Source organism: Chiloscyllium plagiosum, unplaced genomic scaffold (assembly GCF_037043375.1).
Source record: "Chiloscyllium plagiosum isolate Xiang-an unplaced genomic scaffold, Cpla_swu_hap1 HiC_scaffold_2, whole genome shotgun sequence".
NCBI classification, from domain to species: domain Eukaryota; kingdom Metazoa; phylum Chordata; class Chondrichthyes; order Orectolobiformes; family Hemiscylliidae; genus Chiloscyllium; species Chiloscyllium plagiosum.
Window position 1 is genome coordinate 40341131 of NW_028270140.1, and position 144179 is coordinate 40485309.

At 39.9% G+C, this 144179-nt stretch overlaps 1 protein-coding gene across 1 annotated transcript; it reads left to right on the forward strand.

Annotated features, from left to right (window-relative positions):
• The first annotated feature begins 31907 nt into the window (after positions 1-31907).
• Positions 31908-108458, forward strand: LOC122562581 (choline transporter-like protein 1). The gene is made up of 16 exons (XM_043715544.2): positions 31908-32047; positions 53557-53646; positions 56658-56800; positions 58162-58298; positions 61371-61458; positions 67225-67394; positions 71497-71586; positions 73081-73217; positions 77193-77379; positions 78248-78413; positions 86356-86512; positions 86639-86722; positions 88587-88724; positions 97038-97274; positions 101690-101755; positions 104958-108458. Exons 1-16 carry the CDS (start codon positions 32024-32026, stop codon positions 104979-104981), a joined length of 1938 nt encoding a protein of 645 aa, XP_043571479.1. The 5' UTR covers positions 31908-32023; the 3' UTR covers positions 104982-108458.
• Positions 108459-144179: the final 35721 nt, after the last annotated feature.

Below are 144179 nucleotides of genomic sequence, written 5' to 3' on the forward strand. Positions count from 1 at the left end.
TATCTATTTATCTTATCCATGCCCCTCATGATTTTATAAACTCTCTAAGGTCATCCCTTCAGGGAAAACAGCCCCAGCCTATTCAACCTCTTCCTACAGCTCAAACCCTCCAATCTTGGCAACATCCTGATTACACAAACAAATGAAACACAGTTTATAGGGTTAACAATTCAAATGTTAATGGAATATTTTGGAAGTTTGGGAACTTGTCCTGATCTGGTGATCATATGTCTCTCTGGAGAAGTATGTCTTTTATTCTCCTCGAAATTTGGAGGAGAATGACCTATGTTATGAAATCCATAGGCAATTGTTAATGAGCAAGGCCATTCACATTTGTCTTCTGAACATATTGTTGTGCTGGGGATAGTCACCACTGTGGTAGTTTTTTTAAAACAAAGTTATCTGTATGCTCCCACTGGTCACCTAATGTCTCTGCGCAACTTATATTGCTCCTCAGGCCCAACTGCTGCATCAATCATCACAGCTCCTATTAAATCCTTGATTACAATCATCAGCTTTTATTTTCATATCTTTATTCATTATTTCATTCAGATGAAGTCTTTTTAAATATTTGGAGTGTAGTAACATCTTAGATGTGATAATTAATACCCAACATTTCAATTTATTTCAAGGATCCCTTATGAATGGTGCTTAAGCACAAATGTCTTCATTATCTAATCAAATAAACTTGACAAATTCCACAGTTCTCCCTTTACCTGTATCACTTTTTTTTCATGGTTTTAAAACCAGTTTCTTCATAGAGTATGTGTCAGTGCCTCATCATTTAAACTTGCTCTTCAAAGCAAATAATTGAAAATTGAGAGCATCTGCACCCTCCCCACTTGATCCTAATGTTTGGGTGGTGGTCAAATCATCCAATCGCATTCTCTTAACATTTCTTGATCAAGGGTACACAAGTCTCTAAGAGAAAGCTGTGAATTAATTTGCTCTATCTACACAAGCTTCCTTTGAAATATTCCATTTAGCTATTCCAAGGTGGTTTATTCACGTTCAAGTTCATTTTCCTGTCACTATCTTGCTAAATTATTCTCACAATATTCTAAAAGGAAATCAAACATTTCTACTTAATCACAAACACTAACCATCTTAGAACATAGAACATAGAAAAATACAGCGCAGTACAGGCCCTTTGGCTCTCGATGTTGCGCCGATCCAAGCCCACCTAACCTACACTAGCCCACTATCCTCCATATGCCTATCCAATGCCCGTTTAAATGCCCATAAAGAGGGAGAGTCCACCACTGCTACTGGCAGGGCATTCCATGAACTCACGACTCGCTGAGTAAAGAATCTACCCCTAACATCTGTCCTATACCTATCACCCCTTAATTTAAAGCTATGCCCCCTCGTAATAGCTGACTCCATACGTGGAAAAAGGTTCTCATGGTCAACCCTATCTAAACCCCTAATCATCTTGTACACCACTATCAAGTCACCCCTTCTTTGTTAACTTTTTTTTTGCAATTGGGTATCTCAGGTTTCCTAAAGTAAAAGTAAATAGCTAAATTTCTTTGCACATTTCACTTTTCAAAATATTCTAGATTCACATAATATGCTCCCTATTGAACTTGTCACCTTTCTCAGACTACTGATGTGTATATTCATTCTTGCGGCTAACATATACTGGTTAAAGAACTATAACTAATGCAACACCTTTAGCTCAACCTCCTTTTGTCAATTCTTATTGGGGTGCAGTGATTTAACAAAGTTCTACACAAATGGTCCTACAATAATTAAATAATCCCACTGATCTGTTCATAGATCTTGACAGTTTTAATGTGTCTTTAGACTGCAGGAAATTTCCCTTTTACTTTGGCTGACTTTTAACTTCAGTTGCTCGAGGATATACAGTAAAGCCCTATGTATTGCTTAATGGCTTCGAAGGCAATCAAAAGATTATTCATATATTAGATCACTGCACTGCTTCAATGACTTCATACGATTTTTCCAGCTGTGCTTGAAATAGTAAATTGTATAAAATGAGTTATCAATCCTATTTTCAGAAATGGTTATCAATTAACCCTATCTATTAACCCTATCTATACCCCTCATGATTTTACGTCACCTCTTAACCTCTTGTGAAAAACATCCTTGACTACCCTGCTGTTGTTTATAACTCAAACCTTGCATAGCCAGCAACATTTTGATAAATTAAAATCAAAGAAACCTTCTGATAATTTTTAAACTGACTTTTTAAATTTTCATAGGCCATTCTTGGATTTTCCAATTTGTTTCCTTTTGTCTCAAAACCCTTTCAGTATTTCCAAGATAACCTTCACAATAGAAGCATATATCTTGTACCTTTACATTTTCTATATTTTCTTTTAGATGTTTTTCAAAATGGAGTTCAATTAAATGTTTACCAAACTAGTTAATCCATGTTTTGAGAACAAACCAACAACAGCACTTTTATATATTTAGAATATTTCTTATCCCAAATTTGAAATTCAAATTAATTGTCTTCCAAAATGAAATTATCTCTTTGAGATAATGACTTGAGCTTGTACAACATAAAAACTTATTTTCCAGTTAAAATTGAAAAATATAGTTCATACTATTTCCAGAAATTTGAACAGATGTTTTGTGAACAATATCCTAATTTTTGTTGACTTCTTTCTAACTATAGGGTATGTTACCACCTTCTTGTACTATGGTGCAGTGGCCACTTAATATTCATTATAAGGAGGGTGAATGTCTTCTCTCCATTTTTTCAACTATTGCTACCTTATCCTCACTGACACCAGCTACAGCCACTAACTTGCAATCTCATGATATATTAACTCTCTTCTGCATTATGGAAAGCTAAAATAATGATAATTTTATTCTCTTTTGCTTTTAGTTGCATCCCATTTCCTGGAACTACTAGTGTTACTAGTTATTATACAAGGACCATAGGGTTAATGACTCCAAATGTAGGGTGATTGTGGGTGGTATTTTATCATATTGGGTGGCTCCCCCACTCTGTGCTCAATATATTTGCTACAAGCTGTAGCCATCTGCCATTCCCTTCCCAAGCATTTATCTAACTAGTTGTAAATATTGATTAGTGACTATATTATTCAATTCTGCTCTCAGTCCCTGTGTTAACCCATCAACCAGCTTTTCTGCTCAGCATTTTCATAACTAATTTTGCTTGTCATTCTGTTATGAATATCATGATGGAGCTCCCTGCTCAATTTTCAAAGTCATAATCTTTTCCTTTTTCTTTCCACCAAGCATTCTCCAGCCTGGCCATATGCAGTCAATTCTCAAATCTTCACAGCTCTTATAGCTTGTATAAGAAATGTTCCCTTGCCTGTGCCTGCATAGCTTTCCAGAACTTTCCCCAGCCCCAGTACAGTTATTCCAGTGTGGATATGGACTACTCTGTCCCTCGCCTCACAACGGTTAGTCCTATGCTAGTCTGGGCCAGTCCCAGTGCAGTTTGTCCCAAGCAGATTTGGCTTCTTTCATTCCCTTAGCCCCAGTTTGGATTGTCCAGTCCGTATTTTGCGTAGCCCTCATGGGCTTCCCTTGGCACATCCTATCCCAAGTACTCCTTCAGATTCTTATAATACTCAACCAGATTGTTGCCAGCCTTACTGCAATAATTACTGGTGTAAATAAAATATGCTCACCTTCTTTCTAGAGTCTTTCTGATGATCCAGTACAAAACCCTACATATGATGTGAATTGCTGTAGTAGATTATTTTACAAAATATTTTCAGGAACCTCAAGGTACAATTCGATGATTGCTTATTGAGCCAAGATTGGGAGAGTTCACTCCAGAAAGGATTCCAAGGTATTACTTTAACTCAATGAGGCTTTATCAGAAAGCTGAGTCTAGATTAGAGTAGTGCTGGAAAAGCACAGCAGGTCAGGCAGCATCCAAGGAGCAGGAAAATCGACGTTTCGGGAAGCTCTCCACTCTGCAGGCACTCTGCCTCTATTCCTGATAAAGGGCTTTTGCCCGAAACGTCGATTTTCCTGCTACTCGGATGCTGCCTGACCTGCTGTGCTTTTCCAGCACCACTCTAATCCAGCATCTGCAGTCCTTGTTTTTACCTTTATCAGAAAGTTGTATATTATGAGACATGAAGGCAGCACATCACTCGAATTACAAAAAAGTCTATTTTTGACAAATACCTTTTTTCACATATTCCAAATCCGGCAAGGCACCTGTTACCTTAGTCTCACCATTCCCTATCTTCCTGGGTGCTATCCCACCTCTTCTCCGAAGCCTGTGCTTCGTTCCTATCCTTGACGAAATCTCATTGCTTTGTCTTTCTGGGCATGGCATGCGGTCATCCTGTCACTCCATTCCCAAATAAGGTCTTAGGGGTAATGTTGGATTAACACATGGCACTGTTACAGAAACTCTGCTGAGTGCACTTACGCAGTTCAACTAATTTTTCTTTGAACCTGATTACTTTATTGACTCAAATAAATGAGGATTAATCTTAAATGACTACAATGATTATTGTTTATGAAGTTAATTAACTCTCTACCTCATTCTATTCTAGGCTGAAGCTTCATGTGGATTTACAGGTAAACTCATGTCATTCCCAAAATTCCTCCAAACATAGCACATTGTCCATTGGTGTTACATGAAAATTTAGTAAGGCAGTGCAAAAATCTTAGTTTGTTGCTCGATACATGGCGATTACTAATTTGATAGTGTGCAGTATATGTTCAGCTAGATCATTTAAGCCTGGATAATGGGATTATGATGTGATATGGGTCATTCCTGACTTAGTACAAGTATCTTTAAATTGCTGCCAGTGAACTGTTGTCATGCACCATCAGTTCTGAAACAGTGAACTGACTGAAAACAGCAGTCATTGTGTCAAAGATGGTTACCCTCATTGTGCTGCAAAGTTGTCAAGCAATGAAACGTTTAGAGAAATAATCTTTCACAACAATGTAATGTAACCAATGCATTGTGAATAGGTCTGTTGCTAACTTTCACCCACTGAGTGCAAGCAATATCATTTGGATGGAAAGGTCCCTCCCCTGCTGAAATTGGTACTTTTGATATAATTTACAAGTTGTTGAATATCGTGATTTATCCTGGTTAATATGAAGATTTAAGTCTAGTTACTGATGTGTTTGACACCTATATAATCCTCGGTTTTGCCCGGGGCATGATATCCCAGAGGAGAAAGTGAGGTCTGCAGATGCTGGAGATCAAAGTTGAAACTTTATTGCTGGAACAGCACAGCAGGTCAGGCAGCATCCAGGGAACAGGAGATTCGACGTTTCGGGCACAGGCCCTTCTTCAGGAATGAGCAGAGAGTGTTCAGCAGGAGAAGATAAAAGGATTTTATATGATATCCCAGAGTAATGTTTTCAGTGTCAGGAATTGCTTGCCCTTGAAAATGCCTTGTTGTGATATATCAAATTTATCTCTGTATAGTAATGATGAAAGAATATTCTCAAGTATTTCTTTACGACCATCAGTCCATCCTTAATAACAGTCTTTGCATTTATGGAGTTGCTCATCTTTGGCAGTTACCGATTGTAACTGTTTACATTGGCTCAGGCCAAAGTATAACAGTTTAATCTTGTCAGAATCTTCAATTTCAACTAATTTCATTGCAACACATGTGGTCTCTTCCACCACAGTGAATGCACTTTAAATCTCATGAATTATGACCAAGCAACAATATGTGCCTACTCATTATTATGCCTGCTGGACAACTGATCTCTGTCAGATGGAAGATTTTGAGATATAAAATGTGAACCTGCCAATGCATAGAATTGTTGATCCATTATACATTGTGTGATGGTCTCTCTTAGATTGTAACCATGAAGTACCACTAGCTTAGGTTCCTTTTATGAGTTGGAACAGCCTCTCCCTATTAAGTCTGCTCATGATTTTGAAAACCTCTATAAAACTTCCTCCAAGCCTTCTTCTCTCCATGGAAAACAGTCCTTTCTTTAATTCATCCTTGTAACTAAAGTTTCTCATTCCTGAAACCATTCTTGTAAATTTCTTCTGTACTATCTGCAATGCATTCACATTTTTCCTATAATGTGGTGTCCACAACAATACACAGTTTCAGCTGAGGTCTACTAAATATTTTCAACAAATACAAGTTCACTTCCTTGCTCTTCTACTTTATGCCCCTGTATGCTTAATTAACAACCAACTATCCTGCCACTTTCAATGGCCTATGAACATATACGCTGCGATCTTTCTGCCCCCATACCTCTTTTAAAATGGTACCCCCTATTTTATATTGCCTTTCAATGTTCTTCCTCCCAAAGTGCATCACCTTACATTTCTCTGCATTGAACCTTATCTGCCATCTTTCCACACACTCCACCAACTTGTCAATATCCTTTTGGATTTTCATATTATCTTCCTTGCAGTTTACAAAGCTTCCAAGTTTCATGTCATCCATAAATTATGGAATTGTCTATTGCACATCAAAATCTGCATTATCAATATTTATCAAGTAAAACAGGTGTCTCAATACCATCCTCTGGCGAACTCTACTTTCAACTTCCTCTAGCTCAGAAAATATCTATTGACCACTACTTTGTTTCCAATTATTCAGCTAATTTTGCACATATGTTGCTACAGTCCCGTTTATACCCTGACCTATAATTTTCCCCACAAGTCTATTGAGTGGCATTCTATCAAATGCCTTCTGGAAATCCATGTACATTACATCAACAACAGATCTCCCATTGACCTTTTCCGCTACTTCGTTAAACGAATTCAGCAGTTATTTAGACATGATTTAGAAATTCATGCTGACTCTTCCTAATTAACCCACTTTTTTCTGAGTTACTGCTAATTCTATCTATAAATCCATGTTAACTCTCCTTGACTGTCAAATAAGACTTTTACACGTTCTGATCTGGAGTTTTGTAACTAAGATGGGTTCTGTAAACAGGGAAAATTCTTACCTTTGTGCACACAGCATGAGAAAAAGAGGCTGCAAAAGTGAGATCCTCACTGGCAGGGTCTGCGTCTGGGCCACAGTTGAGCCCAATGACCCAAGAAGGAAATTGAAGTCAGCGACAGAGGCTCTCAAGAGCTGTGGTGCACTATTTCAAAGATCGATCTTGATGCTGTGTGACTTTGCCCCAATTTAAGAAAAAAAGGCAAAAGCAATCTTCATCCCCACACCTCTCAATCACCAAACATCCTACAGTCCCTTTTTTTGCCTACCTTTGCTGCAATGTCAGCTGCTCCTAACTCAACTCTCGCCCATGGTCCTCCAAGCTTAATTTAGTATTCCTGGCTGGGAGCCAGCATCCATTACTCCTTTGAAACTACTGAGCCCCTACTTGGTTGTAACATCAATGGTTCTCTGAGCTCCACTATCAACTTTACAATGTTTACTTGCACCAAGTTAAAAGAGTTCAAATCCTTATAGTTTCTCCTACTGATACTTTAGATGATCTGGACGTTTGACAGTTTAATTGACTGGTAGTTAAAAAGAAGTTGTTTATCATAGTAGAAAGTAATGAATGATGATTTTTTTAGGCTTTTAATATTACATAACTATTGTTACAGCAAGTAAGTTTGGCCAATGATCATAGAAAGGCCATGAGATGCTCCAGGGAGTGGAAGTGAAAATCCAGGCTCCTGAGAACATCCAATGTCAATAACTGAGTGAGTTCTGAAACTGTTGCCCAGCCAATACTCCCTCCTATCCACAACACTCATTGATTACTGACCTTCTGACAATGGCAGAATTTATCATTTGGTTTACTGTATTTCTACAAGTTATATTCAGAATAATCTGATAAAAAATCTTCATGAAATAATTTTTTGGGCAAATGAAATCTACAATGGTAACCCTATAAGAGATAGATAAAAACTAATGGATGAGTTTGGCATATTTTATTGTAACTTGAGTAACTTGAGAATGCCTAAAAACAAGAAGCAGTTTGATTGTGTTTTGAAGTTAGAATTATAGAAAATCTTCCATAATTGGTGTTTTAATTGCCCATTACAATACTAGAACCAAATAAAAGCCAAGACATTAAAAGGTATGAGGCACATTCTGTTTTGAATATGATGAGGAGGCTCTCGAGAAGCAGAGTGATTGGTGTATGATTTCAATGGCTCCTGGTTGCTATCATATTCACTTATATCTGCATGCATGTACACATCTGCCATTTCCACTCATTTTATTTGCTTCTTAGTGATGTCGGTTTATTTAATTTCTCCAGAGTCTGACTGCCTCTATTGCTCTCTCCATTTATTTTCCTTCTTCTCTACATTGTTTAATCAAAATGTACACTCATCAAGTTCCAAGAATAATATTAATGAGAACAGCTTTCGTGTATTGAAAATGAAGGGATTATCTAATTTATTGGCTGGAGAGGTGAAACTGTTTCCTTTTGCAGGGGAGTAATGTGCGAAGGGACATAGCCTTAAAATTTGAATGAGGCCATTCATGAATGATGGTAGAAAATATTTATTTAAGCAAAGGAATGTGGCAGTATAATCTTAAATGTACCATCCCAAAATTTATTGAAGCTGTGCATCAAATGTAAATTTTAAAGCTGAAGCTAATAGGTTTTAGTTACGGGTAAGATTATATATGTTTCAGGGTATACTTACCTAAATCGCAGTATTAATGTGTTCACCTGAGACCTTAAAGAAAAAGAGAACAAGAGACAATCTAGTGTAGCAATGCAGGAAACATTACTGAGGTTATAAGCAATATCTACTCAAACAGGGTAGTGGGTTTAAGGTCACACTACAGCTCTTGATTTCTAACTCAGCTTAGGCTGCAGGTTAACACTCACTTTCTCAATATCTCTCCAATGCCTTAAGGCACATTCATTCCCAATTAGAACATAGACCAGTACAGCACAGTACAGGCCCTTTGGCCCACAATGTTGTGACGAGCATTTATTTAAATCTAAGATTAAAATAAATCTTAGATTTACCTAACCCACACACACCTCAATTTACTGCTGTCCATGTGCTCCTCCAGAAGTCGCTTAAATGTCCCTAATGTCTCTGAATCTACTACCACTGTTGGCAGTGCATTCCAGGCACCCACCACTCTCTGTAAAGAACCTATCTCTGACATCTCCCCTATAACTTCCTTCAATCACTTTAAAATTATGATCCCTCTTGACAGCCATTCCTTGCTCGGTGAAAACTCTCTGACTATCTACTCTATCTATGCCTCTCATTATCTTGTACACCTCTATCAAATCACCTCTCTGCCTTCTTCTCTCCTGTGTGAAAAGCCCTAGCTTACTCAATCTTTCTTCATCAGACAAGCCCTCCAATTCAGGCAACATCCTGGTAAATCTCCTCTGCACCCTCTCTAACACATCTACTTCCTTCCGATAATAAGGTGACCAGAACTGGATAAGTTAAAATTTTCTCATGTGCGCAATGAGCACTAAAAGTTGTCGCTTATTAATTCTTTCCAAGCTACAACTCACAAAAGGATCAATTAAATAATTACATACTGGCTTAGTCTAGGCAAAGCATCATTAATTGGTTTAAGGGACACATGAACAATCATTAATTGGCTCTTAAGGGTTATAGACATTGACTGGCATCATCTCCCAGTGTAGATCTCGACCCCCGGGAGGGGTCTCTCAGTTCCGCGATCGGTCAAATATCAACAGGAATGCGGTGTGCTTCACCAAGTTTCACACTTTATTTTGACACCGGGCACAGATTTGTCCAGCAACACAGAGGTTAACAGCTTCTGTGTTCCTTGAAGAAACTGCGCTTTTTCACATCGAACAAAGACAATTCTTTTATATGTTTCTTAACAAATAGTACAGCCTTAATTACAGAATAAATCCAATAAAATGTAATAAATGACATAATGATAATTTCTGGAGAACAAAGTTGTTTACTACACATTTATCTCTTCCCATCTGTATTTCAAGGTTAACTAAAATAGTTTGCAATGTCCTATCTAGCTTAGTTAATCCCATGCTGTGAAGGGTCCCATGTTCTGCTATATCTCCAATTCAGTTAGCTCAGCAATGCAGGAATGCAGCCTGAAGCTATTTTGTTATGTTACCTTGTATTAAGAAGCCATTTTGTGGTTAATAAAAGCATGCATTAAATGGTTGCTCCTGACAACAGCATAAATCCAGATTTTAGATCCTTACCAGTATCCCCTGACTGATTGCTTAAGTAATCAATGATCAATGGGTCTATCTTCTTCATTAAGTTTTATATATACTACTTTACTAAGGTAAGGGCATAGTTTGAAAGATTTGCCTTTTTATTAGAGAAAACAAAAGGCATATGCATTTTGGACCAAATGATTGATATCCTTCAGCTTGTGATTCAATGCCACCTAATTTGGCCAAGTTTCAATTAAATCAGACACTTACTTATTTCTATTTATTTTTGGTTTCTTTTTCTTTTGTCCATTTGTTTCATTCGATCTTTTGTATATTTTTCTCCCTGCGAGTCTTTTGTTCTAATTGCTTTTGTTGTTGAATGCTTAGAAACAGTTTGTTACCTTAAAGAAAAAAATTAATACAGAAGATATTATATATTAAGGACAAAGGGGTAACTAGGGAGAGAATAGGGCCCCTCAAAGATCAGCAAGGTGGTCTTTGTGTGGAGCCCCAGATAATGGGGGAGATACTAAATGAATATTTTGCATCAGTATTTACTGTGGAAAAGGATATGGAAGATATAGACTGTAGGGAAATAAATGGTGACATCTTGCAAAATGGCCAGATTACAGAGGAGGAAGTGCTGGATGTCTTAAAATGGTTAAACATGGATAAATCCCCAGGACCTGATCAGGTGTACCCAAGAACTCTGTGGGAAGCTAGAGAAGTGATTGCTGGGCCTCTTACTGAGATATTCGTATCTTCAATCGTCACAGGGAGGTGCCGGAAGACTGGAGGTTGGCAAATGTGGTGCCACTGTTTAAGAAGGGTGGTAAGGACAAGCCATGGAACTATAGACCAGTGAGCCTGACTTCGGTGGTGGGCAAGTTGTTGGAGGGAATCCTGAGGGACAGGATGTACATGTATTTGGAAAGGCAAGGACTGATTCGGGATAGTCAACATGGTTTTGTGCGTGGGAAATCATGTCTCACAAACTTGATTGAGTTTTTTGAAGAAGTAACAAAGAAGATTGATGAGGGCAGAGCAGTAGGTGTGATCTGTATGGACTTCAGTAAGGCGTTCGACTAGGTTCCCCAAGGGAGACTGATTAGCAAGGTTAGATCTCATGGAATACAGGGAGAACTAGCCATTTGGATACAGAACTGGCTCAAAGGTAGAAGACAGAGGGTGGTGGTGGAGGGTTGTTTTTCAGACTGGAGGCCTGTGACCAGTGGAGTGCCACAAGGATCGGTGCTGGGTCCTCTACTTTTTGTCATTTACATAAATGATTTGGATGCGAGCATAAGAGTTACAGTTAGTAAGATTGCAGATGACACCAAAATTGCAGGTGTAGTGGACAGTAAAGAGGGTTACCTTAGATTACAACAGGATCTGGACCAGATGGGCCAATGGGCTGAGAAGTGGCTGATGGAGTTTAATTCAAATAAATGCGAGGTGCTTCATTTTGGGAAAGCAAATCTTAGCAGGACTTATACATTTAATGGTAAGGTCCTAGTGAGTGTTGCTGAACAAAGAGACCTTGGAGGGAAGGTTCATAGCTCCTTGAAAGTGGAGTCGCAAGTAGATAGGATAGTGAAGAAGGCATTTGGTATCCTTTCCTTTATTGGTCAGAATATTGAGTACAGGAGTTGGGAGGTCATGTTGCGGCTGTACAGGACACTGGTTAGGCCACTGTTGGAATACGGCATGCAATTCTGGTCTCCTTCCTTTCGGAAAGATGTTGTGAAACTTGAAAAGGTTCAGAAAAGATTTACAAGGATGTTGCCAGGGTTGGAGGATCTGAGCTACAGGGGAGAGGCTGAACAGGCTGGGGCTGTTTTCCCTGGAGCATCGGAGGCTGAGGGATTACCTTAGAGGTTTACAAAATTATGAGGGGCATGGATAGAATAAATAGACAAAGTCTTTTTCCTGGGGTCAGAGAGTCCAGAACTAGAGGGTATATGTTTCGGGTGAGAGGGGAAAGATATAAAAGAGACCTAAGGGGCAACTTTTTCACGCAGAGGGTGGTCCGTGTATGGAATGAGCTGCCAGAGGATGTGGTGGAGGCTGGTACAATTGCAACATTTCAGAGACATTTGGATGGGTATGTGATTAGGAAGGATTTGGAGGGATATGGGCCGGGTGCTGGCAGGTGGGACTAGGTTGGGTTGGGATATCTGGTCGGCATGGATGGGTTGGACTGAAGGGTCTGTTTCCATGCTGTACATCTCTATGACTCTATGACTCTAATCTCCACAAACAGTTTTAAAGCGTAACATATTCTACAATTACCAATTTAAACACATTGTTCCAACGTTATCTCTAATATCAAGTTTGATTCAGTCAATTGCTCCACTTCTAACACACCAATGCATGGGCACAACTGTGCATGATTCCCCTTGAGCTAGGGGCTTACCATTTCTGTGAATGACTGTTGTGGTGCAGTGGTAATAACCCTAATTCTGAGCAAGGAGGCCTAGGTTTTAATCCCAACTGCTCCAGATGTATGTAGACAGATGTATGTATGTATGTATGTATGTAATAACATCTCTGAACATGTTGATTGGAAAATTTCTATACCATCTCTGTCTTTTTAAACTTGCAAGTCTGCTTCTGAAAATAAGTTGATGTCTGAAAGCTATAAGTTTAAACACTAGTTTATTGTCTTTACCATTTTCACAATCCCATGGTGAATTTTGTTGTCAATTGAAGCTAAAGCAGAATTATGTATGTATTATGTACATATAAGTTAGCTCGCTGAGCTGGACGGTTTGTTTTCAGATGTTTCATCACCATGACTAGGTAACCTTCCAGCTCAGCGAGCTAATTTACACACTTATCATCAACCTGAGCTATAAATCTTCTCAAAAATTGCTAGAATTACATGATGTCACAGTATGAAGATCTGCATTGGCTACACTTAAGCAGAATATAATGTTAATCAATGGATATAATTATATGATTATAACTAAATTAAGTTAATCATAAAGTATTAATTTCACTATTAATCCTACAGTTTCTAAGAGTTACAGGAAGACGGTGGGTGGCTGGAGTTAACATATAGTTTCAGTCACAATCTAATTAAATGACAGAAGAGATGAGGGAATAAATGTCTCCTGCTATTCCTGTGAAAGTAAGCATATCCATTGTGAATACATTTCTACTCCAAGGGTTTATAGTTAGAAATATTGTTTTTATGGAAGTAAAACTGAATGATACTCTGGGCATGATACAGAAGCATTTAAAATTCCAATTTAAGATCCACAGCATCCCATAAACAGAATCTGAAAATGGTATCAGGTAATTAACTGTCCTATACACTGATACTGCAGCTGCCATCATCTTAATTTGGAGATGCCGGTGTTGGACTGGGGTGTACAAAGTTAAAAATCACACAACACCAGGTTATAGTCCAACAGGTTTAATTGGAAGCACACTAGCTTTCGGAGCGATGCTCCTTCATCAGGTGATTGTAATTGGAAGCACGCTAGCTTTCGGAGCGACGCTCCTTCATCAGGTGACAATCACCTGATGAAGGAGCGTCGCTCCGAAAGCTAGTGTGCTTCCAATTAAACCTGTTGGACTATAACCTGGTGTTGTGTGATTTTTAGCCATCATCTTAGACATCCCAAAGCATTTTACATATAGCCAAGGGTATATTTCTATAAAGTGTGTTGATACGTTTTTAATGTAGGAACTGAGACACCCAATTTGTTCACTACAAGGTCCTACAAACATTAATGAGGTAATGATCAGATAATTCATATTTTTTAAACGTTGATTGAGGGAATAATATTAGCAAAGATACTCTGGAAGAAATTTCCTGTTCCTCTTTTAATAGTACTGTACAAGCAGATCCAATTATTTGTGAAGACAGAGCTTTGGTTTAATGAGTCCTGAGCACTTCCTTAGTCCTGGCACAGGAGTGTCAGCCTAGATTTTGTGCTCTCATCTCTAGGCTTATGAATGTTTCCTTGATTGCGTCCATCTTGGACAGGATCTTAAGGTGGGTGGCTGAACCATTTGCCTGTTTTTGGAGGGAGACCACTTTTAACATGATGTTCACAGAATCCTAGTTATGAATTTAAGATTCACAGAGTTATCACCAAATAGACTTCACTCCTTTGCAATGGCGTGGAATGCTCTTACCAGCTCAACAAGACAATTTAGAAGATGACCAGACTTTCTTTCCAACTTCTTTGGGATTGCCACCCCACCCCAAGTTTCTGCAATCCACCTGGTGTTGTTTTCCAAATTTCCAATTAAGAAACTGACCAATGATAGCACAATAGGCTGTAGGGCCACTAAACTTCCAGGATAGTCCTACGTTAGTGTGAGCACCAATCATCCATTGTAACTGCAAAATCTGGACCATGCTTGAAACATGAACATTTATGTCACACTTTCTGACTCTGAACTAGAAGTGTATGAAAGCAAATGTTTGAGAGGCAGAAGGAGAGACAATAGCTGCATGAAGTCTTCCATGGCAGTGATAACAGGGATTACTGAAGAAGAGTGAGAACAGACTCACGTAAACACTAGCACAGTTCAGTTAAGCTGAATGTTTCTGTGGTATATTGTCCATGAGCAAGATTATCCTCTCTCTTGAGGGAGAATGAAGTGAAAAGAATGGGACAAGTTAACTCTGGAAAGAAACTTACTCTCTTCACACAATGTCACTAATTAAGTTCTAGACCTGAAAGTCCATGGCTACCCTCTCAAACCAGCACCGATTGAGGTGCTCAAGTAGTCAATTAATGGATACTTAAAAAAGCTTCAACTCACTACTTCCCTATCACCTGCCTTCCTTGTGGGAAAGAAATGTGGCTAATTCACCAACTGAGAAACCAGGATGGTGCCAATCTGGGGGCAAAGAGCTAGTTCTGAAGATACCAATTAGGCCTTGTCTCCAATTTTACCCATCACTCACCCCATGACAGGAATGTTAAGATGTTCTTGCCATCTCGTGTATGGATTCTCCCAAGGCATAGGCCTCAATTGATACCTTTAGCATCTAGAATATTGTGGGCTTTTGGTTGGCTGGCAGATACTGGGGATGGCCTAAGAAAACAATATTGATGCCTGTGAATCACTGAAAACTCACACATTTACCTGCCAGCTCTTAATGAGTTGATTGGTAGGCAATATTGTGAGCTTTCTCGTTAATGGGGTGGAATGTTACTGGCCACCTAACACACTTGCACTGATAATGAAAGAGAATGGGGATACTTTGCCCTATGTAGATGTGTCAAAAATGAAATGATACAAGTAAATTCAAATGACTTAAAGTGATTGAGTAATGTGTGAGAGCATGTGACACTTATTGTTGCTTACAAAACAATAGCCAATGCATTTGAAAGCAATTTATTGCATCTGCTACTTTGGATTGTTACAGTTGAACAGTAATTTCCTTCTTTTTTCTGATAATAAATACAAAAATCATCAATGAAGAAGACAATAACATTCATCGACTGCTGCCTTTATAAGAATTGCTGTGTGAAAATTGTCCTCTCCATCATTTATCTGTGCCATACTTATCTGCGCAATATTTCAGTCAAGCTGAAGCAATCAACAATCTAAACAAACCCCATTAACAGCCAAAGCATTATTTATTGAGAAACACATTTCTACAAATTTGCTAAATCATTTCAACTACTAACATACTGCAGTGGAATATATTATATTCCATTCCAAAAGGCTTCAGTTTCCAGGCACTACTGAGCAAGAGACATTTCTTGTTTCAAATAGAATGGAGTTGAGAAACCATAGCTAACAGCACTATTCATTATGGTGTCTTTATTTACAAACTTCTTTTTAAACTCATTACTATAGTCTTTCATTAGTGTAATTAGTTGGTCAAAGCCATTCAGTTGTCTGTTGTCAAGAATAGAGCCAGTCAAAAATCAAAGATTGATTTTTTTAGAGCTAATGAACTTGCAAAATAAAAGATTCAAAATACACTTGACTAATAAAGACATGTAGTTGCCTCATGGCATAGTGACAGCCCTGCCTCTGGTCCGAATTTCACTCATGAAGTAATCACAGCTGACCCCAAAAGTGACACCTTGTAGGCCACAAATTACAAAGACTATCCAAGATCTCATAGACAGCAAAAGAGCAGTATGCACTAACTTGCTCTTATTTACAAGGGTGCCTTTCATGGATGACGTAAGACCATAGGGCCATAAGACATAGGAGTGTCAGGCCATTCAGCACATCATGTCCACTCGCCATTCAATCATGACTAATGGGCATTTCAACGCCACTTACCCACACTCTCCCCATATCCCTTAATACCTGCGAGATCGAGAATTTATCAATCTCTGCCTTGAAGACATTTAACATCCTGGCTTCCACTGCACTCCAAAGCAATGAATTCCACATGCTCACCACTCTCTGGCTGAATAAATATCTCCTCATTTCCGTTCTAAATTGATCCGCTCTAATTCTGAGACTGTGCCCACAGGTTCTAGTCTCCCCGCCTAACAGAAACAACTTCCCAGCATCCACCCTTTCTAAATCATGCATTATCTTATAAGCTTCCATTAGATCTCCCCTCAACCATCTAAACTAATGAATACAATTTCAGGATCCTCGGCCGTTCATCATATGCTAGGCCTACCATTCCGGGATCATCCGTGTGAATCTCCGCTGGACACGTTCCTGTGCCAATACGTCCTTCCTGAGGTGTGGGGCCCAAAATTGGACACAGTATTCTAAATGGGGCCTAACTAGAGCTTTATAAAGTCTCAGTAGCACATTGCTGCTTTTATATTCCAACCCTCTTGAGATAAATGACAACATGACATTTGCTTTCTTAACCATGGACCCAACCTGCAAGTCAACCTTTAGAGAATCCTCAACGAGCACTCCCAGATCCCTTTGTACTTTGGCTTTATGAATTTTCTCACCATCTAGAAAATTGTTCATGCCAGTATTCTTTTTTCCAAAGTTCAAGACCTCGCATTTGCTCACGTTGAATTTCATCAGCCATTTCCTGGACCACTCTCCTAAACTGTCTAAATATTTCTCCAGCCTCCTCACCTCCTCAGACTTACCTGCCTGTCAACCTAACTTCGTATCATTGGCAAACTTCACCAGAATGTCCCCAGTCCCTTCACCCAGATCATTAATATATAAAGTGAACAGCTGTGGCCCCAACACTGAACCCTGCGGGACACCACTTGTCACCGGCTGCCATTCCGAAAAAGAACCTTTTATCCCAACTCTCTGCCTTCTGTCAGACAGTCAATCTTCAATCCATGCCAGTAGCTCACCTCGAACACTATGGGCCCTCACCTTACTCAGCAGCCTCCCATGAGGCACCTTATCAAAGGCCTTTTGGACTTCTAGATGGATAACATCCAGTGGGTTTCCCTAACCAACCTTGTTACCTCTTCAAAGAATTCTAACAGGTTTGTGAGGCATGACCTCCCCTTACTAAATCCATGCTGACTTGTTCTGATCTGACCCTACACTTCCAAGAATTCAGAAATCTCATCCTTAACGATGGATTTTAGAATTTTACCCACAACTGAGGTTAGGCTAATCGGCCTATAATTTTCTATCTTTTGCCTTAATCCTTTCTTGAACAAGGGGGTTACAACAGCAATTTTCCAATCACCTGGGACTTTCCCTGACTCCAATGATTTTTGAAAGATCACAGCCAACCCCTCCACTATTTTCTTCAGCCATCTCCCTCAGAACTCTAGGATGTAGCCCATTGGGACCAGGAGATTTATCAATTTTTAGATGCTTTTCTAGCACTTTCTCTTTTGTAATGGTACTCAACTCTGCCCCGACTCTCCTTAATTGTTGGGATATCACTCATGTCTTCCAGTGTGAAGACTGATACAAAGTACCTATTAAGTTCTTCAGCTATTTCCCTATCTCCCATCACTAGACTTCCTGCATCAATTTCCAATTTTGCCTCTCATTTGTTTCTTATGCATTGAAAAAAACTCTTACTATAATTTCTAATATTACTGGCTAGCTTACCTTCATATTTGATCCTCTTCTTCCTTATTTCTCTCTTTGTTATCCTCTGTTTGCTTTGGTAGTCTTCCCAATCTTCTGATTTCTCAGTGCTCTTGGCCACTTTATAGGCACTCTCCTTTTCTATGATACATTTCCTGACTTCTTTTGTCAGCCATGGGTGTCTAATCTCCTCCCCGGGTAATCTTTCTTTTCTTTGGGATGAACCTCTGTACTGTGTCCTCAATTGCACCCAGAAACTCCTGCCATTGTTGCTCTACTGTCTTCCCAACAGGCTCTGCCTCCTGTCGATTTTCGTCAGTTCCTCTCTCATGCCCCCTGTAATTAACTTTATTTAACTGTAACTCCATTACATCCGATTTTGCCTTCTCTCTTTCAAACTGCAGACTGAACTCCACCATATTATGATTGCTGCCTCCTAAGTATCCCTTACTTTAAGATCTTTTATAAAGTCTGGCTCATTACATAGCCCTCAGTCCAGAATAGCCTGCTCCCTTGTGGCCTCCATCACAAGCTGTTCCAAAAAGCCTGTAAGCTGTTCCAAAAATCCTGTAAGCATTCCATGAATTCCTTTTCTTTGGATCCACCGGCAACAGTATTCACCCAGTCCATTTGCATATTGAAGTCCCCCATGATCACCGGGACCTTGCCTTGCTGACATACCCTATCTATTTCCAAGACGTACCTGGTCCTGACCACTGCTGGGATGTCTGTACATACCTCCCATTATGTTTTTTTTTTGCCTTTGTGTTACCTCAACTCCACCCACACAGACTCCACATCATCTGACCCTATGTCATTCAGTGCCATAGATTTAATTTCATTCTTAACTAACAAGGCAACACCGCCCCCTCTGCCCACCTCCCTGTCTTTTTAATAAATTGTAAATCCTAGATCCTTAACTGCCTGTCCTAAACCCCCTGCAACCATGTCTCTGTGATGCCCACCACATCATAATCATTTACAATGATCTCTGTTGTTAATTCATCTACTTTGCTACGAATACCACATGCATTCAGGTAAAGCACCTGAATGCTAATTTTCTTATCCTTATCATTTCCAACATCTCTAGTAATATGCCCTAAGTTATCCTTCCTTTTTGCTTCATTCCACGTCTGCCTTGAACTTAAACCCTGCACACATGCTTGTCTTTCTAATTGACTCCATACTCCCTTTTGCTTTCCCTTTCCCTTCCCCCCACTCACAAGTTTAAAGTCCTAGTGACCACTCTATTTATCCTTTTTGCCAGAACACTGGTTCCAAATCTGTTCAGGTGGAGACTGTCCCATCGGTACAGATCGCCCTGGTTCCAAAACTGATGCCAATGTCCCATGAAATGGAATCCCTCTTTCCCACACCAATCTCTTAGCCGCGAGTTTACTTCCCTAATTTTCTTATCCCTATGCCAATTAGCATGTGATCCAGAGATTATGACCTTCTTCAATTTCCTTCCTAGTGTTTGATACTCCACAAACAGGTCCTCCTTCCTAGTCTTAACTGTGTTGTTTGTGCCAACTCCTGCTCCAATATCCTTTCAAGCCGGTCGGAGATGTCCTGCACCCTGACACCCTGGCACTGGGCAGGCAATACACCATGCGGGACTCCCGATCTGGCTCGCAAGGAATACTATCTGCCTCCCCAATTATAGAATCCCCTACAACAACTGCTTGTCTTTTTGTTCCCCTTCTTGAATGGCCTTCTGGACCATGGTGCTGTGGTCAGCTGGCTCATCCTGCCTACAGCCCTTTTACTCATCTATACAGGGAGCACAAATCTCATATCTGTTGGACAAGGTCAAGGGCTGAGACTCCTCCACTCCTGAACTCAGGCTGTAGGGTAGGGGGGCAAGGTATCCTAAATCATACCATATTTTAATTCTCCTACTGTATTTACATAACATGATTTGTGCAGTTTTCATTGAAATATGGTCCCATTATGATCCCAGCTCATGGTGATTACTGAATTAGTCAGATCCCAGACTTTAATATGCGTTAATGAATCTGGTTTTTTGGGGGGTTTTAACAAGGGATCCTACACTAAAATACAAAGCCTTGCTATGCTGCAGATTTGGTTTTAATAATAAAACATAAATTTATAACACAAACACAAATGAAAATAAAATAGAATAAACATAAGAGGCATTTGGATGGGTATATGAATAGGAAAGGTTTGGAGGGATATGAGCTGGGTGCTGGCAGGTGGGACTAGATTGGGTTGGGATATTTGGTTGGCATGGATGGGTTGAACCGAAGGGTCTGTTTCTATGCTGTACATCTCTATTACTCTATAATATTTATATATAAATCAAATGTAAAGATTTTGAAGCACATGGTAAATTACAATCCCATTTACTCCCAAAAGGACCCCTTCAAGGTACGTAAACACCAGGGAGTAAAATTCCCTTTTCTATCACACAAAGGATTTGACATAACTGTGGCATCAATTCTCTGATATTGAGAATCTGATAGAATCTTCTCTGATGATTCATACAACTGAAATTATACTTTCTTACTTTTATTTAAATCCTTTAAGGTTTTAACCAATCATTTCTGGTCTGAAACTTTTAAAACTAAATTCCTTACGCTAAGGCAGACTTCATTAAAATTTGATTTTGATGCAGTGATATCGAAGGAACAATATCCTGCAACTTCCTCCCTAAAAGCATTGTGGGTTTACCTACATCAAATGGACTGCCGTAGTTCAAGAAGGCAGCTTAACATCACCTATCAAGGGCAACTAGGGGCATGCAATAAATGTGGCACAGTGGCTCAGTGGTTAGTGCAGCTGCCTCACAGCACCAGGGACCTAGGTTCGATTCCAGCCTTGGGCAATTGTCTGTGTGGAGTTTGCACATTCTCCCCGTGTCGGCATGGGTTTCCTCCAGGTGCTTCGGTTTCCTCCCACAGACCAAAAGATATGCAGGTTAGATGAATTGGCCATGCTAAATTGCCCATAGCATTTAGGGATGTGGAGGTTAGGTGCATTAGTTAGGGGAAATGTAAAATGATAGTGCAGGGGAATGGGTCTGTGTGGGATATAGGTGAATTAATGTTATTTCTGTAATTATAAGTTCTGATACAGAGTAAATGAATTCACATTAGTTTGGGATTGTTTCGGACTAGAGCTGACTTAGCAAGAATGAGGAAATATATAATCCGTTACAAAATGGTATGTTAGCATGAGACGTGATTACAGAACAATGGTAGAAATACAGGCACTAGATAAAATGCTGTGAAAAGAGGCCTTTATAAACATCTGTTTCCCACTTGTACAGATACGCAGGAACAAACCCCAATTAAAAGGGCTTAGTGATAAGATGCTTTGAGGGGCAGCGCAGATGGAGGGAGCAGATAATGGTAGGCAAAGGATGGGATGACGTCAAACAACTTTATGGGAGGCAGAGATAGACATTTGTCACTGACAAGGCCGGATAAACAGAAGTTGTGGGATCAGTCTTAAGGAAATGAATGACGTAAGCGGAGGATGGGGGCAAACAATGGAATAAGGAAAAATATGGGAAAAAAAACTGTATAAATTTCGAGAGTTTGTTGGATTTGATGTGCATTTGTCATTGTCTTACCTGGCATTAGACATGGCACCCACTTGCAAGTGTACAAATAAACGACACTGTTTCAGATTTTTGGTCTCAGACTGAAATTATTAAAGTGAGTGAACTTTTGTTTCTCACAGTCTGGGTGGGTTACGCTTCCGAAGGTCGGTGTGGACTTGTTGGGCATAATGGTCTGTTTTCACCCTGTAGAGATTCTATGATTCTATGAAATGCAGGTCAGCTACCAATGCCTACATCCTGTGAGTGAATAAATAAACAATTACGTAACAGTTCCAAACAATATCCCTTCATCAGGACCAACTGTCTTCTGTAACTAGATTCAACCAAAATAAACCTGCAAAACCAAACTAAAGACCAACAGCTTTTCCTAACCTAAGGGTTTCTTCTGATCAAGAAGAAATACAATCTTGTATCTTTCTAAACTAATAGCCTAATGCATTATACTGTTTAGTTTGTTCACTCTAAACTCTCACAATGAAAGCAAAACTCCATTACAAATCAGGAAATCTCCCTCAAACACACTTTGTGAAATAAATCATCATGACTGCGGAAGAATTTACAAACTAATCAGTAAGCCCCTTGAGATGTACATGCCAAAGCCCACAAGCAACCAGCTCAAAATCTAAAATAGATGATTTTAAAACATTGATAAATCATACAATGTACAGCTTCCTCTAAAAGAAGAACGAAAATTTACCTTTAAGAGGCATTTACATTACACATCAAAACATCTTAACACTATTCTTATGTTATGGTAACTGTAGCAAAATATTGACATTAATCATACAGTGAATTACAGTGAATTACAGAGTAATCATATTTTGCATAAGTCCATGGGCAGTATATCACTTGATGTCCTCTTTTTAATAAAGTGTCAATTATAAAGTTTTCTTTTCCAGGCAAATGAACAATTTTCAAATTATATGGTTGAAGAATTAAGCTCTGCCAAAACAATTGCAATTTCTCATCTGAAATATTTTCCAAAAAAACGTTCTAAAGATTGTGTTCTGTATAATTACCAGTCTCTTCTATGTTGTTGTTTATGTATATTTCATAACAACACAGAACCATCAGAAGGTTCAATGAGTTGATACTTACTTTCTTTGGCAAAGTGTCAGTTTTGTTGAGTGTTTTGGAGGAATTTTCATTGTGTGATTTAGCAAGATCTCTTGCTATATCTTACCAAATTCACCCCATTACTCACCAACCCAATGGTGTCCTTTACCCTCAATACTAAACTCATCTTAACATATGTCTCATCACTGCTGGGATATCCAAGAATTGACCAACAGCCCTCACACTGGCATTACCTTTAAAAGGCTTTTGTGCGCATGAGAAACCTTTGATTGTCCTCAAATTTTCCCTGGATATGGCAGACAAGGGAAATTCAACATCCCACTGCGCAAACAGGGACCTGGATGCCACACGGGATTGGTGTATGCAGAGGCAGGGCATCATCTTCCCTAGGCCCAGGAATGGAGGCTGCAACACCAGACCTCATCATTGTGGTCTGAGAGTGCCACCCAGGTTAGTGCCATATCAACTCTCTGGCAGAATCTACAGCAATATAGGAAGAAGGCCAATAACCTCTTCGTCTCTGCCAGCCTAAGTGCCACCACCTTCACTCTGATACTTCACACTCACTCTAACTCTGCATCTGTAACCAACTCCCTCCAAATCTCATGCTCTATCACTCTCAATATTGACTGCAACATCTTCATCTGCTCTTTCTCATTTATCCTAACCTCCAATACCACCAACACCACATGCCCTCTGTGCTGCCTATTCAGTCACTCAGAACACCTCACCACCTGGGGCCAGCACTAATCACTGTGCCACTCTCTTTCATCTCCCACTGTACCTGTCTTTCTCTCTCTCTTATTTCTGGAGGAAAACAGCATATGATAGAGTAAAAAGAGTATGAGAGGTTGGCCCTGACTTACTGTCCATGTCCCCTGTTGCAGAATTAGGTAAGAAGCCCAGCGAGACCTATATCGTCATCGGGAACATTTTATGCATTTGCAGTGCAGTTTAGCAAGCTTGGAAGGGGGATTGTAGCTTGTTAAACAACTAATGCCATAACTCACCTCATAATATTCAGCTTCTTATCCCAAAAGCACTGGAGAAGCTAGACATTGAGAATTATTGTTTAGATCAGAGTGGTGCTGAAAAAGCACAGCATGTCAGGCAGCATTCGAGGAGCAGGAAAATCGATGTTTCAGGCAAAAGCCCTTCATCAGGAAACTATTGAGAATTATTGGTATGGAAGCCAGTAAGGGTACATGAACAGTACAGCTTGCTGCTTGCTACATCAACCCATGTGGAACACCAACATCTCAGGGCATAATCCATGGGCACAGGCCACATGTATCCACACCACTGGCATCTGACATGTACATGTCACTAAAATATCTTATGTTTATCTCTGATCCATTTACAATTTGCTTTTGCACTTCAGTGTTGCACCTGACGCTGTGTTGGTAATAATTATTGCCATGCCACAGCAAGGACACTGTGTTCCACGACATGCACCCCCAGTTCATCAACTGGACCAGGCTACTTTTCCGGCTTTTCACTCGCTGTCATGACAATCACTCACTTTGAGCTTACCTGGTTGCTTTTGCCTGTTTGTGAGTTGCTAGTAGTCTCTTTGTTTTGCCACTTTGCACAGATGCAAAACAAGAAGCTTGTCGTGGTTGTGTATGCTCCCCAGTCAAGACAAGGGAAATGGTTTTTGTTCAAGAGTGTCAGCACAATACCAGTCTAGAGGTTCCGCATAGGCAGTTAACCACTTGGGACAGTCAGAATCATGATATCCACATAAGGGAGGAACTAAATACCTGTCAGTAAACCACTTGTCTTAAGTATTTCTTCCCTATTTTGGACTGTTTTCCTCTTGGAATGACCGACAGGCAGAAATTAAGGGAGATTTTGGATGGCACATCTGTTACTCTTGGTACACGTGGGAGGTACACTGAGCCAGCGAGTAAGCAGTGCAGCAGCAGTGCAAAGTTAATGGTTTTGGACCTTGGACTAGGTGGCAGTGAGTGAGAGAAGAATTTGCAGGCAATAATCAGAGTGGCAAAGCTTTTGCCTTGTTCGGAGGTGAATGCAGTTGCAGAGGTGGATTGAGTGTGAGGTAGCAGAGAGAAGATGGTGTCACTTAACCTGGTCAAGAAGAGAAGGTCAAGAACTTCTTCCTTCACTGTTGGGTATTCCTCCAGATGTCTTGTGTTTTCCCTGACCCAGATGGCAGCATCCAATGGTATGGCAACTTCTGCCAGTCCTGGGGAGGAGGAGACCCAGCTCTGTACCATCTTATCACCAGGACCTCCAAGTGTATCTCCATAAAGCAGGGCACAGATTTTCCTTTGTCTGCCATGTCTGAGAAAAATGTCAGGAACAGTCAAGGGTAGTTCTGGACTGACAGTGCTTGTCCGGATACACAATGGAATTTTGAAGATGGTATGGGAGGTAAGAGATGTTGGTCTTTTGCCACATAACTGTGTAGATGGACTGCAATCAGATGAGAGGGCATTGACGAGCAATATCACCTTCAACATAGTAGACAGTGCAGCACTGGGCAAAGCAAAACAGGCAGAACTTGACTGAGACTCAGTTCCAATAGATATGAAGTGGCTGCAGTAATTGCTCATTGACAGTAATTATTGCTGTTCAAAGGACAAGCAATCCCTATCTGTATCCAGAAGCAAATGAAGCTTTTGTTTGTTTTTTCTTTGCTTTTGTTGCTAATAAAAGTGATAGCTTACAACTGTTTAAATGTTTTTCATGTGCTGGTACCATGAGAAGATATTATGCTTCGCTGGGCATATGGGGAAGAGTAGCACTCTCCTAGATAATATTCTAACATATCATGACACGGAAGACAAATAACTTGTGCAGCTTTGCATCTTGTATAGCAATACATTTACAATGTGTACTTGTGTTTGCAATGAAGGTTGAGCTGTGCCACCTATGTGCCCTAAGATTCATTTCTATTTTGTTTACGTCTGATTACTTGCATGGTGAAAGGCAACTACTGGCTGGCAGTGTTCAACTGGGTACAAAGCTGGTTGAGCTTTGAAAAAGGCATGACATCAGATACTCTGTGAAGATCCAGTAAGGCGTGTACTTCCACCTCTGATGAGAGGGAAGAAAGGATCAGTGGGGCACCACAGAAGCATGGTGGATAGATTATGAGCTGAGTTTCAGAAGAATAGTGTGAGAAATCCCACTAGGATTCATGGAGAGGAACCGTTCATGAAACTTACCAGAATTGATACTTAACTGATTCCTGGTCAAATTCAGCACATTGCGTGACACAAGAAGCTCAAGAATGTCTTTGTAGAAGTGAATCTCATTGTGGTTGACCAAAAGGGTAAGAAATATCTATCCTTCGTTACAGATGCATAAATGCTGATTACAGAGTTACTCAAGAAGGAAAGGATGGTGTCAGTGCTCTTGTTTTGAACCAGTTTCTGAGCACTTGTTCTGAAACAACTGTACGATTGAAAATATTGCAGGCTTTTAATTTGACTTTAGATCCTTGGGTTAATCACAGTTTCAGAAAATTACAGTCTCAATGCACTTGCCACTTGCAAAATGTTTTCCATTCTCAGTTTGTAATACTAGAACAAATGCAAATATTTCAATAATAATAGACTGCCCAGTTAGACCTATTGTTTCTGCCTGCTCCAGCCACAGGTCTAGCTTCAAAGGAATATATCACTGGTGAGGCTGAATATAGCGTGTTGTGCAGAGTTGTGGGCCCCTTACCTAAAGAAGATATACTTGCCACAGAAGAAGTGCATTGGAAGTTCAGCAAACTGACACCTGGGATGGTGGGTCTGTCCTATGATGAGATATTGAGGAAACAGAGCCTGTATTCTATACAGTTTAGAGAAATGAGAGGTGGGAGTAGATGCAGAATGGATCAGAAAACAGTTGCGAGGTCTACAACCAGGGGACACGGTCACCCAATAAAAAGTAAGCTATTTAGGACCGAGATGAGGAAGAACATTTTCACTCAGAAGTGGTGAATCTTTGGAATGCACTATTTGAGGAGGTTGTGGAAGGTCAGTTGTTAAGTAAGTTCAAGACAGAGATAGATTTCTAGTTACTAATGACATCAAATTAAATATGTTTCATAAATATATGATAAATGTCAACTTAGAGACATCACATAGACAAGGGTTGTTTTCCTCGGAACATAGAAGGATGCGGGGGGGGGGGGGGGGGGGGGGGGTGACCTGATTTAGATGTACAAAAGTGTGTGAGGCTTGGATAGGATTGATAGTATTACACCTCACTGGGGTAGCACATTAGAAATCTGCTATTCCCAAAGATGTCACATAAGTTGAAGATTTTAAAAAGTATACAGAATCCCCCAGTTTACCTGCCCTTTAGACCCAGATTGTTTAAGTGCATGGATCAAGTTTCTGTACTGTTCAAGAATTACTGGTTCTTACAAGTGAATAGACTCTTGTTACACGTAAACAATTGTGAACTGTCAGCATATAATATTACCAGTTAAAACTATTCCCCTTATAAACTCCCCCTTTAACACACAGACAGGAAGGCAGAGACAGGAATATAACATAGTTGTTACCGACAGAGGGAGAAACTGAGAAAACAATTCAGTTATCTCAGTTCACTGGACCTGCTTCTTGATTTTCCCTCTCTGGATGCTTTCACATGTTTGCAGGAGGCATTGGATGACTGATTCATACTTAAAAAAGGTCTCTGACTTATTAATTAAAAGTCACAGCTTAAAACAACTGCTGAAGGAAGAAATAAACTGGTTTTCATCAGGATTAAAATGGATTTTACTGCAGAAATCAGAGAGAATTCCTGAGCTAGTGAAGATCTGAAAGATTCACACAATCCACTCTCAAGCTGGACTCACACCAATCACATAGTTGTTGACAGGCAGAAGGGTTTTATCATCAATAACTCGTCACAGGTTCACAGACCAATCAGCTACTTGTTACTGACTGAATTCCATTTGTGCACATCATTCAGCTCCAGCTCATTTGCAAACTACACTTCAACTGAAACTGAAGCCAAACAAGACCCTTGAAGAGTATAAAGGAAGCATAAAAGAACTGAAACAAGAAAGTACGAGGGCAAGAAGAGGCCTTTTATACGTGCATTAGGAGCAAGAGGGTAGTTAGGGAGAGGGATGGTACACTCAAGCACAAAGGAGGAAAATTATTCATAGCTCAAGGAGAACTGAGTGAGGTCCTTAATGAGTACTTTGTATCACACCAAAGGGGAAGGATATGGATAATGGTCAGATGACATAGAAAGATATGTTGGTATTCTGGGGCATGTCAATATCAAGAAGGAAGAGGTGTTGGGTGTCTTGAAAAATATTAAGATAGACAGGTCCCCAGGACCTGATAAGATCTATCCCACGATACTGAAGGAGGTAAGGCAGGAGAATGCTGGGACCTTGACAGAGTTCTTTGTGCCATCTTTAGATACAGGCCAGGTCTCAGGAAAGTAGAGATTGCTAAAATTGTTCCTTTGTTTAGCAATGGCAACAGGGATAATCCAGGAAATTATAGGCTATAAACTCTACATTGATAGGTAAATTATTAGAGAAGATTCTCTGAGACAGGATTTACTTATATTTGGAGAAGAATAAACTTATTAGGGATAGTCAACATGCTTTGCGCATGGGAGGTTTTATCTCACAAAATTGATTGAGTTATTTGAGGAATAAATAAAGATGATGTATGAGTGTAGAACAGTGGATAAATCTACATGGACATTATTAAAGCATTTGATAAGTTCCCTCATGGTAGGCTGGTCAGAAGGTTAAATCACATGGAATCTATGGTGAGTTAGCAAGTTGGTTACAAAATTAGCTTAGTCATAGAAGACAGGGGTTAGTTGTGGATGGTTATTTTCTTGACTGTGACCAGTAGTGTTCTGCAAGGACCTCTGTTATTTTTAACATATTTAAATGATTTTTATGTGAATGTAGGTGGCCTAACTTTGCAGATGATACAAAATTGGTGTAATTCTGGACAGTGACAAAGGTTATCAAAAGATGCAGCAGGATATAGACCAGTTGGAAAGTTGAGTGAAGAAATTGCAGATAGAGTTTGTTATCGACCAGACCAAATCTCTTAAAAATATATTAAGAATTTAGCTTAGATCCTAACTTTTTCTTATTTTAAAGGCAAGTGTCAGGCATTGCGTTCTGAATGCAATTCGATTGGTCAAACTACCAGATTTGACGCAAAACACACTTTATTCAAACACTACAGTTAAAATACAACAAAAGAAGGAAGAAGTTGAAAAAATTAACTCCATCGAAAAACTACTAGAATAATAGAATATTTAACTATTAATAGGTAATTGTTCCAATAAAGTAACATCCTATAAACACACCCTTGGTCTGGGAAAATTCTGTAAAATAGATTATCTCACAGGCAATTCTCCAGTGCAGGAGGAAAAACAAAGCAAGAGAAAATTCTGAGAGAGACAGCAGCGGAGTGAAATGTACTGCAGCTTCCAAATCCAGCTTCAAATCCCCAGTAGCTGCTACTGAAAAACTAAAACTAAAAATCTTGGTCCTGGGGAGCTTGACTCCACCCATTCAGGCTGCTTCTATTGTTCCACTTTTCAAAAAAACCCCAAAGCCTCACAAGCTGTTCACTTTATTGGATTCAAATTGACAACTCAGGACCTCTGTCTTAAGACCTCCCTTCACACAAAAACAGACAAAATCCATCTCTTGAAGCCATAACATCATCACAGAGTTTAATCTGGACAAGTGTTAGGTGATGCATTTTGGGAGGTCAAGTGCAAGTGGAAAATATGCAGTAAATGGCAGGACCTTTGACTGATGTAGAGAGGGATTCTGGGATGCATAGCTCCCTAAGAGTGGCAACACAAGTACAGAAGGTCGTAAAAACGGCATATGGCATACTTGCCTTCATTAGTCACAGCACTGAGCATAAAAGTTGGCAAATAATGTTGCAGGTGTATAAAACTTTAATTCAGCTACATTTGGAGTACTGTGTGCAATTCTGGTTGCCACACTACAGGAAGGATATGGAGGCTTTGGAGAGGGCAGAAAAGATTTTTACCAGGATGTAGCAAGGGTTGAAGTATATTAGCTACAAAAAGAATTGGACAATAAATTCTTGGATTGTTTTTGCTAGAGCATCAGAGGCTGAGGAGGCAACCTGACAGAAATATATAAAATTATGAGAGACATGGATAGTGTGGATAGTCAGACTCTTTTCTCCAGCATGGAAATGTCAATTACTATGGGGCTTAGGTTTATGGTAAGAGGGGAAAAGTTTAAATGAGATGTGTGAGGGAAGGTTTTTAGACAGAAGGTGGTAGGTGCCTGGAATGTGCTGCATGGGAAATGCTAGAAGCAAAAACAACAGTGGTGTTTGTAAGGCACTTAGACAGACACATGAACAGGCAGGTAACTAATGGAGACACACCATGTGCAGGCAGATGGGATTCGCTTAGAATGTCATAATGGTAACACGGACATAATTGGCCAAAGTCAAGATTAGAGTCGTGCTGAAAAAGCACAGCAGGCCAGGCAGCATCCAAGGAGCAGGAAAATCGATGTTTCATCAGGAATGATGAAGGGCTTTTGCTTGAAACATTGATTTTCCTGCTCCTCAGATGCTGCCTGACCTGCTGTGCTTTCTCAGCACCACTCTAATCTCGACTCTAATTTCCAGTATCTCCAGTACCCACTTCTGCATAGTGGGCCAAAGGGCCAGTTCCTGTTCTGTACAATTCTATGTTCTAACAATTGCTTGAACAATCAGCTCTGTCAATGGTGCTTTAAATAAATCTACAGTTATCCTTCAGAAACCTTTTGTTTTTAAAACATTATTTTCTCATTTCAGAGCACATTCAAAATTACAGAAAAATAAGAAAAAAAATCTTTGCAATAGGTATAAACTTTTCCCTTATTAGAGGAGTGCATAAGCAAGGAATATTGAATTAAGATAATGGTAGGATATTTAGAAGGGTTTTAAGGAGCGTTTGTTTCATCCAGATGGTGGTGGTTATCTGGAACTCACTGCCAGAAAGGGTGGTTAAGGTGGCAACCATCGTAACATTTAACAAGTATTTTGTTCAGCACTTGAAACACTATAGATTACAAGGCTAAGGGCCAAGTGTTGGGAAATTGGATTAGAGTGGTAGATGCTTGATGCCTAGAATGGATATGATGGGCCAAAGAGCCTCTTGATGCAGTACTCTATAACTCTATATTGAAGTAGCACAGGAATATGGTAGTGAGTTCACTACTGTGATGATCTAGAATGGTGGATGAGACTCGAGGGGCTGAATGGCTTACTCCTGCTCCTATGTTCATAATCCTCCATTTCAGAAATAATGTTGACCAGTGTCAATAACATAAGACTGTTGATAGATTAAATCACTTGTCTAGTGTCGAGTAATCTGACCACCACAGGAGCAAGTTAGCTGCTATTTCAGTCAGTTTAGATTGACTGATAAACCAAAAAACCTCAATAATTTCACCAATGAATTTGTCAAAATGCATGACAACATTCGAACCGATTACATGATAGGAAACTTTAGCTGTAAAAGGCAATTCACCCACCCACCCACTCACACCACATTCTCTTCCTGCTGTAATTATCCTTCACCCTATTCTATGCCAAATAACTCTTCCTGAAATACGTTTTTTTTCTGCAGTTAAATGCATGTTGGAACTGCTACAACAGCATCATGGAGCAACAATAAATAAAAATGCAGCTTTTCTATTTAAACGGGACCACAATTAATTGAAACATAAATGATGAAACATCAAATGATTTATCTTCATGATCATGAATAGACGACTCCAGAACACATCACTGGCCCTGCCTAAATCAAATTTCTGAGTGAAATAGACCAGGGGGTGGATTTGTTTGTAAAGATAGACCGAACACACGATGTTTGTGAATGTACATTGTAACACAATGCAACCAAAGTGTGTGGTGGTTAAACATGAAGTGCATTACAGATCAATTTACTTCAATACTGTACTTGAGTGTGCTTAACTTACAACACAAATTGTAGCTAAAAGCATTAGATTCAATATATATCGAGAATCAAGACTACTGTGGTGAAGTAAGAGAAACAAAGTACTTGGGGAGCCAGAAATACTACAAATGCTCAGCAGGTCTAGCACTAACAATAATTTGAAAATTGACAGTCAGTGCTGGTTATAATGTGACACTAGGGGAGTCAGTGTTGCTTTGACTGTAACACGCTCTCTTTCTCTTCTAGGTTGTGGTAAGGGTGCGGTTGGGTGTCTCGTCTTAACGAGTTGGAGTATCTAGCTACGATTTATTAGATTTGGGATATTGGAATTGACGTTCGTTAGTGATGGGTTGTTGCGGTGGTGAAGGGGTGAGTGTGATACAATGTGATGAAACCCTGTCCAAGACTCGATACTTTGTTTTTGCTTCTTATGACTGGTTGAATAACTTTGTTTCTTTATTCTCATTCTGTCTCTCGGTGTGTGATCGACTTTTAAAATCGCATTTGAACTCTTTATTTCTCTAAATCCGCAGTGCAATGAACCTCCCATCCCTCCAAAAAAAAATCAGTCTGCACAAAATCTATTTTCAAACAGTTTTCCTTGCACTTGTCAGCCATCTGCATCCGTGAGAGATTTTGTTTTGCAATTGGATTTAATTGCAGAGTGAGATTTAATGGTCTCGCTTTACGCTATAATTAACCAGAAGTCTGAGCCCTTCACTTGCAATTTAGCAGATGTTGGTAATTCTATTTGTGTTTTACAGTGAAAGTACTATCTTTGGATGAATTCAGATTAAATCCATTAAATTTGTAACTTGTACAAACTATTGAAAATCAATTGTATCTTTAGCGATATATACTTAATGACTGTCAGATGATTGATGGAGGATGGTTCAGAACAAATATATTTTTCAAGTGAGCGAATGGTTTTGGTGAGAACGGATTTGCATAGGCTGTTTCAGTAAAACAAAGGAGTGTTTCATTTTGTTTTTGTGAGCTAAGGGTGAATGATAGCCATTGTCTTGAAGAAAACGAATTATTGAAAGCAACAAGGCAGTAGGACTCGTTTGTTAACTGTTTAGACACTGAAGTTTTAAGAAACTTTTGTACTAATGTTTATGGGTGCAGGCAATGATTTATGCAGGGCCCATGAACTTTTGAATTATGAGGAGTCTGAAAATTGTGATCATTGGTATGGTTAGCAGTCCCACGAGCATTGTAGTTTACCTTTCCATTTCAGTGTGAGGCTTTTGTATTTGATAGAAAAATGGAAGTGGGTTGTGAAGTGGGTGCTATGATATGTTCTGCACTTGTAGTTTTGTCATTCTGAGAGCTTTGATGCAAATTGCAGGGTCATTTGGAATTTTGATACACAGTTGAACTTATTGGATACTATTTCTGTAAAGGTGGTGACTTCTTCAAATAACAGTGGATCAGATAATGTTTGTCATTCACCAGTCAGGCTTTGAGTACCCTTTTTTTTATTCATTTATGGTCTATGGATATTGTTGCCATTTATTGTCCATAACTAAATGCTGTAGAGGATATGATGTTGAAATGACACAACTGAGTGGATTACAAGTGGATCTGGGTCAGCTACATTGCTGTGGGCCTGCTGTTGCTTATTTGGGCGTGATCAGGTAAAGGTGGCAGATTTGCTTCCTGAGAGGACATTAGTGAAGATGGATTTCCAAGGCAATCGAGTATTGTAATGGCTTTATTTTCTAGATTTGTTCAATTAATTGTATATGCTTTTGCAAACTGGGACTTGAGATAATTGACCTTGGTCTCTAGATTCATTGGCAGCTTTCCATCTTGCAAAACTGATTGTATGTGCATAGGCAGTCAACTCTGTGTGGCTCAGAGCCCTGTTTGATACATCAGTGTCTGCCGCTGATATTATAGAGGAATGAGATCAGCTTAGGAGGTGAAGGATTCACTATCCTTTGTTTTCTCTGGACCCTCTTCTCGGCCAGTGAGCTGTGCATTTCATTTCAGCTTGCATCTTTCAATAATCTTCCAAACAGTCACCCTCCAGATATCACGACTGTCTGTCATCTTCACTTGCATCTGTGGAGGGAAGGATGCTTAGGAGATTGTGACTCAGTGGCCAGCTCACAGTACAGATGTCTGTCAAATGAACATGGCCAAATCCTTACAGATACTGTTGTTTTAGTGATTAACAAACACTGATAGAATTAGATGCTTCATGACCTCTGAGTTGATGGTCTTGTCCTTCTAAGAATTGCTGAGGATATGTCTGAGGTGCTGTAAGTGGAAACAATGAAGAAGATTGTTGAGGGCAGAGTAGTGGACATGATCTATATGGACTTCAGTAAGGCGTTTGACAAGATTCCTCATGGTAGACTGGTTAGCAAGGCTAGATCACATGGAATACAGGGATAACTAACTATTTGGATAGAGAACAGGCTCAAAAGTAAAAGACAGAGGGTGGTGGTGGAGGGTTGCATATAGACTGGGGGCCTATGTCTAGCAATGTGCCTCAAGTATCGGTGCTGGGCCCACTGCTTTTCATCAGAAGACAACACAATTGGAGATGTAATGGACAGTAAAGAAGACTACATCAGAGTACGACAGGATCTTGATCAGATGGGTCAATGGGCTGAGGAGTGGCAGATGGACTTTAATTTAGATAAATGTGAGGTGCTACATTTTGGAAAAACAAATCAGAGCAGGACTTATACAGTTAATGGTAAGGTCCTAAGGAGTGTTGCTGAACAGAGAGACCTTGGAGTGCAGGTTCACAGTTCCCTCAAAGTAGAATCACAGGGAGATAGAATAGTGAAGAAGGCATTTGGTATGCTTTCCCTTATTGGTCCGAGCATTGAGTATAAGAGTTGGGAGGTCATATTGTGACTGTACAGGACATTGGTTAGGCCACATTTGGAATACTGCATGCAATTATTATCTCTCTGCTGTAGGAAGAATATTGTAAAACCTGAAAAGGTTCAGAAAAGATTCACAAGCATGGTGCCTGGGTTGGAAGGTTTGAGCTGTATGGAGAAGCTGAATAAGCAGAGGCTATTTTCCCTGGAGCGTCAGAGGCTGAGGGGTTAACTTATAGACGTTTATAAAATCATGAGGGTCATAAATTGGGTAAATAGACAAGGTCTTTTCCCGGGGGTGATTGAGCCCAGAACTAAAGGACATAGGTTTAGGGTGAGAGGGGAAAGGTAAAAAAGGGACCTAAGGGGCAACCTTTCATGCAGAGGGTGGTGTGTGTATGGAATTAACTGACAGAGGAAAGGTGGAGGCTGGTACAATTGCAACATTTAAAAGGCATCTGGATGGGTATATGAATAGGAAGGGTTTAGAGGGATATGGGTCAAATGCTGGCAAATGGGACTAGGTTAATTTAGGATGTGGTTGGCATGGACGAGTTGGACTGAAGCATCTGTTTCCATACTTACATCTTTTTTGATCTTATGACTCTGTAACTAGTCTCTAGATTACCAGTCCAGTAACATAACCACTATGTTATTGTACTCAGGAAATTATGTATACTGTTTATCCTGGGAGTGGAAGTGTTCTGTTCTTGATGAAATACAGACTAGCAGTAATAAGCAGGAAAACATCATCTTATCCATCATAAATTCCCCACAATGTACACACTATCCAAACCATCTGATACGTTTTGAATAGGTTCTCGATTAGTAGTGCTGGAAAAGCACAGCAGTTCAGATAGCATCCGAGAAGCAGTAAAATCGACGTTTTGGGCAAAAGTCCTTCATCAGGAATACAGGCAGAGAGCCTGAAGGGTGGAAAGAACCTTATTCCTGATGAAGGGCTTTTGCCTGAAATGTCGATTTTACTGCTCCTCGGATGCTGTCTGAACTGTTGTGCTTTTCCAGCACCACTCTAATCCAGAATCTGGTTTCCAGCATGTGCAGTCATTGTTTTTACCTACGTTTTGAATAGGGCAAAGAGGAAAAGTGCACAGTCTTTAAAAAAATTAAGTCATTTTGGAAAGAAAAGATCTAGGAAATTTCTCGCTGACTACAGAAACATCCCACTCCCAACCTGAACCCCAACTCAATTCTCTCCTGCCATTCTTGCCTTCCCCAAAAAATAACTGGTGCTGGAGGATGCTCTTTGATTAATGCTTGATGGTTTGTGCAATTTATAAGCCTATTTAATCCATTGGAAACGAATGAATACCGAGCTATATTTTGAACATCGCCAGCATGTTTGACATTCTGAGCAATGCAGAGAGTTGTTCGAGTTTGGATGAGAGACTTCTTCCTGAATGAGCAGCTGAAACACAGAGCTGCTCTCGATATTGAGTTGTCTCGATAGCTGTCAGTTCCAAACTGGCAAGTCCTGTAGCAGAGGACAAGTGAATGCATCACTCAAGGTCTTGTGAAGTTGCTTTGAGTTACAATCTGGAATTTTCATGGATTAGAGAGCAAAGAAGTATGAAATAAATACTTTAAAATGTCAAATCCAAATATTGCTTTTACTGAGTTAATTGTGCTCTGCTGTAGATGTGTGGAATTACTTCCGGGTGGGAAATCCAAAATATGGTTTGGAGTACTTGATTGGATTTTGAAATTTTCTCGTGTGGTTTATGGTCCAGTTGAGGTGCTTCAGTGAGTGTGCAGCATTTTACATACTGTGCTACCTATCCTATTTTGGTGACTTTCTGAAATTGCCTCCATTTGTTTTCTTCTCTTTTGAGATTCTCCATGTTGGTGACTTGCCCCTTCCAGCTATGTGCTGTCAAACTGAAATAACTGCATAGAGGCCAATATCCCATCACCAAGTCACCCTTTATTTACTTGTGCGTAGTACACTGGCTCTGGCCAGCTAGTTTGGTGTGAGTTCCTTGAACTAAATGTCCCTGATCATATTTATCAGCCAAGACTTTCCTGATTGGCCTAGGTTTACAACCTGGGTAGTCAACAAGATCCATCTGGTTCCAATCACTACACAAACCTATATATACATATTTTAACTTAGCAGTGACTAACCTAAACTCTCCAAATAACTTTAAATCTCAATGATATGTTTAGAGGCTTAAGTACAATATAAATAATAGTATTGGGCCAAACATTCTTTGTTTGGTTTGCAGGCTGTGGAGTTTGAAGCTGCAGATCAGTGTGATTTGGACAAGCTAAGTGAGTAAATACATGGCAGATGAAGAATAATGTGGATAAATGTGAAATGCAAAAACAGGAAGGCATATTTTTATCTGAATGGTGATTGGATTAGGGAAGTGAAGGTGCAATGAGACCTGGCTGCCCTTGTGTACCAATTACTGAAAGTAAGCGGGCGGGTGCAACAGATGGTGAAGAAGTCAAGTGGTATAATGGTCTTCATAGCGAGAGGAATTGAGTACATGAACAGAATGTCTTGCTGCAGTTGTACAGGGCTGTGGCGATACCATGCCTGAGCATTATAGAGTCAAGGAGTCATTTGGCGAGGTAATAGACCCTTTGGTCCAACTCGCCCAGCATTCCAATCTGACCTAGTCCCATTTGCCAGCATTTGACCCATTTCCTTCTAAACCCTTCCGATTCATATACCCATCCAGCTGCCTTTTAAATGTTTTAATTGTACCCGCCTCCACCCTTTCCTCTGACATTGTGTGCAGTTTTGTTCTCCTTATCTGAGAAAGGATGTTTGGCTGTGGAGGGAGTGCAATAAAGGTTTACCGGATTCCTGGGATAGCCATGATTCTTGTCTTTTCTTTATTAGATACCAAATGAGGATGATGTTGATTACTCAGGCAGCAAGAGTTTCATCCAAAGAGGGAATTGAAAACTCGGATGTCAACACTAAAATTGATGTGTTGCTTAACCAGATATCGTTGTAGATGCGTAATCATTGGTGTTGATGGGTGAAGAGAATTATTGAGAGTTCAGAAAGAGGCTTTAGTGTTTTAAATGAGCTCAAGTATAAGAGTTCAAACTAAATCTTTCAAAACTGCAGTGTGCCCTCTTGCTCATATAAAGCAATGCCCATGGGAGTTCCCCTTTGTATAGTTTGTCATCATTTTATGAACTTCCCATTTCTGCCTCTTAACAGCTGTCTTTTGAGCTGTAGAACTGAAGCTTCTTTAATTTTGATAGCTTTATAATTGGTCACAGAGTCACAGAGATGTCCAGCTTGGAAACAGACCCTTCGTTCCAACTCATCCATGCTGACCAGATATCCCAAATTAACCTCGTCCCATTCGCCAGCACTTGGCCCATATCCCTCTAAACCCTTCCTATTCATATACCCATCCAGATGTCTTTTTAATGTTGTAATTGTACCAGCCTCCACCACTTCCTTTGGCAGCTCATTCCATACACACGCCACCCTTTGCATGAAAAGGTTGCTCCTTAAGTCCCTTTTAAACTTTTCCCGTCTCACCTCCAGTCTCATTTGTCTTTCCTATTCCCTTAAACTTTTATTTCCACTGCCTGTGGTACCTCACCCACTCTGGCTTAATTTATTAACCACCTTAGAAAGACTTGTATTCATATAACAAAGTGCTTTGTGGCCCTTGATATAATTTGAAGTGCAATTACAGTTCTATTAAATATTGCACATTATTCAGATTTCAGTACACCTAAACAAAGTAAATTTGGGGTGGAGCTGACTGTGTCACACACATGATATGAATTTATTGGAGGCTTCTGATCTTTGAAATGTGCAATTTTATTCAAACATTCCATTGCTGTGTTTTGTGGTTGACAGTGTAATGTCTAAAATACTCTATGCATCATGCATTATCCTGTGACTGAGACCACACCCATTTTTTAATGTAAACCAGTAAGAGTCATATTTTGATTCTCATGCTACAGCAACTTTAATCAATCCTCAATAAAAAATAGCATTTAATAAATTAGCTTGTGAGCTGCAGCTGACAGAATGTTATTAGGTCATTTCACTGACGTATAAATTGTATCCTTCGTCTCATACTTGGTGATTAGAAAAGTAACCAAAATTAAGTTTGAGTTTTAGAAGCAGTATTCAGTACAGGATTTATGGCTTAACGTTGTGGCTCATACTGAAATATCAAGGCTTTGAGGTTTAGGAATATAAATTATTTTTAGTTCGTGTTAACTTGTACTGAGCCTTTTGTTGCTTTTACTTTCCAAGATTACTGTTAGAGCTTGAAGGGATGAGCTGCTTACTTTTTGGTTCCAGTGCAAAGGGTTATCAGGGATCGTGCTTTTAGCTGTCAAGGAGCTACTTATTTATAGTTGAGGGTTTGGCTGTTGAGTACCATAATGTGTCCGTACACTAGTATGCTTTCACACTGCATGTCAGGGAGATGGACAAAAATCCTCTGCATTGCCCAGAAACTTTATTCGAAGGCTGTGACGGACTTGGTTTCCATGTGCAGAGATGTCGAGAGGCAGTGAAAGATGCCATTGCAGAAACTGTGTACTGACATGAAGAGATTTATACACCTAACTCGCCATTTTGCTTTTTCTTTCAGGGTGAGGGATGGTGCCATAGTTGTCATGTCACTGGGCTCCTAATCCAGAGGCCTAGACTAGTGCTCTAGGGTCAGAGGTTCAAGTCCCACCATGACAGCTGGTGAAGTTTAAATTGAAATATCGATAGAAAAAAAAGAATGGAACCATAAACTGGAATTCAAATGCTAGTTTCAGTAATGGTCACCCTAAAACGGACATGAGGTGTTGGAAAAATCCATCTTGCACATCAGTGTCCTTTAGAGAAGGAAACCTGTTGTCTTTATCTAGTCTAACCTACCTATCACTCCAGAGTGTGGTTAACACAAGGGGAGTTCAAGATGAGCAGCAAATGCTGGCCTTGTCAATTGTGTCCATATTCCATCAACAAACGTGAAAAAACTGGTGAGCAGTGTAGGTTGAAAATGAGAAGTAACCCAGTACAGAAAAGCAGGAAGCCAACTGACTTTCTTCACCCACACCTGCATCAGGTCAAACTTTTTAAACACATTTGAGTTAAGAGGGAAGAAAAGGATTTTCCTTAATATAGCTTTTGCTTGAGGAACGTAGCTTATTTTCTTTTTGCAGTACACACGCACACTGGTCCAGCTCCCTCAAAAGCCAGCTCTCAGAGTGAGCAGAACCTTTGACACTCTTGTTTATTTTATTTCCCTTTTTTAATTTATTTTTTTAAAACCCCCCACACTACCGCCCAACCGCGGTAGTGCTTATTTTTTTACCTAGCACCCATGTGTGTGTGCAGGTGTGAGACACAGTGAAAGACACAAGGTGCAAGAATCTTTATTCAGTTTCCACCACCAGGAAGAAAGGAAACACCCGAGTGGCCAGTGACAAGCGATGCCCTTCACATCAAAGGGCAATGCTGTGTGATCAAACAGTGAAGGGGAGGGCGGGGATTAAATCAAAATAGAGTTGGGGAGGGAAATAATGCACACCACTCTCTGCGGCGCCCACCTCTCCCTGAAAAACTCCAGGGTGTCGGTGGATACCGCGTGCTCCTTTTCCAGAGACACCTGGGCTGTAACGTAACCGCGGAAGAGGGGCAGGCAGTCAGCCCTAACGACCCCCTCCATGGCCCGCCGGCTGGACCTGTTTATGGCCAGGCCCAGGAGCAGACCCACGAGGAGGTCTTCAGACCTGCCCTCCCTTCTCCGTACCAGGTGCCCAAATATCAGGAGCGTGGGACTGAAGTGCAACCGAAAGCAAAGGAGAAGGTTAGGAACGTAGCTTATTCACAGTACAACTTGATCTACTGTGCAATTTGGAGGAGTTTGAGTATGTAGTCCTTGAACGAATTTCAAATAAATTGACCATTCACAGATCCTTTTTATCAGTGATGTGGGTGTGTGGTGGGATTGGAAGAGTTTGCTCAGTACACAAGGCAATAAAAGTAGCATTTCTCATTGATAAGGCCAATAGAAAGGTAAGATGTGTGCTTCCAATTAAACCTGTTGGACTATAACCTGGTGTTGTGTGATTTTTAACTTAATAGAAAGGTACTAGGACATTGTGTGTTCCTGAATAGAAGTTTGGATGTAATAGTAGAATGCTACATGCAGTTTTGTGCCCTGCACTACAGGAAGGGACAGATTAAATAGGACACAGTAATATAAAGAGATTTTGAAAAAAAAATGCTTTCTTTTTATAAGAATTGAAGGAAGTTATTCATAATTTGAGGACTGATTGTTATGAAGGTGTGGGCAGAGTGGATGCAGATAGATTGTCTTCAATATTTGAGGGTGTGGAATAAAGGACCATAGCAAACAAAAGGGTAATACTTATTATGCATGAAAGTTCTTTTTATGTACTCTGTGGAAGTTTCAATGATGTCAGAGAGCACTAAGAATGGGATGGGTAGAATTATGGTTTGCCAAGTATTAAGAGCAGCACTTCCTTTTTGTAAAGGTTTTAGAATAGACAGAGAAAACCCGTTTCCGAACCCTCTGTTGTGAGGCTGTAGCTGTTACTGAAGTTAGTGATTGAAGCAGAGATCATTATTCACTTAACAATAGATTAGGTAGATTAAAAAGAGGAATTAGGGCTATGAGAATAGTTTGGGAACATGGGTTTCGGATTACTGTTCATTGTGGAGAACTTATAGTCAAAAAGGTTTGGCAAGGCAATCTGTTTTGTTTTGCAATTTGCTTCAATTGTATAGACAGTATGCAGTAAAACTTTAAAAAATGTCAAGATTGGAAAGAGTTAGTATTCACATACAGTATTTGCATCTTTAAAACTGGGAGATCAAGTTACCAAAGTTTTTAAAACCAGCACTGGGTGTAGGGAAGTTGCGTGTGATGGGGAGAAGCATCACCATGGCAACAACAGTAAAGATTCTGTCAGTCTGGGAAAGATTAGTATGTTTCCTAAATTAAACTAGCAACACGACATTGAGTAGACCACCAATATAATCAAAGTAAAGTCGCTTTTTTTGTTTGAGTGACACATTTAAACAGGAACTAAATCATAAAACAGAGCTGAAAAATAATAAATAACAGTATACTGAATATCCAGTTAACTCTCAAGTCCCTGTGGCTCTTAGTGGGCTGTGGAGGCCCTTGGGTAAACTGAAAGTTACCATGCGCTGTTTCTGTTGTTCTTTCATGGGATATGGGCATTGCTAGCAAGGCCAGCATTTGTTGCCTATCCATAATTTTCCTTGAACTAAATGGCTTGCTAAGTAATTTTAGAGGACAGTTAAAAGTCAACTATATTGCTACAGGTGTGGTGTCACGTGTATGTCTAACTGCCATTCCATCATGGTCTGTTGAGTTTGGACTGAAAACAGAAAATGCTGGAAATTACAGGTAGCATCCCATGGAGAGACAGCAAGTTAACGTTTTGAGTCCAGATGACTCCTCATCAGAGCTGATGTGACTTCGCTCCTTCAATGAGTTTGATTTGGGTTACTGACATTTGGGGGTTAGTGCTCCAGAATCACGCTTTTTGGAATCTATAAATTTCTTCACAAAGCCTTGCCCCATTGTTTATTCATCATCAGTTAACACTTGATGGGATAGAAATGCACTTTGTAGCTTCTTCAAAGAGTATCTTTTCAGTCATTACTGGTGAAAAGGCTAACAGCCTCCATTGGGTTATCCACATTGTAATAGCTTTTAAACAAAAGCCTGAATTGGGTCTTTTCATCAAAATCATGGCTGATCTGATAATGCTCATCTCCACATTCGTGCCTTTTCTCCAAAACATTTAGTTCCCTTCTTGTTTAAAACTCTATTTATAATCAGCCTTGAATATACTCAAAAATCCAGCTCCGAGAGCTGTCTCTGGTAAAGAATACCACCAATTTGCAGTCTTCCTGAGAGAAAAATATTCTGCCTCATCTCTGTATTAAATGTGTGACTTCTTATTCTGAAAAATAACCTTTCTGCATCTACCATGTAAAGTCCCTTAGGAATCTCGTATGTTTCATTTCCATGATTGAATGCTGTATGAAATGTACTGCAAGTAATGAAAATACCCAATGAAGATAACAAAGCACATAAGAGTCATAGCCATAGAGTAATACAGCATGGAAACAGACAGTTTGGTCCAATCGGGGCTCATATCCTTCCAAACATTTTCTATTCATGAACTTATCCAATTATCTTTTAAATATTGTAATTGTACCTGCATCCACCACTTTTTTCTGGCAGTTTATTCCACAAACTAACCATTCTCTGTGGAAAAGTTGCCCCTCCTGTCCTTTTTGAAATCTTTCTCCTTTCACCTTACAAATATGCCTCCTCGTTTTGAACTCCCCCACTTCAGGGAAAAGCCCCTGGCCTTTCACCTTACCTATGCTCCTCATGATTTTATAAACCTCGATAAGGTTGCCCCTAAATTGATTTTGGGAAAGAATGAAGGCCAAAGGATTAACTTGGACATTGCTAATTCCTTCATTTCTCAATGTCCAACAATGCTGTTAGGAGCTGGGATGGTTAATTCCCATGTTTTTGTGTTGAAAACAGTAATCTGATACCTGCTAAGTCAAAATGAGTGGTACAGACAAAAAAAAAGCCCTGCAAGTAGCTGGGTTTCAATGAAAGTATACATATATAATGAAAACCTTTAATGGGAAATTCAGAATTAGGAAATCCCTAGGTGAGATTTCTTAGTTCTCAGTGAATCTGCTGTAGGATAAGTGCATACATACATCGCTTACTTGCATTTTTCATTTATAAAATCTGTGTCAAGTCAAATTGACTTCTAGATTTTGAGGCTGTGTAAATGGATTGCTCCAGATATTATGCAGGATCAAAGGTGTTTTGGTTTTGGGAAAGGGTACCCTTACCCTTTTTGTTTTATTGATGGAGACAGAAAGTACTAAAGGGAAATCATGTTTAGGATACTGTCCAGCTTTACTGTAGGAAGCTTGTGAAAGGCACTTAACAGTTAGCCAGAGTAACTCATCAACATGGAGATGGTGAGAACTGCAGATGCTGGAGAGTGAGTGGATAAACAGTTGAGCTGGATAAAGCACAGTAGGTCAAGCAGTATTAGAGGTGAATGGGAATCAGTGTTTCGGGTCAGAAATTTTCATCAGGACTGGGGGACAGGAAGGGGCTGTGAAGAAATGGAGGGGGTTCGGGCTGGGGAAAAGGTAGTTGGGATAGTGATGTAGGTAGGAGGTGGCTGTGATTGGTCAGTGGGAAGGGTAGATCAGATGTGTGGGAAGGAAGATGAACAGGTTGGGTCAGGTTAAGGGAGTATGGTGGAGAGGGAGGGCTGGGCCTAGGATGTGGTAGGGGGCTTGTGGGGATATTTGGAAGCTGATGAATTCTATGTTAAGGCCAAATGGTTGTAACCTCCCGAGGCGGAAGATAAGGTATTCTTCCTCCAGTTTGTGTGTAGACTTGTATTGATGGTGGAGGTGGACCAGGATGGATATGTGGTTGGGGGAGTGGGAGGTGGTGTTGAAATGGAAGGCAACCAGAAGGCAAGGATAGAGTCCCCCCAGTCCTCACACACCACTAATCTCCAAGTCCAACGCATCATCCTCCGCCACTTCCGCCACCTGCAGTCTGACCCCACCACTAAAATGATATTTCTCTCCTCAACCCAACCTGCTTTTCATGGGGATTGTTCCCTCGATAGTCCACACTCCCCAACAACCCCTTCTCCACACCTGGAATCTTCCCCTGCAGCCACAGAAGGTGCAAAATCCTCCACACATCATCCCTCGCTTTGGTCCAAGGCCCCAAAGAATCATTCCAAGTCTGGCAAGTCACTTGCATTGCCTCAAACCTGATTTATTGTATCTGTTACTCCCGATGTGATCTCCTCTACTTCGGAGAGACCAAGCTCAAACTCAAGAACCAGTTCATGGAACATCTATGTCCATATGCTCCAATCAACCTCACCTTCTGGTTCCCAGCCAATTCAACTCCCCCAACGACATGTCCATCCTGGGCCACCTCCACCTTCATCAGAAGGCAATGTGCAAACTGGAGGAAGAACCCCTTATCTTCTGCCTCGGGAGCTTACAACCATACAGCATTAACATAGAATTCCCCAGCCCCCCCTCTCGACCCCACTCCCTTAACCTGACCCTACCTGTTCCTCTTCTTTCCCACCTACCTGCTCCAGTCTTCTCACTGACCAGTCACAGCCACCTCCTACCTGCATCCACCTATCGCCATCCCACCTACTTTTCCCCCAGCTCCGCCGCCCTATTTATTTCACTGTCTCCTATCCCTCCCCCAGCCCTGGTGAAAGGTTCCGACCTGAAATGTCGACTCCCCTTCCCCCTCTGATGCTGCTTGACCTGCTGTGCATTTCCTGGCTCATCAATATAACAGGGATAAGGGTTATTTTTGTGAATTTGCTGAAGTCCAGTAGACAAGCTGCTTAACCCTACCCCTGTGGATGTTTTAAAATGTATCGCTTTTTAAATTTTATTTCAAGAGGCTGAGTAAAAATCGGAAATGTTTGAAACACCATTGAGAGTTTGAGAGAACTTTCAGAGCACTACAGAAAGGTTTTAAAACCTTTCAGTATATTTCAAAGTTGGCTTTATAGTCAAAGCTAGTGTATAAAGTTACTGATTGTTAACTATTCAGGTTTGTTCTGTAAGATTATGAATGTCATTAATGGTGGAAGCCTGTGTTGTGGTGATGCATATCAATAAACTCCCATCTGAACTGTCTTGCTGCTCATAATTCCTATCAACTGGGCAGCAGTAAGTCTGTTGTTGCAACTAAGCTCAGCTCCCTTCAGAGGATAATCTAATGACATTTAATCACCTCATATAGTAAGCTTGGAGAAATCTTGCTCAGTAATGAGAACTACAAGTATGACAACATGTTTACTGCACCTTTTTAAATAACCAGGTGAAGCACAGCGACGGTTTAGATACTTATCAAAGTTGAATTTCTTTGTAACTGCTGTCTTGAAAATTTTATTCACAAGATGTGGGCTTCCCTGGTTGGGCCAGCATTTATCACTTAATCCTAATTTTCTTTGACAAGGTGATAGAACGAATATATGAACCAGGAATAGGCTATTCAGTCCCGCCGGCCCACTCTCCCATTTAAACGGTCATGGCTGATCTCATCTCAGCCTCAACTCCACTTTCCTGCTTGTTTCCATAACCCTTCAAGCCCATTACTAATTAAAAATATGTCTATCTGCTCCTTTAAAAGTACTCAATGTCCCATATCCACCACACTTTGGGGTAATGAACTCTACAGATTCATGAGTTTTGGAAGAAGTGATTTTTCCTCATCTCTGTTTTAAATCTGCAACCCCTTATCCTAAAACTATGACCTCTTATTCTAGACTGCTCCACATGAGGAAACATCCTCTCTGTGTCTACTTTAGCATTGGATATACCTCAATTAGATATTCTCCAATTCTTTTAAATTTCAAAGAGTATAGACTGCTCAATATCTCTTCATAAGAGAAACCCTCATCTAAAGAATTAATCCAGCGAACTGCCTCTGAATTGCCTCGTACTCAATTCAGGGAACCAAAACTCTACATAATACTGGAGGTGTGATTGCACTAATGTCTTGTACAGTTGCAGCAATACTTCCCTAATTTGATGCTCTATTCCTTTCGCAATAAATGCCAAAAATCCCTATTGCCTGCAGTACCTGCATACTAGTTTTCTGTGATTCATGCATGAGGACATCCAGATGCTTCTGCACCAAAGCGCTCTGAAGTTTCTCTCCACTTAAATAAGTTATGTTTCTATTCCATATGTTCAAAATATGTTGCCTCACATTTAGGAGATAGTGAGGACTGCAGTTACTTGAAGGGTCCGAGTTGATAAACTGCGGCGCTGGAAAAAGCATAGTAGGTCAGGCAGCATCCTAGGAGTAGGAGAGTCGACATTTTGGGCAGAACCTATCGTCGAGGCTGATGAAGGTTCCTGACCGAAATGTTGTCTCTCCTGCTCCGCGGATACTGCCTGACGTGCTGTGCTTTTTCCAACTTCAGATTTATCTATGTTAAACTCTATTTGCCAAATTTTGGTCCATTCATTTAAATTTTTTTTCTTCTTTATTGTAACTTACTTTTCCACCTATGTTTTCGTTGTTTGCAAATTTGGCTACTTGCTATGGCAGACAGGTAGATAAAGTGAATAAGGCATATGGGATACTTGCGTTTGTTAGGTGAGGCATTGAATACAAGTTTAGGGGCATCATGATTGATCTGTAAAAGACGTTAGGCCACATCTAGAGTACAATGTGCAGTTCTGCTTGTCACAATATAGGAAGATTTCACTAGAGAGGGTGCAGAGGAGATTCACCAGGATATTGGCTGCGCTTGATTATGAAGAGAGACTAGGTAGTCTGGTATTGCTTTTTTTTTTAGAGCAGTGGACTGGGAACCTGTTTTTGTTTAAAAAAAATTATAAGGACCATTGAAAGGTACATAAGAAGAAACTCTTCCCTTTTGAGGGATCAGTAACTAATGGGCATAAAGTGTTGGGGGTTAGAGAAGACTTAAGGAAGGACATTTCACCCAGAGGGTGGTAGGTTACTGGAACTCACTGTCTGAAAGGTTGTAGAGATAGGAACCATTTGCAATGCTTCAGAAATATATAAATGATCACTTCAAGTGCAATGCGTCACAAGACTATGACGCAAATGCTGGAAAGTAGAATTAGAATAGATGCTTGATGACCAGTTTGGGTATGATGGGCCAAAGAGCATTTTTCCATGCTGTAAAGCTCTATGGTTCTGTGATTCCAATTGAAAAGATCCTTATTTGAAGATGCCTAAAAACTGAGTCAAATGGTCACTTGATAGACATTAATTATTTGTTGGTAAATATAACGACACGTATACTACTATTCATGACCATCAGATATTTCAATGCACTTCCCAGCCACCAAAATATTGCTGAAGTTTAGACACTGTTGTGTGAAACATAGCAGCCAATTTGCACAAAGGAAACTCTCACAAGTAACAATGTGATAACTACCGGATAGCCTGTTTTTGCGATGTTAATGGAAAGATTATTATTGGAGATTTCTACCCTGCCCTTTGAAATAGCGCAATGGTATCTTTCAAGTCCACTTCAGAGAAGAGACAGGTTTAACATAACATTGAAAGGATGGTAGTGCAGCACTCCCTCAGTAAAGTCATCTTGGAGCCAGAGGAACATATGGCTGTTCTGCCATATAAGGGACAGACGACTGAAGGTTGTTTAACCGAGGGTGAACACTACTTGGGCAAAGGGGAATATTGAGAAGAAGGGGCCTTTATGGTTACCTCAGCTGTGTGGGAATTGACAATGTGCTGTTGGTGTCACTTTGCATTATAAGCCAGCTCTCCAGCCAACTGAGCTAAGTGATCCCATCTCCCTCCAGCATTTGGGAGTCAGCCTTGATTTTGATGGTCATTTGTCAGAATGTAACTTGAACCTTATGACTTGAAGTGAGTATAATACTAATACAGCTTAAATTGATGATGCATTTCTTTAGTTCCTGCCTTATTTGAAAAGTGGTTTTCTTCCTGGAAGCATTGTATTGTAATTTATACTCCGAGTGACTTGTTTACAGGATCTTCAATTTGTCAGATGCTGATTTACTTCAAAATAGTAACAGCAGTCTTGGGTCTTCAATCACTTGAGTGAAGTATCAAAGAATGGAAGAAGGGAAAAATGATTGGGGGAAAAAAAAAGTATCCTATTTCTTCTGATTAATCCCTAACCTGGCAACCTTAGGAAGCTATAGCAAAGATGATAACTTGCTGCACAGCCCAAGTTCCCAATAGATTTTCTATACTCTTCACCCTTTACGTTTCCTGACTTACCTCCAACCACTAATTACATTATCTTGATCTTTAGTTCTCCTCATTCCAATGTGCTCTGCCATAGTGAGTACCTTATAGATGCAAACTCCTGATTATATTTAGCTCATGCTTTAACACTCATTGTCAGCATTTAGCTTAACATAGGAACAGGAGTAGGCCATTCAGCCCATTCAACATGCCCTACTAAGGCTGATCATCTTCCTGAATCCACTTTTCTCCACTATCTCCATATCCCTTAATATCATTAGTTGCCAGAAATCTATCAATTTCAGTCTTGAACCTGCTCAATGATTGAGCTTCCATGGCCCTCTGGGGTAGAGATTGGCAAAGATTCACCACCCTCTCAGTGAAGAAAATCTTTCTCATCTCAGTTTTAAATGGTTTATATTGTGAGATAATGAACCTTGGTTCTTGACTCATTCCGTGTGGGAAACCTCTCATTTATCTGGATCAGTGGTGCTGGAAGAGCACAGCAATTCAGGCAGCATCCGAGGACAGGCAAAATCAACGTTTCGGGCAAAAGCCCTTTACCTCGTTTTTACCTTTTTAACCTCGTGATTTTAACCTCTCATTTATACCCTGTGTAAGAATTTTGTAATTTGCAATGAGTTCAGTCCTCATTGTTTAAAACTCTAGGGAACACAGACCCTTTCTAACTCCTCAGAAAATATGAGAGCACATGAATAAACTAATTATCAAGATTCTTCAGAACAAAGTTCTTGTCTTTGCTGCACAACAAGTTTGAACTGGAATATGCAACATGTTGACACCCTATATTGACTAGGAGCATGTTGATTTATTCCACTGGCTCCACGGTGGTGCTGTCTTTGGAAATAGGTGGCGGAACGTAGCACTTAATGGTTCAGCTCAGCAACAACTGGTGCAACATTGCAGCTTGTAGCTAATACCAGTTAAGTTCATGAAGTACTTCTACCTCTGAGTCAGGGCATGTGGGTTTAAGTTTCACGTCAGAGCCACCTAGGTTGGAACTCCACTGTAGGACTGACAGCTGCTCTGTTCCTCAAAGAACAAATGAGTTGGCCCCTTGCCATTTCTCTGGGTTCAAGAGACTGTACCATAGAATCTTTGATCAGGGAGTTCTTGTGTTTTGGCTGACATGCTAAAAAGAGAGACTAATTGTCCATTTATAATTTGTGTGGTCTTACTGTGTACATGGAATGACTTACAAGCAGTGGCTGCTATTGGGATGTAATTGATTTAGAGGGATTACATAGAATTAATGACCCTGCACTGGTTATGTATAAGCATCCTTGTATCCTTGTTCATTTCAACCTGTCAGCATAAGTTTGTTCCCTCTCATTGTATTTACCGAACCTACTTTTACATAGAGTCATAGAGATGTACAGCATGGAAACAGACCCTTCGGTCCAACCCGTCCATGCCGACCAGATATCCCAACCCAATCTAGTCCCACCTGCCAGCACCCGGCCCATATCCCTCCAAACCCTTCCTATTCATATACCCATCCAAATGCCTCTTAAATGTTGCAATTGTACCAGCCTCCACCACATCCTCTGGCAGCTCATTCCATACACGTACCACCCTCTGTGTGAAAATGTTGCCCCTTAGGTCTCTTTTGTATCTTTCCCCTCTCACCCTAAACCTATACCCTCTAGTTCTGGACTCTCCCACCCCAGGAAAAAGACTTTGTCTATTTATCCTATCCATGCCCCTCATAATTTTGTAAACCTATACACCTACGCATTATCTGTGTTTGTTTCAGATTTCCATCTTCCACAGTATTTTGCTTTTATTTGAGGAAGCATATTGTTTTAAATTAATGTCCATCCTATTTTGGTGACCTGTAACCTGGAAAAATAAGATGTACTTGTCTGTCTTTGCTCCGGTCTAGAATTACAGAAATTCAGTACTCCCTTTTTATCAAACGAGCACTGATATGTCTCCTATGGTTTGCAATGGGATAGTGGTTTTGCCACCAAAGAGACAAACAAGAGGCATTAAATCTCTCCATGTGGGAGAATTTAAATTTTATTTAATGAATCTAGAATTTGAAAATAAAACTAGCGCTAATGTTTGTGAAGCTGCGAGAGTTATAAAAAGGAACAAAATTGATGCACTAATATCTGTTAGTGAGGATGGCAGATTTCCTTCCCTATGTTCCCTGAAAATTGTGAAGATGTACAGCAACTTGTAAGTTCCCACTGCATGCAATTTGGTGTCTAGGCTGGACAAAAGTAGGTCCTTATTCCTTTCTGGCCTGGATGACTTGGGACTATCAGCAGTGTGGTTCACTATGAACTGCCCTCTAAAATGGACCAGCAGGTTACTCATTCAAGAAGGCAATCTCCTATTCTGTGATAGAGGTATCTTTCCAAACACAAAGGTTTAACACATACATTTTTCAGACCTTGAATTTTGTCCTCTGTTTTGTTTCTGCTGCCGTCTACCACCTAACCACCTACCTCCTCCATGTGTCTGCTTTCCTTGGTCTTGCTTTCAGTGTGCTGGTCTACATGCTGGCATTAACTTCTCTGAACTCTATTGGTAATTTAGCATGGTCAATCCACCTAATTTGCAGATCATTGGACTGATGGAGGAAACCGGAATACCTGGTAGACACCCACACAGACACTGGGAGAATGTGCATACTCCAAACAGACAGTCGTCCGAGGTTGGAATCAAACTTGGCCTCTGACGCTGTGAGGCAGCAGTGTTGACCACTGAGCGTATAATTATGTGTATTAGTTTAAATATGATTGCATAATATGGTCAAATGTTGTAACTTGGAATGTGGATTGTGAATATAATTCGGCAAAGAGAGGGGTGAGTAAGTGTGTAATCTTTTGATTGGAAGTTATTACCTTTTAGGCACAGTCGATTGGAAGCTTGTTTTCAGTGAAAATGGCATAAAACCTCTGTTGAGACAATAACAATTTAAGCTGTTTACCACTTTTGGATATGTACATCTTCCAAGCATGTATCAATAAAAATTTAACAAAGAAACCTGAGAGCAGTGTCAACTAAGAGGAAGTAAAAGGTTTCGCTCAACATTTCTGTCATAAAGATGATTTTTACCTCCTGAATGGTGGACAGATTTTAATAAGTCAGGAGATGAATTACTAGCTGCAGAATTCCTGTCATCTGCTGTTCTCACCATTTGGTGAAATTCAGTTTCTCGTCAGTTGTAACCACAGGATGTTGAAAATGGATGTTTCAATGGTGCTAATATTGATGAATGTCAGTGAGAGACAGTGAGATTATCTCATGTTGGAGATGAACATTACTTGATGCTTGTGTAGTGTAAATGTAACTTAGCATTTATTAGCCTCAGTCTTAATGTAGTTCAGGTGCATTCAGACATAGACTACTTCTAGTCTAGGAGTCACAGTTGGTGCTGAACCTTATACAATCATCAGTGACATTGCCACTTCTTAGGTTATGATGGAAGGAATGTTGCTGATGATGATTTGGTCTTTGACACTGTCCTGAAGAACTCCTGCAGTATTATTGTGTGCCTAAGATAATTGGCATCCACCAGCCCAACCATCCTCCTTCTGTGTGTTATAGATCAGGCCAGACCGCCTCAAAACATTTCAAGAAAGTAGTCCTGACCCTAACTTTGCAAGTTGTATTAAGCAGGTGTATTGTGGATATTCCAGGAAAGCTGCAGTAATTTATAAGATTACTGAATGAAAGACAAACAAAAGAGAACAAAATACAGAATTACTTAACCTATCTGAAAACCAAACAGATTATACCAACTTAATAATGCGGTTTCAAATACTTGCAACAGTCCTCGTACATCCCTTGCCACAAAAGGTAAAATCAAACACAGGGTCAAATAGGAGAGAAGTCAGAGAGAGGGTCAACATGGACCATCTTCTCTTGGGTCCAGCAGTTTCCAGCTGACTGCTTTAATGGAATAGCCAGACTGCCAAAACCCAAATCAAACCAGAGAAAAGCTGAGCTGAAGAACAGGTCACACCCCTTTCATTGTACAAGTGCTTTTGTCTGAGGCAGTTTCTGTTAGCTATCATCAAATTGGCCCCACAACCTTTCAACTTTAGACTTTTTGGAATCTGTCTTTTATGACCTCCCTGAAAAAAAAACAAGGATAACATCACCTTGTTAAAGGAGGAGCATGGTCACATGTGCTAGGTTTGACCTCAACCAGTAGAGAATTCCATAACCCCTCTCCTCAATTCCTACTCAGGTTTTTGATGTTGCACTCGGTCAAATATTCAAGAATGATTGTTTTTGTTCCTCATCTTGAGCTTTGTTCCTTTATCAATGTTATCAAATTGGCTTAGAATAATTTGCCTACTTTTCAATTCTATTTCTGATAAAAGTTCCTTTGATCTGAAGGTAATTGTAATGAGGTCAGGAGGTGGGTGAATAACAGGCATTTGAACTCAATGTTAACTATGTTTCTGTCACCACAAATGCTGTCAGACATGCTGAGTTTCTCCCGCACTTTCTATTTCATTTCAGGAGATGGTGGGCCTGGTGAGACCCATACTGAATGCCATTGAGCAGGTTGTTGTTAGATAAGTGATTCTTGATAGTACTATCAGTGATATCTTTCATCATTTTGATCACTGAGAGTAGACTGGGCAATAATTGGCTGCCTTTGCCTTTGCTTATGGGAACTGCATTTTTCCACATTGCTGGATAGACATTGGTGTTGTAATTGGCCTACAGCAGGTAGGTCACAGGTGTGGCTCATTTTGAAATCTAATGTTTTGCACTGATGTACGTGGTATGTCCCATCATTGATAGTAAGGATATTTGTGGAGCTTGTTCCTCCTATTAGTTGTTTAGTAGCCCTCCACCATTATTGACTGGATGTATCAGAACTGCAGACCCTAGATCTGATTTGTGGATATGGGCTGCAGGCCCTGACCTTGGCATCCTGAGTGGTTATTGACATGGCGCACCCATAAGACACGGCTACTCAGTAATGTGTTAATGTTGTTTCCCATGAGTCCTCACAGTCATTGCAGATTTCACATCACCTCCAGAATCTATTTTCAGAACTGGTACCTAAGAAAAATTACTTATTGAAGTATTTTTGCATTTTGAATAATCACAACTTTGAACTTGATCGACTGGTTTATTACATCATTGTGTTAGAAGAGAACGTTCCCATTTCAGTTCAGCTGTTAATTTGTTTTCTCTTCAGGACTCTACGAGAGAATGGAAGCCAATCGAGCAACGCAGCTGCACAGATGTCCTGTGGCTGTTGATACTTATTCTATTCTGCATTGGCATGGTGAGTTCAGCTTCATTTTTGCTGAAAGAATTCATTGATCTAAGTTGTTACTTTATTGGCTCTGATATTATGGCTAGCAACAATAGAATGCTGCTTGGTGTGTTCAGAGATTACACAAAAAAACACATAGCGCAGAAAAAGACTACTTGTTCCAGTCAGCCCATGATACTGTTTGTGCTCCATTCAAGTCCACCTCCTTCTTTCCTAATCTTAAACTGTATCACTGTAACCCTTGTCTCCCAGCTTCTTCATATGCTCCTCCAGCTTCTCCTTTCGATTTAACCACTCCCCGAGGCAGCAGTTTTAAAATTCTCACTACTTTCTGCTTTGTTGTTTTCTCCCCTGGTGTTTATCTTATGTTGATAGCTTACAGTTACACTCTTCCTTCCCAGAAAAAAAAAAGTCATCTGTCTGTATCCCCTCTAGAAAAATCTTACATTTTGTTCAGAGCTTTTTTATTAGGTCACCCCCTGTCATCATTTCTCAAGGGAAAATTATCCCAGCCTGGTTAACGTTTCTTGATGTGTTTACTCATGCATCCCTGCACCCCCTCCAGTTCCTCTAACTATTTTACAATATGGCGAATCGAACTGTGTGCAGTACTCTCCAATGTAATCTGGTAAATTGGCTTCGAATAATTTACCTACTTTTCAATTCTATTTCTGATAAAAGTTCCTTTGATATGAAGGTAACGCCCTCTCTTCTTTCCATGCCCTTGAAAAGTCTTGGGTGATAATTTGAATCAGTTAGCTATTATGAGCTTCTCTTCTATCTCTTACTGTATCCATTTGGCACAGATTTTACTTCACAGTCCATTTAGCAATTCTTATGGTAGAACATTGAAAGAAATCCCTGTAAAGCTGCCGTGAATAATGCTTGCTCAACTCATTTAGCACTAAACCCGCTCAACTCATTTAGCACTAAACCCACACAATGTAGAAAAGCTGAAAAACTCGAGGCTGGAGAGATGCTGGGTTCTCAGTTCATGCAGCAATCAGTTAAACAACAACTCATCCCTAGGCAGTAGAATTTGCCACTTGCACGTTTGCACATCCTGTGCTTCAACTATGATCCTTTTATTTCAGTCAGTTTGAAAAATAGCTTGGCTGACATTAATGTGCTTCAAAGAACTTCAATGATCCACTTCCCAAGGTGCCTTGGGCTATGCTGCATGATGTCTCATATGGCTTGATCCAAAATCATAGACCTTAATCCCTAGTGTTAGATAAATTCTTGAATGCATCTACTTTTATGATCTACTGTAATATTGTTCCAATTTCAATATGGAAACATGCTGATAAAGACTTGTGTTTGAGCAGAAGGGCAAATTATATTTATTTTTCCAAGCCGGAGCTTGTATTTCTAGCCAATTTCCCTCAGCAGTGATAATCGTCCTGCCTTCAGAAGTAAAATGACTTACAAAGACATATGTTGGCTAATGTATGGAGACTTGACTGGAGGGAACCAGACCAACTATGTAGTATCACCTGAGGAAAATTACGAGTTTGTTGTCAGTGTATCTGCAGCCTGTCAAACTGCTGATTTGACTGAAGCGTATGTGTGAATTTAGTTTAGGGGTTAGACATGTTTGCTCCTAATTTAACTACCTGCAGCATCCCATTTTTAACCAATGCATTGCCTTCCAAGCTTGCCAACTGTTCATAGTCTGAGATGTTGCAGTTTGTCAGGGTTGCAACAATTGTGTTGTCTTCCCCACTTATGTATGAAGCTCTCCCCTCCGCCCCCACCCCACTTATTCAGTTCTTTTCATGTTCCTTGTTCTAAATGCAGACTTGCTGCTGTGGTACTTACTTTCATAGGTCCTTACAGTTCTCAAATGTGACTTAAATAGACTTTTCATTTTTTTAAGCTTAGACAACAGATTTCTGCAGATGGTTTGGAAGAGTGGAAGGAGACCATAAGCAGAACCTAATGCTGTCCTCTCCTAATATTCATAAGTACACATTACCCACACACTGTGCTGTTATCATCTTAGTTGATATCAGCTAATTCACCTTGGGCATTGAGCCAGGGATTTTGCTGGTATTCTGGACAACATTTCTGTTCTAAATGAAGTACAAGAGTATTTTGTTCAAATAAGTAATACTGAAAGATTTCAAGAAGCCGAATACTAGTGTGCTGTGTCACATAGCTGTGAACCTAATTTTAACCATGGTGTCTGGGCCTGAAAGTTGTACATCTATTTATTTAGTTGTCCTACTTCAGAAAATGAGTTGCCAAAGAATAATTTCAGAGATGACCTTCACTTAATTTTGCATTCATTAACAATCTCAAACATTACAAGTGTAAATTTCCTAACGGCACAGTTTGACTAAGGTCTCTTTATTTGTGGAATAAATGTAACCCTAAATATATGCCTTCCATAATGAAACCCATTTGCACAACAATTAACATGATTAATCAACAGTAACATTTACTCATCCAGCACTGCACCGGCCACTGACTAGAGTCTCCTATTTACCTCCAAGACAAACATCAGCTGGCTGTTGTGTGGTTCAATTACATGCATATCAATGTGGCAACCTTTTCTCATCTAATTTTCTAATTTCTGAGAGCTGCATCATAACAGACCCATAATATAATTTGGAGCAGAGAATCAGGTGCTGTTAGTTTGATTAGCTGAAATGATTAGTGGCATCCTGAGACCAAACACGTTGTGGTTTTGCATTATAACGCTAGTGGCTTAATGGTGTTTACACTCACTCGCTGCCTTTTAGAATATTACATGGTATTCTTTGTGTTAACTGGCATTTTTGATATATTTGCACCACACATTTCTGAGGTGTGCTGGAGAACACAAATGTTGCTGTAATTGACAAATGGGTGCAATAAACTGCTCGAGTTAGGCGTTGGCAATGTTAAAAATATACTTTCCCCACCTTTTTCTACTGTTGTGTAAACTCTATATAATTTTTTTTTCATTTAAAAGAGTTTTCATTACAATGTTATAATGAAGGTATGATAATAAGCTTGTGAAATGCTCTGTTTAGGTTGTTATTTGTGGCTTTGCAATAGCTTCTGGAGCAGCCCAGAGGTTGATATTTGGATATGATAGTTTTGGAAACATCTGTGGCCAAAAGAATGCCAAAGTGGAAGGAGAAGAATGGAGTGGTCTTGATCACACAAAAAATAAGTAAGTAAATAATATTAGCGTCACAGAATGATGTGCATTGTTCCATTACAGATTTGTCCAATTCTGGGATGTATCTATCCTTTAACTTCATCTATACTTCTCGCTGTCTCAGGAAGGCACCAACATAATCAAAGATCCTTCCCATCCCATTTATAACCTTTCCCAACCTCTTCCATTGGGCACAAGATACAAAGGCTTAAACACAAGTTCCAACAGATTCAAAACCAGCTTCTTGCCCGTTGTTATTAGACCTCTGAATGGACCGCTCAAGTTTTGAATTTAATGTTGATCTCGCACTTTGTGCACGTTCTCTTCAGCTGTAATGTTGTCTTCCTCACTCTGTTCTGTTACATTAAAGGGCATCTGGATGGGTATATGACTAGGAAGGGTTTAGAAGGATATGGGTCAAATGCTGCATGGAGGAGTTGGTCTGACTCCATGTTGTACATCTTTAATCCCCTTTTCTGCAAACCCAAACAAGGTGAAGTGCTTAGGGGTTCAGATTTATTTTGTGGCAGGGTGGATTGTGGCTGGATGAAATGGAGATCCATTCCTGTATCTGACCCTGCAATAATGCCAGAGGTAGCCTTGGGGCTTCTGGCTGCAGTGGCAGGCTGTTTCAAAGTGCTCCAGAACTTTTGTAAAATTGGAGGAAAAGAATAAAACAAAGAACAACTCTCCTGATCTTCCCATCCTTCACCCACTGCCTAAGCTCGACCCCTTAAAAGCCCTATGTCCTCTTAATGTAAATACATGCATCCACAAACCGTCAACCATCCTTTCTGGTGGACAGACCTCTGAACTCATTATTAAAGAAAGTTTTTCAATGTCCAATGATTAATTCACTATTCTTTATATAAAAAAGACACATTTATTGATTAAACAATTAATCAGTGTATTTAATTTCTTTAGACCTCGTATAAAATGTGTCTTTGTAATTGTAGATCCACTTAAAATACTTTATAAGCAATTCAGGGGCCGTGCAAATTATGAACCTACAATTGCCCCATTGTGATAATGAAAGGTTATGAACTGAACAAATGATTGAAGGCACTGACTGGATCAACATTCTCTTTAAGCAGTGTGGCCATGCAGCCACACTGAAATTCCACGCACATTCAGCGCACCAACTCATTGACCTTGAGTTTCAGAGGTCAATTGTGACATCAAGGAATCCTAGCAAAACTGGAGTTGGTTGGACACAGGGATCAAGCTACTTACCTAACTTATCCAGTGATAGCAACACCTAGGATTGCAACACTATTCAATATTAGTTGATGAGAAATGTGTTGAAGCAAAAAGAAAGGTGAAAGTTTGCATTTTGAACTTTAATATATGTTTCTGTTCTTTTCCTCTCTCAGGTATGTTTTTTTCTTGGAACCCTGTAACTTGGATGTTGTAAATTTAAAAATTAAGTCCATGGCTCTATGTGTAGCGAAATGTCCAGACATGGAGCTCCGCACATTTGAGGATGTTAAAAGATTTGCACTTGAAAATGGTAAGGCCAAAACATTGGTGATGGAAAGAAGATTTGGAATTTAGAATGTGCTTTTATTCACACTGTAACTCTTGCTCAGCATTGAAACGATTCAGAAGCATTCACATAACCTTTAGAAATAACAAGTGCTCCTGACCAGTCCTTGACTACCTCTTCATTCAAGTTAGAAATGTTTCAACTTATGGCTTTTCCCGTCTCTTATTTCAGAGTATGACTTTCAATCAAGGTATCTTAGAATTACCTATCTCAATTATTAGCCTCATATGCAGGACCTTTTATTTTCTCAAGTTTTCTGAAAGTCTACATATATACAATAAAAGTAAGCGTGTCATTCTTGGCATCTGTTTTACTAGAGAACGAATGGCCCTTCCCAAACTGTTACTGAATGGCATCAATATTCCAACAGCAATACACCATCAAACAGTTGGTGATATTTATGCAAACGTATCCAAAATCAAATGAACTTTCATTCTGTCAAACGAACTAAAGTTCATCCACTCTACAGATTGAAATACCATCCCCTCACCAGTGAATCCTGTAACCATTTTCCCATCACATTGTATTTGAAAAATGAGCACTGATTTAGTCAAGGGGAATTGCAAAGCAACAGGCTAAAGTCATTAAAAAGTGTTCAGAATTGTGCTTGTTAAGTCATTCTTATCCATAATTAGCATCAGATTCCTTACATACTTGCACTCTGAAGACATTTGACAACAAACGTGATCAATTCTGCTATTTCTTCAGGAAATTTACTGAACTCTAAATTTTACTGATGATCTGTAGGCATATTTAATAGTAGGTGCCAACTACTAGAACTCAAAACAACTAACTGAATTAAAAGCTCAAGATATAAGAATGACCAAATTCTAATAAGCAGTTAAACTTTGAACTTTGTTAACCTTGTCCTTTCAATAATTTTCTGTAGTTTAATATTTTCTTTTTAAGAATGCACTGAAGAACTGACTTCCGTTTGGCCCTTTGCTGTGGTGGTAATTGATTTTTCAATAAATATGTTCAATAGCAACACTTTAAATACTTCTTTTTTACTGCTTTCATACTTTTTATGATAATACGTTTTACTTGTGATACTAAGCCTTTAAAAGTGATAATGTGGAAGGCTTGCACTCCATATTAGGTGCACCATCAGCCACATGGTTGTGGGATTCCTACATCACTGCATTTTCTGAACAATGTGGAAAATTGCTCAGCTATATCCTGTCCACAATATCAGGACCTAGGTCATAGAGATGTACAGCATGGAAACAGACCCGTAATCGGGTGAAATAATAATATTCTGATTGTCTACTCTGTCAGTGAAGTGATGGCAGGAATCATTGACAGTTCCATCAAATGGCACTTGTAGAGGGATAACTCACTTACTGACCCTCAGTTTGGGTTCCATCAGGGCCAGTTGGCTCTTGACTTCATAACAGCCTGAATCCAAACATGATGAAAGAGCTGGACCCCAAAGGTATGGTGACATCAAGGCGGTGTTTGAATCAGTATGGTATCCAGGAGTCCTCACAAAAGTAGTCATTAGGAATAAGGGGAAAAATTCTTTATTGGTCGGAGTCATACTTAGTACAGAGGAAGAAGATTGTGGTGTTTGGGGGTCATTCATTTTAGTCTCTGGTCATCTACTGTGTTAGGGCAGTCTCCTAAACCTAAACATCTTCATCTGCTTCGTCAGTAACTATTCCTCCATCATAAGGTCAGAAGTGGAATATACTTTGTGCAATGCTCAGCATGATCATAACTGTTTAGGTGTTGAATCTGTTTTTATCCATGTTAAAAAACCTGGACAATATCTGGCTGATAAGTGACAAGTCACGTTCACATCGCACAAATGCTAAACAATGACATCCAATCAATTCCACATGAAATTTACTTGCATTACCATTGCTGACTCCCTTATTACTAACATCCTGAGGGTTAACATTGACCAGAAACTGAACAGGATCAATTGCAATGTATTTGCAAGAAAAGGTCAGAAGCAAGGAGTTCTGCAGCAAGTAACCTCTCTGCTATCTCCCTGAAATATGTCCGCCATCTACAGGGTATAAGTCAGGAGTATGACGGACTATTCTACATGTGGTTGAGTAGGTGCTAATCCACATTCCTGATGAAGGGCTTAAGCCCGAAATGTCAATTCCTGCTCCTCAGATACTGCCTGACCTGCTGTGCTTTTCCAGCACCACAGTCTCGTCCCGAGGTGCTAATCGAGCTAAAGAAGCTTGATACCATCCAGGATGCAGCAGTCTGCTTGATTGGCACACTAGTCAGCGCCTTCAATATTCACTCTTTTTACTTCTGATGCACAGTAGCAGCAATCTGTACCATCTACAAGGTGTACTGCAGTAACACACCCAGGTTCTTTGACAATACCTTCCAAGGTTGTGACCATGACAAATGAGAAGAGCAAGGGAAGAGGTGTGAGGTCACTCCCACTTGCAAAATCCCCTCCAACTCACAGTTCATACTGACTTGGAACTATATTGCCAATCCTTCACTCTCACTCAGTGAAAATCCTGAAGCTCCTTCTCAACAACACTGTTGGTGACCCTGCTCCCAAGGACGACAATGATTATAACAAAGCTACTTACCAACACTTCCAGAGCACTTAGTGCCTGCATTTATTGCCCATCCCTATCAGCAATGTCCGCATCCCGGAATTTTTAAAAAGATCTTGAGACTTTTTTTTTATTCTGGATGTAAATATATGATGTGATTTTCTCGCTACCCTAACCTACTTTAAATACTGATTGTCTTTAATAAATTATGCTTTTCAGCTGCTTGCTTTACATTCTTATTAAAACTATTGGAAAATAAGGATATGCTAGGCTGTGCTTTGCTCTTCTGTCTCTAGATCTTAAATTTGATGGAATTTTAATTTTGCTTACATAATGTTTTGAAGTTGATATTTTTCAAGCAATGAAAACTGATTCTTCTGCTGCTGATCTGCCAGATAAGTGTATCCTAATGAGATAACATTTTTAATATTGATTTGCCAGATCTGCAGCATAGAAGCAAGTCCACAAATGTGATTTTTAAATTCAGTATATTTTGTTGCAGGGTCTAGGCTGTGCGCATATGAGCTGGAGCCATCAAAATATACATCAGGAAGATCGAGTTTATGTCCTAAACTTCCTGTTAAATCAAGGTAGGAAAATTCAGGGAGAATCCTCATCAGAAATCCCCAGTCATAATATCTATTGAACTTAAAAAAAAAGATTTTTTTCATCAAACTGCTTTGTGTTTTGGGTAAAGTGGGAAGCTACTCCAGAAGTTCTGATCAATGCATTTATATTCTGAATTTTGTGCTTGTATATCCAATAGAGTTAAAACTTGAGGTATTCTTAATTCAAATCTACTTATGTTTATATTTTGGAATGTAAAGTATTTCTGTATTTTCTAAATTAATGGTTGAAGTATCTGTTTCCTTCCTGGATATGTTTTCAATACTGCAAGGTCACATCTTTCAATGAGACTATGACTGTTACTGGTAATTGCAAAATTTTTCTCTGTTCTGAAAAGCTGTTACATGTTACAAAATATAGAAACTGGTAAGTTCAAAGCACTGTACCTGTGTTTTGGATACAAACCTTGTGTCTGAGCATCTTACACAATTTGGCTTTGTAACACATGTGCTCTTTAAATGGGAAGTGCCTTTCCTGTTATTGGTAAGGAAGAAAATATTCTCTATAAGGTCTGTGCCTAAAGCTGGTTGCAGCCTCTTTTGCCTATACATTGTTTTACTCTCTCTCCCTGTCTGGTCCTTTGCCAAAAGTCTGGTGTGAAATTGCTGAAAAGTTGTTTAGCCCCATCTCTCATTTTCCTCTCTCCAATCCGGCATTTAATCATAATTTCTTTTTGATCTCAAAAAGCTCATCACTCTTCTTTCAAATCTGATATAGATCTCAACCACAACCACTATTCAGCATTACCATCATCCCCACCCCTGGTTGAGCCTGGCTGCTTTGTTCCAAATCCTAATGAAACAATTTTACTCTGTGTTGTTCATGTATTAGATACTTCTGTCTCTGGATTCTAGTATTGATTGAGGTCTTGATGATATCTCTTGATGCTGACGTGTGCCCCTTGTGAACCTTTCCTCTGGTTAATCCTTTGATGTGTTATTTCTCTGTGTTTTGGGAATTGAATTGTTTATTCTATCCTCCAAGTGAGCTTTGTACTCGTAACGAGATTTACCAAAACCAGTAACACCCAAGTTTGAATGTTGTCATTGCCATTGAAGCCAAGTTTTATTTTATCCATGGTATTCAATATGTTTCATCCTCTGTATTTCTGGAACCATGTGCTAAATATTTTGCTAATCCACTTATTACATATTTGACAAGACCAGGCCCATTAGTGTTTTAAGGTCTTCGAACAAAGCTGTTTTCACTGCTGCGTGTTTCCCCTCAAATTGCATGTCAGTGTTACAGAGTCATAGAGATTTACAGCATGGAAACAGACACTTTGGTTCAACTTGTCTATGCTGACCAGATATCCTCGTCCCATTTGCCAGCATTTGGTCCATATCCATCTAACCCTTCCATTCATCTAGATGCCTTTTAAATGCTGTAATTGTACCAGCCTCTGCCACTTCCTCTGGCAGCACATTCCATACACGCACCATCCTTTGAATGAAAAAGTTATTCCTTAAGTCCCTTTTGAATCTTTCCCCTCTCACCCTAAATCTATGCTCTCTAGTTCTGGACTCCCTCACCCCAGGGAAAAGACCTAGGTTATTTACCCTACCCATGCCCCTCATGATTTTATAAACCTCTATAAGGTCACCCCTCAGCCTCCGACGCTCCAAGGAGAGTAGCCCCAATCTGCTCAGCCTCTCCATCTGGCTCAAACTCTCGAACCCTGGAAACATTCTTGTAAATCTTTTCGGAGCCCTTTCAAGTTTCACAATATCTTTCTTATAGCAGGGAGACCAGAATTGAATGTAGTATTCTTAAAGTGGCCTAACCAAAGTCCTTTACAGCCACAACATGACCTCCCAGTGTTGTTAATAATTCATTTTTTTTCTCTCTCAATTTTAGTTCAAGAATTGCCTAGAAGTTCCTTTATCTGCTCACTCTGTTTATTCTCCAGATCAATGACATCATACCCCTGTGACAATGTGGATTATAATTTATTGTCCCCTGAAACCAATTCTATTAAATTGTACTTGGTAACAATAAGCTGTTGCCATAGCGAGACTGACATTCCTGTGAACTGAGCCATGCCCTGTTCTGTGTCGTAACTACAGTAACGTCCTGAAGGACCAACAAATGCTGCTTGATTGTGGTATACGTCTCAGAGCCTGAGGGTTGTCCACTGGATTCTTGTGGCTACTCTGTAAGATGATGAATACAACACAATCAGGGTTAAGCTTTGGGGCTTAATCTTATAGTAGGATTTATTTTCACATGTATGTATTACGTAGGAAAACATCATAGGGAGGGAAGACTGGTTGGTATAATGCATGCTGAAAATGTGTTGCTGGAAAAGCGCAGCAGGTCCGGCAGCATCCAAGGAACAGGAGAATCGACGTTTCGGGCATAAGCCCTGAAGAAGGCAGTCCTCACTTTCTCCCTGGTATAATGCATGACTTGTCCATTTCATGAGATGTTTTATAACAAAAACAAGTTATCAGAAATATTATCTTTAGTATCTCTGAGTTCAGTGAATGCCAAATGGAATCCCTCATAACTGTTTCATGTCATACACACAGTGTGAAGCATGGAACCTGGGGACCATGAACAGTTTCTCCTCTGTGTCTCATTACTTGAGTCATGCAGATTGACAATGAAAGGATATTAACAAGGGATTATCCATTTATGGCAGAGAGGAGGAAGAAAAACAAAGTGCTAGAGACACTCAACATGTTGGGAACCATCTGTGGAGACAGAGTTGAAGTTTTGATTTTAGCATGAGTCTTCTTTAGAACCTCCTTCAGAGTGAAGGAGATTTTTTTTTCTTTCTCAAAAATATGTTTTAAATCTTTGGAACTTCCTCAAAAGACATTAGAAACAGAGTCAATGAGTCTTACAGTTGAACCTTTAACCTAACCAGTCCACGCCGAGCCTAATCTTAAATAAAATTAGTCCCACTGCCTGCTCTTGGTCCATATCCCTCCAAACCTTTCATATTCATGTACTTACCCAAGTACTTTTTAAGTGTAACTATGCTCGCATCCCACCACTTCATCAAGAAGTTTATTCCACACACGAACCACCCTTTGTGTAAATAATTTGCCCTTCATGCCTTTTTTAAAACTCTTTCCTCTCACCTTAAAAATATGCCCCGTAGTCTTGAAATCCCCTATCCTAGGGAAAAGACACCTACCATTAACACTATCTATACCCCTCATGATTTTATAAACCTGTCCTTGAATATGTTTAAAATAAGGGTAGATAACTTTTACTCCCTTTGAAGAATCTACCAGTGGTGGACAGGAATGTGAAATAATTAGATCAGTTTTCATCTTACTGAATGGCGGAGCAGGTTTGAGGAGCTAAGTGGCTTACTTCTGCAACAAAACCAAAATTAAACCTGAATCTTGTCTGGATCTTGAAGACCCATTATGCTATCACAGTTACAGAATTATTATTATACAGAAAGAGACCATTTGGCCCATTGTGTCTGCAATAGCTTCCGAAATTGGACTAACAACTTAATGTCATTTTCCTGCCCTTGCCCTATACCCCAGCGCACTGTTTCTATTTAAATAATTATCCAATGCCAATTTGATTTCTTCAGTCGAACCTCTTCCACTAAATGTGCAGGCAATACATTCTTCATCTGAACCATGTGCTGTTTGAAAGTTTCTTCTTATCTCCCAATTGCTTCTTATGTAAAATACTTCAAACTTTGCTCTCAGGTTCTTGATTCTTTTGCAGACAGAAGTAGTTTCTCCCTGCCTACTCTGTCCAACCCTGCATTATTTTGAGAACTTTAATGAAGTCACCCTTGGCCATCTGCTTTCCAAGAAAAATTAGCCTAACCTCTCCAATCTGTCCTCCTAACTGAAGTGTCTCATACCTGGAACCATTCTGAAAGATCATCTGTACTCTGTACAATATATTCACATCCTTCTTAAATTGTGACACTCTGAACTATACACCGTACTCCAACTGAGGTCTAACCAGCATCTAACACAAGTTCATCAGAACCTTCCTGCTCTTGATAATTAATGAAGTCAATGATACTGATACAGTTTCTAAAAAAAATCTATAATGATTATTCATGTACATTTACATCAGAGTTCTCTGCTTCTGCACACACCTTTTAGAATGATACCCTTTATTTTGTACAGTCTATTCATGTTCTTTGTACCAAAATGTGTATCACCTCCCCGTCTGTATATCAAACTTCATCTACCATCTACCTGCACACTCCATCAACTTGTCATTTTGTTTTGACATTCTACACTGTACTCTCCAGACTTAACAGTTCTCTTGAATTTTGGGTCATGTGCAAGCTTTGAAATGATTTTCTGCCCACAAAGCTGGGCACTTAGGATCAGGAAAGCAAAGATCCCAGTACTGACCCCCAGGGGAGCTCCAGTATAACGTTCCTCCAGCTCAAAAGTAACCATTAATGGTTTATGCCCGAAACGTTGATTCTCCTGCTCCTTGGATGCTGCCTGACCTGCTTTGCTTTTCCAGCACACACACACAACTCTGATCTCCAGCATCTGCAGTCCTCAAGTTCTCCTGATTGATATTAACCATTACTGTCTATTTCATATCGCTTAGTAAATTTTGTATCCTCTTGCTGCTGTCCCTTTTATTCCATGAGCTATAATGTTTTTTCACAAGTCTGAGTGGTAATATTGCAAGTCCATGTATACCAGGTCAACAGCATTACCTCACTAACACTTTTTTTGGTATCTCTTCAAAAGCTCTGGCAACTTAGTCAAACATGAATGTTCCTTGACAAATCCACATTGGCTGTCCCTAATTAACACACATTTGTCCATGGAATAGTGTGCAACCAACTCCAGTCTGTTGCCAGCTGGCCCTGACATGAATGTTCTGAAGAAACTTTCACAGCTATTGTACTTTACACTGTGAAAATGAGAGGATTGCAATGTTGTCCCATCAAAGAGAAATAAGCATGCAAGAAAGAAGGAGCCATTCTGAACTCTCAGTTTGGTGCTTAAATATCCATATGTGTTTGCATTTTATATGTGTTCCATATGTGTTCTATTGTCCATTCAGAATTGTTAGGAAAAACATTTAATTCAGCAAGAATCTGTAAAAGTAATAATATTTTGAATCACAAACATGGTCAGTCCCTTTTGAAGTTGCATGCATAAGTACTGTTGGCTTTATACTGTGCAGTTTCTTTCCAAGTCATTGTAATGGTAAAGCAGTACCACCCATGTAGGAAAATTTGAGTCAAAGCACTGCACAATAGCAGTTGCTTTCAACTCCAGGTAGAGGGGAGCAATACAGAAAATAAAGGGCCTGAAAGGTCCAGCTGAAGTATAATGGCAGAGTTTCAGTGCCAGTATCTTTGAACTGCTTTGTATGGAATTGAATTCTATCAAATATCTGCAATTGTTTACTCAGTCACTGTGAACTAATGGGGAACTGAATACATATATAAAAGTTGTGCATAAAATTTATCAATAGATACCATTTTCATGGCCTTTATACTGAGTTTTATGGATGTTAAGTTGTAAGCAATTTTATTTTATTCCCTTGCAGTGAAAGCTGGGTCTATAAAGCAAAAGCTCTGTTTTGATTTTGCTAATTTTGATTTCTTATTAATAATGAGCAGGACTTGTTGCTACTCCTAAATGTTTGATACTTATGAAGACCTAGTATTCTAAATGTACATGTGCCTCTCACAGTCGTCGCTCATCCCCATTGTTGATATTAATTTGACATTCCATTTTTTCTGTGTTTTTGTTTTACACTAGTAAACCTATACCATTCTTCCATCGTTGTGTCCCAGATGTAGATGTCTGCTATGTCAACTTTATTAAGGCCCTGACCACCTTCGTCAGTGACAATAGTGTCTTGCAGAGAGTGGTTACTGGAGTAATGACCAGCAAAGAAATTATAGTGGGACTTTGCTTTTTATCTCTAGGTAATACATCTTGAATACGTTTTTCTTTTTTAAAAAGAAACAATTTTGAACCAAGCATTGCATTATCAAATAATAAAATTTAACTTAGAATGCTTTTATTACATTGTCACCCATGTAATATATACCACAATTTATTTTGCATTGTATTTTTTTAATAGATGTTAACTTAACATTAAAAATAACAGTGTCTCACCTTTTTATGAACAACTAATGGCATTATACAAATGTATTCTCTAATTCAGAAGCCACCAATATGATTATTGTGTTGCCTCTGGAACTTTAAAGTGCAAAAGTGGACTCAGCAAATAATCCAAATACAAAGTAGTAAGTTAAGCTCTGCCTGATAAGTAGGTGGGATGTAAGGTGGTTCAGCATGCTGATAAAATGTTTTTGAACTGGGCAAAAAGAATCAAAACTAGAGTTCGTTGCTTTGAGGCTACATTTCTCTTGTTTTTCTTGTAAAAGTACCATTAAGGAAAAGTGTTGTTGATGGTGATTTGTTTACTTGAGAAAGTAGTAGAAAAATAACAAAAATGGAGCTTTTTCTTGTTGGAAAGAAACGCATTCACTTTGTAGGTTCCATTTTTACAATGTCCTACAGCATTTCACAGCCAATTAAATATCTCTCAAGTATGATTATTATTGTTATATAAGAGACACAGTATCCAATTTCTTCATAGCCAGGTTGACCATGACCAGTTAATTTGTGGAATCAGTTAAAATATAACTGTTCCTCGGATTCTATTCGGGTTTTTAACAATCCTTTAAATCTTTTTGTTTTTAAATAGAATATTTCGGAGTATAATATTAGTTAAAATTAAAAATATTGACGCGTACATCTGCAGCTAATAGGTTAATTGAAGTCAAGGAAATGTATAGTGTCAATATTTTGTGTTACTGAAGATAAAAATGGGCACAATAGTCTCGGAGTGGTTATAATGTTGGAGGTAAGCCTTCTACTATCCTTTTGGTGTAGCCTTCTCTATTGCAGTAAATTATGTCAGTGCCTCAAGAATGTGAGGTCTTCAAGCAGCCCTCTAATCTTACCTCTTCCTTCCAGCTTGTTCAGAATGTGGCACAGAGAACAATCTGGAATTAGTCACCTCTGGTGCCTTGTTTTCCAGTCTAGTGCTCAAGTCTTTAATCTATTCTTAAAACTTATAAAAATGCACCTCTAGCTACCATATTTGAGCATAATTTGTCAATCTTTTCCAGCAATTTTCTTCTTCTCCACCCTTGGATGGACAAACAGGCAGAGGGGAATAATATCTGCAGCAACTGCAGGAAGGAATACTTGGCGAGAACACTTTGGCCCTCTTGGATTGTCCCTTGCTCCATGCTTCTGCATTAATGTTCTGGATAACTCTCCTTTTGAATGACATCACTGTTCAATACCTTCTCATCCGTCAGCAACTTTTGAATTGTTCTGTAACTTGCTGATTCTCAGATGTCCAGTCACTCCCCCCAATTTCTCCAGTGACCATATTCTGGACAGTGTGTTACCGAAATGTTTCATTTTCACTGAAGTAGGGTATGGTCTCACACACTCTGTATGGCCTCAAAGCACAGGCATTGTCTGCTTCAAATACATTTTGCAGTTAATGTCAGGAAAAATAAAACTACCATGCTTCCCAGGATCCAGATTATCAGTAATCGCTCACATTATATGCATATCACAAAATTCCTTTCATTTATGTTTATTTTCTGTTTAACTTCTAAAAACGTGAATAACGTTAACTTGAGTTTGCACCATCACAAACTCAACTTTTCATTATTATCTTCTCTTAACAATCAAGCTTAAATTAAATGCCATGTTCCTCTGACCTCTTAGCACATTTCTATAATTAATTAGCCTCAAACAAGCTCACATTTGAGTTTTAGAGTAAACAACTTCAAATACTTTCCAATTTTAGTGGCTAAAGATTAAAGTAAGTTTTTAAAATTAATTTAGATATATGTTTATATCTGTATATTTCAATGCTTGTATCCAGTTGCTGTCATTATGGGTTAATGCTGCATGCCTTTGACTTTGAGCACCTTTCTAACCTCTTGCCATTTCTGGATCTGAGAATATAGAGAGAGAGAAGCTAATATGTTATAGTGTTTGGAGTGCTGTTTTGCTGTCTGGGAGGGATTTTGTAGGTTTCAGAAGGACTAGTTTAACCCTGAATCTGGGATTATTGGAACATATAGGGACATAAGAATTGGAAGCAGGAGTAAGCCATTTAGCCTTTGGTGTTTGATCCAACATTCATAAGATCATGGCTGATCTGGTTGTGGTCTCACCTCCACCTCCCTGTTTCCCCACCGTAGTCGTAGACTCGTTGGTCTTCAAAATCCGTCCAACTCCGCTTGAAAACATTTAAAGACCAAACTTTCAGTAATTTCTGGGAAAGTGAATTGCACAGAATCTTGAGAGGAAAAAAAAAGCTACTTTATCTTAAAAGGGAAACCTTTGATTTTTAAACTGTCTGCTACTCCTATAGGCTCTAAATTATTTTTGATATCAATGAGACAGCATCATCTAACTTCAGTATAATTTGACCTCGTCAAACTTTTAAATGCAGATCTTCATCAAAATAAAACCTTCTGTGAACATGTGGTCTGTAAGTGAAAGGAAGCTTCTATTCTGGAACGTATATGAATTTAGTCCAATCTCTGTTCTTTGCAATTGCAACAGCTGCAACATCCAGGCAAAATAAGAGAAAAAGTGCTGGAACAAAGCAACACAGTGAAAGGGGAAAGACTGAGGAAAGGGGTGGAAATTGAATTGAACTGAATTGAATTGAATTTATTGTCACGTGTACCGAGGCACAGTGAGAAGCTTGTCTTGCGAGCAATACAGATAGATCACATAGTTAAGTAGCATAAATAGTAAATAATAGGTAAACAGCGGCAAAAACAAAAACACAGGAACAGGCGAATGTTAAGAGTTTGAGAGTCCATTCTGTATTCTAACAACAGGAGGGCAGAAAGTGTTACAAAACCGGCTGGTGCGTGTGTTCAGGCTTCTGTACCTTCTCCCCAATGGTAGAGGTTGTAGAAAAGCATTACCAGGGTGGAATGGATCTTAAGAATGCTGGCAGCCTTTCCTTGACAGTGGGCCTGGTAGATGGATTCTAGAGATGGGAGGTTGGCCTTTGTGATTGTCTGGGCTGAGTTCACCACTCTCTATAACCCCATTTCTGATCTTGAATGGTACAGTTATCATGCCAGGTAGTGATACATCCGGACAGAATGCTCTCAATGGTGCACCTATAAAAGTTGGAAAGGGTATTCGCCGTCATGCCAAATTTTCTCAGCTGCCTGAGGAAGAAGTGACGTTGTTGGGCCTTTGTAACCAGTGCGTCCACACAAAGAGTTCAAGAAAGCTTGTTGTGGATGACCACTCCCAGGTGCTTGACACTCCACTCCTTCCACCTCTGTGCTGTTAATTTGCAGGGGAACATGAGTAACATCCCAACGAAAGTCAATAATGAGAAAGAGGGAAATACTTAGGAAGGGAGAGTGTGGAAACAGTAGAAGGGTAACAGAGAATAACAAGTGAGAGCGGGTACAGTCTCATCATGATTCCCATTTAGATTTCAGTATTGTTTGATGAATGGATCTTATCTGAATGAGACCTGTGCTCTGAAATGATGAATAAATAGTCATTTCCAACCTGCTTTCAAAGATCAAGAGATTTTGCCTCTGAAGTGTATTGTTTGTAAAGCCTCACAAATTGCCAAATTTTTGCTCCCACTCCTCTTGCAGTGTTCCTCTGTCTAAGGAGAGTTGAGTTTTGATGCAAAGGTAAATGTGGTTCTCAATGGGAGGTTAGTGATCCAACAAAGGGTATATCTACAAGGAGACAGCAGGACATGAGATTTTCTTGCTTCTTTCTGGCCCTGTTTAGAGTCCAGTTTCCCAGAGGAGGAAGTCCAGTGTGCTAGTGGTCTGCTGTGTCATTCAGTGTTTCATAATAGTTGGATCTGAAGCTCTACTTCTGAAAAAGATGGTGAATGCAACATTTACAATCTCACCTTGTCTGTCACTTGAAATTCCTTGCAAGTTCAATCCTATATAGTACTTGTACCCTAATTATTTATTTGTGTCTTGACAGTTTTATCGATGTTGTTAATGGTTATAATTCGATACATCTCCCGAGTGCTTGTTTGGATCCTTGCAATTCTCACCATCCTGGGTTCAATTGGTAAGTTGATTGATTACAAGTGATAAGAATGTTTTAAAACTGAGCTTATTAATTCTTGTTTTTTTTTAAAGATCCATTTGTATCTATTTCTAATTTTCCATTCCAAGAGAGAATATTTATTTGATCCAGATATAGTGCTTTTCAGTTTCCGCTAGTTATGGAATGAGCTTAGATTCCAAAAAAGAAAAAAGAATCAAGATTTTTCATGCAAAAATTCTGCTTCTTATCATATGTAAAGGTGTGGTCTTTCCATAGTACTACAGCAATTCCAATCAAAGTCATAAATTACACCTCTAGTGACTGGGGCCCTGGTATATCATGCATTTTTGTAATTTTAACTTCACTGGACTTCCTTCAATCCCTGTCTCCCTGGCTTAGCTCAATGGATCCAATTGAAGACCAATCAATTCCAGCAGTCATTTCTCTTATTGCACCCATACGATAGCCTCTGTAGATGTCCAAAGGTTCGTTTTTGAGTCCTTTCTTTTGTACATAACCATATGTTGTCCTTCAGTCATGTGATGTATCTTCTAATATTGTCACCGAAAGCCATCAGCTGTGCCTCACCACCAACCCGCCCAAGCTCTCTCAATCCATCCTCAAATTAACATGGGATGAGCATTACACATCTGGCGGGGAGCACCAAATACAGTTCTCCAATTGTCAACCTGCCCATATTGAGCTGCAGTTTCCTTACGTCAAACAAGAGAAAAGCAAAATCCATTGTCATCCAGTCCCCACTGTGTACTCTGCTGTCAATTCTGTCCCTTTCAGTAGGCAATCTTCCTGGTTCTAAAAACTGTGTTGCTGGAAAAGCGCAGCAGGTCAGGCAGCATCCAAGGAGCAGGAGAATCGACATTTCAGGCATAAGCCCTTCTTCATTCCTGAAGAGAAGGGCTTGTGCCCGAAACGTCGATTCTCCTGCTCCTTGGATGCTGCCTGACCTGCTGTGCTTTTCCAGCAACACATTTTTCAGCTCTGATTTCCAGCATCTGCAGTCCTCACCTTTCTCCTAATCTTCCTGGTTCTGCCAGATTACTCTCAGTCTGACCTTGTGCTAAGCTTCTAACCGTTCTCCATCAGAAAGTAATAACATCACCTGCCCCTGTACCTGTTTAAACCATTTCTATTGCTGACAGTCTTACTGATAGTGTCACTTTCAGACTTAACCATGCCAATGCTTTTTCAGTTATCCTCCCATATACTATTCCCTTTAAACTAGAATATATACAAAAGTCCTACTGTATCATAGCTGACACCAAATTCCATTCACTGGATGCCTACTGACCTACTTTAGCTCCCAGTCTAGCAATACCTCAAATTTGTAATTCTTTTCCTCATTTCCAAATCCCTCATTACCATGCACTCTCCTGTCTTTGATCTCCTGTAGCCCTAAACCCCTCTAGACATCAACTTCAGTTGTAAGCTTTGGTTTCTCTTTATTGTCAAACTTTGTTGTCTGCCTAAATGCTTCTCCCATCTCTCCCTACACAGGTGGTACCGCTGTTCTTTGGTGGTTGTATGCTGATCAGAAGAAGGCAGCCAAAGCAAAATCAGTTGAAGATGAGAATGTGGCAGAAGACAATAGCAAGGCTCTTCTGATATATGCCATTATTGCAACAGTAGTTACAGTAAGTACTCCATCCATAATGTATTCAAAATTAATCATTACTAATTTAAGTGTGGAAAAACTGGAAAGGTGCCTAATGCTGTTCATATCAATCGGTAAAGATTAAACAAATGAAGCTGTTTACTCAAGATAGAGAAGATTCAGGGGTGATCTGACTAAGTTCTTGAAGATATTGGAAAAGCTTCCGTGCAGTAGACATTCAAGATTATGTTTCCACTTGCAGGAAAGGTTGTAACAAGGGACAACAAATATAGTCACTAATTAATCCAGAAGAGAATTCAGGTGAAAAACAGAGATACTCAGTGGGTCTGGCAGCATCTGTGAAGAGAATGTAGAGTCAACGTTTCAGGTCCAGTGACCCTTCTTCGGAACTGGAATCCCATTTTTTACAGCACCAACAATACTTGGTTTATGGTTTGACGAATTCAGGAGTTTTTTTTCTTTGAACTTGTTGGAGAACTCACATTCTATAACTGAACTGATTAGCACTGACTCATCCAAGCAGAATCTGTATAAGTATAATGGAAGAATAAACAGAGGGATACGTTGATCGAGATAATGAGCAGAGGAGTGTGAAAAGTGACCACCAACATGGATCTGTTGGACTGAATGGCCTGATTCAGTTCATACTTAGTAAATGGCTGTCTTGGTGTGTGGTTACAGTGATATCACTTATCATACTCTCAGGTTCATGTTGATGTACTTGAGGTGTGGGTGGAGGAAAATTGCTAGGGGAGGGGCTTGGGTCACCTTGCTTTAAAAATAATCAAGAATGTATTTTCCATTTGCATTACCATTTTGAACTCTGATACGAAGAAGAGTGCTCTGAAGCATTTACCTGATAGCTTAAATTTTGAAGATTACACCTCTTGTCTTGAATGTTGCCAAATTGCTTTGGGGAAGTAATTTTCATAATTTCAATGTTATGTGATTCAGAATCTGTTTTCAACTTGTTGCAATTTGAAATAACCTGTCAATTGTTCTTGAGCCCTCTCAAAAATAAACCACATGATGTAAGAGTGGAAGTAGGCCATTCAGCCCATTGAGTCTGCTCTGCCATTCAACGAGATAATTGCTGATCTGATAATTCTCAACTCCACTTCCTGTTTTTTTCCCTGTAACCCATGATTCCATACTGATTAAAGATCTGTTATTCTCAATCTTGAATATACTTAACAACTGAACCACAACAGCCCTCTGCAGTAAAGAATTCCATAGATTCATACCCAATGAGAGAAGAAATTCCTTCTAATCACTGTTTTAAAAGTGCAAACCATGACAGGGACTTAGTGCTTAGCACTGCAGCCTCACAGCACCAGGGAACCAGGTTTGATTCTACTCTTGGGCAACTGTCTGTGTGGAGTTTGCACATTCTACATGTGTCTGCGTGGGTTTCCACTGGGTGTCGTGGTTTCCTCCCACAATCCAAAGATGTGCAGGTTAAGTGATTTGACCATTGTTTTAAAAAAAAGTCCATGTGGGGTTCTGGGGATTAGCTGGGATGCTCTTCAGCGAGAGTTCTTTTGTAGAATGGCCTCTACCTGCACTATAGAGATTCTATTATTCTGAGATTATGCCCTTTGGTTTTACGCTCTCCCATAAGAAAAAAAACCATCTTTCTGCATCTACCCTGTCAAGTCCCCTTGGAATCTAGTATGTTACAATAAGGCTGCCTCACATCCTTCTATATTCTAATGAATACAGACTCACACTACTCAATCTCTGCTCATAAGAAAGTCACTCCATACCTGGTTTCAGCATAGTGCCCCTCAATTGCCTCCAATGCCAGTATATCTTTCCTTAGAAAAGAGGCCCAGAAATTTTCACAGTATTCCAGCTGCGGTCTAACTAGTGTCTTGTACAGTTTTGTTAAAAGTGCCCCTATGTCTATACTCTATTTCCTTTGGTAGAGAGGCCAACATTCCATTTGCCGAAATACCTCTTCTATTTTCCTACGGTTTTCCTTATTTTAATAGCCACATAAAATCTGGACTGTAAAATAAATAGTAACAATGGATGAGTATTGTCTTTTAGCATTCATTGGATAACTGTCGAATGTATTAATTGCAGAATACATTAATTTTCATATGCATGTTAATTTTATGACATGTTTCTACATTCATGTTGCTGTGGGTGTCACAGGAAAACTAATTTGAAATTGGTTAAAAATCACATGACACCAGGTTATAGTCCAACAGGCTTATTTGGAAGCACTAATTTTCGAAGTGCTGCTTCTTCATCAAGTGGTTGTCGTGTAGGACCATAAGACACAGAATTTATAATAGAACATTACAATGTCATGCAAGTAAAATGATACATTTAACAAGCCTGAATTGTTGTCAAGTCTTTCATCTTTTAGAACGAGTTACAGGTTTCAGTTCATTAATGTGTAAATCCCAGAATATCTTTTAAGTCACATTCTCAAGATTAGTTAAAGTTTTATATTTTAAAAAAAGTGACATCTCAGCTCAGACAATACGTTAAAGGTGTAGGTCAGAGTCTGTATCCCAATCTTGAGTCAGACTGGTTCTATTTCCAAAGTGGAATTTACAAAATATTACATGGATTGACTGTCTGCATTAACTGCCTACTAGTTGAGCATTTTTTGAGCAAAATAGAATGTATCTGTAAATATAATTCTATAAATATTAATTCACCCCGTAGACTTATATTTGTGTGTGCATGCAGGAGAGAGGGAGTGATTGTGTGAGTGTGTGCGCAAGCTTGTTAAAGTGTGTGTGATGGGGGACAAGCCTGCGTGAGTGTGAGTATGGAAAAGTGTGTGCGAGAGCGTGTATAGTGTAGTGGGGTCACCTGTAGTGTGACACAAACCCAAGGTCCCCATTGAAGCCATCCTCATGGGTTCTGAACTTGACTATCAGCCTCTGCTCGGCCACTTTGCATTGTTGCCTGTCCCGACATCAGCCTTGGAGGATGGTCACCTGAAGGATTAATTTCCAAATATTAACATAATCCAGAAACAACCAGAAAGTATTGTGAAATTAGCAGTGGGATCAATCTTGCTGGTAACTGCCATATGAGGCAGTTGTGGCAAACAAGGCCAGATTTGGAGTCATGACTCATGCAGGATTGTATTGGTTTTTGCAGAGGGTGGGAAGCTGTGATGAAATTGCAGTTGAGGGCATGAATATGTTAGGGACTTGTAGGGGAAGGGAAGTCATTGAAATTTGTCAAGGCCAGGTTTACGTGTTATCAGGACTTACTATAGGAGCGTTATGGGTGGTGCTGTTCTGAAGCAGCCATTCTTTGTGAAGAGTGACACTCGGATACCGTCAAGGCTACTATTGCTGTTATCATGTCTGGAGATAAATGTATGGGGGTCAAGTATTTTGTCAGCTATATTAATGAAATGTGAAGAAGTGACGGCAGATGATCTTGAAAGTGATTGGGATGGTGTTTGATGTGGAAGCTGTGGGAGTGAAGTCATACGCTGTCGGATTTATCCCAAAGAAACTGCCAGATGGAGGAGATGTGCTGACTTTACATATTGCTTTCTGTCCCACTAGACATGACTAGCTAGGAAAGTATTGAACGTGGGATCAGTTAAGAGAGACAGCATTGAGAGGACCTCCTCAAAAGCAGATTCTGCATCTGTGAAGCTGCTAACCTTCATTTGTATTCCTTGGGTGTAGGTTCCTGGGTTGTGACTATTTTTGTCAACTTTTGTTGGGCAATTGGGCAATCCCATTCCTGCTCTTCCTCAGCTATGCAGTTGAGATTTTATATCCGTACATTCCATTTGCCGTTGAAGGTACCCCTCCAGAAAAATCTGCTCAACTTGTTATAACATTTGAGAAGAATTTAACCAATATTGCAAATTAATATTTAGCACTTTTGGGAAATAATGTATTGAAATGAAGGTACTACTGCTGCTACAGCTTCTAGTAATGTATCCAAAGTAACAAAAAGTTGTGTGCTGGAAGCAATGTAATATGTGATTATTTCATTTTTGCAGGTCATTTTACTGTTACTAATGCTAATAATGAGGAAGCGAGTCGCTCTTACAATTGCCTTATTCCATGTGGCAGGGAAAGTGTTCGTTCACATTCCACTTCTAGTCTTTCAGCCACTCTGGACTTTCCTGGCATTGGCATTATTCTGGGTCTATTGGGTTACGGTCCTACTTTTATTGGGCACTGCAGGTATGACTATACATTTACAGAACTTTTTTTCTTTCTTTAGCTTGCATTGACAAATCTTAACCAGAAAAATGCTTTTTGGAAAGGATTTTATTCCAGCGTTTAATGGAAATATTCTGAGAGATTTTGTGCAGGTTACTGAAAAGTTTGGAGTATTCTTTTGTTCTTTCATAAGTTCTTAGAAATAGTCACATTGCCCTTTCATCAGAAAGGGATAGATCACCTTTAAGACAAACTGAGGAAGGCTAGGCAGCATATATGGAGATCCTGCATAAAGGGATTATGAAATTTCAACAATGATTCCAGAGTGAAATATTGAAACTTGTGGGACTGCAAAATCAATCAAACATGTAGAGTTTACGGCATGCAAAAATAATGTGTGTGCTGTTAGTTTTTCAACCATGGTTTGAGGGTAATGCTGGACTTTCTTCTGCATCCCTATGTTGCTAGGCAACCAGTAGCACAGAGGCCCCCATGGTCTTTTCAAAATATGGTTTTCCCAGTAGTTAAGACCGATACAGCCCATCTCTTATACTTGCCTTTAATAGGTAGGTGGCTCACAGCCCACGTGAATCCATCGACTTAATTCCTTAACAAAGTTCTGTTTAATCCAAACAATGTCCAACAACTCATTATCTTCCAGTGTTTTGCATATGAATATGTATTCTCAATGATAGTTCTGTATTTTGTTAGTTGTAAAGGACGACGACATGTTCAGTGCTCACCAGAAAGGCATAAATGCACATCTTAGTTTCTTTCACATAACCTATTCAACTTGATAATCATTTAAGTCATCAAGCATTTTTACTTTTTATTTAAGTAGGCATATCTTTAATATGGATCTTCTCCTTTATTTTGTCCCTTCCTGTAGGATCTCCTGAGAAAAACTCTCAAGGTTACATAGAATTTAAAGTCTCCGGTCCTTTACAGTATACATGGATTTATCATCTAGTTGGTCTTATCTGGATCAGTGAGTTCATACTGGCCTGTCAACAGATGACCGTGGCTGGAGCTGTCGTGACCTATTATTTTACACGGTAAGATATTTTTGGGGAAGTGAGTCATTTATAATTACATTTAACCACTTGGAGGTTTAGAGGAGAAATGGTTCATTATGTTGTCAATACACCAGATGTAAGTTTGTTTCTTTTCCAGAAACCGACATTTGGGTTTCAACATTTACCTTCTTGAAAAAGTAGGGCTTAGAAAGCACCTTTCGGGATCCAAGGATCTGCCAAAGTGCTTTACAGGCAATGAGGTACATTTGAAATGTATTCATTGCTGTAATGTACTAGCCAATTTGTACACAAATTCCCTCCAACATCACAGCCCTTAACTTTCCTCTCTATTGAAACATAGGACTTCGCAGCAATATTAGCTAAGTTGACTCTTTTGAATGTTTCCACTGTTTATTTACCACCATCCATGTTTAGTTTATTTAACAAATCAACCTTTAGCCAGCTTTTCTCTCATATCTTTGTACTTGGCTTTAAATGTGAAATTTTTGTTTGTGTTTGAAAGATATCAATTTAAAACTTCAAAATTCAATAAGTATAAAGGTATCTAAGCATCTCAGATTCATTTGGAATTTACAAACTGATCATTTCGTGCAGCTGATTTATGTCCATCTTTGTGCTCTGCATAGACCTCCTCCCACCCTACTTTATCTTGTCCTTTTATATCTTCCTATTCCTTACCCCCTCATATACGTACCTAGCTTTCTCCGCTGTGCTGTTGACCTCAATATGACCTCAACTCACTTATATGACAGCATCTTTGCCATTGCAGCTTCTCATTGGTAAAAAGCTTCTCCTGAATTCTTTAAAGGATTGTTTCATGAGTGAGTGCCTTGCATTTATGGCCCAAAATTTTGGACTGGGTGCAAAACCCAATCAACCTGGGTAACCCCTCCATAACTGTAAAGGCTGTTGGTCATCCCTCAACCTTTCTCTCATATGGAGAGCCCAATTTGTTCATTCTTTCTTGAGAGTTAGAACTACGAATTCTGATTTAATTCCTGTAAATCTCTATGCTCCCTTTCTTCTGATATTACCCTGGTAAATTCTTCGTTCCTCATGGTTTATTGCTCAGCAGTGGTGTGGTAAAGTCGTGCTGATGTCACTGGACTACTAATCCAGAACCCCTGACTAATGGTCTGAGAATATGGGTTCAAATCATGGTGGATGGTGGTGTTTGAATTCAATCAACAATATCTGAAATAAAATCCATCCTAATAGTGACCAAGTAAGCATTGTCGATTGTCATAAAAACTCTGGTTCGCCACTAAGGAGAGATCTATTACTGTCCTTACCTAGACTTGTGTGACTCCAGGCACACAACAATATCGTTGACTCTTGACTACCCTCCAGGCATTTAGGATGGTGCAATAAACACTAGCCCAGCTAGTCATGCCCCATCTCAACAAGCTCTCGAGTCATTAACTGACTTGTACAGTCATGGAACTGATTTAATTGTTCCAGAAGAATTAGTTAGTTATCATGGACTTCAATGTTTTGCTGTAATATATGGCATTAAACACAATAGAAACTAGGAAAAAGCCATTTGGCTTCAAGGCTGCTCAGCCATTCAATATAATTAAGGCAAATCCTCTATCTCTATGTTATATTTCTGCTTTCTCCCAAACTCCTTTATGCCTTTAATGTCTGAAAAATCTACCACTCTCTTGAATATACTTGGTGACCTGGCCTCCACAGCTTCTGTGGTAGTAACTTATACAAGTTGAATGTTTTATGAATGAATAACAGGTCATTTAATCCAGAGCTAAATTTGGGTTAGGTACTTAATTGGAACGTGAACTTGACTGTCTTTCTGATTTTCACACTGAAATGTACAGCTTCACATTTGCTCACACACTCAACTTGTCTAGATTGCCTTAAAACATCCTTGCATCCTCCTTGTAATTCTGAATCCTGCTTAGTTTTGTGTCATTAGCAAACTTGGAAATATTGTAATTGGTTCCTTTATCCAAAACATTTATTTATATTGTGAATAGCTGGGTCCCAAGCACTGATTTCTGCAGTATCTTACTGGTTACTGCCTAGAAAATGACCCATTTAGTTCTACACTATTTCTGATCTGTCAAGCAATTCTCAATCCATGCCAATATATTATCCCCTTTAAAAGTACTTTAATTTTTCCCATTTGTCTCTTATGTGGGACTTTATCAAAAACCTTCTTGAAATCTAAATGCACAACCATTGACTAGTTCTCTCTTATCCCATTCATCACATCCTCAAAAACACTAGAAGCTTAGTTGAGCTTGATTTCTCTTTCATAAATACATGATGACTTTGCTTAATTCAGTTAATGCTTTCCAAGTGTGCTGCTCTCACCATTTTTTTTAATCGACTTCAGCATTTTCCCCACCCCTGACGCTAAGCGAAATCGTCTGTACTTAAATCGATGTGGGTAAATTTATTTTGCTCTGTCAAATTGCAATTTTCTCATTGATATTGCGTTTCCCAGTCTCCAAGGCTACAATATTGTATGGCCGAACCTTGGGGATGTAGCTAATAACAATTACTTGAATGCTTAGTGGCTATAAACTACGCAACCTAGTTCAATTCCGGATTTAATGATCTGTTAACAGCAATTTCACCAACATCCATTCAATTTTAAAATTGATTATTAGTACAATGGCAGTGAGTACATTTTGTATTCTTACCATCACTTTGCGGTAGTATTAATATCAATTCAGAAAAAGCTAAACACAGTCTGCCGCACAGAGTTCTTGCTTACAAATACTAAATGAGGATTAGTATTTGCTCATGGAGCTTTGTTCGTAATGAAATTTTTTACTGGAAAACTTAATCTTTTTTCCAGATTTCTTGCAATCTTCCCTGCCATTTATTAATAATTAAATCTATGTAACAAATACATTTGCTTTTTTCTGACCCGATGAATGACCTCAAATTGTGAACACAGTCATTTGCAACTCGACTGGTCAAACAAAGAATATGCACGTTGTTTGTGTTTTACTCTCATAGAATTAATTATATAGTAATGTGTATTGTATATACAATAAAGCAAAATATAATCTCATTCCTCCTTTACTTAGACAAGTCAAAACATTAATTATTTAAAAAGTCTCAATCCTACAAAGCTATTTAAAAACCATTCATTATCTTAATGAATTCAGACATTTTCAGAGCAACATCATTTAAATTGAAGTCCGTTTGCTATTCATAGTTTTAACATTCATCTGTCCTGCCATCTTATTGTATATTGAGGTTGTCACAAAGTTGTATGGCACAGAAACAGAACCTTTAGTCCAACTTGTCCATGCCAACCAGAATTACTAAATTAATCTAGTCCCAGTAGTCAGAATTTGGTCCATATCCTTCTAAACTATTGCTATTCATAGACCCATCCAGATGCATTTTAAATGATGTTATCGTACCAGTCTCCACCACTTCATCTGGCAGCTCATTCTATACGTGCACAACCCTCCGTGTGGAAAGGTTGCCCGTTAGGTGCCTTTTAAATCTTTCTCCTCTCACCTTAAACCAATGCGGTCGTGTTTTGGACTCCCCCACTGTGGGGGAAAACACCTTGTCTATTCACCCTATATATACTCCTCATGACTTTGTAAACTACACAACCTAATTTATAAATTTCTACAAAGTGGTCCCTTAGCTTCTGACACTCCAGGGAAAATAACCCCAGACTATTCAGCCTCTCCTTCTAGCTCAAACCCTGGCAATATCCTTGTGAATCTTTTATGAACCTGTTTATTTCACAACATCCTTCCTGCAGCAGGGAGACCAGAATTGCATGCATTATTCCAAAAGTGGCCTAACCAATCTCCTGTACAGCTGCAACATGACCTCCCAATTCCTATACTCAATGCTCTGACCAATAAAGGCAAGCTTACTAAATGCCTTATTCACTATCCTATCTACCTGCGACTTCACTTTCAAGGAATGATAAACTTGCACTCCATGGTCTCTTTGTTCAGCAACACTCCTCGAACCTAACCATTAGGTGTATAAGTCCTGCCCTGATTTACCTTTCCAAAATGCAGCACCTCAAATTTATCTAAATTAAATTCCATCTGCCATTCCTTGGCCCGTTCGCCCTTTTGATTGAAATTCCATTGTACTCAGAGGTAACCTCATTCGCTGTTTATTACACCACCAATTTTGGTGTCATCTGTAAATGTGCTAGCCATACCTCCTATATGCACATGTAAATGATGAAAAGCAATGGTCACAGGCCTTCTGTCTGAAAAACAATCCTGCACCACCACCCTCTGTCTTCTATCTTTGAGCTAGATCTGTATCCAAATAGCTAGTTCTCTATGTACTCCATATAATCTAACCTTGCTACATGAGGATGCTTGTCAAACACCTTACTGAAGTCCTTATAGATCATATCCATCACTCTGCCCTCTTTGTTACTTCTTCAAAAAACGTAATCAAGTTTGTGCATGGGAAATTGTATTCACTAAGCCATGTTGACTATCTCTAATCAGTCCTTGCCTATCCCAATACATGTAAATCCTGTCCCTCAGGATTTTCTCCAACAACTTGCCAAACACCGATGTCGGGCTCACCGGTCTACAGTTCCATAGCTTTTCCTTACCATTTTTCTTAAATAATGGCACCAGTTTGGCCCACCTCCAGTCTTCCAGCACCTCACCTGTGACTATTGATGATCCAAATACCTCAGCAATCATTTCCCTAGCTTCCCACAAAGTTGGAAGGTACACCTGATCTGGTCCTGGAGATTTATCCACCTTTTATGCATTTTAAGAATCCAGCACCACCACCTCCGTAACATGGACATTTTTCAAGCTGTCACTATTTATTTCCCCAAGTTCTCCATCTTTCTTATCCTTCTGCACAGTAAACACTCTTGCAAAAGACTTTTGTTTTGTGACTTTTGTTGCAATTACTGTGGGCTCATTCAATAGGCATATGCATGATCTTAACACAATGTATGAGATGACCTCTCGGAAACTAATCACATCTGGAATGACTCAAATCACAAAACTAAGTTATACAAAATATGTTGTTATAAAAGTGTTGTACCATTCTGTCCCAGTTCTGTGGCTTTTAAGATAAATAGTTTTTAGTTATTCAAGAAACTCCTCTATTCCTTGGCTGTGAAGTTATGTCAACTATTTTATAGTTTGCACATAAACTGCAAATTGCTTTGATCATCGTGCTGATAATCAAATACAATCCATTTAACAGTTTTTCTGAAAGGGAAGGTACAATCAAAATTCCCCAGTTAGATTTTTGTCTTGACTTAGCTATGCAACATATTGTTCTGTAAAACACCTGAATGAATGTTTATCTCTCATGTTTTAAGTTTAAAAATTTGCAGCAGATGTTTTGTAATAAAGTAATTCCCATGTTGTACAATTCTGCATTTCGGTGTGGCATTTTGACTTTTGTCACACTGAAGTATAGTGGTATATTGTCAATATTTTGCATCCTTGGCATTAATGATAGTCAAGTTGAAGAGACAATGCAATAAAATGCACACAAAGTCTGATCCATAAGTTTGCATTTCAGGTTCACCTTTATGTGTGATTGACTTTATGGTCTGAAGGCTGTATTCCAGGCAGCAAAGGAGGTTTCTCAATCCATTGAATTTAGTTTCTCAATCCACTGAATTTAGTTTTGAAAATTGAGTGCACTGATTTTCTACCATTGCTCCTGCAGTATGTGTAAACAAGACTACATTTTACCTTTTGTGTGGTTTGCATTTTTGGCTTGGAAAGAGAGATCTTCAACAGTTCATAATGCTTTCAGACTCTTTTCCTACAGCCAAGTTGTTAAGCCAGTCTTGGTATCAGCCATTTATGTAGAATCAGAGCTGCTTGCTAGATCTTTTTCTGGAATTTATTTATATGTAAGCTCAAGTTTTAAACCTTCTGGTACAGTTTTACTTTTATGCACCATTGCTTTGACCTTGTGATGGGGATGCGTTATTCTAGCAGAAAGTGAGGACTGCAGATGCTGGAGATTAGAGTGTCGTGCTGGAAAAGCGCAGCAGGACAGGCAGCATCTGAGGAGCAGGCAAATCGACGTTTTGGGCATAAACCCTTCATCAGGAATGATTGCTTGTGGGTCAGGGGGCTGAGAGATAAATGGGAGGGAGGGAGGGTAGGGTTGGGGGGAAGGTAGATGGGTTATTCTAGATTAGAGTGGTGCTGGAAATGCATCCAAGGAGCAGAAAAATCAACGTTCGGGCAGGAGCTCTTTATCAGAAATTCCTGACAAAGGGCTCTTGCCAGAAACATCTATTTTCCTGCTCCTCGGATGTTGCCAGACCTGCTGTGCTTTTCCAGCACCACTCTAATCTTGACTGTAATCTCCAGCATCTGCAGTCCTCACTTTTGCCTAGCTGGGTTCTGGTCATTCTAACTTCTGGTGTGTTTAATTGCTGAATTCTAATGATATGATAAAGTGCATCAATACATTGGCTGAAAAGTAATATGTTTATGATATTGGTAACATGCTTCTAATTAATGATAGTTCACTGTTCACTTGTGATATATGAAGTGACCTACGATTCTGTACCCTGACCCTATGTTTAGTTTCAAAACAACCAGGATTGGTTTCAGCAAGTGTATTTGAACCATTGTCATAACTCCCTGCTCACACATTGGCGTGCACATGATAAGGTATGAGTGTGCTTGTGATATGCTGTGTATAAATTGACTTTGAATACAAAACACTGTATGTAGTCTCATTTTTCTGAAGTGGTCATTTTGAGCTGCCATTGCATATAATCATTAGCCAGAATGATGGCTGTTGTAGTTTGCCATTGGCTGGTTAAGATTTCATCTGTGCTTAAGATCCTTTCCACGTGAATAAGATCCTTTCCACGTGAATGAAAGATTTTCATTTCTATAGGGCCTTTCGTAACCCCAAACTCTTTACAGCCAATCAAATACTTTTGAAGAACATTCACTGTTACTACGTAGGAAATACAGCAGCTAATTTGCATGCAGCAAACTCTGGAAACAAAACATGTGATGACCAGCCAAGCTCTTTGTTTTTTGAAGTGTTGATTGGGGGATCATTTTTGGCTAGGATGGTTGCTTGGTAATTAGTCAGCAGTGTTTTCTAAAAGTTACATTATCAAATGCCTACACCAGTCTACTGCATTACTGACGTCTCATTGGGACATTAGCTGCACCACTGTTGAGCTCTGTACACTGAATGCAGACTTGATGTCTCTTTTGTGTTTTCCTACTTTCCCTGAATGTAATCACTGTTCTCTTGGTATCCAGTGTGTGATTGGAATCTGCTTGGCAACTGTGCAAGCGGTTACCACAGAATCTCCCATCTGACCTCATATAGAAATAGTACCAGGATTTTCATCAGGAAGTAGCTCCAAGCTGCATGGTTGAGGTAACTTATGCATTATCCTTATACAAATCTGCTGACAGTGACTGGATTGCCTTGATGCAAAACTTGATTGCATAGCTAAGTTACAGCATTTAAAAAACATTTGGACAAGTACACTGATAGGAAAGGTTTGGCGGGATATGGGCCAAGCACAGGCAAATGGGACGAGTTCAGTTTAGGAAGCTTGGACGAGTTGGGCTGAAGGGCCTGTTTCCATGATGTATGACTCTATGACACTATGATGGCATTCTTTCAAATGTAAGTTGCACTATGTTCTTAAAGGATCAGTGTTGAAACATATTTAAGGAGCTTTTACAAACCATGTAAAATCATACCTCTCAATCATAGCCACCCAAAAAGCATATTCTGAGTTTTCCAAATTATTTAACAATTTTATATTGGCAATGCAGTGTGGGAGTTCAAATGACTTCAGTCAAGTGATTTAAAGCCTTGAATGTTGGTTAAGAAACATCGGTGAAAACTCTGTCCCAGTTGACCGTGTGCTGTTCTGTAAGAATGTGTGAAATATAATGGCTGTCCACCTAAATGATCAGACAAATTCCAATTGTTATCTCTCTCCCCTTTTATGTAGAGACAAGAGTAATTTGCCAGCAACTCCAATTCTTTCATCTATATGTCGACTGATTAAATACCATCTAGGAACAGTAGCCAAAGGCTCCTTCATCATCACTTTAGTAAAGATTCCACGACTGATCCTCATGTATATACATAACCAACTTAAAGGCAAGGTAAATGTTGTTTCCAGAATGTGTAAACCTTTAATTTCAGTAGTATATTGGCGTGACTGTTCATGTTTGAAACCTACATTTCTACTGACAGAAGATTTTTTGATGGCTTAATTTTTCTTTGTCCAGGAAAACGCTGTCGCAAAATGCATGCTGAAAGCTTGCATGTGCTGCCTCTGGTGTTTGGAGAAGTGCCTGTTGTATCTGAATAGGGTAAGTGGTCATTCAATTTACACTTTTGGATTTTGCAGTCAGTTAAATTTGCAAACATAAACTGATTTTAATAGTATGTTACTCTGGAGAACATGTTGCTCTTATCTGAAATTTAATTGGAAACAAACTACGAATTTGAGTAGATGAATATCCATTATAGTTTTCTGCCCTGTGTCATTATTTGGAGTAGCCTGCCACTACTCTCCAGTAGGATTTAGTACACTTTAACAGCCTTTGCAGCCTAGAGGATATGCTACAACTGGTTTACATTTAGATGACTTCAGTTCCTCTTGATTTAAAAGACTTCGCAACTCACATCATGAGCCCAACATGAAAACCTGTTCTAATTTACTTCTATCAACTTGCTTGTTAAATTAATTTAGAGCTAATTTATTTTTCTTTACAGTTGAAATATTTTCTTTATCTGCCTGAAACTACTAAATTGGCTTCACATCTTTGAATTAGTTTAGTTTATGAAATTGAGTTAACTTTGTTTTTTTTTTGCCTCCTCATGAGCTGCCATGGATCCCAGAGAAGCAGCCATGATGTGGTTAAAATTTATGAGGAGTACTATTCATCTCTAGTCTTGAGAAGCAGCTGTTGCTAGCCATTCACCCTATCACGTTGCCCAGCTGAATACTTTGACTCCATCATTCATTGTTCAACCGATTGCTCTGGCTTGTGCTTGAGAAGCCGTTGTCTCCTTTCCTGATACTGCAATTACACCGTTGTCCTCTGGCCCTTTGTGGAACTGCATTCCTTGTTGTGCACTCCCATTCTGTTCTGTATACATTTCCCAATATTTTTGTAGCCTATTTACCTAATTGGTTATTTCAGTCCTTTGATTTTCTTGATGACCTATTTTAATTTGTTTTTATTCTTTCGAGGGAATTGCAGTCTTAGCCCACATTCTTTGTCTATTTCTAATTGCCCGAATGAAGGTCGTGGTGAACTGACTACTTGAACCACTACAGCCTTTAGTCATGCTAATTTTGCAAATTGTTTTATGTTTTTCATTTTTTACTAGCTCCCTGCTTCTGTTGAAACCCATAATCGAATTCCTTTGCCAAGGACATTGCAGTTTGATTAATGAGCTAAGTTTGTTTTTTTTTCATCTCTGTTCTCATTTATTCACACACTGTTGCTGCCTTTTGTCTTGCTCCTGCTATGAGATAATGTCTGCTCCACTCCCTTGCTAATTTATTCTCTGACTCCCAATTCTGTCCCCTGTGGCCCATCCAATGAACCAGGCACCTGCTGTCTTTGAGCTGTGTAACCTTGCTCCCTTGCCTCTGCTTTGGCACATCCATCTACACCAAATATTTTGCTTGACGCTGCTGATAATCCTTCAGTTGGTGCAATGCTTTTCTTTATGCATTGCATAAAGTACGAAGGCCACTAACCCAAGCCCACATGGCATGTGACGTGTTTTGTTTGCAGCTTTGTGAAGATGAAACTATAATAAAGAAAAGGTGAAAAAGAAAAAGATTTCTCTTTTGCAGTGTTTCTGTCAGGCAATAGAAGGGAAAATTAATAAAGTACATCAAGGGCAATAAAATAATTTTCAATGGGCAATTTACTTGTAAGAATAGTCAGTGGAATATTAGAGCTGCTGAGAGGGGAAAATGTTGAACCATTGGTAGAGGCTGAAGGCTAAAGTACATTCTTTACAACCACTTTCATAGAAATGCTCAATTTTTGTGGACTTGGTCATTCTAATGTCATCACTGATGCTGCAATGGAATGTTTTCAAATTGGCAGTGGAATGATTGCTCTGCTGGAGGATTCTATTGTGGAAAGATTGAAAACTCCTTCTCTGGAGCATTTTAATTACCTTTTTGAATGTGTTCTGTTTGTTTTGCAGAATGCATATGTGGCGACAGCCATAAACAGCACCAGCTTCTGCACGTCCGCCAGAGATGCCTTGCTGATCTTGGTAGAGAATGCTTTGAAAGTGGCTGCTATAAACACAGTTGGCGATTTTGTGCTGTTTCTAGGAAAGGTTTGTATTTTAGGTGTGATCATTATCACTTCATGAGGCCTAATTTCTTAAAGCAATTAGCCAACACTACCATCACCTCGGGTGATTTAGGATAAGTGCTGGGATAGCAGCAATGGCTGTGCTCCATTACTAAATAATAAAAATCATGTTCTCTACTGACTGCAACATCTTCTACAGTTTTAAACCTGACCCTGCTTTATTAAAATCTTACAAGCCTCAGAAGATTTATTTTCATAATAGCAAATTTTATTCTGTAACCGTGAAAGCTGAAATCACAATTAAATTATAATTTAGGGGATGCAGTGGTGTCGTGGCAATGTCCCTGGACTAATAATCCAGACCCTAGGCTGATGTTTAGAAGACATGGTTTCATGTTCCATGTGACAGATGGTGAAATTTAAATTCAGTTTAAAAAAAACACTGCAATTAAAAGCTAGCCTAACAGTGACCATGTAATAACTGTTGATTTATCATAAAAAATGATCTGGTTCACTAATGCCCTTTGGAGAAGGAAAAGAGCCATCCATGCATGGTCTGACCTGTATGTGAATCCAGGGCCACATCGATGTGGTTGACTCTTAATTACCCTTTTAGGCAATTATGGAAGGGCAATAAATGCTTGCCGAGCTTGTAATGCCCACATCCTCTGAACAAATAAAAAATGTTCCTTAAAGCATTGAAAATAAGCTGAGGGCTGAAGCTCATCGTGTAGGATCTCGCTGAAAATGGCAAGTGTAACTGTAAAGTGAGGTAACTCAGGTTGTGATTATGCAACAGCAAGTTTGAGTCTTAAACAAAATCTATAAATTGCAGAGAAGAAAAGAGCATTGTCAAAGGTAAGGAGTTTTGAGACCCAAATCAAAGTGAATTATAGTGTGGATATAAAGAGTAGATCATTAGAATGTGGAGGGTTCTGGTTGTAATACAGGGCACAAAGTGTAGGAATGCAATTTTGTTATTTCCTTGTCAGCTGATTTTGTACCATTGTCCTATGAAGAGACTTCCTGTAAATTTGCATTTTCTGGGTGACATTTACGTTTTGTAGCAGAGCTGTTGGGTGCAGCCTTATGAGTAAGCTTATAAGTAGTTGATAGACTTCCAGACAGGAAGTACTCTGCAGACATTGGAAAATCAATTAAGTAGGAATTAAATTGCGTAAGTACACGTTAGTCAAGTTAAAAATAACAGCCACTGAAAGAGTTGCCATACTTACTTAATGCATGTATTGCTGGCAAATTTTGAAACAAGTGAACTAATATGTTTACTGTGAAAATGCAGATTATAGTTGGAACATATTGCTACATTTCAGGGACCCAAACTAATTTAGATTGTATGGTGATTTTATATTTATCGACCATTTTATGCACACGGGACTGGGGTTAATAGTATGGTATGGATTGAGAATTGGTTGACAAACCAAAAACAGAATACCACTGTAAACCCATTGACTCCCACAGTTACCTGGACTGTACATCCTCGCACCCTGTTTCCTGTAAAGAATCCATTCCATCCTCCGAGATGTCCACCTTCTTCCTCAACCAAGGATTCCCGAGCACCGTTGTTGACAGGGCCCTCAACTGGGTGCGACCCATCTCCTGCACTTCCACCCTCACCCCTTCTCTTCCCTCAACAGCAATAGGTTTCCCCTTGTCTTTACCTACCATTCAATCAGCATCCACATCCAGAAGATCATCAGCTGTCCTTTCTGCCACCTCCAGTGAGATGCCACCACTAGACGCATATTCCCCTCCCCTCCCTTGTCTGCCTTCCGCAGGGACCATTCCCTCCGGATCACCCTGGTCCATTCTTCCTTCACTTGCAATACCCCTCCACACCCCGATGGCACCTTCCCTTGCATCTACCAAAGGTGTAACACCTGCCCATTAACCTCCTCTCTCTTCAGTATCTATGGGCCTAAACATATCTTCCAGGTGAAGGAGCACTTTACCTGCACTTTACACAACCTAGTTGACTGCATTTGCTGCTCACAATGTGGTCTCCTCTACATTGGGGAAATGAAGCTTAAACTGGGTGACTACTTTGCAGAATATCTATGTTCTGCCTGCAAAAAAGACCCTGAGCTTCCAGTTGCCTGCCCCTTTAATACACCACCCTGTTCCTTGGCCAACACCTCTGTCTCAGGCTTGCTGCAGTGCTCCAGCGAAGCTCAGCACAAGCTGGAAGAACAGCACCTCCTTTTCCATTTTGGGAGCCTGCAGCCCTTAGACTCAATATTGAGTTCATTAATTTTAGGACCTGAATTTCCCCATGTCCTAGTCCCCTACCACATACACCAGGCCTTGTTATCTGCATATAAAGCGACACTTTCCTAGCTACCATCAGTTCTGAGGAAGGGTCACCAGACCTGAAATGTTAACTTTGATTTCTCGTCACAGATATTGCCAGACCTGCTGAGCTTTTCCAGAAACTTTGTTTTTTTTTTGTCAACAAATGGATCTTTTATGTGGTGACAGGCATTAATTAGTCATGTACCTTTACGATCAGTGCTTGGGCCCCAGCTATTCACAATATATGTAAGTAACTTGGAGGAGGAAACCAAATGCAATATTTTCAACTCTACTAATGATAATGCATAATCCAAACCTCTTTTTTTTTATGCGGAGGATGCAAGGAGGCGTTAGGGCAATCTAGAGAAGTGAATGTGTGTGTTGAGGCATGTCAGGTGCAGTCTCGTGGATAAATGTGCAGTTATACACTTTGGTGTGAAAATCAAAAAGGCAGTGTGTTATGTAAATGGTGGTATATTGGGAAATGTGGATGTATAATGGAAAGTAAACAGACAGGTGCAGCAAGCAGTTAGGAAGGCAAACAGTATATTGACCTTAATTGCAAGTGAATTTAAGTTCTGAAGTTGGGATGCCTTTCTGCAGCTATACATGGCCTTGGTAAGACCGAATCTGGATTGCTGTATGCAGCTTTGCTCTCCTTGTCTAAGGGATGATAAACTTGCCATAGAGGGAGTGCAGCGAAAATTTACTCGGCGGATATTTGGAATGGTCGGACTGTCAAATGAAGAGAGATTGGTTCAACTGGGTCTGTACTCACTAGAGTTTGGAAGAAAGAGCGGGGACCTGATTGAAATGTAAAAAAATTCCACTCGGGATGGACAGTCAAGATACAAGAAAGATGTTTCTCCTGGCTGGGGAGTCTAGAACCGGGGTCACAGTGTTAAGATATGGTGTAGACCATTTAGGTTTAGCGATGAGGAAGCATTTCTCTCGGGAGGTTGACGGCCTGTTGAATTCACTGCTACAGACACTGTGGAGGCTAGATCACTGAGCATATTGAAGAAAAAGAGAAAGTTTCAGATATTGAAGGTTTCAGGGGGTATAGAGGAAAATAGGGAATGTGACATTGAGATAGGAGATCAGCCATGATCACATTGAATGCAGAGCAGGCTCAAAGGGCTGAATGGCCTACTCCTGCTCCTAGTTTCTGTGGAGTTATGATGGTCTGCTTTATTCATCCCTCTCCACCTAGGAAAGTGATACAAAATGTCTACGTCTGTTTGCGGTATCATGGCCTATGGAATAAATTTATCCTTCTGTTCATGTTTGATGACTTCACCATGGTTTACACAATACAGCAGTTAAGGAAATGAGTTATGGTCAGGCAACATTGAGGATTAAATTTTGCATGCTGATTGGGAGCAGAGCATTTCAGTGCTCACAAGTTGCTGGTTGACTTTGTTTGATGTTTTTCTGAAAGGCCAGATGAGAAGATTAATGGACATTACTTTGCATTGTGGTGCATATGACAGTCATTTAGAATGTTAATGCAAAAAAGGGCTAAATGTACTTGAAAGAAGAAAAGACAGTAATGTTGCAACAAATACAGAAACTGCTGGAGAAACTCAGTAAGTCCAGCAGCAACTGTGGATCAGAAGCAGAGTTAACATTTTGAGCCCAGTGATCGTTCTTCAGAACGTGAATACTATAACTAATTGAAAAGAAAATTCACTCTCATGAATGCTAATGTGGAATATTTTCTAAAAGGGTATACGGAAGATAATTTTTAGTCTTCTCATTGTTACGAACATTAATATTGAAAATCATCTTTATCCATTTTGCTCCCTATCATCTCAAAATAGGCGTTGTTCTCTTGGGAATTGTGGGGCTTAATTGGCAGCACATTGCCTCAGTGAGACATAACAGCTACCATCTTTTTGCAATCTTACGCTTTGTACTGCTTCATAATATGGGGTCTTGAGTTTATAGCGCTGTTACCAGAGAAATAATGCAACTTTCTTGAGTTTACTATGTTCACCAGAAATTATTGAGGATCTTAACTTTTTTAAAAAATGTATTCATTTGTGGGATGTGGGCGTCGCTGGCTGCCAGCATTTTATACCCAACCTGAGTTGCCCCTAAGAAAGTGGTGGGGAACTGTCTGCTTGAACTGCTGCAGTCCACCTATTGTGGATTGACCCACAACACTATTAAGGAGGGAATGCAACTATGTCAGGCTTGGCGAGTCTGTAAGACAACTCTCCCAATTTTGGCATTAGCCCCCAGCTGTTAGTGAGGAGGACTTTGCAGGGTCAACAGGGCTGTTTCTGCCGTTGTCTTTCAAGTGCTTAGGCCGATGCCAGGTGATCTGTCCAGTTTCATTTCTTTAAGACCTTGTATGGATTGTTACAACTGAACAGTTTGTTAGTCATGCCATTTCAAAAGGCAATTGAAAGTCAACCGTATTACTGTGGGTCTGGAGTCTCACGTAGGCCACACCAGGTGATATAGAACATAGAAAAATACAGCGCAGTACAGGCCCTTTGGCCCTCGATGTTGCGCCGATCCAAGCCCACCTAACCTACACTAGCCCACTATCCTCCATATGCCTATCCAATGCCTGTTTAAATGCCCATAAAGAGGGAGAGTCCACCACTGCTACTGGCAGGGCATTCCATGAATTCACGACTCGCTGAGTAAAGAATCTACCCCTAACATCTGTCCTATACCTACCACCCCTTAATTTAAAGCTATGCCCCCTCGTAATAGCTGACTCCATACGTGGAAAAAGGTTCTCATGGTCAACCCTATCTAAACCCCTAATCATCTTGTACACCTCTATCAAGTCACCCCTAAACCTTCTTTTCTCCAATGAAAACAGCCCCAAGTGCCTCAGCCTTTCCTTATATGATCTTCCTACCATACCAGGCAACATCCTGGTAAACCTCCTCTGCACCCGTTCCAATGCCTCCACATCCTTCCTATAGTATGGCGACCAAAACTGCACACAATATTCCAGATGCGGCCGCACCAGAGTCTTATACAACTGCAACATGACCTCAGGGCTCTGGAACTCAATTCCTCTACCAATAAAAGCCAGTACGCCATATGCCTTCTTCACCGCACTATTTACCTGGGTGGCAACTTTCAGAAATCTGTGTACATGGACACCAAGATCCCTCTGCTCATCCACACTACCAAGTATCCGACCATTAGCCCAGTACCCCATCTTCTTGTTACTCTTACCAAAGTGAATCACCTCACACTTACCTACATTGAACTGTATTTGCCACCTTTCTGGCCAGCTCTGCAACTTATCTATATCCCGCTGTAACCTGATACATCCTTTCTCACTGTCAACAACTCCACCGACTTTCGTATCATCCGCAAACTTGCTCACCCAACCTTCTAGCCCCTCCTCCAGGTCATTTATAAAAATGACAAACAGCAATGGTCCCAAAACAGATCTTTGCGGAACACCGCTAGTAACTGCACTCCAAGATGAACCTTTACCATCAACTACTACCTTCTGTCTTCTTCCAGCCAGCCAATTCCTAATCCAAACCTCCAACTCATCCTCAATGCCATACCTCTGTATTTTTTGCAGTAGCCTACCATGGGGAACCTTATCAAATGCCTTACTAAAATCCATATACACCACATCTACCGCTTTACCCTCATCTACCTCTTTAGTCACCTTCTCAAAGAATTCAATAAGGTTTGTGAGGCACGACCTGCCCTTCACAAAACCATGCTGACTATCCTTGATCACATTATTCCTATCCAGATGTTCATAAATCCTATCCCTTACAATTCTCTCTAAGACTTTGCCCACAACAGAAGTGAGACTCACCATCCTGTAGTTACTAGGGTTATCCCTACTCCCCTTCTTGAACAAGGGAACCACATTTGCTATCCTCCAGTCTTCTGGCACTATTCCTGTAGACAACGAGGACATAAAAATCAAGGCCAATGGCTCTGCAATCTCCTCCCTTGCTTCCCAGAGAATCCTAGGATAAATGCCATCAGGCCCAGGGGACTTATCTATTTTCACCCTTTCCAGAATTTCCAACACCTCTTCCCTACATACCTCAAAGCCATCCATTCTAATTAATTGTGACTCAATATTCACATCGGCAACAATGTCCTGTTCCTCAGTGAATACTGACGAAAAGTATTCATTCAGTGTCTCCCCAATCTCGTCAGCCTCCACACGCAACTTCCCACTACTATCCTTGACTGGACCTATCCCTACCCTAGTCATTCTTTTATTGCTGACATACCTATAGAAAGCCTTAGGGTTTTCCCTAATCCTACCAACTAAGGACTTTTCATGTCCCCTCCTTGCTACTCTTAGTTCTCTTTTCAGATCCTTTCTGGCTACCTTATAACTCTCAATCGCCCCAATTGAACCTTCACGCCTCATCTTTACATAGGCCGCCCTCTTCCATTTAACAAGGGATTCCAATTCCTTATTAAACCACGGTTCCCTCACATGACCCTTTCCTCCCTGCCTGACAGGTACATACTTATCAAAGACACTCAATAGTTGCTCCTTGAACAAGCAATATCAATTGTGCCTATCTGACAATGGCAGATATCTTTCCCTGGTTCCAGAGGCCTATCAATGAACAGATGGGTTTTTCCAACAATTGGCAATGTTTTTGTGGTCATCAGTAGACTCTTAATTCCAGTTTTTTTTAAACTGAATTCAAATTCCACCACCTGCCAGAGCAATAGCTGAGTTTTTGGGTTAATAATCTAACCATCGTGCCACTCGGTCATCGCCACACCCAACTGAAGGATGATGAGGTAACATAGGCATCAGTAGAGGATTTGGTAACTTTAACTTCACTCAGATACAACATAAAATGAGATTTAATAATCTCTTTAAAATCGTAAGCAGAACCTCGATTCTCCATTAGCATTTTTGAAACGGGCATTAATTTTGTAATTATCTCTAAAGAGCCACTTAATTTGATACATGATATCTGTGGCTGATTATTTGCACTTAAAAAAAATGTTTTGTCACTCTTGCAGCTATTTTATTGAGCAACTTGTGCCTCATCTATAGATTTATGTGTTTTGCAAAAGAATTTTGGAGATTTTATTTGCCTTAACTGTGCATATGCAACTACCTCCACATTATGGAGCATGCAGCAAAAAAGAAAAGATTTTTTCAAGTCATTCATTGGGCATGGAAATTTCTGACTGGGTCAGTAATTATTGCCCATCCTGAATTACCCTGCAGAAGGTGGCGGTGAATTGCCCGCTTGAACTTCTGTAGTTCATTGTGGGTCTGTGGGGGGAGTGGGGATGTGTAGTAGGGTAGGGAGCCCAACGTTCTGTCTGGCAGAGAATTTCAACAGTTCAACCCAGCAATAGTAAACAAACAGCAAGATAATTTCCAATCAGGATAGTGTGTGACTAGGAGGGGATCTTGCAGACATTGATGTTCTCATGTGTGTGCTGCTCTTGTCCTTTGGGTGATAGAGGTCACTGGTTTGGAAGGTGCAGTCTGAGGAGCCTTGGTGAGTTGTTGCAGTTAGTCTTCTAGATGGCACACACTGCTGCCAGTGTTCATCAGTCTATAGGGAATGAATGTAGAATGTCGCAGGAGGGTTACTAATCAAATGGATTGCTTTGTCTTGGATGATTTTGAGCTTCCTGAGTGTTATTTGAGCTGCTGTCATGCAGGCAAGTGAGGAATATTCCACCATACTCCTGATTTGTGCCTTGTAGATCATGCAGAGGATTTGAAGAGAAAAGAGGTGAGTTACTCACTGCAGAGTTTTCAGCCTCTGCCCTGCTTTTCTATATGGTTAAAGCAGTTCTGATTTGGTCAGTGGTAGCTCCCAGGATTTTGATGGTGGGGGGTGGTAATGTCTGTGAATGTCAAGAGTGACAGTTAGATTTTGTCTTGTTGGATCTCATAGTCTTCTGGCACATTTGTGCTGAGAAAGTAGTTGTCAGTTATCGAAACTTTATAAAATGTGTGTATTCTTTCTGCACTTTCTTCTGATCTCATTAAATAACTTATCATGCTTTTTCTTTCACCTTTCAGGTGCTTATAGTGTTAATCACAGGGTTTATTGGGATCGTGCTGCTCAATCACCAACGTGATTACACTGTGTGGGTGCTACCACTCATCATTATTTGCCTATTTGCCTTCTTTGTGTCACACTGCTTCTTGTCCACGTATGAGATGGTGGTGGATGTTCTTTTCCTCTGCTTTGCGGTTGACTCCAAACAAAATGATGGGACTCCTGGACGCGAGTATTACATGGATAAAAGTTTAATGGTAAGTAACAGAGAATCCTTTAGAATTTAAAGGAAATAATTTACCAATGGGTTAATTTGGCAGTAAGCTGGGAAAATTTATTGGTGGGTTAAGATCAGGATCTTGCTGTATGGTGGGATATCATGGACATGTGCCTGTAATGTGCCAACCAGTATGTAGATCTTGATATGTCAGAGAGCCATAGAGATGTACAGCATGGAAACAGACCCTTCGGTCCAACCTGCCCATGCCGACCAGATATCCCAACCCAATCTAGTCCCACCTGCCAGCCCTCGGCCCATATCCCTCCAAACCCTTCCTATTCATATACCCATCCAAATGCCTCTCAAATGTTGCAATTGTACCAGCCTCCACCACATCCTCTGGCAGCTCATTCCATACACGGACCACCCTCTGCGTGAAAAAGTTGCCCCTTAGGTCTCTATTATATCTTTCCCCTCTCACCTTAAACCTATGCCGTCTAGTTCTGGACTCCCACACCCCAGGGAAAAGATTTTGTCTATTTATCCTATCCCCTCATAATTTTGTAAACCTCTATAAGGTCACCCCTCAGCCTCCGACGCCCTAGCCTGTTCAGCCTCTCCCTATAGCTCAAATCCTCCAACCCTGGCAACATCCTTGTAAATCTCTTCTGAACCTTTTCAAGTTTCACAACATGTTTGCGAGAGGAAGGAGACTAGAATTGCATGCAATATCCCAACAGTGGTCTAACCAATGTCCTGCACAGCTGCAACATGACCTCCCAACTCCTGTACTGAATACTCTGACCAATAAAGGAAAACATACCAAATGCCTTCTTCACTATCCTATCTACCTACGACTCCACTTTCAAGGAGCTATGAACCTGCACTCCAATGTCTCTTTGTTCAGCAACACTCCCTAGGACCTTACCATTAAGTGTATAAGTCCTGCTAAGATTTGCTTTCCCAAAATGCAGCACTTCGCATTTATCTGAATTAAACTCCATCTGCCACTTCTCAGCCCATTGGCCCATCTGTCCAGATCCTGTTGTAATCTGAGGTAACCCTCTTTGCTGTCTACTACACCTCCAATTTTGGTGTCATCTGCAAACTTACTAACTGTACCTCTTATGCTCGCATCCAAATCATTTATGTGAATGACAGAAAGTAGAGGACCCAGCACCGATCCTTGTGGCACTCCACTGGTCACAGACCTCCAGTTTGAAAAACAACCCTCCACCACCACCCTCTGTCTTCTACCTTTGAGCCAGTTCTGTATCCAAATGGCGAGTTCTCCCTGTATTCCATGAGATCTAACCTTGCTAATCAGTCTCCCAATGGGGAACCTTGTTGAACGCCTTACTGAAGTCCATATAGATCACATCTACTGCTCTGCCCTCATCAATCTTCTTTGTTACTTCTTCAAAAAACTCAATCAAGTTTGTGAGACATAATTTCAACGCACAAAACTATGTTGACTATCCCTAATCAGTCCTTGCCTTTCCAAATACATGTACATCTTGTCCCTCAGGATTCCCTCCAACAACTTGCCCACCGCTGAGGTCAGGCTCACCGGTCTATAGTTCCCTGGTTTGTCTTTACCGCCCTTCTTAAACAGTGGCACCATGGTTGCCAACCTCCAGTCTTCCAGCACCTCACCTGCGACTATCGATGATACAAATATCTGAGCAAGAGGCCCAGCAATCACTTCTCTAGCTTCCCACAGAGTTGTCGGGTACACCTGATCAGGTCCTGGGGATTTATCCACATTTAACCGTTTCAAGACATCCAGCACTTTCTCCTTTGTAATCTGGCCATTTTGCAAGATGTCACCATCTATTTCCCTACAGTCTAGATCTTCCATATCCTTTTCCACAGTAAATACTGATGCAAAATATTCATTTAGTATCTCCCCCATTTTCTGTGGCTCCACACAAAGTCCGCCTTGCTGATCTTTGAGGGGCCCTATTCTCTCCCTAGTTACCCTTTTGTCCTTAATATATTTGTAAAAACCCTTTGGGTTCTTCTTAATTCTATTTGCCAAAGCTATCTCATGTCCCCATTTTTCCCTCCTGATTTCCCGACTTTCTTTATGCTCTTCTAAGGATTCACTCGATCTATCCTGTCTGTACCTGACATATGCTTCCTTCGTTTTCTTAACAAAACCCTCAATTTCTTTAGTCATCCAGCATTCCCTCTATCTACCAGCCTTCCCTTTCAGCCTGACAGGAATGTACTTTCTCTGGATTCTTGTTATCTCATTTCTGAAGGCTTCCCATTTTCTAGCCATCCCTTTACCTGCGAACATCTGCCTCCAATCAGCTTTCGAAAGTTCTTGCCTAATACCGTCAAAATTGGCCTTTCTCCAATTTAGAACTTCAACTTTTAGATCTGGTCTATCCTTTTCCATCACTATTTTAAAACGAATAGAACTATGGTCGCTGGCCCCAAAGTGCTCCCCCACTGACACCTCAGTCACCTGCCCTGCCTTATTTCCCAAGAATAGGTCAAGTTTTGCACCTTCTCTAGTAGGTACATCCATATGCTGAATCAGAAAATTGTCTTGTATGCACTTAAGAAATTCCTCTCCATCTAAACCTTTAACACTCTGGCAGTCCCAGTCGATGTTTGGAAAGTTAAAATCCCCTACCATAACTACTCTATTATTCTTACAGATAGCTGAGATCTCCTTACAAGTTTGTATCTCAATTTCCCTCTAACTATTGGGGGATCTATAATACAATCCCAATAAGGTGATCATCCCTTTCTTATTTCTCAGTTCCACCCAAATAATTTCCCTGAATGTATTTCCAGGAATATCCTCCCTCAGCACAGCTGTAATGCTATCCCTTATCAAAAATGCCACTCCCCCTCCTCTCTTGTCTTTCTTTCTATCCTTCCTGTAGCATTTGTATCCTGGAACATTAAGTTGCCAGTCCTGCCCATCCCTGAGCCATGTTTCTGTATTTGCTATGATATCCCCGTCCGATGTTTCTAACCATGCCCTGAGTTCATCTGCCTTCCCTGTTAGGCCCCTTGCATTGAAATAAGTGCAGTTTAATTTATTAGTCCTACCTTGTCCCTGCCTGCCCTGACTGTTTTGAATCACTTCTGTTCTCAGCTGTACCCGTCTCAGATCGATCTCTTTCCTCACTATCTCCCTGGTCCCAGCCCCCCCACCTTAGTAGTTTAAATCCTTCCAAGCAGTTCTAGCATACTTCCCTTTCAGTATATTAGTCCCCTTCCAATTTAGGTGCAATCCGTCCTTCTTATACAGGTCACTTCTACCCCAAAAGAGATTCCAATGATCCAAAAATGTGAATCCTTCTCCCATACACCAGCTCCTCAGCCATGCATTCATCTGCTCTATCCTCCTAGTCTTGCCCTCACTAGCTCATAGCACTGGGAGTAATCCAGATATTACTACACTTGAGGACCTCCTTTTTAAAATTCTACCTAACTCTCTGTAATCTCCCTTCAGAGTCTCAACCTTTTCCCTTCCTATGTCGTTGGTTTCAAAGTGGACAATGACCTCCTGCTGGCCCCTCTTCCCCCCTGAGAACATTCTGCACCCTCTCTGAGACATCCTTGCTTCTGGCACCAGGGAAACAACACACCATTCTGCTTTTTCTCTGCTGGCCACAGAAACATCTGTCTGTACCTCTGACTACAGAATCCCCTAACAGAATTGATCTCTTGGAAGCCGACGTACCCCTCGTTGGATTAGAGCCAGTCTCAATACCAGAAACTTGGCTGTTCATGCTACGTTCCCCTGAGAATCCCTCACATTTTCCAAAACAGCATACCTGTTTGAAATGGGTATATCTACAAAAGACTCCTGCACTAGCTGCCTATCTCTCTTACCCTTCCTGGAGTTAACCCATCTATGTGACTGTATCTGAGACTTTCCCCCTTCCTATAACTGCCATCCATCACATACTGTTGCTGTTGCAAATTCCTCATCGCTTCTATCTGTCTCTCCAACAGATCCACTCGATCTGATAAGATTCGCATCAAACAGCATTTATGGCAGATATAATCCGCAGTAACCCTTAAACTCTCTTTAAACTCCCACATCTGACAAGAAATACATATCATTGCAAAGGTCATTTTTGCTCCTTCACAATCTACAGACCCAGAAAATAACACCATCTTATTCCTCTACAAACACTGTCCCAGATTAAATTAATAGCTGTGGCTTATATTTTAAGTTTAATCAAGAGACATCTCTCCAAAAATAAATAATCCAGAAAGAATCCACTGTACTCACTAATACAGCATGTCCATGGGGTGTGTAGTTACATCTTTGATTTCTTAATACTACTAATCTGCACCTCCCCCACCACTATCCTTGGTAATGGAGGTTGACCACTGTTGTACAAGCTTGAAGTGCCAAGTTTTACTGATTCTGAGCAACATCTTTGACTTCATTGCATTCTCTTGTTCCTGTTTCAGGAATTCATGGATGACAGCAGGAAAGCAATGCGTTCAGGTGGGCGTGGAGCGGAGATGAAATCAATGGTAGGTGCCAGTGAAGAGTCGGCCATCCTCCAGGAATTTCACTGTTACTATCTGTCTCTTTCTGTCTTTGTAGACTGGTCTCACTCTGGTGAAGTCTTTGCTTTGTGTATCACTCAAGATGTCCTGCTGTTTCTGTTTCTTTATTTGCCAATCAACTGGATAGGAGAATTACTTTGCTTGTTTCGTGCTCAGTCTGTAGTAGCAGTTAGCAGAAACTGTGGACCATAGCAGTTAGACTTTTGGAAATGTGCATATCCTACACAGTCTCTGATTATGACACACAGTAAGGAAGTGAAGACTTTTTTTTTAAACCAAATATGCAAATTGATTCTTGTGACATACATTGTCTTCACTGTTAATAGCCTTCCCTGCACAATTTGTTATTTCCAACATCATATGCTGACCCAATATTAATTTCTGTGATCAGCTAGAGAGAGACTTTTTCAAAGAGGCATATTCCCGCTATCAGCTGTACCTCCCTGGCATGTTTTTGCCGTGCAGCGTGGCATCCGGTAGCCTTATCAAGACCTAACAAAAGTTAAACAAGTAGGTGATTCTAGATGCATCAGTGCTGAGTGTGGGTTGAACCTTATTCATGCAGATTGACAAATGCTCCACTTTGTAAGGAGTTCACTGCTGGTAATATATTTCCTAGTTTTAATTGGCACAAGTGTTCTTTGTCACTTAAGATAGATTTATTCAGGTTCAATCATCTCCAGGATACACCAAAACACAGCATGTAATGCTTGCAAGCAGGATGTTTTGTGATCTGGTTTGGTTTCATTTTGTCAGCTTTTGTTAGATATAATACTGCGTGTAGGTAATTGCAAATTTTCAAAAGTCTGGAATGACAACGCAAGATCATACTTTGGACAAAGTTGTTACCTTCAAATGATGACACTTTAAAATCTCTCTGTGGACATTTCTCATCACTAAACAGTTACAATGGAATTGTCAATTTATTCTGGAACTGTGCAATAACTGAGCTACATTTCCTTTGCTTGTTTCAGCTAGCTTTCACCTTTTTACAGTATTGGTTTTTGTGTTGCAAGTGAAGCAGCAAATTTGTTTCCATCCTCCCTTGACATTTTTTTCTTTAACATTTCAGCTTTTATATTGCATGTTACTGTGTTGTGCATAATGTTTTGTGGACAGATTTATACTCTGTGCAAGTATACCTGTTTTGCTGGCTTGTTTTAAAATACATCTGCAGACAAAAGCATCTTGCTTGAGCACTTGATAAATTATTTCTTGAAGAAAGGACAACTTGCATATATAAAGTATCTTCCAAATTATTTGTACCATTCAAATACTTTACAACCAATGAAGTGATTTTGAATTTTGATGACTGTTCTGTGGGAAACGTGTCAGGCAATTTGTGTCTGACCAGAATGTAGAAGTGGCCAGTTTTAGTGATATTTGTTAATGAATACATTTTAGCTAGAATTCATATGCTTTTCAAAATAGTGTCAAGTTTACCCGAGAGACTGGATGGGGACTGGGTTTAACTTCTTTCCCAATGGATTGTGACTTTCACAGTGTAGCACTCCCTCAGCACTGCACTAAAGCACAAGCCTCTATTTTAGTCATAGAGTTCTAGAAATGTACAGCACGGAAACAGGCCCTTTGGTCCAACTCATCCATACTGACCAGATATCCTAAAAAAATGTATTCCCATTTTCCAACACTTGGCCCTTATCCATCTAAACCCTTCCTATACATATACCCTCCAGATGCCTTTTAACTGTTGTAATTGTACCAGCCTCCACCACTTCCTCTGGCAACTCATTCCATACATGCACCGCCGTCTACATGAAAAAGTTTCCCCTTAGGTTTTTTAGGTTTTAAACTTTTTCCCTCTCACCCTAAACCTATGCCCTCTAGTTCTGGACTCCCCCCACAGGATTGAACACACAACATTACAACTCTGAAGCAGGGTTCTATCAACTACCGCATGATGGTCTAAATCCCTTTAGTTACTCATACTGCCTATTGTTCTCCATCTAACAATCTTGATCTCAGCCTGTCCAATAACGTACTGATGGTATTGGAGTGCTCAGTTCCCAACATCAATGAAATGTTGAAATATCCTTATCATTGGCAAATTGATGCAGGAACATCAACATTGACGTAGATCAATGTGGGTTACACTTTTACAGTAAAGTGAAGTCTCTGTCTGATCAGTAGTGTTCAGTGATTTCCTTTAGGCAGGTAGTTCCTTCAGGTAATTCTCAGTGAATGGTTGTGAAGCGATTGCAGAAGACTAATCAATAAATTTAAAGCTTGCCAATCAAACAAAGTGACAATCTACTCCATTGAGGGGCAAGTAAATGGCTGGTGAGACATAGGATATCACTAATCAAATTTGTAATTTAAATATTGGCAGATCTGAGTCCTTCAGTGACTGAAATGTATCGCTTCCATTTTGAGGGGAATAGTTTGTATGGTTTGTCTTTACACGTGAGAAACATTGTAGAGGAAAAGCTGTAATGCATTTTAAGACATCCAATGGTGATGGAAGTCATTATATAAATGCAAGTTCCCCTTCTTCAGCATATTCTAAAAACAATAAGGATTAGGATTGTATATTTGTTTTTGCATTGTTTCAAAGGGTCAAACTCTACAGGCTTCATTACCTTATTTCTAATAAAAACAAGCAAATCATAATTGTGCAAATAATTGATCTGACTGTTCAAGTGAATAAAATGCTGGCATATAGCTAAAGGTAATCTAGGAGAAAGTGAGGACTGCAGATGCTAGAGATCAGAGTCGAGAGTGTGGTGCTGAAAAACCACAGCAGGAGAATCAACATTTCGGGCATAAGACCTTCATCCTGATGAAAGGCTAATGCCTGAAATGTTGATTCTTCTGCTCCTCAGATGCTGCCTGACCTGCTGTGCTTTTCCAGCACCACACTCTTGACAGCTAAATGTAAGCCACATGTATAATTTAAAATAAACGTCCCATCATCTTTGTGAACAGAAACAAAAATGTATTGATATCCAAATTACCTGGAGTGGCTTGCAAAAATGCTTTAAAACTTTGTGAAGTCTATAATCGAAGTGAGATGCACTTAAGATTTTAATTTATGATTAAATAAGCCAAAAATAAAAGGGATACTTGAACTTCAAGCAGAAACAAATATTAATCATTTAGTTCATGTGTTCTGAGATTGCACTGTACTACTGTTTGTTTCTTCTAGACCTCTGGAGATGACAACGCTTGATTATGGCAAATCGCTGGAAAATAGCGGGTAAAACAACACAGGGCTTTACAAATTGCATTTTTGTGTGAATCCCTAATAACCTCTAAGGGGAAGGGGAGTACAACAGATCACAAATGTGCTTTTTTTTTAAGAAAAAGAATTTAAAACTTGCTTGTAAGATTTTTATTTTATTTCTAACAGAAATATTGCCAATTTGCATAAATATGGAACCTGTTGAAAGCAGGTTTGGTTTTAGTTGCCTGGCCTAAAAATAATCATGTAACTAGATAATGCTCAACTATCCAATCTCTTATGGATGAATCTTTTGTAACACTATAGACACTATATATTATGCTTTGTAGGTATTATAAAACATGTGCTTGTATTCTTTATAAGTATTTCTTGCAGAATATTTTGTAAAACAGCAGCGCAGCAGTACTGATTATTATGAATGGCATAATGATATTGTAAATAGTCTCTCTTACGGCTGTGCAGCTTTTCTGTCCTGTTGCTACATTCCTAATGGAATTACTGTACTAAAAAGCTCAGGATAAAAATGTCATCCTTTTCAGGAACTTGTCAGGCAAACTAGTAGAACTGTAGGATCGTTTAAAGTGGGCAGGTGACTTAATGCAAAATTAGAGTCAAAGTAGCATGTGCATAAACTTCACTTGAATGGGGTGAAATGTGGCAATCATTTTCCAATGTGCAACTTTTAAAAACCACCTAACTAGGGTTCCTCCAGCGTGTATGGATGACTAGCGGGCTCTGGAAGTTCATTATTTAGCCTCAGTCGCATGAGCTGGCCTGAGAAGATTTGCTCCCATTCCCTCCGAATCCGAGAAGTGAAAGTTGCTCAGGGTTTTGATGCATGGTTGTCATCAGGATTTCCCTAAGAAATGCATTACAGGGAAGCTGACTAGGGTTAGAGCTGTTGTGATGCATCTTGCCACAGTAACTATGCACTGATGTTCATAAGTTCCCGTACAAACAACCTATTTTAGCTGGGTGTAGTGCAGGAGATTGTCTGCCTGCGGAATGCTGGGGAAGAAGAAAATTGGTAGATCAAACTGAAGAGGAGTTTTAATTATAAGGTTTAGGGCCATCTTCATTGGAGAAATCTTTTTTCGCTATTTTTAAGTAGGTTTTACACATTGTGACACAGGGAAAGGTCACATGTGGTTATTGGGTTTAGGGTGAGTTAGTTGGCCATGTTGGTTGTGGAGTGATGACCATGCTCACTAACATAGATGAACTGGCCAACCAATAAGTGGATGTTGACATTAGATGGCATTTATGTTCTCGCATTCTATGAAATATTTTGCTATTTGGAGTCATGCAGTAAAATATTCCTAAAGGTTTGACAAACCCTACTATCACTAAGTTCAACTATGTAGAACTTCCAGGTCTTTGTGTTTCTCTTGCACTATCAGAGTTACTTTTTCTGTAAATAAGGCTTTGAGACTGGCAGTGGAGCTAACCAGGAATTAAATCTGGTTTAATTTGTTAAATCTGAGCATCAGTGTTGAACAGACTCAGTCCCCTCTTCCTTGAGCTTTGAGTGAGGAAAGTGGCATGTGCTACACAATTGATAGGAGGTAGATATCTTTGATGGCTTTCTTTAGATTTCGATTAGATTCCTTACAATGTGGAAACAAGCCCTTCAGCCCTACCAGTCCACACCGACCCTCTGACTAATGCACCTAACACTACAGGCAATTTAGCATGGGCAATTCACCTGACCCTGCACATCTTTGGACTGTGGGAGGAAACCGGAACACCCGGAGGAAACCCACGCAGACACGGGGAGAATGTGCAAACTCCACACAGACAGTTGCCCAAGGCTGGATTTGAACCTGGGATGCTGGTGCTGTGAGGCAGCAGTGCTAACCACAGCCATCATGCTGCCATGTCACCCATTTTGGGCAATGGGACCATATAGGTCTGTAGATTTTGTCCTCTGGTTTTAATTCCAGCCATTTCATAACTGTTGGTTCATTCCTCGTTTTTTTTTCTCCATCTTGCTGTGCTGAGTGTCTGATGTTACTTCTGCCAGCATTGCCAGTTTGACTGAAGCATTAGAGAGCTACAGTCAAGTTATGTGTTGAGGTTGCTACTATGAATGAATTATGAGCTAGGTGAATTTAAAGGCAAATTAGTTCGTCTTGCTAATTCCTCCTAATTTTAGTTAATGATTCAAACCTGAAAATTGGCTCCTGGTAAATGAAATAAAATATAAAGTGAACTATAAGGATCCATGTACAAATGTAGGCATTAGAAAACCAACAATTATTACTTTCAAATGTAATAAGGTTTTGATTAGTTGTTGATTTCACTGTTCATAAGCCAAGAATGGAGAATTAGACCCCTTTGAGCCTACTCTGCCTTCAATATAATTATGGTGGATTCATAATGATCTCAGCTTCACTTTTCTGGCTGCCTTCCATAATCCTTGACTTTTATGTCAATCACAAATCCATCTAACTTTGCCTTAAATAAATTCGCTGAAAGAAAATTATCTGCTTTGTTAAGAGGAGAACTCCACACTGTGGCACCTGATTCAAATCTCTGTCATAAGAGAAACATCATCATGTTAATCTCTCTGAGAAGTCCCTTAGGATCTTGAAAATTTCAGTATGATCTTCTTAAGATCTCTCGTTCCTCTTAACTCCAGTCGGTATATATTAAACGTGTCCAACCTTTCATTAGAAGATAATCCCTTCATCCCAAGAATGAGAGAAGTGAAACCAGCTGTGAGCATCTTTTAGTATAATTATTATCTTTTTGCAAAAAAGGCCAAAAGTGTACATAGTACACCAGATCTGGTTTTCCTAAGAGCCTCTGTAACAAAAGACAATGGGATAACATTTGAACAACACATTTGTGGAGACAGGTGTGTACAGTATTTCTTGGGTCATGACACAATCAGAATTTTTTCAGTTTTGTAACTTTCGGGTTTTAAAGGACCAAAACTGAGTTTCATTACAAGTTTCCGATTGGAAGCTTTTTTTCTAAAAAATAAAAGTTGCACAGTGGAGAATTCCCAGTTTACATTGGTGAGTTGTCATTTCAAATAAATACACCAGTAGAAAGGCCAAGTTTAGATGAGAACTAACCTGCAGCTACAGCCAATGAAGTATTTTATACTCTTCTTAGTTACCCAGTCCACCTTTGCTATCTTTTGCCATTTTAAATACAATAATTTGTCATGTAACGGTAAGTCTTCTATGTGTAAAACCATCTAGAACATGCTATTGAACCAAATAGTTGGAAATTGCTCAGGGTGAAAGATATGTTCAGTGTCCCAATGGCAGATTCTGTCAACAGAATTCACGTGTTATATACAAATTGTTTTTCTCATTGGCTGGAAAGGTGTCTTGTATAATGAAACATTTACTTGCCCTCCACTTGGAGCTTTAACATCATGCAGTTCAATTCGTGTATCACTTTATAAAATTTGTATATTAATTTTTTTAATAAAAGCAGTTTGTATCATTGGCTGAGCTCAATGACTCTTCATTCTGTGCAAACCATTATATATAATTTTAACAGTAGCACGATTTCTTTTTCTCTGTGCAAAAGTCTTGTATTCTTTTCAGCAGTTAATGATTGTAGTGAGGTACTGGACATGTAAATGCATGGAAATCAATACCTAGTGTCTTAAAAGGATGACAAATTGAATCCAGGCAATTATAAACATTGTAACTGGAGCAAAGTAATTTAGAATATTTAGTACTGATATAGGATTGCTCAGCCACTTGACTTTTGAGATGAGCTTTATGAATGCAGTGGAATGCATCTTCACTTTCAGTATTCTAGTGTAAGTTAATAGTTGATAGGGTCTGACAACTGGCAAAATGACATTGAAGGATGCATACTTAAAACAGACTTGAATTGTTGTATAAAATAGTCTGCATTCATGTGGAATTTAATATTCTATATTTATCTTCTTTAATGGATCTGTTGGTGATCCTTTCCAAAATTTTTAACGCCTCAGTCAATAGTTTTATAGTTTATTTTCCCCAAACCTATCAATTTTTTTGATGCTATCCCAAATAGTTTTTGTTTATTTATTTGAGTTTTGTCTAGATTTTGTTGACTTGTTCTGAAGGGAGAAAATCTTGATTGACTGTACACTTATGATCTATTATTCCCACCTTGGTTTACTCACAACCTTTAACTCCAGTCTAACATTTGGAAGGCAGCTAATGTTAACTTACCTTTGGCAATTAACCTGTTCGAGCTGAGGATTAAGCAGCAATTAATTTATAATGCTCTGTGTTCAAACAACTGAGGAATGGCTTCATAGTTCAATTTAGCTTGGCCCCATGTGATAAATAGCCACCAAGAAATGAAAGTCTTTAAATTTTATGTATTGTGATCCTTTGTCATTTTGGAGATTGAAGATTTTTTATTATTTGTTCAAGGGAGTGTGAGCATCACTGGCTAGGCCATCATTTATTGCACATACCTAATTGCCCTGGAGTGGAGTGGGTGAACAGTTAAGATGTTTCTCACTCATGCAGTCAACTTCAATTAACATAATGTTTCATCCACGCCCATAATTCACAAATCCTTAACGATTTGAATTGTTCCCTCAATAAAAAAGATCTAACTTTGCTTTTGGAAAAAAACATTTATCCTTTGCATCCATTTGCTAATCAAACTTCATGCACAGTTCATTTTACTGATCAAATTACTCCCCACGTTTTTGAAGTTGTCATGATTCACATTTGCATGCAGCAAGAAATGATAATTTATTGTTTCAAAAGCATGCAGTGAGATGAAACATCATTATAGGCCTTGGAACAGTCTGAGGTAATGCTGCTTTACTCACAGTAGTCTCTAATCAGATTTAATGGAGCACTTGGCAGACGTATTTAAATGCATGCACAAAACATTTCCCACTGGCTTCAGCAGCCGGTGACGTCAGGTAGGAGCGATTTGAAGGAAATTTAATCTCTGTACTAATACTCAGTAATTAACAGGCAGTGCATTTGATTGTTAGAGATCTTGAATTTCAAATTTAGTGATTTAAACTTTTGTCATTTTATTATAATTGCTGCTGGTATAAATTTCATGTTTGAAGGCTTTTTTTTTCATGCTTCACTGAGGAGGTCAGCAATATCTTTCCAGAATGATTGCAGCTACTATTCTACACAGCCCCATAATAGTCTGGTTCACGTGAAAGGTTTTGAAACTCTGTGAGTGAAAAATTTTCCCACATGGTACCTTTGTTTCTCTGCCATGTGTCATCACCTGTTTCCTGCATAGTCCACATGATGCTCTGGCAGACCATAACACTATAAAGACCATTGGCATCACTCTTAACAGCCCAAATGATGCCAAGTGTGGTCAACACATGCTGACAGAATATGCATTTAAAAACTCCTGAAGCAACAAGCTGTCTGAAGTGGAGTGAGTGGACAATTCAGATGTTTCTAACTTATGCAGTCAACCCTGACCCTGAATCTTTGAAAGGGCTACTCAGTTTTCAGGCAATCTGTCTTTAAAAAAAACATATTATAAGACCATGGTAAGAGAAACAAATCAAACATTTCAGGCCTGAAAATGTTTTATCAGGTATTTCTGACCAGTTTTGACTAAAGCAATTTTAATGGAAGCACTGCAGTAAGTTGATGGAGATGTTTTTGAGATATTTGCAGCACATAGTAAGGGCAGAAGGTCAAGTGCCTAATACTAGAATGGGAGCATCTCATACAATATCAGTTAGTCTATGACATGGGCAAGACATTGGAGACACTAAACCCAACCCAGATGCTGCATGTGGGAAGTTCTGCATGGAGGGAAGAAAAGTGTTTTCTGTAAAGTCCTACCCAGAAATGTTGTTTTGGGAGTACCTCTGTGACTTGGTCGTGAGCCAGAAACAGTGCTTGAAGAGGCTACATGTCACTAAGGAAAGTGACATGGAGTTGTGCTCCCTCCTTCGCACCATGTTGATGCTTGAAATCGAAGGATGGACAGCCCTCGGGGTAGCATTATCATTCTATACCAGGAGATCCTTCCTGGGGAAGCAGGTGAAATCAGAAACTGCTTGCCTTTCGCTATTATTAAAGATGCCTCAAAGAGCTCACAAAGGTGCTGTGTGGAGGACATTCTTGTCAAGGTCAGGAGCAACAGGAAGAAGGGACGTGCTAATTTTTTTAAGAACCTGCATTCCGATGGATCAGGGTTATGTTGATTCCATACGCACGGCACTGTAGGGCCCTACACATTCAGAAAGCAATGACAGGAACCCCAATGTGAAATTGTGTATGACCACAGTAAAGTCAGAAAGTTCATCTTAGTGGTTGTTCATCATCCTGGTAGCATAAAATGCTGCACTGAGTCTACACCAGTTCACACACCTTCAGGCCTCCAATATCCACCAGCGAATGGCTGCTCGGAGATGAGGACTACCCCATCTGCATATGGCTGATGACACCCTTCTGCCACACCAATTCAGGGGGACCTTGGGAACCATGGAACTGCTCACAACACTGGAGTAAGCCATCATCTCTTCAAATAGTACTTCCCCTGCCTAGGCTGATTGTTTGGCAAGGAGTGGTGGGTACCTTCTTAATATGCTCCAGAAAGGTTGTGTCTGTGGTGAATTGCTGCATTTTGCACATCCTACCTTCCCCGAGAGCCTTTAAGTCCTTTTTACGATCTGGGGCCCACCTTGAGATGGAAGGTGAAGATTTCATATCCACCCCATTCACCTGAATGGAGCAAGAAGGACCACGTTGTGAGATTTCACTTGAATCTGCGTATGCATGTATGAAATAGATTAGATTAGATTACTTACAGTGTGGAAACAGGCCCTTCGGCCCAACAAGTCCACACCGACCCGCCGAAGCGTAACCCACCCATACCCCTACATTTACCCCTTTACCTAACACTATGGGCAATTTAGCATGGCCAATTCACCTAACCTGCACATCTTAAGTAGAAGTACACCATTCCCCCTCTCAAGTGTGTTCCACCATTCAGTAAGATCATGAATGATCCATTTGTGTTTCAATTTCCATTTTTCCATCTACTCCCAATAACCATTGATTCCCCTGCCTAATTAAAATCAATCTCCATCTTAAAATGTTCAATGAACCCACATCCACCACTTCTGAGGCAGAGTTCCAAAGTAGCACCATGTCTGAGAGGAAAATGATTCTCATCTCTGTCCTAAAAGGATGACTCCTAATTGTAAAATAGTGCCCCCTAATCTGGACTCACCCACAAGAAAAAACACCCTTTCCACATCCTGTGTTTTGAGACCATCCCAATTCGTATATGAAATACAGTGGACACAATCTCAGTCTGTCATACCTATCCTCATTGATACACAGAATGAGTGTGTTGTCTAATCTGGTAAACTTCCTTCGGATTGCTTCACAAGGATGATTTCTTAAATAAGGAGACTAAAATTGCATATAGTATTAGCAATGCATTATCACCAATGTCCTGTGTAACTGAAGCATAATATACTCACACACTTATTCATTTCCTGTCATAATAAAGAATAACACTAGCTGCCTTGATTATGTGCTGAATCTGTATATTAACGTTTTGTAACGTATGCACAAAAACAGAGATCTGTCTGCACCTTGGACTTCCACAGTTATTCTTCAAGTGGAAGCCCTATTTACACAGAATCTTTGTTTTCTGCCAGCTAACCTTTTATCCATACTACTACCTGTTTCTTTATTTGAAATTAGTGTTATTGTCATTCATTGAAGGATGAAGCTGCTCTGATTCCAATACACTCTTGCTTGTTATTGATATCTTCAAGAAGCATAGTTAATGCAATGAATCAGCACTGTGCTTACCAATATTTGTTCCCAGCTCAGTAGGATTTCTAGATTATTCCATGCTGCTTTTTCTTGGTTGTCAACAACTTACTGTGTACGGTTTCAAACTGCCACATTTACTTTTGCCCATGTTTCACTGAAACCTCACATTTTCAAGGCTACAAGTGCCTATAGTTTTACTGTCTGTACATAAAAAGAGGCTTGCACTTATATAACATCTTTTATAAACATCCTAAAGTGCTTTACAACTAATGAAACATTTCTTTAAAAACAAAAGTGGCTATTGTTGTACAAAACCCAGAAACACATTTACACTCAGTCAGAAGCATATCAGCAATGTGGTAATAAACAGGTCCATTTTAGGTAAGGTGATTGAGAAGTAAGTATGATCAGTATGCATGATCTTCAAGTATGCATTACAAAATGTTAAGATAACTTCATTACTAAAATTCTGTATGCAATTTTAACTTCCGCCTATTCTATTGCATTCAACACATCTACAACATGGAAGGCTAGGAAGTGCAAAATGCAGCAAATCACCACAGGGGCAACCCTTCTGGACTGTATGGAGAAGATGCCCACCATTCCTTGCCAAACAATCAGTCTAGGCTACAACATGCCTACAGAGTGACTTAAATGGAATGGGCTTTCTACCCCTCAGTATGGATCCACCATTTCCCAACCTAGAATTCATATCAGAGTCCCAATTGCAAATTCTCCAGCCAACATGAATCAACAAGCACCTGCAGAAAAATCTTTTACTCAGCAACTTTAACCAGCAAAATGTCAATTATAGAAAAGGAAACTTCACCTTACTGCATTTACTTAGTCATCATTTTACTAGTGTCCTTGACTACCCTTATGTTCCTATGCAATGCTCCACTACAATTTTAGCGTGGCTGCTAACTTTCACTGGGAGGGACTGGAAATGTACTTCCAGAACACCCTTGAGCAACCTCTGGGCTCTGTTAAGCCTCAGCAATCCTAATGATCTGCTGAAGTGTGGAATGCTCTAAAAAACAGATTCTGCCCTGGTATAGGGATCCATAGTTGTACCAATCTGAGGCTTGGTGAAATCATGTTATCTCTCCACTTGTGTCAACAATACCTCTAATATCCTGTGACTGAGTTGAAGAACACAGTACCATGGTTGAGACACCTATCAGCCTGAACTTTTGCAATAATAAGACAAGGGGTAACAGATTTAAAATAGAGATGAGGAGAAAGTTTTCTCTCAAAGGCTTGTGAATCTGCAGAATTCATTTCCAAGAGTGTGATGGATGCTGGGACATTAAGTAAATTTAAGGAGGAGATAGATTTTTAATTACTAATGAGTTGAAGGGTCATGAAGAGCAGGCAGGAAAGTGGAGTTGAGGCTGGGATGAGCTCAGCCGTGATCGTATTAAATGTCAGAGCAGGCTCGAAGTGGCTACTCCTGCTCTGATGGTTATCCAACAGCCTTCCCTCCCTCAATACAGGTTCCATTTAATAAGTAATTTTTTTTTAACCAAAGAAGGAGGTGTGGACCATATGGTTTGCTTAGAAAGCTGTCTGGCTTATGTGGTGCATGAAGCTGCTGGCAGTATTACAGAAATACAGCATAGGATCCGCTGAGGTCATGCTGGAAATTTTAAAAATGAGATGGGGCATCAAAACTATGTATTCCCAACCTCTATTGGACTTACTGTGTATACCAGTCTTTGTATTCATATATTGAGGGAGATCAATTTCAAACCCTGTACAAACTAGATCACACTTGGATTTAAAAATGCCTAGAAATGGCACGAGAGCCTAAAATAATGCTTCCTTTAAATCACCATCATTAAATAGAGCTGTTCTGTGTGTGTGCAAGAGGCTGGAAAGTATTGCTGTCTCTCCTGGGCTGTAGCATAACCAATGCATTTGTAAATGTCATCCATTATACAGGGTTGCTGTTCCTTTCTATTCATTACTTTTAAAATTGAAATGCTACTACCCGTTTCTTTATTTGAAATTAGTGTTATTGTCATTCATTGAAGGATGAAGCTGCTCTGATTCCAATACACTCTTGCTTGTTATTGATATCTTCAAGAAGCATAGTTAATGCAATGAATCAGCACTGTGCTTACCAATATTTGTTCCCAGCTCAGTAGGATTTCTAGATTATTCCATGCCGCTTTTTCTTGATTGTCAACAACTTACTGTGTATGGTTTCAAACTGCCACATTTACTTTTGCCCATGTTTCACTAAAACCTCACATTTTCAAGGCTACAAGTGCCTATAGTTTTACTGTCTGTACATAAAAAGAGACTTGCACTTATATAACATCTTATAAACTCAAGACATCTCAACATGCTTTATAACTAACGATAAACGTCTTAAAAAAATGTATTGTATTGTATAAAACCCAGAAGCAAATTTACACTCAGTCAGATCCATACCAACAATGGGGTAATAAACAGGTTCATTTTAGGTATGGTGATTGAGAAATAAGTATAATCAGTATGCGTGATCTTCAAGTATGCATTACAAAATTTTAAGATAACTTCATTACTGAAATTCTATGCAATTTTAACTCCCATCTATTCTATTTCATTTAACACATTGCACGTATGAAACAATTAACCAGATGTGCCTTAGATCCATCAGAAAGATTCTCTACCAGTTTTTTCCATTGGGAAGTAGGAAATCGGATACTCAATTTCTTCATAGTACTATATGGACTCACTGGTTTCTAAATTTGCTTTTCTTTGCCAAGTGTCATTGATTACTCATTAAATCATTAAAATTGCCAGCTTTCTGTCAGCACCAGAATTACCTTGTTAGGTCCCCTGCTCTGGGGTAAGCTGCTCCAAATCTCCACTTGAATCTAAAACCGAGGGGTTGGACTGGCTCCCATTTTTCCAATGCTCTTTCTAATTTTGTGCATCCAGCAGGTTTTCTATTTCATCCCAGCAGCAAAGGACAGGATAAAAGGATAGAAGAGCATGGAGTTGCCAAATTCTATCGAGGCAATTAGAGATTTTTAAAGAAACATACATCTTGTGGATCAATATTACCTTGTCTTTTTTTGATTTTCCAAAGTGGCTGGTCAATAAAGCTAAGCTAGTTAAGGCTGTAAGGTTACGATGCACAATTGAATTTACCAATTTTTTTTAACCCCTTATTTGGAGATTAAGTCTTCTGGACATAGTCACTTTTCATTCTCAGCTCAAATGATTACAGGCCTGAGGTACTCGCCGTCTCCTTATGAGACTGTCCCTCCATACTGGTATCAGACTAGTGAACCTTCTCTGGATGAGCTCCAATGCCAGTATAGCTTTCCTTAGATAAGGGACCTAAAATTGTTATCAGTATTCCAGCTCCACTTTGCGTAGTGCCTTGTAAAGTTTTAGCAAAATCTTCTCAGTTTTGCACTCCATTCCCTTTGAAATAAATACCAACATTCCATTTGCCCTCCCTATTACCCACTGAACTTGTTTGCGAGATTTTTGTAATTCATGGATAGGAACTTCCAAATCTCTCTGATCTGTAGCTTTCTGCAGTCTTTCTCTATTTAAGTAATATTTATCTCCTCAATACTTCCTGCCTCCCTTTTACCACAATATACTCCAACTGCCAAGTTTTTGCCCACTTTCATAACCTGTCTGTATCCCTCAGCAGATTCTTTATATTATCCTCACCGCTTGCCTTCCCATCTATTTTTGAATCATCTACAAACTTGGCTGTAGCACATTGCCTCATCCATATCATTAATATATATTGTCAATAATTGTGGCCCCAGCACTGGTCCCTGTGCCACACCACTAGTTCGTTTCCCAACCTGAAAATGCCCCCTTTATCATTACTCTCTGTCTTTTATTAGTTAGCCAATCCTCTTTTCATGCCAACACAATACCTAAAATACATTGGATTCTTATCATGTAAACAAGCCTAATGTGTGGTGGCTTATCAAAAGATTTCTCAAAATCTAAATATCTTGCATTCACTGCTTCCCTTTTGTCCTGCTTGCTACCTATTCAAAGACTTCTAGTAAATTTTTCAGGCATGATTTCTCCTCTGTGAAGCCATGCTGACACTGCCTGATCATGTTATGTATATCAAAATGCTCTGCTATTACATCCCTTAGAATAAGACTCTAATATCTTCCCAACAGTAGAGGTTAAGCTAATTGGCCTACAGTTACCGGTTTTTGACTTCTTCCTTTTTCTAAGTAAAGATGTTACATTGGCAGGTTTACGATTCTCTGGGATTTTTCCATAATCTAAAGTTCTTGGAAGATGACTGTCAGTGCATCCACTATCTCTGTAGCTACCTCCTTTAAGTCTAAAGATGCATTCCACCAAGTCCAGGGGATTTACCAGTCTTCAACCCCATTTTGTTCCTAGCACTTTTTTATTGTGATAGTTATTGTGTTATTTCCTCTCTTCCTTTGCCTCTTCTGTATTTAGTAATTTTGGAATGCTGTTAGTGCCTTCTATTGTGAAAACAAACTGCAAATATTTATTCAACTCCTCTGCCATTTCTTGGTTCTCTATTGTTATTTACCCAGCCTCGTGATGTAAGAGGCCACTCTTGGGGATTGCTATATTTTGGATCTATAACTTTTAAATTTAGACTAAATGAGATTAGTCAGGTGAATGTCTTTTTTTATTTGTTCAATTGAAATGGGTGTTGCTGTCCAGTCCAGCATTTATTGCTGTGTCTAATTGCCCTTGTAAAGATGGTGATGCTCTCCCTTCTTCAATCGCTGCAATTCTTGTAGTGAGGAGATGTGCACTGTGCTTTTCGGAAGGGAGTTTCAAGATTTTGAATCTGTGATAGTGAAGGTGTGATGATAATATTCCAAGTTGGGATGGAACGTGACTTACACATCAAAAGAGGACTTAGATGGTTCTGCTGAAAAGTAGGTGCATGGAGGACAACTTGAGGACATTAGCAACAGGTTCTGAATCTGCCATGAGTAGGTCCTGAGTCTCTCAAAGTCCAAGAAAAGTTTTATAGGACTAAATAGTTGCACTGTGAATTGTCCATTTACTTCATAATTAAATGGGAGTGCAGGTTTAAAAAGAAGGTAATTAGCATTTTTGCCAAGGTACGAGTAATCAGACAAATGGATTTTTGAGATTAGTTTACAAGCTTTCTTCCAAATCAATATCACAGACAGCAGTTCGGTGTGGTCAGTAGGGATAAAAGACTGAGGCTTTGTGAGTTACCACAACTGAATGAATGAATAAGGCAGACAGATCCAGCTAAACAAATTTAATTGAACCGATGCATCCTGCAGCTATTTAAAGAGTCGAGGAGGCTCATTCTGTTGTGGCCAGAGGAGAATAATAATTATTAGAATAGGATTTACTGTTGGAGATGGATTTGAGAAACCTTTTTTAAAGCTTAGGAGAGTATTTGCAGTCATTGAAAATTACTATCAGTAAGATAGGGGGGTTTTGGTATTCGATTGGAAGCTGGGAGAAATCGTGGACTGTTTATATAAGGATTGTAAAGTATAATATGTGATAAATATATAGCAGAAATGTTCCTCTCTGTAGTTTAATGTATAAGTTGCCTGTGTTAAGAAAATAGAATCACAGAATTGTTGTTAGTGCAGAAGAAGGCTGTTTGACCCAACTTGGCTGCACCAGCTCTCTGAGCATGTTGACTGAGTGTCAGTCTCCTGCATCTTCCCCACAACTCCCTGAGTTGATTGTACTTAAGTGATCATCCAATAGTCTCCCGTATGCCTCAATTGAACCTGTTGGGAATGGGGAAGAAAGGGCTGAGGATGTGAAGGAAAGGATCTGAATGGGATGGTCCCATCCTTTCTCTAATGGCCCTTTTTCTATCACCTTGCTCCTCTGTCCGGTTCCTCTCTCCGCCAACTCGCTTCCCCAACCTCCCTCCTGAACCATCCCTCCCTCACGCCCATCTCACTCCCACCCCTGACTATCCCTCTCTCTCTTTCCCAGCTGGATTCCGACAATCCCCCAGTTTACAGTCATGTCTGTTAAATGCACATGTACACTGGTGTCTGCAGATATGGCTGTGTGCAAAGGATTTTCCTCACCTTGCATTTCCTTCTTTTGCAAAACGCTTTCAAAAATGTTAGGGGAGAGGGGGTCAATAGATGTGAAGAGCACAGCAGGTCAGTCACCAACCGAGGAGTAAGGAAAGTCAACATTTCTGGCTAAAACCCGTCATCAGGACTGGTAGGGGGCAGGGAGCCCAGAAACATATATATTCTTTTCAGCGGTAGTGCTTACTTTTCCCCAGCACCCACGGCATGTGCATTGCAGGTGAAGGACACTCAGAAAAAAAAAGTGCAGAAAACTTTATTCATATTTCATCACCAGGAAGAAATACCCGAATGGCCAGTGAAAAGCAGTATCTTCTCAACAAAGGGCAATGCTCAAGTGATCAAAAAAGTGAAAGGGAGGACAGGGATTAAGTCAAAATAGGACTAAGTGGGAAATAAAACACCCCCCCCACCCCCCCAACTCCTTGGTGCCCACCTCTCCATGAAAGCCTCAAGGGTGTTGGTAGACACCGCATGCTCCTTCTCTAGGTCCAGATGTAACCATGGAATAGGGGCAGGCAATCAGCCATAACGACTACCTTCAGAGCCCAGATACATGAAGAGGGGGGGGGGGGGGGGGTGTGTGGGGCTGGGGCATGCACAGGTGGGATGGTGATAGGTGGATGCAGATCAGGGGCTATTGTGATTGGTCAGTGGGAAGGACGGAGCGAATAGGTGAGTAGAAAGATGGACAGGTCAGTGAGGTGAGGAGGAGGGGTAGGGCTAGATATGGAATAAGGTTCCTCTGGTGTTCAGTAAATTTATTTTTTTAGTCACTTGTTACAATAAACATGTTAAACCACAAAGTCGTCTTATTCTCTTAGCTGTCAACTACAAGTTCAAATCTCTTTTTAAATGTTAGGGGATACTGTGGAGATTATAACAATGCTTTGAGGCTGACTTTGGAATTCCCTGATAGCCCAAGTGAGAAACAAACTGCCAAGCATCGTTCTACTAGTTGATTTAGATTTGGAGCCATGTTTGGGTTTTAATGTGGCATATGAGAAACTAAATCGATGCCTCCCAAGTTTATGAATTTCAGTGCAAGTTATCTGAAGGGCAGTGGTTATGCCTCATTGTTCGCGACCACTGGTGGCAGAGGTTGATTAGCTCATCAACTCTTCCACACTTCACTGTGCTTTCGGGAACTTTGGAGAAACTACCCTTGAAGACTGCACCTGGATGCTTAACAGATTTTCTTTCCAACTGCTGAAGGCAGCTGTTGAATCCTTCATAAAATGCTCCTGTGGTGTCCTGCGAGATTTGAAAGGAGCATTCTTACACCATCTGCCATTGAGACTGCTCTTGCACACTCTGTGAAAGATGTACCTGATGAGATTGGGTTATTAAATGGGCTGTTACTCTTACATTCTAACATTTTAGCAGGCCATGTAAAAGAAGATAGAGATGTCATTTATTGCCCGGCTGTCATGGTCTAAGGACCTCAAACAATGTAGAATCCTCTCATTGAAGTGTTGTTACTGTTCTGATGTAGGAAACCTCGAAACCCATTTCTCTCTTTTTTTTTTCAACATTTAAGAATCAACTGCATTATTGTGAATCTGTAGTTATTATGTAGGACAGATCAGGTAAGGGTGGCAGATTTTCTTTCCTAAGGACAGTGGTGAAATGGATGAGTTTTTGTGATAATCATTAGATTGTAGAACTGTAAAGTCTATACAGAAGAGCAACGCAGTCAGACCCAACCCCCCACCAGTACGGGAGATGCGTGCATTCTCCACACAGCCAATCACCCAAGGAAAAGGGAAGCGTACATAAGGTCCAGGCAGCTAACAACAGGATTGGCCCTGGAGGAATATTGGAAGAGTAGGACCCGTCTTAAACAAGGAATCAAGCGGGCTAAAAAAGGTCATGAAATAGCTTTAGCAAGCAGAATTAAGGAGAATCCCAAAGTATTTTATTCTTATATAAGAAACAAGCGGGTAACTAAAGAAAGGATTGGTCCACTAAAGAATAGTGAAGGAAGGCTGTGTGTCGAACCTGAGAGGATGGCTGTCATTCTGAATGGTTACTTTGCATCAGTGTTCACTGAGGAGAGGAACATGATGAATGTTGCAATTAGAGATAGATGTTTGATTAGTCTGGATCACATTGACAGAAGTAGGGAAGATGTGTTGGGTAGGCTAGAGGTTATTAAGTAGCGTATCTTAAAGCTGCTGCAGTTAAAAAGCTCGTAGTTGGATCTTGGGATTGGGCTGGCGGTCGGCCGCGAGGCGAGTTACTGCCTGTCCCAGCCCCTGCCTCTCGGCGCTCCCTTGATGCTCTTAGCTGAGTGTCCTGGGGGTCCGAAGCGTTTACTTTGAAAAAATTAGAGGTTATTAAGGTGGCCAAATCCCCCGGACTGGATGGGATCTATCCCAGGTTGCTGAGGGAGGTGAGAGAGGAAATAGCTGGGGCCCTGATAGAATATCTTTGTGGCATCCTTAAATACAGGTGAGGTGCCGGAGGACTGGAGGGTTGCTCATGTTGTCCCCCTGTACAAGACGGGAGGTAGTGATATTCCGGGTAACTACAGACCAGTGAGCCTGATGTTAGTGGTGGAATAGTTGCTGGAAAAGGTACTGAGGGATAGGATCTATTTATATTTAGAAAAGAATGGGCTTATCAGTGATAGCAACATGGTTTTGTGTGGGGGAGATTGTGCCTTACTAACTTAATAGAGTTCTTTGAGGAAGTGACCAAGTTGATAGATGAAGGAAGAGCTGGAGATGTCATATGCATGGACTTTAGTAAGGCGTTTGATAAGGTTCCCCAAGGGACACTAATGGAGAAAATGAAGCTAGGTGGATAAAGAACTGGTTGAGCAACAGGAGACAGAGAGTAGTAGTTGAAAGGAATTTCTCAAAATGGAGAAAGGTGACCAGTGATGTTCCACAGGGATCAGTGCTGGGGCCACTGTTGTTTGTGATATACATAAATGATCTGGAAGAGGGCACTGTTGGTATGATCAGCAAGTTTGTAGATGATACGAAGATTGGTGGAGTAGTAAAAAGCACAAGGGTCTGTCAAAGAGTACAGGAGAATATAGATAGACTGGAGAGTTGAGCGGAGAAGTGGCAGATGGAGTTCAACCCAGGCAAATGTGAGGTGATGTATTTAGGCAAGACTAATTCTAGAATGAATTTTACAGTGAACGAAAGAGCCTTGGGAAAAGCTGATGGGCAGAGAGATCTGGGAGTGCAGGTCCATTGTACGCTGAAGGTTGCTGCACAGCTGGATAGAGCGGTCAAGAAGGCATATGGTATGCTGGCTTTCATTGGACGGGTATTGAGTATAAGAGCTGGCAGGTCATGTTAAAATTGTACACAACGTTGGTTCAGCTGCATTTAGAATACTGTGCACAGTTCTGGTCACCACATTACCAAAAGGATGTGGATGCTTTGGAGAGGGTGCAGAGAAGGTTTGCGAGGATGTTGCCTGGTATGGAAGGTGCTAACTATGAAGAGAGGTTGAGTAGGTTAGGTTTGTTTTCATTGGAAAAAAGAAGATTGAGTGGGGTCCTGATTGAGGTTTACAAAATCATGAAAGGTTTAGAGAGGGTAGATAGAGATAAGTTTTTTCCGTTTTCAATAACGAGAGGTCTCGCTTTCAAGGTGAGAGGTGAAAAGTTTAAAAGGATACACTCAGTAAGTACTTTACACAGAGGGTGGTGGGTGTCTGAAATGCGTTGCCAGCAGAGGTGGTAGAGGCAGGCACGGTAGATTCATTTAAGATGCAACTGGACAGTTGCATGAGTAGGTGGGGAGCAGAGGGATACAGATGCTTAGGAATTGGGTAACAGGTTTAGATAGTAGATTTGGATCGGCTCAGGCTTGGAGGGCCGACGGGCCTGTTCCTGGGCTGTAATTTTTCTTTGTTCTTTGAAATTGTACTTGGGTCCCCAGTGCTTACCACTGGCCACCATGCTGCCCTTATGGGTGTCACAACAAATGGTCACCATTAGATTATCTTTAAATTGTATTCAAACATTATCGTCTGCCAATGGTGGGGTTTGAATCCATGTCCCCAAAAAATTACCCTCTGGGCTTGGGTTACAAGTCTAGTAACATTACATCATTTTTCTAAATCGCCCCACACACATACTGTATACCACTCTGAACTGAATGGTTTCTTGCTGTGTTATATCATTCTATGGCTTCAGAGGATGATTCTAACAGTATTTAGAACCCATACCAATTTATATTTCTTTTCTACCACTGAAATGAAATATAAGATTGTAGTTTTGATTTGATTTGTCAAACTGAAATATCTTTTCAATCAAGAGGATTAGACATAACATTCCTGCTCTTGAGGCGTAAGATTGTGGTAGCGAGTATTAAGTATGAGGAAACAAATATATAAGATAGGTTAGTAGTTCAGTACAGTGGTAAGGGAGTATTACGTTGCCAGAAATGTATTTCATTTAGAATATTAAACAGAAGGTACAAGGGTGAAAAGACTCCATGGTAATGTTCAAAGAAGTGCAAAGAGTTCTCTTGAAGTCCTTCCTAAAACCCCTGTTTTAGCTACAGTTTAATAAAAGGGAAATAGCATGTTGTGATAGAATCTTACTTTGCAAAACATGTGGCTTCCCAGCTGTGCCCAAATAACCAACTGAGTGTCCAAAGTATTAGGTTGGTTTTCAAATAATTTGAGGTATCCTTAGAGTTATTATGGACAAGACCAAACACCCTCAAATTTTTTTAAGAAGGTAGCCTAGACTCTCACTTCTGGTAATTTTTAAAGGAAAATGTGAAGTCTCTGTTCCAGATGCAATGCGACTGGTCAAACTACTTGTTGTTAAGCAAAAGACAATTTATTTAAACACTGTAGTTAAAATATAAACAAAGAAAGAGGAATGTAGCATTACTTAACTCTATTGGAAACTTAACAGAAAATGGATACAGTAACTATTACTAGTTAACTGTTCCAATATAGTAACATCCCATGGCAAAAACAGAAACTACAGGCATAGATTAAAAATCAAGCAGTTCTCCAATCCCAGAGAAAAACACATCAAGGGAACATTCAGAGAGGGTAGCAGCCAAGGAATATTCACTGAAACTTCCAACTCAGGCTGTTTGAAACAAAACAAGGCCACACAAGCTATTTACTCAAGTGGTCTTAATTAACCAGCTTGGCATCTCTCATTCAATATCTCAAAATAATCTATTAAAACTACAGCATCAGCGGAGGGTGTTCTGACATATGCTGTCAATAGACAAGTTTGTCCTGTCTTCTCATTGTGTTCCAGACCAATGCTTTATTCAGTGCAGGTTAAAAGATAAACTGTAATCTGGTTGTTGTTTGGACTTGGATAAATATGAGAACTGATGAACTTGTTGTGTGTGCTAACAGAATGACTGATCCTCTCCAATGATCTATTTGCTGTTCTGTGTGATCTCACTGTGAGCAAATTGGCTGTCACATTTCCCAGCGTACCAACTGACCCAATCCCCACAAGCATTTCATTGCATTTGGACATCCGATTTCTTCTAATTCCTATGATGACTTGTTCTAGAAATATTATACAGAGAAATGAAAATGTCCTCAACGCAAATAGAACTCTGGTCAAACCACAATTGGGATACTATGCACTACTCTAGTTAGCATGTTACAGAAAAGGGTGTAGAGTAACTGGAGAGGATGCAAAAATGCTGGTACCAAAATTGAGATATCATCACAAAAGAATGACCAACTGGGGGCACTACTCTCTGCAAAAACAAATACTGAAGCATGGTTTCAATTATGAAAGAGTTTGATAGAGTAGTTTTCATGTGTGAGTAATTCAACTAATGGCACAATAAATGCAAGATAACCATTAATATATACAACAAGTAATTCAGGGTGAATAGCATAGATGTGTTGAAGATGAAGACAAAAACATGAGGGAGAAGGGAATAGAAGATCTCATTGATAGAGTGGGAGGAGACTCCCGCGGAGTATAAACACTGGTATTGATCAGTTGGGCTGAATGGCCTGTTTTGGCACTGTAAATTCTCTATAATTTTGTAGTGTGTTATTTGAAGTCATACAAAATCACAGCAATTTTCATTTGCAGGCTGCAGATTAAATTGAACACAGTGTAGTGGCAATCTTGCTCCTTGCATTATGCAGTGGACCGCTTGTTATATGAGAATCAAATTGTGTCGGTTCACTAGTTTGTTTCCAAGAATCGTGAAACTATCTCTGAAACCTGAAGTGATTTTTATGAGGCGAAGTGCATCTTCTGGATTGACAGTCGAAATCTGGTCCAATAACCTATGGGTTAATTGAAAATGCTAAAAATCAAGGGACACATTATCTTAAAAAGACAAAATACAATTTACTGAAAAATGACAGACAGATCTGGCAGACAAATTGACATGTTTCCAAAAGAAATGTGGAGAGTTCCCATTCTGATGTGTCTGTTCAGCTGAAGTCTCTTTATTAGTGCAGCTGAGTGATACAAATACATCTGCTCCTGCTTCACAGTAAGATCTCAATAGATTATCGTGTAATAAGGTCAGCTTAATTTGCAGATGGAAATAAAACTTTGCAAAACACCGTCACAGATGCCCTGAATCAGACCAAACTTTTTTGAACACTTTATTACACGTGACCATTTATTGTTGGTGATGTAATTACTTTATGAATCAAAATTAAAACTGAAGATGCATTTTCCGCACTGTTAACTGCAAGGTGGAGGTGACCACAACATTGTGAGAGCTGGACTGAAAGTAATTCACTCTGAAATCCTGTAAGTACAATTCCACATATCTCCAAAATGTTCATACTCTAGTTTTCTTCTGTAGGGTTTGTTATACTGGAGAGGATTATATAGTTGCTAAAGCCTACTTCACTGAAAGACATCATTAGTTCACTTATGGATCTTCAATGGATGGAAGAAAGAGTTTGCATTTATAACTAAATCATGATGTCAGAACATCCAAAAACAATTTACACTCAATTAAGTACTTTTGCACATAGAGACAGCTGTTAAGAAATGTGGGGGGCAATTTGCTTGCAGTGAAATCCCACAGAGCAGCATAAATGAAATGATCAGAAAGGGAGGTGATGGCATAGTGGTAATGTCTCTGGACTAGACTTCTGAGCTAATGTTCTAGGGACATGGGTTTGAATCCATCATAACAAATGGTGCAAATTTGAATTCAATACAAATCTGGAATGAAAAAGCTGGCCTAATGTTAAATGGTGTCAAATGTCATAACAGCACAGGCAGTTCACTAATGTTCTTTACAGAAGAAGATCTGCTGATCTGGCCAACATGTGAATCCACCCCACAGCAATGTAGTTAAGTCTTAATGGGCCATTGGGCAATCAGGGTTTGCCAATGTCACCCACATCTCATGGATGAAAAAAATCTGCTTCAATGATAATGCTTGATGAGTAAATATTGTCAGAGAGAACTCTTCAAATTTTGTTCAAAATACTGCCTTGGGTCTTTAATGTCCACCCCAAAAAAACAGCCACATCCCATCACCGGGCTCTTATAATAGGGAGACAAGCAGGAGACTTGTCCTTACACCCGAAATGTTGACTTCTCCAACTTCCGATGCTGTCTGGCTTGCTGTGTTCTCCCAGCCTACTGCTTGTCCACCTTGGATTCCAGCATCTGCAGTTTTTTTTTGTCTCAGATATAAAGGGTGGCAGACCAAGTCTGCAGCTAACCTATTTGTGTCAGGTTTAGTCCTGCAGGCTGTTGGTCAACGAAAATTGGCAGTTAGGTTGGGAGGGTAGAGGAGTGCTTCATTCCCACAGCCCTCCAATGTCAATTGGAGGCCTCCTCGCACACTCTTGTCTGATCACATCCATGTCCAATATTCTCCAAAAACTAGAGTATGAACATTTTGGAGATATGTGGAATTGTACTTACAGGATTTCAGAGTGAATTACTTTCAGTCCAGCTCTCACAATGTTGTGGTCACCTCCACCTTGCAGTTAACAGTGCGGAAAATGCATCTTCAGTTTTAATTTTGATTCATAAAGTAATTACATCACCAACAATAAATGGTCACGTGTAATAAAGTGTTCAATGCACCAGACCCTATCTCTTTGGCCCTGGCAAGATTCTTCTCACCAACCTAAATGTCTAAATATGTTGGTCAAACCACATGTTTCTGCAAAGTTCTATTTGTGTTCAGTTAACACGTAGAAAGTTTGAGAGGTCATCTGAAAAATGACCTACCAATCGTGTAGCACTCCTTCAGCACAGCACTAATTTCAGTGAAGACAGAGTACTACATTGTATTTACTGCTACTGCTTATAAGGGTTAAAAATACAATATCCTTCCTCCATTTAGAAATAATCTATTGTATTGTGAAAAAGAAGGTGCCTAATTTAGCAATACCATTTGACTATGTAAATAGCACTTCACCTTCAGTAATTGAGAAGCTTCAGATAGATGAACCTTATAGCCTCGATAGTATGATGCCATTTGGTTCCAAATTAGAAATTGGTGCAGGGATCCATTTACATCAGTGAAAGAGTGTAACTGAAATCTAATATGACCCTATTCAGTAACTCAAAGGTACAAGAGGTATAGATTGAGAAAGTGCAAATTGAGACTCCGTGCTCAAAGTTAGTTTGGCTATTAAATAGTGCTGTTTGGATAAATACCAACTCGCATCCTTGCCATCCAGAGAGGGTTTTGCAGATTTATCTCAATGGTAGGAATTGGAAAAGTAGGGAGATGTGCTACAGTGGGAAAAATGTTTGGGGGCATCTATATTATGTGGGCTGAATTTAATTCATCACCTATAGGTGTGAAGACAGATGGTGAATACATAAATTAGGGATCTCTACTATCAGTTGCCATTCCCACCCACTCTGCTGTTCCCTCAGGCCAAATTAAGCACCTTAAATGGACAACCGATGCCTCATCCCACTGCCACTGGAAGTCAAGAGAAGTTTGCCCCCAATTTATAGCCTACCATGTTTAATCTTGTGGAATTATTTGGTCAATGAATATGGAGGAGAGGTGGTGTGCCTCCTTCTGTCTATGTTCATTGGAGGCTTGAATTTTTTGCCTCCCTACATCCACCCTTATCTTCATCCTGTCCAACTTGCTCAAATTCCCCAGCTCACCAGACTCTGTTAGCCTGGCATCAGCAACAATCCATTCACACCTTTTTATCTGGGTTCATCACTGACCCCTGGTCTACCCACAATAGCAGCAGCAATCACCATACCTATTGGCCCTGCTGATTCAGCACAGATGGCAGTCTCTGATGGGATGGTAGCTCTATGAGGTAGAATGCCCTCCTGGATATGGACAGAAGTCCTACCTCATGTTAATTAAACTGCCATTCTTGAAAAGTTTCAGCAGACCGTGCTGGCTAAGCTGGGGGAAGCTTACTCTAAAGATTATGCTGGTGTGCAGGGAGCCCACCCTCATTGTCCCTTTGCTACCTTCAGATTTGACTATTACCATGCTCACATGCTGCCATCCTGCTTTCCACCCATAAACTTTAGCTTTTCCAAAGGTCTGTTGCCCTCCAGTCTAACATTCATGAAGTTCTAATAAATCTGTCACCCCTGTGGCTGATCTACATTGGCTCCTGATCTAACTATGTTTCAATTTTTAAATTCTCATCATTGACAAGTTGCCTCATACCACAATACTCCCCATTTGCGTAACTTGCCCCAACCCATCTGTATTCCTCCAAATCTAACCCCTTCTCTCTTTCCTCCCAAGCTCTCCTTCACCATGGCACTCCTTAAACCTACCTCTTTCACAGTGTTTTATGTTACTGCAATAGTGGTTAGGATTTCAAATATACTGTCTGATAGGTTGAGGAAACCAGATTCAACAGTAGTCTTCAAAAGGGAAGCAGAGTAATCAAGGAGAGAAACACAAAATGTAAGAATATGGGAAAAGAGTCAGAGATAGCTAAATTGTGCTTTGTCAGAGCCAGCACAGTCAATGAGCTGGAGTCAACCTTTGTGCTCTCTTATTGTACGATTTTATGATTTTGCCATTTTACTCAATAGTCCCAACATCGCTTTATTAGCTTGATGTCAAATTTCTGTTTGATAATACACTTTTTTGAAGTACTTTGGAACATTTTACCATGATTAGGCTGCAATATTATTGCAACTGAGTTTTTGTAAGTGCCACAGTCATACGTACCATCGCCAGCCCGAAACTTTAATCAGGTCTTCTTCAAACATTATCGGTGATCCCCTGTATATGCAATTGCTATGCAACTACTTGATTTATTTTCTTTTTGAAAGAGTGACAGCAGTCTTGATATTTTCTCTGACGGAATGGATTTATTCAAATATTATTGCTGTGCATGTACATGTAAGCAAAATCCACCAGAGGGCAGCAGTGGTTCAATTCAGTTTTCCAATTTTATAAAATGTCCTGCATCAATGTCACCATCAGAAAGTTCCATAATCACAACACAAAATCTCCTGGAGGTTATGTGAGAAAGCAGAAGAGAAATGTTTGGAGGGTTTTTGGACAAGACTAGGGCACAAGAGTAATTGGATTGTTTTTACTAAGAGCCAAATAATGTACGATAGACCAAATGACCACCTTCTGTGATATAATTATAATTCTTTGGGAGATTAGTTTTCAGTGCATTGCAACACCCCACATGACTCCTTCAAACATTTTACCTCCAATTTGCTGCCTGCTGCCCCACTGTCCAATAAAGTCTCCCATTTGTCCTGTTAGCTCGATTCTTATATCTGATTGATGAAGGTAAGATGCAGAATTACAGGGAGGGAAGACACTGAATGGAATCACACCACCTCGCTCTTCACTGAGGTAAGGGTTTGTGGTGAGGATCACAGCTTGCATATCATTGTACAGAGGTTACAAGTTTCTGAGGATCTTCCATGAAACAAAAGCTTAACAGATGCCAGAGAAGATTATGGGCACCAGTTAGGGCTGTTCCTGGCACTTTCCTGGTATTTGTCAAGACAGTGAAGATCGTGTCATGCCAGAGACTCCCAGGAGGACAGCGGAAATGCTTTTGGAATGACCTCAGCAAGGTTCTATCCCTGAGACACAATCATGTCAACAAAGTCCAAGAGATAAGCACATAGTCACAGCATGATGATAGAGCACATGGTAAACTTGATGTACTCTATGGTGCCATCAGGAAAACTGAAGCCTTTACCTCTATCCAAGTGATATATCCCAAAAGGAATGGACAACACACTCTAATTGAACTGGTGTTGAAGCAAACATCATTCCTCTATATAACTTAGATGCTCTCAGGAAACTAGTACAGTCTACACATTTGACATTATCTATCATAAATACCAATCCAGCTCCTTAGAAGGGACACCCAAAATCTTTTACATAGTTGAAACAGAGGACTACTTGTAACGGTTGAACAGTATATAGTTCTCATGATCCCGTCAGTGTCAAATCCATCAATTGTAACAGATTCAAGTCTGCAACATCAATCTCATACATTTTAGTGACAGCCAAATATAATGAATTCAACAAGCTACAGCAGATGATGGACTGATAAAGCTTGAAAAGATCACCATCATTTCAGATGGACAGTTCTCCACATGGGTCCCTGAGCTCAAACATGCATTCTGGTCATTCAGACACAATAGAGTCATAGAGATGTACAGTATGGAAACAGACCCTTCGGTCAACCCGTCCATGCCGACCAGATATTCCAACCCAATCTAGTCCCACCTGCTGGCACCCGGCCCATATCCTTCCAAACCCTTCCTATTCATATACCATTCCAATTGCCTCTTAAATGTTGCAATTGTACCAGCCTCCACCACTTCCTCTGGCAGCTCATTCCATACACATACCACCCTCTGTGTGAAAAAGTTGCCCCTTACGTCTCTTTTATATATTTCCCCTCTCACCATAAACTTATGCCCTCTAGTTCAGAACTCCCCCACCCCAGGAAAAAGACTTTGCCTATTTACCCTATCCATGCCCCTCATAATTTTCTAAACCTCTATAAGGTCACCCCTCAGCCTCTGACACTCCAGGGAAAACAGCCCCAGTCTGTTCAGCCTCTCCCTGTAGCTCAGATCCTCCAACCCTGGCAACATCCTTGTAAATCTTTTCTGAACCCTTTCAAGTTTCACAACATCTTTCCGATAGGAAGGAGACCAGAATTGCATGCAATATTCCAACAGTGGCCTAACTAATGCCCTGTACAGCCGCAACATGATCTCCCAACTCCTGTACTCAATACTCTGACCAATAAAGGAAAGCATACCAAATGCCTTCTTCATTTTCCTATCGACCTGTGACTCCAATTTCAAGGAGCTATGAACCTGCACTTCAAGGTCTCTTTGTTCAGCAACACTCGCTAGGACCTTACCATTAAGTGTATAAGTCCTACTAAGATTTGCTTTCCCAAAATGCAGCACTTCGCAATTAAACTCCATCTACCACTTCTCAGCCCATTGGCCCATCTGGTCAAGATCTTGTTGAAATCTGAGCTAACCCTCCTTGCTGTCCACTTCACCTCCAATTTTGGTGTCATCTGCAAACTTACTAACTGTACCTCTTATGCTCACGTCCAAATCATTTATGTAAATGATAAAAACCTAGAATTCTCTATGGATGCAGTCTTCAAAGACAGACAAGTCATAATTCAGCAATGTTATCATCAAGGCGAGCTAGATCGTATACATATGGGTCACATGATATAGAAGAAAAAAACAGATTTGCATGTGAATCCATCTATCAGCCCCACCTTCACTAAGGACATCAATCAATTAATCAAGTTGCATGAAACATGTTGATCCAACCATCTTAACGATCAAGAGAACCTCTGTTCAAACAACATCCCTTCCAGGCAATGGTGCAAGATTGTAACTGATGTTTTTCCATGTCGAAGGACACTGTTATGTTCTGGTGACTGACTACTTTCCCAGATTCGCTTTGGTTTGACAAGTCAAAGACTTGCCAATTAGTGCAAAAGTTGTTAATGCATTAATCGCCAAATTTGGATTGTTCACTCTACCACATTTTGTGTTCCACAGCAGTCTGCAGTATATTTGAGTACCCTTCCAAGACCTATGCAGGAAATAGGGGGCAAAAATGAAAATATTATGTCTTCTCCTCACAAACCTTAGTTGAACAGTCTCACAGAGTGCACCATTCATATTATAAAACATATAATCATTAATTGTAAAGTGACTTGCCAAGATTTTCACATAGCTCTGCTAAACCTGCATATTACTCTCCAAGACAACGTTTTACCCTCACTGCCAGCTCTCCGGTTTGGGAGACAGATCCAACCAGTTCTTCCCTCCCAAATTCTTGCCGTCCAATCATATGTGCATGATACCTTATTGAGGAAAAAAAGGAGAAAAATGTTACAAGAGCATGGTGAATCAGCATGCAGACAGTTTTCCCAACTTAAACTAGGATAAAGTGTATGAGTTTGTGATTTGCTTATGAAGATATGGTGTCATGGAAATTATACAATGTTACTGTGTCTAGCCCCTAGATAATATTAGGCTGAAATGAACAATGGTCAAGTACTGCAAAGAAATAAATGATGTGTCTCAACTGCACATCATTGACCACATGTTGCACAAGGTAATGGCTTGGATACTGAAGGTATCATACTAGACAACAATCACATTTCGACAAATGATACACATCTAATTGTGATGACAGTAGTACACTTCAAAATCATTACTACTGTGCAAAGACTAGATTTGGTCATACCACGACTCCACCATTATTTGAATATATGGAGATAATATATCCTTGTATGTTATCAGAAATAAATGGCTCACAGTTTTGAAAGGGAGAAGAGGGAATGTTGAATAAAAGACCCAAGCCTGGGCAGGCCTGTGCTTTTAAGGTAGTTACATCACATCACTGTCTGTGCAATCATGTAATATCTTCAATGGATAAATGACTGAATGATTTATTGCCACATATTTCTCGGGAGGTACAGTAAAAAATGTTCTATTGCCACAATCTGGTGTCAATCAGTCAATTAGTTGGACATTGTAACACATAATGTGTATTAACACCAGTAAGTACAGAGAGACTGCAAGTAAGTCTGTGATATTGTGCCATGTAAATTATTAATGTTGTTAATAAACTTAAAGTCATCTGCTTCAATAAGAACATGAGCTAGCACATAGAGATTACAAAGCACAACGTCAACTGCCGTAATACTTCAGCATTATTTGGAGGGATATAGGCCAATTGCACGCAAATGGGGCTAGTTTCATTTGGGAAAATGGTTCTTGTGGACTAGCCAGACGATAGGGTCTGTTTCCATGCCGACTCTATCTGCAGACTGAGCGGTGGACTTATCAGCCATTACCAAACTTACTGAGCCAGAGTGGAAACAAGTCATCTGCAATCCTTGGGGGACTGGCTTAGAAAGAAAACCAATTAAGGATGAAGGGCTAAACCTTAATGTTGCTGTCAAATTAAGAGGGATGAGTAGCTCTGATGCCTCAGCAGTTGTACTGGGAGAGATGGGCACTCTCGGAGACATGGGAGACCTCGAGAATTCAGCTCAATAAGTTTAAGAAGATGCCAGCATTTCAGGAGTCCGCTCGTGGAGCAAATCCTTCCTTGCCCAAGTCTGCCACCTTGGGCCATCAAACCTGTCTTTCTAATTCTGCAGATTGGCTGCTGGGAGCAGGCAGCTTCTATAATCATCTCAGCTGCTGGTAAAATATCCAAAGACAGGACCATTTCTGGGGTTTGAAGGAACACAGTCCCCCATCTCCCCAAGCACTTCCCGGGAACTGGAAAAATCATTAAGCCTATTGTGGAGTGTTGGAAATTATTGTATCCCCTCAGTCATAACTTTGAGAGCTGTGCATGGGGAGGGGGCTGTTACAGCAGCAGGTTGCACAGCTGACTTAATTCTATCAAAGTTCCATGACAGCCATTCAAGCACATGACCCCAAAACATCAGTTCCAAACCCCACCATTTGGGAATCCCTGTACAATCGTTATTTTGTATTTCCAGCATACACAATGTTTAGTTTCCTATTTAAAATTAAGTAATTTGGTTAGCATTCTTGGATTATGCATGGGATGAGCAATATCACATACAAGAGAATACTTATGTTGGAATTACCGCAAAGCAATAGTACTTCAGCAGTGGAATGACACCATTGATCACTAGAGCAAAGTACAACTAGATGATATATATTCCCTCATCCGCAAATGAGTTGAAGCAACCTCCTATCTCTGATAACTTTATCCATCACATACAGCAGGGTTTATCAGGGCAATTCTTCAATTTAAATTGTGTTATTTTGCCAATTTATACATCTGTGGAAAGTATCTCAACTCAAATCAGTTAATGTGATGCTACCAGTGGTTTTACCTCGCCTGCACGTAACATTGAAGGTGAATTGTTCAAAGTTCAGGTTTCAATATTACAAAAAATAGAAAATAAAGTCACTGAAAGAAAGTTCAACAAAGATTTGCAAGCATGGTGCCTGAGTCAGAAGAGCCAATTGTCTGCAAAGGTCAACAGACTGTGTATTTCTTAACAAGAAAAGACAATACTGAAGGGCAAACTGCTAGGAAAAGAACTTGTTGGGATCAACATAGAGGAACAAAAATTGTGTCTCACTGAAAAATATTAATCTCTGTTGAGAAAAGCCTGTATGGATTTGTTGCAAGAAAATTATGTTTAACTTTTTGAAGTTTTTTGAAGAGATAACCTAGAGGAATATGAGGGAAAGGTGATTGACGTCATACACATGGATTTCCAAGAGATACTCCCCCCACACCCCCACCCCTGCACTTTTCTTTAAAGAATGAACACCATTTATTTTTGATAAGCCAGTACCGCTTCCATGACTGACACACAATTTTCCTGAGAAGCATAACAAGTTAGTTCCTGTATTAATACCAGGAGTGGTAAACTGGGCTGGAACTCTGTTCATTCTGATTATCCAACATAAAATAGAGTGTTGTTAGGCATGGTCACAGATGACCTTTTCATAAATAAAACAACTAAATTCAAACATGGAACTGAGCCACCACACCTGGGAGAAGGAACATTTTTTTTTTAAATGTGCTGGCTTTTCGTTTGATTGCAAGGCATTAACTCAGACCTATCTCTGTGTGGTACCTCGTGGTGTGGAGCAGTTTAGGAAAAACATTGGATTTATTTTCTTACAGATTATGATGCCTAAAGGGACAGTTAATATCAGCAATCATCTCAGCGCCTTACCAAGCAGGTATTATTGATGCCATCTACGTTCTTATGGGATTCTTATTCAAGAGGATAGAGTAATTATAACCAGGAAAGGGTAACTGAAAACTATGAAATATAATAGATCAACATGCATCATTCTTCTTGTTGCAAAGACTTATATTTCACCAAAATAGAGAAACCCATAGAGAAATCATTTAACTTCATTAACTCAGACCATATTATTTGGCTAGTTACAAAATAATGCCCTTGAGAAATAATTAGTGGACTTTTCTACCCCCGGTGCAGTGCAGACATGCGTCTTGGTAATAAAATATCACCGCTAATTTATTTGCCAACCAGTGAAACAGCAATTTGACGTGGAAGCTGCATCATTTTATGGCAGTTTGATGCCAAAGGGACATTCCTTTTACATATGTTATTACTGAGAGCTAGGTCATGTATGTGCTTCAGGTGGTCTTGTTCAAAAGCTGTCTGCGCAAATTCTATCTCCCACCATCTTCTCCCTCAATAACACCCTTCGCTCTTTTACATATTTAAATGTTGTGCAGTTCCAATGATATGAGTATTTACATTGCATCCAGATAATCCATTCGTTTGAATCCCAAAGCAACCTGCTGCTTGGATTTTCTGGTTGTTGGATCAGAAGGCCATTCAGTCCCTTGGGCTTATTCCACCATTCAATTAGATTACGGCAGATCATAATTCCAATATCTTCCCTCTTTTTATACCTCTTAATACTATTACCTGGGTAAAAAGAAAATGGGAGATGATGTTGTGCCTGACCCAGACTACTGATTGGAAATTCATTCACTTGGAAAAATCAATCACCATCTCTTGGACAAATGAAACTGGCAACCAATTCTGATATGGTACAGTTACACAAAAATTGAGGAGGTAAGATAAATATTGCTCAGATGGTTGTGTGTCTTGCTAACATTCTTGTTTTCACAGAGGTGCTACTTCCTTTTGGAAGAAGCTGCCAAACAATGCTATAAGCCAACATTTTATTCAGGAATTTTGCCAGGAATTGGCTCAGTGTTATTTTTGTCAGGTTTCACTGAGAGTTTCTCTCTCTTAGTGAGGTTTCTTGTGCTATCTTGTGGTGAAGGGATGTTTTCTGGGCTGGAGGCCTGTGCCCAATGGTGTGCCAGAAGGATTGGTGCTGGATCCACAACGTTTTGTCATTTATATAAATGACTTGGATGTGAATATAGAAGGTATGGATGCTAAGTTTGCATGTAACGCCAAAATGGATGGTGTAGTGGACAATGAAGAAGATTTTCTCAGAGTAAATGGGACCCTGATAAGATGGGTCAATGGGCCATGGAGTGGCAGGCGGAGTTTAATTTAGATAAATTTAGATAAAGGTGTTGCATTTTGGTAAGGCAAACCAGGACAGGACTTATGTGGTAAATGGTAGGGCCCTGGGGAGTGTTCCAGAACAAGGAGACCTAAGGATGCAGGTGCATGATTTCTTGAAAGTGGAGCTGCAGGTAGATATGAAGGTGAAGAAGGCATTTGACACCTTATCTTCTCCCAGACAGCCTGGAGGACTTAATACTGAGTTCTCTAATAACCTTCCCACCCATCCCCTAGCTTCCTTCCCAGCCCCACTTCCTCCCTTCTATTCCACCTACTGACCCTTCCTTCCAACAAGATTCATTCCTCCCATCAACCAATCAGGTCGTACCTAGTACCTGAGTCCATCTATCACTACCTCACCATTCCGTTACTCTCCCCAACCAACACCCCCTCCTCTTTATCTGTAGCTCCCCAACCCCCACATCTAGTCTTGAAGAAAGGTTAATACCCAAAACACTGACTTCTCCATCTCCTGATGCCGCCTGGCTTCCCGTGTTCTTCCAGTGTCTAGTTTGTAGTACTTGCCTTCGTTGGTTCATAACATTGAATGGAGGAGCTGGAATGTTATTGCAGTTGTGCAGGACATTGGTGAGGCCACTTTTGGAATACTGCATATAATTCTGGTTGCCTTTCTATAAGCAGAATGTTGTTAATCTTTGAAATGGTCCAGAAAAGATCTGCAAGGATATTGCCGAGTTGGAAGATTTGAACTGTAGGGAGAGGCTGAATAGGTTGGACTTTTTCCCTAGAGCATCAGAGACTGAGGGATGCCCTTATAGAGGTTTATAAAATCATGAGGGGTATTAATAAAGTGAATAGTTAAGGTCATTTTCCTGGGTTGGGGGAGTCCAAAACTAGAGGACATGGACTTAAGTTGAGAAGGGAAAGGTTTAAAAAGGACCTGAGGGGTAACGTTTTCATGCAGAGGGTGGTGTGTGTATGGTACAAGCTGCCAGAGGACTAACATGGCAGTCTCAAGGTGTGGTGGTCTTGTCCTGGCATGGCTGTCTTTTCCTGGTGTGGCGGTCTTTTCCTGGTGTGGTAGTTTTTACTGGCATTGTGACCTTTTCCTTGCATGGTAGTCTTTTCCTGGTGTGGCGGTCTTGTCCTGGTGTCACGGTCTGTCCGGGTGTGGTAGTCTTTTTTTAGTGTTGTGGTCTTGACCTGATGTTTTGGTCATTTCCTGGTGTTGTGGTCTTTTCCAGGTGTTGTGGTCTTTTCCAGGTGTGGTAGTCTTTTCCAGATATGGTGGTCTTTTCCTGGCGTGGTGGTTTTCTCCCAGCATGGTGGTCTTACCTTGGTATGGCGGCCTTGTCCTGGCATAGCAATTTTATTCTGGTGTGGCCGTCTTATGCTGCATAGTTATCTTTTCCTAGCCTGATGGTCTTTTCCTGGCGTGACAGTATTATCGTGGTGTGGAGGTCTTTTCCTGACATGGCGTCTTATCCTGGCATGGTGGTCTTTTCCTAGCATGACAGTCTTAGCCTGGTGTACAGGTCTTATTCTGGCATGGAGGTCTTATCCTGACGTGGAGGTCTTTTCCTGGCATGGCAGTCTTATCCTGGTGTTGCGGTCTTCTCCTGGCATAGCAATATTATCCTGGCATGGTGGTCTTTTCCTAACGTGGCAGTGTTTTCCTGGCATGGCAGTCTTTTCCTAGCGTGGCAGTGTTTTGCTAGCATCGCGGTCTTTTCCTGGTCATGGTGATCTTTTCCTATCATCACGGTCTTTCCTGGCATGGAGGTCTTATCCTGGCAATGGCGGTCTTCTTTGTCTTTGACATCCTGGTATTTCAGTGGCCAACATGGCAGTTTCATCATGGCTGTGTCTTCAGGATATTCCTTCATTTCTATATTGGCTTTCCCTAAGCCCAGGAGCCCATTAAATGAACTGTGATGAACTTTGTCTTAATTTTACTTTTTTGTTTATTATGTATAACTTCTTTCATTTATGTTGGTGCCTGATGAGGTGACTTATGAAACTTTTCACTGTATTTTTCATGTAAAAGCACACGTGACAATAAATTTCCATTCTATTCAATTCAATTCTGTTCTATTCTATTATAAACGTGAGTCAAGTAGCAGCATTCAGTGAAGAGCTATGGGCAGATCTGCAATTATGCATCAATCATAACCCTCTGATCCTGTGGGGTGTGGTGGTGTTGGGTGTTAATATTGAAGCTTGAGAGTTCAAATCTCATCACAGTAATAAGGGTAACTGAATTCTTGTTTTTAATCTGAAAATCAACTAAAGTGATTATGAAGCTTGTTGCAAACAATCAGGTGTCTTGACGTTCCCAAGAAAGTCACTCAGTTCAGGTTACAGGTTACATCTCCCTAATCTTGCAGTCTTGGGAGGGACCAAAACTTTGCTGGGCCAGGGAATTTGCCAAGCCACAGAAGTCAAGGCTGTTCAATGCACAGACACTTTAAAAGTAAAGACCTCACTTTGATATACATCAATTACATGTCTAATAAATAAATTATTTTCCATTTTCAATATAATAAGATCTAAGGGATCCAAACTGGACAAGGTGTAGCCAAAAGGAATACGCACACCCATTGATGCAGAATCTCTAGATAACATTGCAAGGAAAACTAGAAGTCATGCATAATGAACTAAAGAGGTTCCTGGGATAGATAACTATATCAGGTAAGTACAATATATGCCATGTTTCAAAAAGGTGGAGCCCACCATATTCTGGGAGAAAGTGAGGAGTGCAGATAGAACATAGAAAAGTACAGCACAGAACAGGTCCTTTGGCCCACGATGTTGTGCCGAGATTTAATCCTAATGTCAAATATAGTAACTTACCCTACGCACCCTCAACTCACTGCTATTTATGTGCATGTCCAGCAGTCGCTTAAATGTCCACCTTCCTTCCCACCTATCCGCTCCATCTTCCGCTCTGACCTATCACCATCACCCCTCACCTGCATCTACCTATCACCTTCCAAGCTACCTTCCCCCTAGCCCCACCACCCTCCTATTTATTTCTCAGCCCTCTCTCCTACTACAGTCCTGATTAAGGGCTTCTACCCGAAATATCGACTTTCCTGCTCCTTGGGTGCTGCCTGTCCTAGTGTGCTTTCCCACCATATGTTGGTCAGGGTTAGGGAATAAATGCCAATCTTTCCAGAGTCACCAAGTCCCCAGAACAAGAATGTTATCCAGGAGTAAAGGAGGGGAGGGAAATGATGTAGTAAATTGAAGTAACACTTGAATGACTTAGTGAATTGCTTGGCTTGGCGTGAGAAAGCTATGTTTCTAATCTACTTTAACACCTGGATATACAGCACACAGGTAAGATGCGATCATTAAAACATACAGCAAAAGATTGGTGGCACTCCAAGGCTTGTAGTCAATTACAAACCAATGCACTGATTACTTGAAACAACATTCAGCACACCAAAATTTATCAATACTTCAGAAGTTTATCTACATTAAAGAGCTAAATTTAAAAAAAGACAAGGTTATGCGTATAAGTGATAAAGGGACAGTTTAATTAGAACCATGAGTTAGCATCATTGTTCTGACTTTGTTTTAATCTACAGATCACCTCTTCTGCAAGAAGACAACCCCTTTTGATAGCTTTTCTGGCAAAAACTATCATCTTTTTTAAGCTTATTTATTGTGGCACGAGAAGAAATCTGATTCTCTTTCCAGTGGAAAAGGAAGCTTTCACCCAAGAGAAAATACAAACTGTGGACTCGGTCTTTGCTGATTGTCTCTTTGACAACCTGCTCATCCTAATCAAGTGAAGAAAAGTCCATTCTCTATGCCTTACACAGAAATGTTTGAACTAAGCTGAGGTAACCTTGAGATGCCCAGATAGTGATCACTACCCACCAAACTTTAAAGCTGCTAAAATCAGTTTCACAGACAGTTAGGGTCATCCTGGATTAACATTCAGGCGAAGCCTTGATAGTTTTTTTTGAGGTTCTGCTCTCCTGAAGGTAAATAACTGTGAGCAGATTTTGTTCAGAATATGTCTGATGGGTTTGCACTGCTACTAAAGTATCTGCAAGTAATGTCAAGTATAATGACTGTGTTCTTTTACTTGAACCTGCATTGAGTTATCAGCCCTCCAGGACAGACCTGGATTCTCCAGTAATTATGAAAAAGTCCTGGTGGCATTGAAAAGAATGATTTTTGTTCCCTCCTTCAAACACTTTTACTGAGCAGTCATAAAGATACTGGAGACAGGTTATAAAAAGCTGTTAGGGCTCCTGCCCAAAACCTTGATTTTCCTGCTCCTCGGATGCTGCCTGACCTGCTGTGCATTTCCAGACCACTCTAATCTTGACTCTGATCTCCAGCATCTGCAGTCCTCACTTTCACCTAATCACAAGCCACCTATCAGGTAGCATTGGTTCTTTTCTCATTTTGTTCAGTGAAACACTTCAATGGACTCATTGTTGGGGGAGGGGAAGAGGTTTGAGGTGGGTGAGGATGTGGCATTTGTAGAAGCAGTAAATCCTTCAGAGATAAGCAGAATCTTCATCCTCGTTTGTATGAGAGGGAAGAGAGCAGTGAAGACTAACATTTAATGCCAAGGATAAACAGAGACAGACAGAGATTCAAGATGTTGAATGCAGCTGCACTTCGTCAGGCGCAGTGTGAGATTTCAGTCAGAACAGGCAGAGAGTTAGACAGCCAAGGAGGCTGCTTTCACACCAACCCAGAGTTCACCCATCTCCCTGATATCTTTCTAAACTCAGAAGTGAAGCTGAAGAGACAATGTCCCTCTATCTCAGTGCTATTGCCCATAAGCCTTCACTGCAAAAAGTTATACCACTTATTTAGTGAGATTGGAGTCAAGGGAGAAATAACAGAGCCCCTGATTAGAATTCTTCAAATGTAATCCAACATGGAAGATGTTCCAGAGGATTGGAAGGTTGCTAGTGTGATGTCTCTGTCCAAAAAGAAGAAAAGAATAAAAGCAGTGAGATGCAGACCTATAATCAATGCACACGAGTAATGGGTTGGGGCAAGCACAAGAAATGATAAGGTGAATAGTCACTTGTAGACACAAGGGCTAATTAAAGGTAATGTGAAGATGTCTGACAAAATTTGATCGGATGAAATTATAATGTATGTTGGCATGAAATTTCTAAAGATGCTGTGTATATGGATTTAAGGAAGCTCAGTGTTTTAAAAGAAGTGAAACACATAGCATTAAGTAGGTTGTGGTAGCAGGGACAACACATTAATTAAAAGAGAGAAAAATGGAGAATTTGGGTAACATCCCAAGACAGTGGCAAAAAGGTCTTGCTCAGAGAACAATCAAATCAAGGTAACTCACATCTAGAAAACCTCGAAAAGAAGTCTAGTTTCTAGATGTAGGCAGTGTGCATGTATTAAAGGAAATCCTCAACTGAAAGTTATCATTGCCTTTGAATGAGGCACCCTCCTTACTGACCATACAAATTTCTGCAAGGAGTCAGCATTGGACGGCAAACACTGACACAACCTCTATTTTCAACTTCTGTGGAATTTCAGAGTCAACATTTTTAAACTGAGATCATTTATTCTGAGTTATCCTTTAAAGTTTAATTAGTGGGATGGTACTTCTCAGACTTGATCCTCTATGTGGAAATTCCTTTTTTTCTCTTTTGATGAATCATTTTATTTTGGACAAATAACTTGCTTTAAAATGCAATCAACAAGGCCAGTAATTGCTACAATTTGCATTTATTCATGAAGCACTCTCAAGTAATAAAACATCCCAAAGTATGTCAAGGGAATTCAAAGCAATATTTGATACTGAGCCACATAAAAAGAACTCAGTGAATGTTGTCAAAAATACTTGGTCATGGATGTTGTTTTTAAGAAACATCTTGATAAAGGCAAGGGAGACAATGAGTGGTAAAGGTTTAGGGAGAGAATTCAGAACTCCAAACCTCCGTAACTGAATGCAGAAGCTTTTATGAAATGTATTTAGAATCATAGAATCCCAACAGTATGGAAACAGGCCCTTCGGCCCAACAAGTCCACACTGACCTTCCAAAGAGTAATCCACCCAGGCCCATTCCCTGACATAGATCTCTGACTAATGCACCTAGCCCACACATCCCTGAACACTATGGGTAATTTAGCATAGCCAAATCACCTAACCTGCACATCTTTGGACTGTGGGAGGAAACCCAGGCAGACATGGAGGGAATATGCAAACTCCCCACAGCCAGTTGCCCAAGGCTGGAATCGAACAAAGGTCTGTAGCATTGTAAGGCAGCAGTGTTAACCACTGAGCCACCATGTCACCCATTATTTATGGGGCTGGGGATGTTGCTGGCTAAGCCAGCATTTATTGTCCATTCTTAATTGCACTTGAGAAGGGTGGTGATGAGATTCGGTGTTCCAGACTCCATTGTAGATAGAATCATGAGACAGACACAATATGTCATCAGTGCCAATTATCATAATTACTGCACATCAGCTGATAAAACATGGGAATGAATAATGTATCAAAAGGAGTGGTTAACGTATAGACATCTACACAGAACTTTGATGATGACGTTATCACAAGAAGATCTAATCATTAAAAGTAGTTCATACTGTGATAAAGAGCTCCCTTTGGCACTAAATATTACAAGTCTGAACTGGCTGAGGGAAATTATTTTGAGTGGTTAACAGCCTCAAAACCTGTCCTGATGAAAAACTGGGCAAAAGTATGAGGAAGCCACAAGAAGGAGAAGAGTAAGGAATGAGGAAGATTGGAAAAATGAGCAGGAGGAAGAATTCAGAGAATGGGGTGGGGACGAGGTATAAATAGAAGAATGGAAAGACCAACTTAGTCCCCTCCACAAGGAAATTGTTGGATCCTAGACTTTAAATGGCAACACTATTGAAATCAGAAATCAAGTACCTTCAGACTGAAATTTACAAAATCCTAAATTGAGCAAAGACTTGACACTTTGCTATCCTACTGATGCCAGGAAGTTAGAGGTGAAGTGAGTAAGTGAGTCTTGCTTTACAAGACTTAGCCAGGATGGAAGGGTGTGAAGTGAAGCTGAAATGCTATTCATTGGAGGAATGTTGCATTGGAAAATAATATGGTGACATCTCAAAACGACAAGACGATGGGTTCTCATCCCACTCCCACTCCAATTACTGGAGCACATAATTGATGCTGGATCTTTATTGTTGTACTACACTATTGGAAGTATTGTATTTTGAAGGATATGTGACACCCCTCTACTCTTTCAGGAGCGCACGCTCTGGAAGAACAGAAAAGTTCTTCTCATTGTTCTAGCCAATATTTCTCTTATGCACTTTCACTTCGTCAGATTAATTGATCATTTGTTTCATTGCTGTTTGTGGGACCTTGCTGGATGACAGTTGGATGCAAAACATTTTTACTGGGTTGTGAAAGATAATAAATAATTTCAACTCTTTTTCTTTCTTTCATTCAGTCTTATTTCCTCAGCAGAAGTCATTGTGTTCTGCAGAGGAGGCTCAGATACTCAAGAAACCTGAGAAAAATATTCAAAGTCAACTTTACTTAACTCTCAATTAACTTTCAACAAAATTACCTCTGACTGAAAGATAATGGCAAATTGATTGTGGCTTGTAATGTAGTGAGTGTAAAAAATAACCTATCAAGTCACCATAAGGACTGGTAATTAGCCACAGTGCTCTCTCTTCATCAGGGTGAAACAACAGTTTATTGAGTGGCACCAGTCCATCAATGAGGGCATTATTACTAGGCAAGGTCCCCAGGAAATACCACAGCTAGTACAGGGATTGTACTCAAATTGGCATCATTCTGCCTTGCAATCTAGCCACCTAGTTAGCTGAGCCCTATTCAGGGAATTATACAACTGCACATGATTAAT

Coding starts and splice junctions, on each gene's coding strand:
- LOC122562581 (XM_043715544.2), top strand. CDS start 32,024: ATGGGTTGTTGCGGTGGTGAAGGG. Junction 77,380..78,247: donor ACTTTTATTGGGCACTGCAG/GTATGACTATAC, acceptor CCCTTCCTGTAG/GATCTCCTGAGAAAAACTCT. Junction 101,756..104,957: donor GAGCGGAGATGAAATCAATG/GTAGGTGCCAGT, acceptor TGTTTCTTCTAG/ACCTCTGGAGATGACAACGC.